General features: G+C 36.5%; 1 protein-coding gene and 1 long non-coding RNA gene across 2 annotated transcripts; one reads left to right on the top strand and one right to left on the bottom strand.

The window, feature by feature from the left end:
- Positions 1-35,245: 35,245 nt before the first annotated feature.
- PRMT6 (protein arginine methyltransferase 6) lies at positions 35,246-36,768 on the bottom strand. The gene has a single exon (XM_045546657.1). It carries the CDS (start codon positions 36,702-36,704, stop codon positions 35,577-35,579), a length of 1,128 nt encoding a protein of 375 aa, XP_045402613.1. The 5' UTR covers positions 36,705-36,768; the 3' UTR covers positions 35,246-35,576.
- An 87-nt stretch (positions 36,769-36,855) lies between these two features.
- Positions 36,856-130,340, top strand: LOC123634965. Its single transcript, XR_006734027.1, has 3 exons — positions 36,856-37,376; positions 57,351-57,461; positions 130,312-130,340. It is a non-coding gene; the product is annotated as an uncharacterized LOC123634965 (long non-coding RNA).
- Positions 130,341-144,179: the final 13,839 nt, after the last annotated feature.

Below are 144,179 nucleotides of genomic sequence, written 5' to 3'. Positions count from 1 at the left end.
ACCATTTAATTATCTCTTTATGAGTACAAACTATCATTTTAAAAAAATCATTAATTAAAATAATAAGTATTATAAGATGTTTTACAAATCCAAAATCATTTTTTAAAAAGAATAAAAACAAAAAATCAATTAATCTAAAGTCTCTGATCAAGTTGTTGATGTTAAAAAGAACCCTTAAAACAAAAAAAAAAAATCTTGTGTTCATTCATGGAATTCATCTGTCCATGTGTCCAAGTGATCTTTAGGCTGTACTCATGATGGGAATACAACTAATAATTACACTACCACAGAGCATATCATATCTTTTTAAATTCATAGTTATTAATCAAAGTATTGAATCTAGAATTACAATGTCTAAAAATAACAGCTGCAACAACAGGAAATACTTATCCAAAGATATATAGTACATGATACAAAGGCAGGTCCAAGTAGTGGCACAACAATTAGAAATCTAACAAGACAAAAATAATTATTTCCCAAATGGAGTATAGTGTCTCATGCCCAGTGAGAACAAGCTCTAGTTTTATTATTCACATACATTGGGTAGTTGCATCTTCTTTAAAATTTGGAATATCTTGCTGAGCAATGGATAAGCCAAGATTCTGAATTCAAGATTTTTCCTTTCTCCTGGACCACAGCCCAACTCACTGAAGTGAAGAGTTGCATTTATTACAATTCAACAGCACCTAAGGGACTGAGAGGAAGAATATGCATTGATTTACCGTGACTATTGGCTGCCATGATTTGGCAGAAACCAAGGGGCACAGAAAATGATACTTCTGTAATATCTACTCAAGAAAATGCAGGGGAAGGTAAACCAGTTCAGCTGTCTGAAATTTAGTGATGTGATTTGTTTGGCTTTTTGTTTTCCTGTTTAATGTCTGCATTTATTATTTAAACTAAATATTGGTGAAAATACACATTTGACCTTTCTATTGATTGTATCTAATTGTGTTTAAATATAAACGAGTACAAACAGTCCTTGAATGAAATGTATTCAAACAGCAAAATTGGGTATAAATAGTTCTTGAAGGAGATGTAGTAAAACATTACTGAGTCCTTGAATTTAAGGAAGTGGACATAACTCTTCAGGTAGAAAGTCTAAAGCAACTTAACCACATTATCTGTTTAGTGGAAGTATTGACCATTGAAGAAATTCTTGTTTCTACTCATTTGTCTTTGAACTTTTACCCAGAGTTAACTTATGCACGGAATCCCTGTTCTCCTTCCTGCATTGGAAAAAATACCAAACAGCTTTTGTCCACTGGACATCTTATCACTAAATCTGAATAGCAGTGGGCATTGGTTTGTCTTCAAAAAACAATTTTCATTTTTTTCTCTCTTTTTTTTTATTTGGTTTTTGTTTAGTTCTTCAAAAGTCTTGAGTTTACCTTTAAGATATAAAGGACTATTAATTAATTCATTAATGTATTAATTTGACCATAAGTTCAGTGAACGTTACTGAACTCCTATTATGTGCCAGACACTCTGGAAGTTACAAGCATTACTCTGAGTGTAAAATTAAAAACAAAAGAAAGTCATTAAATTTCAGTTGCTCATGTTGAGGAGACAGGTATTCATCAGTAATTATATTGTGCTGTACATCATAAATATACAACTACACACAGAAGCATACACATTATGTCATGGAAGCCTGTGGGAGAGGGACACCCACTTTTTTTTTAGAGATGGAGATCTCACCATGTTGTCCAGGCTGGTCTCAAACTCCTGTGCTCAAGCAATCCTTTCACCTCAGCCTCCCAAGTAGCTGGAACCATAGGCCCATGCCACCATGCTGGGCCAGAACACCCACTTTTTCCCTGGAGAAGTAAGAAATCTTCATGGAGAAGGTGATAATTTATGGTGAAGAATTCTTAGGAGGTACAAATAAGAATCAGAATTTGCTTTACTCTTACAGTTGACTCTTGAACAATGTGAGGGGTCAGGGGTGCTGATGCCCCTCATAGTGGGAAATTCATGTATAATTTTGATGCCCCCGAAACTTAACTATTAATACTTACTAATCACCTACTATTGACCAGAAACTTTACTAAGAACATAAGCAGTTAACACATACTTTGTATGTTATATGTAGTATATACTATATTCTTAAAATAAAGCTGGAGAAAAGAAAATGTTATAAAGAAAAATCATAAGGAAGAAAAAATATATTTACTACTTATTAAGTGGAAGTGGATCATCATAAAGGTCTCAATCCTCATCATCCTCGTATGGAGTAGGCTGAGGAGGAGAAAGAGGAAGAGGAGAGGTTGGTCTTATTGTCTCAGAGGTGGCAGAAGTGGAAGAAAACCTGCATATGAGTGGAGCTGAACAATTCAAACCCATGTTGTTCAAGGGTCAACTGTGTTATGTTTGATTTTACTTTTCATCAGCAAATATACATTACTGAATGGAAATGGTCTCTATTTCTCCATGATTCTCACCTAAAGACATAACATTAGGCCACAAATTCTCCACTTCCTCATCACCACCATTAGAAAAGAAGTGTATATAAATGATATACTGGGTATTATTAACACATGCTGGGTTTGTCTGTTAGGCAGCATAACTTTGACACTTGAGAAATTAGTTACTCATAGTGAGACAAAAGTGAGAATGAAGGGGGGAAGATTTTTTCAAAAAATTACTGTTCAACTTTTTGGTGATTCTATAGTAACAGAACAGGAAATGAGGTAATTCAACACCATTTACTTTTTTGGGCAAGATTTTCCTTAAAGGCAATTCCTTAGGTGTCTCTTCTTTCAACTAACAGCTCCTGAAGTATTTTCTACTAATATATATTTCCTGTTGGTGATAACAGTTGTTATGAAATGTCTTATATTGACTTTTCCATCTATTAATTTGATGAATATTTATTAAGAGCCAATAAATGTATGATCAGAGAGCACCCAATGAATTGAATTTTGAAACTTTTCTGATCATACATCTATGAAGGCAAGAAACCTGTCTAGTTTGCCTCCTACGATCTCCTCAACACCAAGTTAATAATAGTTGCTCAATAAATAATTGTTGATTGAGTAACTATATGCTTGAATACATATAAATAAAGAGAAATTGGAAACTTTTTCTTTTTTGAAAAATTTATTTCAATACATTTAGGGAGTACAAATAGTTTTTTGTTACATGGATGAATTGTGTACTGGTGCAGTCTGGGCTTTTAGGGTAACTGTTTCCTGAATAGTGTACATTGTACTCAATAGGTAATTTTTCATCCTTCACCACTCTCCCACCCTCCCTCTTCTGAATCTCCAATGTCTGTTATCACACTCTGTATGACCATGCATACCCATAGCTTAGCTCCTACTTGTGAGAACATACAGCATTTGGTTTTCCATTTCTGAGTTACTTCACTTAGGATAATGGCCTCCAGTTCCATACACATTGCTGCAAAAGACATTATTTCAGTCTTTATTATGGCTAAATAGTATTCCATGGTGTGTGTGTGTGTGTGTGTGTGTGTGTGTGTATTTTCACATTTTCTTTATCTACTCATCAGTTGATGGGCACTTAGGTTGATTCCACATCTTTGCAATTGTGAATTGTGCTGCCATAAATATACGAATGTTGATGTCTTTTTGATATAATGACTTTTCTTCCTTTGGGTAGATAGCCAGTATGGAATTGCCAGATTGAATGGTAAATCTGCTTTTAGATCTTTGAGGAATCTCCATACTGTTTTCCATAGAGGTTGTACTAATTTACATTCCCACCCACTGTGTATAAGCATTCCCTTTTCCCCACATCCAGACCAACATCTATTGTTTTTCGACTTTTTAATAGTGGCCCTTCTGACAGGGGTAAGGTGGTATCTCATTGTGGTTTTTATTTTCATTATCCTGATGGTTAGTGATTTTTAGCATTTCTTGTATGCTTGTTGGCCAGTTGTACATCTTCTTTGGAAAAGTGTTTGTTCATGTCTTTTTAATGGGGTTATTTGTCTTTTCCTTACTAATTTGGTTGAGTTCCTTGTTGACTCTGGATATTACTCATTTGTCAGATGTATAGTTTGTGAATATTTTCTTTTGCTGTGCAGAAGCTTTGTAGTTTAAGTCCCATTTGTTTCTTTTTGGTTTTGTTGCTTTTTTTTTTTTTTGAGGTCTTAGTCTTTGGCCCAGGCCAATGTCAAGAGTAGTTTTTCCTAAGTTTTCTTCTAGAATTTCTATGATTTCAGGTCTTACATTTAAGTCTTTAATCCAACTTGATTTAACTTTTGTATATGGTGAGAGATAGGGATCCAGTTTAATTCTTCTGCATAAGGCTATCAAATTTTCCCAGTACCATTTACCAAAAAGGGTGTCCTTTCTCCAGTGCATGTTCTTGTCAATTTTGTCAAAGATCAGTTGGTTTTAAGTATATGATTTTATTTCTGAGTTCTCTATTCTGCTCTATTGATCTATGTGTCTACTTTTATAGCAGTATTGTGCTGTTTTGGTTACATTGCCTTGTAGTATAATTTGAAGTCAAGTAACATAATACCTCCAGATTTATTCTTTTTGCTGAAGATTGATTTAACTATTCAGGCTCTTTTTTGATTCTGTATGAAATTTAGGATTATTTTTCCTAACTCTATGAAAAATAAAGTTGGTATTTTGATAGGAATTGTATTGAATCTGACATTACTTTGGGAAGTACGGACATTTTAACAATCATGATTTTTCCAACATATGAGCATGGGATGTTTTTCCATTTGTTTGTGTCATCTATGATTTCTTTCATCAGTGTTTTGTAGTTCTCCTTGTAGAGATCTTTCACCTCCTTGGTTAAGCATATTCCTAGATATTTTAGTTTTTTTGCAGTTATTGTAAATTGTGTTGAGTTTTTCGTTTGCTTCTCAGCTTGGTTGTTATTAGTGTATATAAATGCTGCTGATTTGTGTATATTGATTTTTGTTACCTCAGACATTATTGAATTCATTTATCAATTCTAGGAATTTTTTGGAGGAGTCTTTAGGGTTTTCTAGATATAAGATCATACCATTGGCAAATAGGGATAATTTGGCTTCCTCTTTTCCAATTTGGATTCCCTTTATTTCTTTCTCTTGCCTGATTTCTCTGGCTAAGACTTCCAGTACTATGTTTAATAGAAGTGGTAAAAGTGGGCATCCTTGTCTTGTTCCAATTCTTCAGGGACAACTTTTTAATTCTGTCAGCTTATTCCCATTCTCTCTGATGTTGGCTGTGGGTTTGTCATATATGGCTTTTATTATTTTGAGGTATGTTTCTTCTATGCCAAATTTGTGGAGGGGCTGAACAAAGAATTTCTTAAAGATAATGAAATATTAATTTATTTGTTTTTTTCTGGTTTATTATTTACTAATTGTGGTTAGAATGTTTTGAAAATATAAAATTGATATAGACATTATATTAAATTTCTATGGCTGCTATCATAAATTGCTATAAAAGAAGTAGTTAAAAACAACACAAATGTACTATCTTACAGTTCTCTAGTTACAAAATGCAGAGTTGGTCTCACTGGGCCAAAATAAAGGTATCACCAGGGCTGCTTTCTTTCTAGATATTTAGGAAGCCTGTTTTCTTGTCTTTTCTAGCTTTCAGAGGCTGCCTGAATCCCTGGTTTATGGCCCTCTTTCCATTTTATAGCCAGCAATGGTCAGTTGAGTCCTTCTAACATCACATCACTTTGATTCTCTTTTGCCTCCATGTTCCATGTTTAAGGACCTTTATGGTTAAATTGGGCCTGCCAAAACAAGTCAGGATAATCTCCCTATCTCAAGGTCAGTTGATTAGCAAGCTTAATTCCACCCACAACCTAAATTCCCTTTTGTCACATAACCTGACATGTTCACAGGTTCAATGGATTAGATTATCGGTATATTTGTGAGGCTATTATTCTGCCTACAATAGACACAAAACATTGGGATTGAAATTATTATTCTGTAGTCATCCAAGGCTAAATTCAGTCATAACATATTGTCATTCATTGACTCACTAATCCCATCTGAAACATTTACAGAGTTTGAGGGGCTTGAGTCACACAGAGTTGGGTTTTAGTCCTAGATCTGCCTCTTCTACTTTTGTAACCTTGGGCAAGATAGCTAGACATTCTCAGTGTCATGCCGGGTCTGCAAAATGATAAGATGCTGTGAGAGTTTTGTGAGTAGAGAAATAGGAGGCGAGGCAATATATATTAATAATTCATAGGCTTACTAAAATTATTGATTTATCTCAATATTTTGAGAAAATAGAAAGAATGGAAGACAAACTCTTGTTTCTTACTTCTCTTGCTCCAGTGATAAATAGCAACTTTAAAGATCTATCAAAATTTTTGTTAGAGAAGGAGATGGGGCTGCTAAAAGAGGAGAAAATGAAAATAAGCATCTGAGAAGATGATGAAGGTGGACAGAGCTTGAGCCTGAAATGACACAGGTATTGCTAGATCAGTAAAGGGATTGTGTTTCCCATTTGTACCAGCAAGCTGGGGCCAAGTATGATCTCAAGTGGTGATGGCCGTTTGTGTGCCAAGGGAGGTAAGGATTCTTGACAAAGACTCCCATGGTCATATATGGCACAGAAGGAAAGCATGGACATGCCCTGAAAAGGACCACAAATACCTGGGCAAGAACAAGTGGCAGAGAGTTCCACAGACTTCAAGATTCTTGCATTGTGGGAGAAGGGAAGGTGAATGGAAAAATTTTGATTTTGAAAAATAAGAGTATTTGATATTTCTTCTGTTAGAAAGTCTGAAATATAAAACACTAAAAAAAGTATCTATTCCTCAATTTTCAGTCTCTGTGATCTAATTTGATTCTTCCCAAACACTATGCATACTGAATACAAAATAATAAAAAGGCTTCTCATTCATTTATATATTTTTTTGCTTCAGTGTCCTTAATAAATAAGGCTTTTTAAAACCCAAATGGCAACAGGTTTCAGATTTTCACTCTTCATGAAAGCAATAAAGTGATATTCTTTTTTTACTTGAAATATTTACTACTATTGCTAAAATTTGCTAGTTCTAGTATACTATTTGCTGCTTGTTATAAAATGCAAAAACAACATTTCTGAAAGGCCTACTCAATATGATGAAGAATGTATTTGAATACATGAAAAGAAACTTACTCTGCTTAACCAAAGTGGATATGCATTTTGATATTATTTTATTTTTAATTTTTAAAATGTACATTATTTATCTAACCAATTGGAACTATCTTGGTATGCATTTATTTATCAATGCTTTTAAAATTCCAGATACTTCACAATAGCATATTTGAAACTGCTGGAGTTGATTCTCCAAGTGAATGTTAAGACTCATAAGCCAAATGAAAAGCTGTTATTGCACAACGCACAAGTCATTTTCCAGAGTATAGTATCTCAGCAATTTTAAAGACTTTTATTCAAAATACCAAGAAAAATTAGACAATATCATGGTAATCCCTTGGAAAACTTCAATTGTTAAAATCATTCTGGAACCATCCTACTGGAAAAGATCCACCAAACTCACAAACATTTATTAGCATTACAATAAATAAACATTAACTATGGCAATAAAAATGCCATTAGAATTTTAATAGCCAAGAAAAACGGTCTTCTAAATAATTTAAAAAGCCTCTCTCTATATAGCTAGATTATTCTATGAAAGGAGAGCAGGTATAAATCTCTTCTATGGCTTGAGAAAGACAGTCATATGGTTAGTATGGTTCATGTGGTTTACTACTGCACAGTTTTGGGAGCATCAGACCCTTCACTGGTTTTGTTCTACATAGTAAATATCCCATCCATTAACATGTATTAAATATATTCTGTGAACCACTTTATTCCATTTTTACCACAGTGCACTATTTTCTGGATGGAATGTATTTTTCTACTAATTTATAAATATCAGTTAGACAAGCTTGTACACAATTTTCACTCTGTTTCAATACTTTTTAGAGAGCTAAAAAAGTGTCAGACTGTGGCTCCAAATCAGTGGTACTCAAAAGGGGTGCAATTTGCCCCTTTTACTCAGTTTCCGTGGGACATTTGGCAATGTCTGGAGACAATTTTGGCTGTCAAAACTGGAGTGAGGGTGCTATTGGGACTGAGTGGGTACAAACTAGAGAAGCTGCCAAACACCCTGCAATGCACAAGACAGGTCCTACAACAGGGATTATCTGGCCAAGAGCATGTGAATAGTGCCAAGGTTGAGAAAACTCACTCTAAATTTAAACAAAAATAATAAAACCTATACATACATAGTTAATTTTTAGTAAAAATAGATGGTTGGCTAGTAATTATTATTTATAGAATGCCCCTTTTGGCAAAGGGAGATGTTGCAAAATAAATGACCTCTTGCCTTGAAAATTTTAAAGTTTTAAAAAGATAGTTGATTTAAAATTAATCTGCTTATTCTTTCTAAAATTTAGTCTATACAGGTAAGTGAAAACGCAAACACAAAAAATATAAAGCATACATCTACGCAACTTTGTACATAGTAGGCCCTCAGTAAATATTTACTTAGTAAAGATTTACTCAGTGTTCATTGTGTTCTTGGTAGAATCAAAGTCAAATAGGAGGATCCCTGAGATTGAGGAGTTTATTTTCTAGTAGAAGAAGACCGACAATTAAACAAATACATGCAATTAGAAGAGAGAAAAAGTTGGAGAAAAAGGAAGGTAGGATATGCAAGTATCATTGTGTGACATAGAAGTTTAAATCTTATTTTATAGATAATAGCATTAAGAGCTATCTGATAGAAGTGTGGAGAACGGCTTAGAGTGTTACATACCACTAGGATTTTAACATCCAGGGGAGAGGTGTTAAGAACCTTAATAAAGACAGTAGTGTGAGTTTGGAGAAGAGTGGGCAGGTATATAAGCTATAAATGAGATTGAATAGAGTGAGCTTGGCGACTGATGATCTAAGAGTGTGATTATGGGTGGTATGAGAGACAGCATCTATGATGAACCAACCCCCGGTTACAGGGTGGTTGCTATGATTTGAAGGTATCCCCTCCAAAATTTAAGTGTTGAAACTTCATGGCCAACGTGATGGTTTTAAGAGGTGGTGCCTTTAAAAGGTGATTAGGTCATGAGGGCTCCGCCCCTCATGAATGGGATTAAGGTCCTTATAAAAGAGGCTTCACCATGCACTTGGTGCTCTTACCCTTTAGGCTTCCACCATGTGAAGCACAGCGTTCCTCCCCCTGTAGGATGCAGCAACAAGATGTTGTCTTGGAAGTCTACAGCAGCCCTCACCAGACATCTCACAAGGCACCTACTGGTGCCTTGATGTTGGTCTTCTCAGACTTCAGAACTTTCAGAAATAAATTTCTATTGTTTATAAATTACCCAGCCTCAGATATTTTGTTATTGCAGCACAAAACAGACTTAGACAGTGGGTTAGATAGTTATTCACTAAGATTGAAAATCAAAAGAAAAGTAGAGTTATGGAATAATCTTCTGAATTCACTGTGGTAATCTGAGTTTGAAATGCCTTCATGATATCCTGGTGTGCTGTCTAGTAGAAAGTTGTATATTTGAGTCTAGAATTCAGAGAAGAGAGCTAAGCTATGTTGGGAGATAACGTTTCATGAATCTGTAACATTTCTGTGTGTCTTGGAGACAGAGACATCGATGGCTTTAGCTTCTATACTATCTTTTCAAGGATGTTTGTATAGGGAATAACCCTCAAGACAGTGATAGTATTTCATTCTGGAAGACACAAAAGGCTTGTTTACTTTTAAACTATACTAAAGATAATGTGTCAGAGAAAAATTACGGGAAGAGGGTAGAGTAGGAATCATCAGGAATTTGTCTCCCCACCTAGACAACAATTGCACTGGAAGAATCTGTCTGATGTAAGTATTTGGAACTCTGGAGTCTACTGAAGGCTTGCAACATCCAGGCAAAGGTTTGTATGGTAACTGCAGTTCATTATGGTCAATTTTAACTCTTAGTACGGTAGTAGCTTCTATCACTTACCCCCAGCCTTGTGGCAGGCAGCTGTGCACATGTTCCTGCAGCAGCTTACACGCAGATTACGGGAGCAAGGGTGGACAAAAAAGACCCTGTTCTTCAAATACCTTCAAATAGTAGGGATCTATGCTCTAATCTCTTATTGCTGCTTCTGATCACAGAGGTGCAGGCAAAGAGGTAGGCACATGGTATCACACCACTCTCCATTGGTGTGGGCCCCCTCTCTTTCAGCTGAAGTCACTCAGGAGTTTAGAGGAGTGAAACCAATCCCTTCTCCTCCTGCCCCATTTTTCTCTTTTTGAGAGCCACAAATTAAGAACTACAAAATGCAAAAGCAACTGCACATATGGGTTAAAAATAGAAAATGACTGCACAAGCCCAGGGAAAAGTACAGGCTCAAAACGACCTAATAAGACTTAAGTTTATACCTTAGGCTGATCCTTGGCATGTAAATAGCCTACAACAATCAAAAAACAAAAACAGTGCAAAAAACAACAAAGACTGTGGAAGGGGAAGAATCTGATTTCCAGAGTTATCACATTATTAGATTAGATTTTTTTCAACAAAAAAATCATAAAGCATACAAAGACACAGGAAAGTATGACCCATTCAAAGGAAAAAAAAAAATACAGCAACAAAAACTGTCCTTCAAAAATTCCTAATGGCAGATCTACTAGAAAAAGACTTTCAGGCAACTATCTTAAAAATGTTCAAAGAACTAATGAAAGATGTGAAGAAAGTCAAGAAAAAGATTTATGAACAAAATATGAAAAACAAAATAAAAATACATAAAAAGAAACCATCACGAAATTCTGGAACTAAAAAATACAATTACTGAAATGAAAATTCACTAGTGAGATTTAAAAGCATAGTTTAAAGAGGAGAATAAATATCCAATTAAATCTAGCAGATAAATACAAAACACTCTAACCTACAACAACACCCTACACAGTTTTCTCTAGTGTACATAGAACATTTTCTAGCATAGATTGTACCTTAGGGTAGAAATTAAGTCTCAATAAATTTAAAAAGCCAGATGATAGATATTATCCAAAGTTTTATTTTTCAGCCACAATGGGATGAAGTTAGAAAATAAAACTGGAAAATTCACAAATGTGTAGAAATCACACAATACACTCTTAAAAAGCTGATGGAACAGAGAAGAAATCATAAAGAAAATTAGAAAATCCTTAGAGATGAATGAAAATGAAAGCACAGCATATCAAAACTTATGGGACACAGCAAAAGTATTGCTAAGAGGAAAATTTATAGCTTTAAGTGCTTACATTAAAAAATAGAAATGATCTCAAGTCATCAACCTAACTTTCCAACTAAAGAAATTTAAAAAAAAGAATGAACTACCCAAAGCTATTAAAAGAAAAGATAAAGATTAGAGCAGACAAATTGGACTTCAAGAAAATTAACACTTTGTGCATCAAAAGAAAATATCCAACAGAGTAAAAAGGCCACCCACAGAATGGGAAAAAACATTTGTATATCATATACCTGATAAGGGATTAATATCCAGATTGTAGAGAACTCCTAAAACTCAGCAACAAAAGAACAAATGACCTGATTCAAAATGGACAAACGACTTCAGTAGACATTTATCCAAAGAAGATACCACCCTGCCAATAAGCACATGAAAAGATGCTCAACATCATTAACATTAGGGAAATACAAATCAAAATTGTTACTACTTCATACTCATTAGGATGGCCCCCGTCAAAAAGAAAAAAAAAAGAACTAGAAAATGACAAATGTTGAAGAGGATGTGGAGAAATTGAAACCAGTGTCCTGTTGGTAGGAATGTACAATGAAATAACTGCTGTGGAAAACAGTATGGAGGTTTCTCAAAAAATTAAAGATAGAATTTCCATATGATCAGTGTCCATTGATGGATTAATGGATAAGCAAAATGTGATATATACATAAAATGGAATATTATTCAGCCTTAAGAAAGAAGGAAATTTTGACAATATGGATGAACTTTGAGGGCATTATGCTAAGTGAAATGAACCAGTCACAAAAATACCAATACTATATGTTTCCACTTACAGGAGGTACTTAGAGTACCTAAAAATCCTAAAGATTGAAAGTAGAATGGTGGTTGCTAGGGGCTGGAGGGAGGGGTGGAATGCTGAGTTATTATTTAATGTGCATAGAGTTTCAGTTTTGGCAAGATCAAAAGAGTTATGGAGATGAATGGTGGTGATGGTAGCACAGCTTTATGAATGTATTAAATTCCACAGAATTGTACACTTAAAAACAGTTGAGATTATAAATTTTATGTTATATATATTTTAACACAATTAAAAAATTGGGGCTAGGAGATAATATCCTCCACTGGAGCACAGGTTAGACAGGCTCACTTTCAGACTATTGTAAAATTGGGGGGTTTCTTCAGTTCCGATTTTCTGAGTTGTGACGCAAACCCACTGCATGCACAGTATCCAAGCAGGCTTCTCCACAGGGCCCCCATGGACTTGGGTGGAAAAAGGGAACTGGCATGAAAGTGAAGATTATTCAGTTTGCTGTGCTATGACTAATAAAGTTGTCTATGACCCAAGTACCTTGTGTCTTCTGCCGGCATCCATGAAACAGTGGCAGTCTAACCTGTTAGCTGGCAAGCAGAGTAATCTCATACAGTTATCGAAAGGCTGGAAAATGCAATTTGGGAGTACTTAGAGTAGCAGCAGCGGTTGAAGTTATAGGAGTGCATAATATCGCCCAGTACAAGTTGAAAGGAACAGAATTCATCAACCTGAAATACATAGCATTTGCTTTTTTTTACTAAAATACTTCCTCCCTTCCCCTCCACCCCTCCACCTCTCTACCCCTCTTCTCCCTTCCATTCCTTCTCTCCCCTTCCTTCTCCTTCCTCTCCCTTCCCTTTCTCTTTCTTTCCTTCTTTCCTCCCTCCCTCCCTCCTTTCCTTTCTTCCATTGTTCCCCATTCTCTTCTCTCCTTCTGTCTCTCTTTCTTTCATAATGGCAGATATGTCCGGGAGGAATTGAGAGCAAACGGCATCTCCTCTTTCATCACTGTTCACAGAGATGCCTTCCTTTCCCCCCAGCCCAAACTGTCCTCTCAAAGAAACCATCTCATGCAGACATCAGAACAGGCAGCCCTGTCAGAATCTCACGGTCTGGCCACATGCTAGATCGGGCTGAGAAGATAAGCTGCTTCTACTACAGCGGAAGCAGAGAAAGCAGATAAAAGCAAAGCAATGCAGGGAGCATTCTGTGAAACCATTTGAGAAGAAATATTTGTGAGGGTTCCAGAGAAAAATGCCACTTATTGTAATAAATCCCTTGATTTAATACATAGACACTGTAGCAAAATAAGAACATTCAAACTGTTTTAACCTGGTAAGTTAACACTGTTACTTTTTCTTCTTTCCTTTGCTATCCTGGGACTGCTTCAGATCAGTCTGTTATTTCTATTTCTGATGATTTCAGATTTTGTTCTAATGGGCCATTCATGTCTGTTATTAAAGGGGGGAGGTTAATTTTTTTGAGTGGTGATTCTGGTGACGGGGGCAGTATACACGTATCGTAGGAAGAACTTTGAAGATGAGAAACAAGTTTGTGTTTGGAGGGATTAAGTAGTCAACCGAGGAGGTGCCTAAAGTTTATGAAGTGACTCCTGTACAATTTTCAGGTGAGAAGAAAAGAAAGAATTTGATGAGTGGACACAATGAAGGACCATTGGATAAGATGCCGAAGAACCTCCCAGGGGCTGAGTCTCAGTTCCACCCACCACTCAGCTTTCAGTCAAGCAAGAGCATCTCACGGCTAGCACTCAAGGACTATATTAGTTGAATCTTTTGAAGCCCTAAAAAAATCTTTCTTTCACAACACATCTCTACCTTCACAACACACTTCTACCTTCTCTGAATGCCCAGCAAGAGTCACTCGTGACACAAATGTTTATTTTGTCCTGCCACCCTCTATGCACACATCACACACACCTACGATGAGGGAGAGGTTCTCAGCTGGAGCCATTTTAGGAAGAGTCATTTCAGGAATTTTTTTTTTTTGAAAGAGGAATAATTTTAAGTAGACATTGAAAGAGTAGTGAGCACCTTTCCAGGACAGAGTGGAATGAGCACAACTATAGATTTAAAAAAAAAAAAATGGTGGTTATTTTGCAAAAAATGGCAAATAAACCTGAACCAGTAGTGGTTTTACTGATCATAACTAGAAAATTGTGTTAGCCAATTAGGAGATAATTATATTATGTAAAAGGAAAATTAATGATTCAAATTCTGGCTTGCCAAGTTTTGGCATTGGGCATCCCAGAGTGCAGATTGATGGAATAAATTCAGGACATTTCAAGGTATTTCGGCTAAGTGCAAATGTTATGTGGTTAGAAGACATTGTGTGTCTTTGTAGTTATTCTCTCCTGAAACTGAAAACAGACTGAAAAAATAAAAATAAAGGCAAGAATATGTAGTAGCTAAATATTTCTAGAAGAAAAAAATAGTTAATTTTCCTCTCTATTAAAAAAAAAGTTATGTGGCATTTCCACATAACTTAATATAATATAACATAAATAATATTAGAATACACTAAGCAAATGCTTTCCACAATAGTATATATCCTCCTTTTTATATATTTGTGTCAAAATATGGATCAAATTTTCCAGATGTTATCTGTGGATACTGGAGCAACACTTGCATATTCAGTTCATGTTTGTTTCTGAGCTTAGACTATATGCATGCTGTGATCTATGCAGACTTGTGATACGAATGTCTGTTGCAAAAATATGGACTCGATGTTTCTGCAAATGCATGCCTGAATAAAAGCTGTCAATAACAATTCATCAATATGTCTTACTGGCCAGTTTTTTTTTTTTCTTCAGCATATGCAGTTCCTGTAATGTGTTGTGATAATGCTGGTTTAAAATAGCTATGGTTCCAGTCAGTTCCCATTAAGAGTAAACAAACAGACGGCTCACCAAAGGATGGATCTTCTTTTCTAATAACACAAATATGCCACAGAACATACTTTTATAAATATGATCACTTTTTAAAATTACCTTACAATTACCTTAGAAAAGTCACTCTACCTATAAAAAGTTTTTTTTTAAATGAGAGTTCTTAGAATGTTCAGACCAAATATAAGATTAAAAGTACCTTTTTTGCTGACTTGTAGGTTAAGAGAGATGGAAAGAGACAACATATCTAAGCTTAATAACCATGAACACCAGCCAAGTAGTCATGTAGCAACTCCATCAATACACTGTTCATAAATTTCCCCATGTAATTAGTTTTATTGTTTTATTGAACGCTGACAGGTAGTGTATATTCTTTGAAAAAGAAAACACGTGAAGGAAGAAAAGCAAGCTCTCTTGTGACAAAGTTATATTAAGATGTTTAATGAACCACATATTATATAACATCCACATCAAACATTAAGTGAGGATGTTTCCAGGAAATATGTAGGAATAAAGGAAGGTTTATAATCCAACCCTCATAAAATCTACCAAAATAAACAAAACAGGCAAGATATTTGAAATTAGAAAATAGTTTCAAACTTACACCACAAACTTTATGGACTATCTTCTAGGAAGAGTAGAAACTGAACAAAATTGAAAGTACGCACTACAATATGAGTGCTTTAGGAAGCAAATGGAGTAAATCTGGAAAATCTCCAATGATATTTCCTATTTTGCAAAGAGGTATGGAGGTAGGGAATAAATTAGAGAATGATGAAGAAATCTTTTCATTAAGAGTTGAATGTCATGGGATTTAATGCTCAACATGTGTGCTCCATCAAGAAAAATTCCTCCAAAAATTCAGGGAAAAGAAGCAGGTTACTTGCTAAAGAGTGAAAAAAGAATTAGGTTGTCCTCAGACTTTTCCTTATCAACAGTGGATACTGGATAAAAACTTTTTATGGACAACGAAATGCCAGAAAACAGTTGGAAACATGTTCTGTAGCTTATAAAAGAGGTCTGGTCCAGAGATAGAAATGCCTGCTATTACAGCTCCACGCAATTGCCATCATGAGGAATTTTAGGCCAGTATTTCCAGATCATCCAAGTTTTTAAGAGAAGTAAAAATTCCACATTTTTAAGTGAAAACTGATTTGTAACTATTTGAATTTAAGACTATTTGAATTTAAACAGAAAATACTTGAGGGCTGACACATGGTTAAGCCAACTAAAGTACAGGGGCCATGAATTTGAAAACTCTGTAGTAGATAGAGTAAAAAGGACAAAAGGCCCCAAAGTTAGCCTCAGTGAACTCTAACAACTATCTGATTTGTTAACACATATTATAAAGCTGCATTTATTAAAAGTGTGATACTTGACTAGGGATAAATAAATAAAACAGTGTAGAGGTTTTAAGAGTTATCAAACAAATCCAAATTCTAGGAATTTTGGTATGATAGAGGTGGCATTAAAATGAATAAAGTAAATATAAATTTTTCAATATATGATTTGGGGACATGCCCTAGCTATTTGGAAAATAAAATTATGTTGAAATTCTATCTCACATAGCACAACAAAAATAATTATCACTGAAAGCTATAAATGAGAAAAAGATAACATACATATACTAAAATAAAATTTAGGTATATATTTCTACATTGAGATTAATAAGTTGGGAAAGAACTATCTGAGAATAAACCAAAGCCATTGTATCAGTTATCTCTTGCTGCATAATAAACCATCCTTAGTGGATTTAAACAATGATTTGTTATTTGTTATGACTTTTTGAATTGGCTGAGTGGTGCTTATGGATTTAACTGGGCTGACCAGTGTGGCTGCAATCGGGTCAAAAGATGACTGGGCTCACTTAGGGCAATGGCACGGCTGGTCTTGCATCTTCAAAGAGGCCAGACTGGGCTTCTTCAGAGTATAGTCACCTCAGGGTTTCACGGAGGCAAAAGCAGAAACTGCAAGGACTTTGAGGCCTTGCTCAAAAGTTGCACAAAGTCACTTCTGCCTCACTCTATTAGTCATAACAAGCCACAGATCTTCCATTTTCAAGGAGTGGGAAAGTAAACTTTACCTCTTGATTAGAGTAGCTGCAAAATATTTTTGGCAATTTCTAATCCACCATGGGAATGAACCCCAAAAAACAATTTTGATTGTTTTGATGACATAAAAGTTTAAAGTTTTACTGCCAAACTAGTATGATAAAGAAGGTTGAACAACAAATAACAAAGTGGTTAAATATATTGCTCAGCATATGTAACTAAGGATTAAAATTTATAATATACAAAGAACTCTTACAAATCAATGGGAAAAGTAAAAACGGATTAGAACAATAGGATAAGTCAATTGTAATAACAATTCACAAAAGAATAAATATCAACATTAATTTGAAAATAGCCTAACTCCAACCCACCTAATAAATAAATTCAAAATAAAACACCACTATAATATCTTTTCCACCCATGAAGTTGGTACAAATTAACAAGATTGATAATGCCCTATTATGGAAAGTTATAGGAAAATAAGGTTCTCCTACACTGGAAGAATGTAAATTTGAATTTTCTTTTCAGAATAACAACTTGGCATTCTATGAAAATTCTTTAAAAATATACACACCTAACAATTGCACTTCTAAGAATTTGTCTTAAGAAATTTAGACAAATAGACAAAAACACATTATAAGAATCTTCCCTCCAAAGTTGATTATAATAGCTAAAAAATGAAAGCAAGTTGAATGTTTTATTTATTCATGTATTCATTCAATAAATGCTTACTGTTATGTGTAGGCATTATTGGTAAACCAAAGTCTTGTCTGATGTGGAAGCTACTATATACAATATATTAATACTATCAGACAAAGGGGCGAGGAGATATACTAATAGTGTGGTCTGGGAAGACCTCTCTATAGAAGTGACTTTTTTTTTTTAATGTCAGAATAAACATTTGAATACAGACCCTGTGGAAAACCCAGAGATGTGCTCCCACAGATCCCTTTTCAAAGAAGCACTTGCTAACCAACAAGGCAGAGACTTTGATTTGTTCAGTTTTATCCTTAGCTCTATGTTTGACACATAAAAAACTCAAAACAATTAAGATATTTCATTAAGAATTATTAATTCAATATTACGTAGATTCAGAATACTTGGGCAACCTTAGTATGCAAAACCTATACTTTGATGTTATATTATTTTCCCCTTGGGCTGCATTTGCTTCTTGGCTCAGTCTTGGACCTTTCCCAGGACTCTACTGAATGCACTGAGTTAACTGCTGGAGTGACCAGAAAAGTACTCCCCTGGTCTGTGCTCCTTGGACTGGCATCTTTCCACTCTAGTGTCACTAGGTTCATCGCCCTGGTTACTCAACCAATAATCTTGGTATTTGTGACTTCTGGGAAGCATCACTTTTGGCAGGAGATGTTGCCTTGTAGACAGATTTTCCACCAAATACACAACCCTCTCTGATAATACAAGAGGCATTGTAATTTAACTACTTTCTCTCAAAGCGATCAGTTTCTTTCTTTTTTTTTTTTCCTTCGATTGTCTTGTTCAGAAAATCACTTCCAATTTTTGTTGGATCCTTAAATGGTTTGATTGCCTACTCAATCATCCAAACTCTTTCTTCACGTAATTCTTATATAATTCAGAAGTGTTAGAATTAAACAACCTAAAATTAATCAATATTTATTGAGTACCTAGTACAGTTAAGACACGTGTTAAGTAATTGGAGACATATTCAAATAACATAATAAGCATTAATCTTCAATTAGCTCCTATGTAGTTGAACTATCCAAACAAAATTAGTGACATCAAGCCCCCCACCGGGACAGTAATGACTGCTGATTACCCAATTTAGGGGCAAATATGAAACATGTGATTAAATTTTTTTGTGCTTTTTTTTTTCTTTGCTTGAATTGGACAAGAAATTTGGACAATTCCATTTGTTGCACTGAAAATTAGCGAATTAGAAATTCAACATTATCACTAGCAAAACAGCAGCAGCAGCAAAAAGTGTTAAGTTTAACAGCATCAACATAGGCAGTGACCCGTCATTTTTAATTTTAAAAAATTATGACCTACTGAATGAACCTAATATGTGTTGTGCCTAAGTCTCTGTTTCAAATGATTATTAATTGATATTTTTGCCTTCCTACAAATTTCTAGATGCCTTGCTCACAATTAATCTTTAATCCATGACGGTTGAATTGAGTCTCATAGGAAGCAAATTTGCAAGACAATGAAGGTGGAATTGGAACCTCCTATTAATGATCTCCTAAATGTTTCATTTGGTTTACATATTCATGTTTACACATACAAATTTTGTAGTATAATTATTAAATCGTAACTCAAAGAAAAATGATGAATTTGGGGATAGCATTTTTTAATGTCTGTGTTTTAGTTTCTTTTTCAGAAAAATGGGAATAGTAGTAAACTTTGTCTCCTCTAAAGGAAAGGTTGTAAGAATAAATTTTTTAAAAATCTGTAAAAGAGCTTTGTATTATTCAGAAGCAAAATATTAATGTTGTTATTAGTAGGGCACAGGCAAACATAGTAAACAACATTGGGAATTTAGAGATAAATTAGGTATTATACTAATAAAACAAGATTAATAAAAAAGTCAACCTGTAGTTGATGATATTAATCACTTCTAGAAATTATCCTCTTCTATAGCCAGACCACTCTGAACGTGCCTGATCTCGTCAGAAATTATTCCTTCCGTGCCTTAGGGCATAGTTTACTAATACTCTTGGGTTATTTCCTGAATTAAATCAAGGCCCAGATTATTTCTGTGAATCTAATCAAAACATTTCTTGAAAAACGGCAACCTAATTGATTGTATTTTAACAAACAATAGTATTGCGCTTCCCCAGTAAAGTCATTTTTTCCCCTAAGGTAACTATTCCATACTTCTCACTCCTTCCAAAGGGAATAGATTGAGAGACACATATCCTTTTCATGATAAAACTCAAACTGTGGTTCTATTCTTTGTGCTCCGGCATTGAAAGATACCCCCAAAGGTTTACAACCCTCAAAACAGAATTCAAGTGCCCTAACATTTCATTGCTGGCACTCAACCCTAAGCCCTAAACCCTCGAGATAGGGGTGGAAAATCTTAGCCCAGGAGCAATACATTTTTGCCCTTCTGATGTTTGTGCAGGCGAGGAAAATCTGAAGCTCAGCAGTCTTGAGCTTTCAGATATTGGGACATCATCTGCTTATGGCTTGGGAGAGGATGGGCTAAATATTGTCTTGGCTGGAGAGCAAGACTGTTGAAAAGACTGCTCTGTTTAAATTAGGCAAAGCAGCTACTTGGGGGGGGGGACCCTGGGATGTTAACTGATGTTAGTGCTTGGGGCAAATGGTCATCTAGGGCTACTGAGAGGAGTCTATCGTTTTTACATACTTTTAAGTCCACTTAGCAACTCATTAGAAAACGTTTAACATTTAAATCCTCACTGCATAGCGACTGCCAAGCAGTCAACATAACTCCTGCCACAAAAGACACTCTGTCCTAATCAATCAGCTCATCACATTTAACCATAATTTAATCATCACTCAAAGTAATTTGTTTATAATTATCAGACTTATGAAACTGGTTTCCCAAATCCATCTCATCACAAAAGGAGATGGATCCATCCCTCCAACCTCCTCCTTTTCTTTGCCAGAGGCAAATTGTTGCTTTGAAGGGGATTTTACAGTACTTCCTTTGGGGGAACAATTCTCAAATCTTCCCTCACCAACTGACTCCTTAACTTCACTTGCAACTCTCATCACTAAGAAAACAGAGCCATCACAGGGACATCCTTCCTGACAGCTTCACAAACTGATCTGCCAGGCCCCACTTGTGCCCACCTTTCCTTCCCTCCCTCCTTTATTCCCAGAGAAGTGCTCTGTTCCCACCAAAGCAGCTATGTGTGATCATTGCAGGGACTAATTACCAGTTGCAAAATGGAGATCTTCTAATGTTATCACTCCTACTGCCTTATTTGTTGAATAAATAGGAACTTTCCCTCACCAGCTATTGGTTACCCTGAAATACACCTTGTAAAGGAAGGGAAAAACATACGTTCTTTCTCTTCTTTAATTTGTCAGCTAAATGAATTATGCGTTTAAATTTTTATAATAAAGTTCATAGAATTTATGTACTTGAGTTGTTTCAATCCATGTTTCAATAGCTTCTTTTTAAAACTGAGATATGACTTGCATACAAAATAGCTTTACACAGTCAATGTACACATTTTGATGCATTTGAATATAAGTATACACCAGTGAAACTGTCACCATACATGATGCTCTAAACTTAATTATTACGTCTTGAAGTTTCCTCCCTCCCTAGTTGTTTTTAAAAACATAGATTTACCATTTTATCAAAATTTCATAAGTATACAATACAGTATTGTTAACTATATGCACTATGCTGCACAGTAGATCTCCAGGATTTTTTCTTCTTGCATACGTGAAATTACGTACCCTCTGATCAACCTTTCCAATTCCTCCTCCCCTTATCCCCTGACAACCATCACCCAAATCTCTGCTTCTTTGAATTTAGCTATTATCCATGCAACAGCTTCTTAGCTGGTGTTCTTGCTTCTATTGTTACCCCTTTCCAATCCATTAGTAACATAACACACAGGTTGATCTTAAGAAAAAAAAGTAAATCTGATTATTGCTCTCCTCTGTTTAAATTTTTTCATATTTTCCTTTTGATCTGAAATAACATCCAAATGCCTTACCATTGCTTATAAGCCCTAATTTGGCCCCTGCGTATGTTTCCAAGCCCATTGCATTACATTACCATTCTCTATTTAGCCTTTAGTTCCTGGCCAGCGTGGAGACTGTTTTCTAGCCAGTTCCTGGAAAATACATCTCTTTCCTATTCCCGGTCTTCTTCTCTTGATGTTCCATCGGCATAAAATGCTCTTCCTCCAGATCTTTGAATATTTGTGTTTTTCTCATTCTTAAGATTTCAACTCAAATGTTATCTCTGCAAAGAGGACTTCTCACACCACCAGATCTAAAGTTGCTTTCTCCAATTATTCTCTACCTCATCTCTTCATAAGTCCTTTCAAGGCACTTATACATTTATCTTCTTTCCTCTCACTTCCCTCCCTCCCTTTCTATCTTGCTTTCTTCCTTCTTACCTTGTGTAATTCATTCATAAGAATATAAACTCTACCAGGGCAAGAGATTTTTGTCCAATTTACTTATCATATCTCTACTGTCCTAGCACAAGCAGGTACTCAATAAATATGTATTGAAATAATTATATAATAGAATATATATTGGTGAATATAGCAATATGTTTAATAATATATATTATTGATTCTTGAAAATTTCCCTTCAGTAGCATAGAATCATAATATAGAATTTATAGAAAGATGAAAAGAATTGAAAATGTCCATTACTAGAGGCAGCTCTGCATCTTTCTAGATAGTTATTCTACCTTTCTGTGCCTCAGTTTTCTTACTTGTAAAGTAGGGTTAATGACATATCAATCTCTATGATTGTTGGAAAGATTAAATTTTTTGGACTCTGAAGCACATACAATGATTTCTGGCACATAGAAAATGCTCAATGAATATTAGCTATTATTATTCATTATTTTATGCAATCATCCTTATAACCTTATAATCAGCCAATATTTATTAAATACGTTGCTAAACAAAGTGTGTTGTGAAGAAAACAAATATGGTTTCTGTCTCCTGAAGCTTAAATTTTTGTAGGAAAGAAAAACAAATGAAATAATTACATATTATATAAAATGATATGAATTAAATAGAGTACTTTGATAAAACGTAATCACAGAAGGGGCATGTGTACTTGAGTGGATAGGGCTATGTTTCTGGGAAAATGACATATAAGCTTAGACCTAAAGAATGAGGAAGATTAATTCCTAGCAAGAGTGTTCCAAGTAAAGAACACATGTGGAAGCCCTTGCCCGGAGAGCTTGGCATATCCTGGCACCTCCAGAAGACCAGTGTGACTTCAGTGTCCTATGCGGGGCAGAGAGGTAGATGAGGTTTTTAGGGAAGGAAATGGAGATGAGATCAGAGAGGGTAAGATCTTGTGGATCATGGTGTGAACTCTAGATTTTATTTATGTCCACTGGGAAGATAGTAAGTTATCTCGGAAGCTATTGTGATTGGCTTGGTCACCGGAAATGGTGGCATAGACCAAGGGGATGGCAGTGATGATGAAGAGGAGTAAATGGTTTCAAAACATATTTTGGCAGTAAACCCCTCCGTGTTTGCAAAGGATCAGATGTGGGGGAAGAAATAACGTGAGGAGTTAAGACTGACATCTAATTTCTGGCTTGAACAAAGGGGTAAATGGAGGGGCTGTTGCACATATTGAGATAAGAAAGGTTTGTGAAAAAAAAACAGCCATGGGAGAGGATAAGACAGACAGATATTGCAGGAAACGAAGAAAAGGGCCCTCATACTTGTTCATTGTAATAACTTGAGAGAAAAGGAGTTTCCAAAACAAAATATGAGTTTTCTAAAAATTTGGAATAGGAAAACATCTCAGCAAGTATTCAACCAGTTTTATATTTGAAATATCAAAGCCAGTGCCTAAGTCATGTTGCTACACTGACTGAGGCAGCACCAGCACATGTTATTACGACAGCACATTCATTCTTCTAAAAGTTAAGCAGTCTTCAGTATTTCCATTATAAACTCCAGTTTCCAGGGCTTTATAACTTGGCTATTTTAAAATCACATCAGGCGGAAACTTGCACATAATAAAACATTTTAAAAAATAGATTTAATGCATTTTTGTCAAGATCTAGTTAAAATATTGCCTAATTATACTGAGATAAAGTGACTTTTAGTAAATATATTGAGATAAATGTTTAATTAAAAACACTTTATTTTAAGATTACTGGAAATAATTATACTTTATAATAATGTCATATTTCATATGTATAGATTAGATATGATGGACCACAAACATTATTCTGATGCAATTATAACACATTATACCAGAAGCTGGCATATGAACTGTAGCTTTAGGTGAATTTCTTTCCAATAAAATTTGTTGTAAATTGGTCAAGGTTTTTCTGAGGAACAATAATGTGTTCAATTTTGTTTTATAAGAAAATATTCTATTATTTTGCCAGGGAAAATTTGCTCCCAAAGTTATTGTTCAATTAAAAATATATCATCTTCAGCTTAGGACACAATATCTTGATTTTCTTCTAGTCATGGAATTTATTAATATATAAATGTTCACTTAAGTTAAGTTTATCTAAGGCCTTGTGTAAAATTGGTTAAGTTAGGAAATCTTCCTCAAAGTATTAAAAACACTCTCTCCCTCATGAGGAACCTGAAGAAACAGAAAATGTTACATAATAAAAACAATCAAGTACTAAATACTAGGCAAAATAAGGAATGCAAAGATGAGTAGGAAATGTGCCCTGCCCTTAAAAGACAATAAGACTAAACCAAAGCTGACACGGGCAAGACCCCAAAGATCAGAGCAGATAAACCATAAGGTGAGACTCTGAAGGGATTTCTCTCAAGAGACATGAGGAAATACTTAGCATGGGAGGTGACATTCAAGAAGGATTTTAAAGACTGGACATGGGAAGGGAAGGTGAGCAGCTGGACATTCTAGACAGGCATGGCAGCATGAGCAGAACAATGGAAGTAGGGAATTGTATGATATTTATTGGGATGATATTTTTCAGGAATTGAGCCATATTTACACAATAGGTGGTCAGTTTCGAGCATTTCTAAAAGGTGTGCATGTGCATTTGTGCTTATGTGCATATTTGACTAATAGGGTAAATTAGATGAATGCAAAATGGACTCTACTGAGTAGGCTCCTTGATGACCAAATTCAATTCTAGGAAAACATTTTCATATTGGGGGATTTTCTCATAGATTTCTCTTTGTAGTGACAAAAATATTCCAATATAATATGTAAAAAGTTGTTACCATATATTTTTAAATGGCATTGAAAACATAACCCAAATGATTCAGTGTATTTAAAACACCTGTTCCCTTTTGTTTGGAGAATTTTGGTCTTGGTCTTCAATTTCATTGAAGGAAATATCTGTATGCACAGAAATAAGGTCCATAGGATACATTTTGTCAGTCCATGTAAAATGTAAATTCAGCAATATTAAAAAAAAATTTGTATCTGGTGGTTAATATTGCATATTATTTGGTCAATTATCTAATATATTTATTTTTTCAGGGCTATCTTCAAATTTTTAAAAATCTGTAAACTTATCTGGAGATTAAGAGCAGTATTTGTAAATTTTAAATAAATGTTTATTAATAATAATAAAGAATAAGAAATACAAATGTTTATTAAGAAAAAAATCAATCCTTTAAGAGAAGAGCAAAGGTCATACTACCTTAGAAATAAATAAATATTAATCATTACAAAGATTGCATCAGAGTTGGCATAAGTAGGAAAAGAACTGATAGAAACAATCATTTTTTGAATCAAAAGTATTAATGATGATAAATTTTGTTTATGCTGCTACTTTGATTGTTAGATTCTTTTCTTTCTCGGGCATTTTGTCTCATCTCCTATATGTACCTTCTGAACATTTGTTGAGTTTCCAAACTCCAAACCTTCAGTGAGAACATTTCTTATTTATGCTGTAGTCTGCCACGTTGTTCTGATCCTCTCCAACATTTATCCATTTCTCTTGCACTCTCTTTTCTGACTTAAGACTTTTTTGTTTCTCTTTTTTCCCCCTTGATAAATCTACCTATTACTGTTTTTCCATATATTTTCTTATATGTGGCTTTCTCCTTTTCTCCCATCTCACCTGTTATTAAACTTAAACTTTTTTATATTTCTGAAATGCTGAGGTATTTTGTGAAAATCATTAATCTAACTTAAGCTAAAAGTGAAATCTAGTAGTATTAATGAAACGGATTTTTTGGTTTTACATTGAAAACAAAAGAATCTTTACTTCAAATTGTTAAAAAAAAACCCCACAAATTTCACAGGGATTAAATATCTAAATTTAAAAATTAAATAATGAACATGGGAAATCATTTGGGAGAATTCCCTAAGAGTGGATTAGGAGGCGGCTTTTTAATTACAAAAAGATCTCAGAAGCAATAACAAATAAGATTAATAGATTTGGAGTAATAAAAATAGAAAAGTTCTGAATGACCAAAAATTAATGAAGTAAAAAAAATTAAATGAAAGTATTACAGCACATGTAATAGACTACTCCTAATAAACAAAGAGTCCCCCAGTAGTCATAGAATCCAATTAGAAATAAGAGTAAAGCAAGCTATATAGACACAGAAGAGGAAATGTAAACGACCAAGGCCAATAAATTTAAGGAAAGAGGCTCAATCGACTAGGAGTTAGGGTAATAAAAATTCAGACAAGAAACTAGCATTTTTAAACCCATAAGATCAACAAAAATAAGATTAATTAATAAAATCCAGGTGAGTGAGGGTATTATGAAACAGGCTCTCTCATATTTCATTGGTGGGGATATGAATTATATGAGCCTTTCAGAAAGGAATCTGTCAGGATTTACTAAAATGGAAGATAAGCAAATACTTAGAGAAATCTAGCCTAAAGATATGAAAATACCAGTACACAAGACAATAAATTATGCATAACATAAATTGTCATATTGCTTTTGGTAAGAGCAAGTTATATTTACATGTATTGACTTCCTGGGTACTTAGTATATGTATAATATAGCAACCTGAAAAATGATTGTCAGAGTAACATGAACAGTATGTTTACATATTTGTAAAATATTACACAAATATTTGTATATAAGTTTATATAGTAGAAAGATACACTGAACTGTGGAGAATAGAGGATTATTAAGTTTTTCCTTCTAAATATTTTTTTTTCATTTGTACTTTATTAATGCAGCTTCAACAAAAACCTAATGAGCCAGGCATGGTGGCTCACGCCTATAATCCTAGCACTTTGGGAGGCCAAAGCAGGAAGATCACTTGAGGCAAGGAGTTCAAGACCAGCCTAAGCAACAGTGAGACTCTGTCTCTACAAAAAATAGAAAAATTAGCTGGGTGTGGTGGCACATGCCTGTAGTCCCAGCTGCTCAAGAGGCTGAGGCAGGAGGATCACTTGAGCCCAGGAGTTTGAGGCTGCAGTGAGCTAAGCTGACACTACTGCACTCCAGCCTGGGCAACAGAGCAAGACTCTACCAAAACAAAACAAAAACAAAAACAAAACAAAACACCTAATGAAGCAGGGACATAAACAAAGCAAGTATGTCTGAAACTACTTTAGAATGTAAAGGAATCCTACAAAGTATATTTATGACTATAGCCATGTCCTATCAATGCTCCACTTACATTCCTTTGTACCCTTTTCCTTTTCTCCCCCCATATCTGTTTCCCCAGTGCTTTCATCTTACTCCTCAGCCCTGTCCTGGCAACCCTTTGTTGGGGAACTGTCCTTAGGCTATGGACCCTGCTGTGCACATTCACACAGAGAGCCAGGAAACATCTGAGAATTTACGTCTTCCTTGGGGCATTCATTAAGCAATTACTGATAGGTGAGAAGGTGAGAATATTCCAGATCCCTGGTTCCTTAATTGGAGACATTCTGAGGTGTGATCCATGATGTCTCCGGAGTATCTCTGTGTGCCCGGGCATTTCTTAGGACTTTGCTTGATACTGTGCTCTAGCCTGGCCTCCTTCCCTTCCTAGTCCCACTCACCAGCTACCCTTCCACCATTTTCTGGAAACACTTTTTGATAAATCCTTATCTAGGGTCTGCTCCTGGGATGATCTAAGACAATGACCAACAACTTACAGATGTCACTTTAATTCTGGAGAGACCAGGAATCATGGATATGATACACAGCACAAAGGTTAGGTGCTCAGATTTTGAGGGTGAGTCGCAGGCTCTTCACTTACCCCCTGTGAGCTTGGGCAATTCACCAAAATCCTTCATGTTTTTGTTTTATCATCTGCAATATAGGATTGATAACAGAACTACTTCACAGAGCTCTTTTGAGGAGTAAATAAAATAATGTACCAAATAAATGTGCACCTAACACATTGGGCCCTCAATAATGATTAAAAAATTAACAAAGACACTTATCATGACTGCTTATCTATGCAGGCTGTGGCATGTCTGACAAAAGGAGGCATTTCCTTTAAATGAAAATTTGATAGATTTGGAGCCTTCCTTAGGATGAAAGCCATTCTCTATAGAACATTATTTTATTATGTATAACTCATATGAAGTAAACAAAGTTAAAACATCATTGATTTAAATGGAATTCTACATGGTTTGATTAATGTATCACTGTTGTATAAAAACATTCTACATGCTGAGTAGTAGCGGGTGCATTAGACTATCGTTTGGTATAAAGTTTCAGCATGTGCTATTTTCATAATCTATCCCTATGAATGCATTATCATGTGGTATTAAATAAATTAGATATAATGGATAAAAAATGAAAAATTATATCCCATTAACAACCATATTACATATGTTAGCACCGAATAATACATCATTTTAATGTCTTAAATAACATTACTATTTATGGGGATGGTGCAATGACCACATCCTTTATTGGCCTCATTTTACTTTTCAGAACTTTGTTTAAAGTAACTTAAGAATTCTATCTCCTGTCCATATAAGGACTTACCCTTCTGAAGCTTTACCGTAATATTTTTCTTTGACCCAATGCCTTGGAATTAATTTACATGTGAACCTATCTTAAAATAATGCCTGGGCTCTATGAAATCTCCTTGGTTGGGGTTTCAAGCAAAGCTAGTTAATATTTAACTCTATTTATTACAAACAGCTCATTTCCTGGTGATTTCTAATTTCATTTCGTATTAAAATCCTCTTGTTGTAATTGCTGTCATTCTGTCCTTGTTTTCCTCTAATTATTCTGACTAGAGTGAATTCTCAATTATTCAAGGACTGTATATTTAATCTGGGGATTTTTCAAATCCTTTCTTTTTAATTCTATCTTTTACTGTACATTCTTAAGCAGTTAAAGGTTTCCTATTTTTATAATTTCATGAGATGATAAATGATGGTAGAGTGAGAAGTTTACATAAAAATAAGCAGCTTGCTATTTCAATAAAAATTCCCAGTAAAAATCTGATTCTAATGCATGTGTGAAATAAAAATTTTAACCATTCATTCATCTTAATCCTTTCTCCATCACCACATATAACTTAAAATTGAAACTCTATATTTTGTTCTAATAATAATTTTATAATATAATAATTAGTATATATAATTAATATATAACATAATTTTGTCAAGAGCAAAGCTGCAAGCATTAAAAAAAGGCCTAATAGTCATGTCACTGCATACCACCCATTACTCAACTGCACATGGCTTAAAACAATGGGGTTGGAAGGTTTTGTTCACAGATTTGAGAGGAGTAAGTAGTTCTTACATAGAAAAGTCCTTGCATAGGTGTGAAATTAAGCTAAAAAGAGAGGTTAAGGACAATGGCAAATATCAAAATAAACAACAGCTTATAATCAGTCAAAATACTCAGTTATTTTATAAGCCCAAGATTTAAGAAAAACAATTCACACTAACGAAATTGTGATATAGGCAGAATGTGTATGCGTGGGGATCCTAATCTTCATTTATATGCTTTTCTCACTAACTTCAGGCTTCCTTGGCCCCAGTATGTTTTAATGCTGTTTTGAGATTGTGGAAAAACAGCTATTGTCCCCAATCCATTCTATTCAACCACACCCTTAACTCAGGTAGCTAAACTCAATTATTTTCCTTTCACTCTATATGTCAGAATTTGTATTTCCCCTTCCTATTGACTTTCCTGTTGACCAAAATAAATTCATAATAAAGTGTGGTTATAGCCACCTGTAACCTTCCCTTCTCTTCAAGAAAATTTGCATTGAAAAGATCACTAAACCCAACAGAAGGTTGAATTACTTTAATTTCTGGAAACTGAATAAACGGCAGAATGTTCTGCTACAATGCATGTTTCTGTAAAATAAATTAATTCAATTGGTAAGTAGAAGAATGATGTCAGTATATAATGTGGAAGTTGATTGATTCATATGTGATAATTCCCAGTAATATTGAGCACCACTAGGTAAGAGCCACTGAATAGGAAGTACATTGATACAGTTGAATACAGCAAGCCAAAGAGGAATGTACTACACCCTACATTCTTCCTATTGGCTCTGTTTGGCCACATTCTGTATTGGAAATGTTTATTAAACCTTTTCCCCATCTTTGTGAATTTTACTTTGTTTGTATAAGTAATCCTTATTTCCTTCCATCAAGCTATCTATACTTTATTTGCTATCGTGCTTATTTATTAGGAATTTATCTTTTTTAACCATTACTATTTTTATTAGAATTAGTAGTATTTTGTTAGTACTTTTGGTGACAAAGTTACATAAGTTTTGATGGTTCACCCAACCTATTTTCCCTTTAAGCTGTTATTTTTACTGAACAATTTTGTAGAATGTGAGGGTTTTTCACAGACATGTATCACATGATTGCAGGAATACCTATAAAGCATTTTAAAAAGTGTAGGGAGAATTTTTCGTTCTAGCCTACCTTCTTTCTGTCTTCCTTTTCTTGTAGGGAGCAACCTGGAGAGAGAAAAGGAGGAATTTTTTTTCTTTCTTTCTCTCGGCTACCTATATTCTAAGTGTCTGCTATAAGTATTTAAAGCTACTCAATCAACTGGAATTTTCACCTGTCTTCCCCTACAGTTATTATCAATAATGATGCATTTAATTATCATTGGTTCCACAGGAGCACAATTCCATTGCTATTGGTCATGTCTTAATTTTTATTAAAATTCTCTTAGTGTTTAACCAGGCCCAAGAGTCTTTGTTCCAAATGTCTTTTCCTACAAGCAGGTATGGTATTTTGAGAAATAGTCTCATTATATCATTTTCCTCCTTATCGTCACGTAAACCGTTCTGACACATTTTTGGAAAAGGTTTAGAAGTCTACAACTCTCCTTTACTGTTGTGTTTAAGATTCAATCAGGGCCTGTTCTAGACTTAGAAAAAGCTACAGAACATGAAAGTTTTCCTTAAACTGTCTACATGTCTCAGTTTTCACATAATCAGAAATCCTGGTTCTATAAAGTGTAAAGTATGCTATAAAGTTGGCTAAAAGGATGGGATCAAATCAACTATCTAGCCATATGAATGATGTGGGACACCAACTTTTGTAGGAAATAAAGGGGACATATTTCTTAGCCCTCTGTCCCTTTCTCTAACCTCCTTACCCTCAGAGCTTCTGCAGGTTTTTCAGAAAGTAGGAAAATATTTTCATGCCAAAAAAAAAAAAGAACAAGCTTACATAAATTTCAACAAAATGTAATACTTATTATAAATGAGAAAAATATAAATCAAGAAAAAATTGGAATATGGAACTAGAGCCAGATGTAAAGCTAAAAAAAGCACAAGTGCAGCATAAATTTGGCTCAGCTCTCTAGTAGCCAATGTGAGAAGGGTCATCTATCCAATATATTATATCCATTAGCTGAAACAAACCAGTTATTTAGAAGACATGGATTTATTTTTGGAACTAATATCAGAGGATTTTTTCCTGAGGATTTCATAATCTACATGATAAGTAGTATTTTTGCACTTGGAAGACGTTTTAAGGATAAGAGGGCTGGCTTCTCAACTCTGCTTCAATAGAGGTAAGATTTAGCTGGAATGAAGTCTTTCCAGGCTAAAGAATGTATAAAAATTATTGCTATAGGTAATTTTATTTTCCCCACTGTATAGTTCTTTGAGGGTAGAATACACTTATCATAGAACTTAAATGTTTTATAGTTGGTATTTATGAAATCATTAAATAAATGAATAAATGCATAAAAAGATGCACATGTGGGAGGATAGGGACCTCACTAAATGCTTCCCAAGATTCGTCTCTCCTGAGCACTGGATAATATGAAGTATGAGGATACTATTAAATAATAGGGCTGGCCATAAGCAAAACATGGGGCAGCTTTGTTTGCTGGAAGTATCTTTCACAGTCACCTTTTTGGACTCCTTTTGCCCACTTTTAGCCTCATCAGATGCCTCTCTGCTCTCCAGCACCAAGTACCTATAGCCAGAATGGCATAGTGTTTATCTACCTTTACCACTGTGTTGAGGATTCCGTTTTCTGGCGGCCTCAGCAAGAGTGCTACATTTAATGAGCTCTGTTAGGGAAATGGTCATAGGGGTATTTCAGTGAGTGCCTAGTATCTGTCCCCCTTGAGATCCTATATACTTGAAGTGGTTCTTTGAGGCCTATGAGATACATCTCCAATGAGACTTCCTTAGGCTGGGGACTTTCCCTTTCCTTCATTCATCAAATGATAAAAACTGTTCTCATCCATTCAGGAGGTATGCACTTTTCTGTTTTTAATTAAAACTTGCAGGATTTGGCTGTCCTGGGGGGTGGCTCACACCTGTAATCCTAACACTTTGGCTGAGGCTGGAGGACTGCTTGAGGCCAGGAGTTGGAGACCAGCCTGAGCAAGAGTGAGACCCCTCCCCCCGCCCCCCCACCATCTCTACAAAAAAGAGAAAAATTAGCCAGGTGTGGTGGCACACACGTGCCTGTAGTCCCAGGTACTTGGGAGGCTGAGGCAGGAGGGTTGCTTGAGCCCAGCAGTTTAAGGTTGCAGTGACCTATGACACCACGGCATTCTAGCCCAGGAGTGAGACCCTGTCTCAAAAAAACAAACAAATAAAACCCCATGCAGGGTTAATATAATTAAAAAAAAAGTGAATTTTTAGGGGGGTTAGAAATTAAAAGACTTGTGTTCAAAGATTCAACTGCCAAGAATTAGCTATGTAACCTCTGGCAAGTCCTTCAATATCTGTGTAACTCTTGTTCCTAGGATGTAAAATGAAGATAATTGCTGGCCCTTTCTAACACCAAGACCATTCCAGTGTTTAATCCATTATTGTTTATTTAACTTACTAGTTTATGTTATGAATGTATCTATTTGAAGGCAGAAACTGTGTTTTATTGGTTTGTATCCTAAATGCTTATCACAATGACTTTTACAGTGTGTACTCAATAAAATGTCCATCGGTCCAGTGAATTAATGAAAATACTTGGAAAATTTCACAGTGCTAAATAAATGTAAGCTGTTTGGCGGAAGCAGGCAGAACTTTACCATGTTTCCCGCTTTGGGCCTGGTAGTTGCTGCTGTGGCCCTAATGGCCCCAAGCAATCAGTATCAGTCCATAGAGACAGATGGGACAGTGCTGGGATGTTGATACATCTTACACTTTCATCCTTCTGGAAGTGTCCTCACTCCAAAGATCTTGGGTTTCCTTCAGATCGTCTGTGTCCAGTGTCATACATTGCTCCTCACGTACAGCCATGCTGATACTGTTGAACAATACCTGTAAAAATATCAAAATGCTGAATATTTTATTCTGTAGCACATTTTATATGTACCCAAATGCTCCAGGTTTGCATAACTCTTCCATAATTACAACACTGAGGAGTTATTGAGATATTATGTATCAGACACTACATAGTCATATGTATTAACTTATTGTATTCTCACATTTCTATAAAGTAGGTACTATTGTTATCTCCATTTTGCACATGAGAGCTTTGGAAAAAAAAGAGGTTAAGTATTTTTCCCAAGGTCATAGTTGAACGAGTGGTAAAGCCTAGATTCCTGTATGGGCTGCTTGGCTCCAAAGTCCACCCTCTTAACCATGATGCTATGCTAGCTCTTGACTATTTGGTTAAGTAGCTACATTTTTTTTGACAATTCATTTTTCTTTTGGGCAAGAGTAACAAAAATTTTGAAGCTTAGTTTGCTTAATTACAAAATATCTACCTTCTACGGTTTCCCAAGTTTTCACTGAGGTTCTTTTGTGTGCTTATATTGGCAATGAGAACTCTATAGTACTCATATTTATAAAATATATAAAAAATAGAATTTGGAAGAATGTTTTCATTTGCCCATACAGTAAAGAGATTGTTATAGAGAGTTCTTAAAAAACCAAACAAAACCACCAGAAATCTACTTAAAATCACACATGAAAACTCAAAATAAATGTTTCATTTAAAATATAGATGACCCTAAAATAAGGAGCTATTTTTTTTTTGCCTCTAGTTTAAACTAAGTCTAGCTGTAGCATTTATATAACTACTCTGACAACAAAATGGTAACATAACTGTACTGCTTGCTGTTCAATTATCTTATGAAGCTGATTTTATACATGTATGTCTTCCTTCCTAATGAAATATTTCATGTGTTAACACCAAATTTTAGCAAGTTATAATACTTAAATACTTTAATATGCAATGAATAAAAGGGCAAAAAATCTTAGTTACAATAAATAAAATATGAGTGTGCTTCAAACCACGTTTTTCACACCTATTTTCTATTCGCATACAAAAGCTACTGGTAGGTAAAAACCACACATTAAGCATAGTTTGAACTGTCCTGAAGTTATATTCTGAGGGGGTTGTAACCCTTTTCTTAAGAACTGATAATATTAAAAAGGCAAAAGCATTATAACTTATAGATAATACATAAGACTTCATCTATAAAAAGTGAGAATGCCAATGTTTTATTTGCCACAGGGATAAGGAGGGAAACATCAGCGAAATAAATTTGATAACATGACTCACACTTCATTACAAGTGATTTTCCTAAATGCACAACTTTCACATTTGGCTGAGCTAAAAAGAAAAAAAATCAAACTAAAAAAGGAACTTTCACTACTTGTAAGTAGGCCAAGTCACATGATCCCTATAAATGAGTTTAAATGAGAATGAGAGCACTTTTCTAGCTGAGAAAATATTTTCCTTAATTAAGTGAGCTTAAATAGTCTACCCATGGCGATGAATAAGCCCTTGGGATAGGTTCAGAAACCTCTTCTACCAGCCTGTTTCATAGGAATTACACAAATATTTACTATGGGACATACATGAAACATTTTCTTGGTGGTCTTAATAGTAAACGTAAGAATTTTAAAGATCATACTACTTTGCTGTCTTTCAGGTCTTTTCCTCCTAAATGTACCATCTGCATTTCTTAGATATGTTATACAATTATATAAAGTCCACTTTACTTAATGGATTAATGTGTTCCATCAACTTTAGCACCCTATGAAAGTAGTAAGAATAATGAGAACAGGGCTATTTAAACTGCTTCCTCATCTCCTCCCCTTCATTACCAGTACAGAAATTTATTTAGAAGACAATGAGGAAGAAGTAGCATAGCCTAGAGGCACCTAGGGACAGAGAATTCAGAGACTGAGAAACCATGGCTCAGGGGAGATATAAGTGGTACTGGAAATGTGTGGAGTCTAAATGAACTCTTTTACCCTTTTCCCTAGCTTCATATTTAGAAGCGGCGTGAGGTGTCAGGAATGTGCATGGACCCTTCATCAACTGACATTTTCATTCGTGTTTATTTTTCCCAGAAAACATAAAAAAAATGGAAATACAAGTGCTTGGTACTACATGCTTCAGAGGCTTAAAAGCCCATTACTAAGCACGCTGTATCCGTCGTCGAGGGGGATAACTTTTCAAAATAAACATCGCCAGAAGAATCTCCTCAAACAGACCCTGAAATCACTCTCCCTCCCGAGCCACGAGGGAAAGGGGAGACAGGGATGTCACCCCCTACTTGCACGTGGGATCTCCCTTTCTCCTGCGACCTCCCTGCCCTCTCCCACGCAGGTCAGGCTGCCAGGGGAGGGAGCTGGGGGAAAAGGCAAAACTCAGTCTTCCATGGCAAAGTCTTTGGTCTTTTCCTCCTGGTCCCCCACTTTGTAGCGCAGCAGCACGCGCAGGCGGCGGGGGTTGTCCCGGGAGGGCAGCAGCGTGATCTCTCCGGAAACGTCCGTGTCCTGCTCCACCTGCACGGGCTCGTTCAGGTAGAGGAGCGCCTGCTTCCAGTGGGTGGCCGGATGAAAAGGCGAGGTGGACAGCACCAGGGGTTTCTCGGAGTCCCCTCCCGGGAAGGTCACCTGGAACCAGATGGCGAAGCCGTGCATGGGCGCCGAGCCGTAGCAGCTGCAGCGGAAGCGCCCGCCCACGCCCGCCGCGAGCTCCCGCTCCAAGCCCGCGCGGGCCAGCTCGAGCCGGGCGAAGCGCTGCGGCCGGGCCAGCACGTCCTCGCCGGACAGGCCCTGCACCACGATCTCCGAGTGGCCCATGAGGCAGCGCGTGGCGAAGCTCTCCAGGCAGCTCATGTCCACGCCGTAGTGCTGCTTCACCTGGCTCCAGAAGCCGAGGCGCCACTCCAGCGTCTGATCGCTCACGGGGGCCACGAAGAGCTCGGCGGCGGCCGGCAGGAGGAGACCGCCCTCCTTCAGCCACTTGGTCCGCGCGTGGAGCACGGAGCCCAGCATGGACTCGTGCAGGAGCCCGTAGCCCATCCACTCGCTCACGATGGCGTCCACCCGCTCCGGCAGCTCCACCGTCTCCACCGGCCCGGGCAGCACGTGCACCCGGTCCTCCAGCCCGTTGAGCCGCACCACCTCCCGGGCCTGCTGCCAGATGGCGCTGGCCTCCACCGCGTACACGCGCCGGGCGCCGGCCTGGGCACAGAAGACGCTCAGAATGCCGGTGCCCGCGCCCACGTCCAGCACCGCCTTGCCGCGCAGCGCCGCCCGGTTCCGCAGGATGCCCAGGCGGTAGGCGTCGGTGCGGACGCGGTCCGCGATCATCTCCTCGTGCACCGACACGTCCGAGTAGCACTCGTAGTACAGCTGGTCCCGCTCCCGCCTGGTCCTCCGGGGCCGCTGCGGGCCCGCCTCGCGCCCCCCGCCGTCCTCCTCCTCGCTTCCCTCCCCGCCGTCGCCGCCGCCCTGCGCCTCAACCTTCCTTTTCTTGGGCTGCGACATCTTGGCCGCCGCGGCCGCTCCCGGCGGGCGTTGCGCGGCGCGGCGCGGGCTCCGGGAAACGGGGGCTTCTGGGACTTGTAGTCCGCGCGCGCGCGCGCGCCGCGCTTCCGGCGGGGTCGCGCAGCCCGACCCAACTCTCAGCCTGGCCCTTTGGCGTCCTGCTGTCCCTTTCCCTCCGCTGCTCTACCTGAAGTTGCGATTCTTTAATTCCCCCACCTCCCTTAGTCTCCTCAAATCCCTTTTGCTGTCACTCCCTTCCTGAAGCAGACAGGCCCACTTAAGGCTAAAAATCCACTTTGGTCTGCTGAACTCACCGGTTTTTTGCCACTGCGTTACTCCCACGGCGGCCTTACCTGGCTGGTGCTCTCCAGCCGTGGCGACTTAGACATTGCACTACGCATTTCTGTTTTCTGTATGTAACGGAGTTAGGGTACAAAGAAGGTGTAAATGGAACAAAATAATAACCTAACAATGCGAAACCTTGGTTCTGATTGCAATGTGGCTGTTAATTTTTTTTTTTTGAAACAGGGTCTGGCTTAGTTGCCCAGGTTGGAGTGCATTGGTGCGGTCATAGCTCACTGCGGCCTCGAACTCTTGGTCTCAAGCCATCTTCCCGTCTAGGCCTCACAACGTTCGGGGACTTCAAAGTGTGAGCCACCACGCCTGGCTAATGTGAGTATTAATTAATTGGATGATTTAGGGCAAATAATAGAACTTCCCTGGCCTTCAATTACCCATTCACTGACCAGCAACAAGGAATTTTCATTGCAGTCAGGGAAGAACTATGTTTTTGGCGTTTCTCGTTTCTATTTCAGGAGAATAGTTATTTGGTTCTAGGTCTTGCTCTGATAATTCTGTGGCTCTTCAAAAAGTTATGTCCTGGAAGGGTGTAGAATAAGGAGTGGTTAAAAACCAACAGTGGTGCGATACAGTCAAACTTACTGCTAGGTGTATTGTAGTAACCAATTTTTTTCTCTGAGAAGTAAAAGAATCCTTTATCCCTTTGGATCACTTTTTCCACTGCAACTCATTTTTTCCTGTGTGTCTCCTTGTCTGGGCAAGATTAATACTCTCCTCTGTTTCTTCTGTTTTTCTTATAGTCAACCATCAGCTGTTAATCTTTTCCCTTTTTATTGTTCATAATGGAAATAAAATGTATTTTTAAAAATGGGTGATGTCTTTATGAGTGTCTGTATTCTTCACAAGTAAGATGAGAATACCATTTTCTCTGAGCTTGGAAAAAAGATCACACAGAAGAAAATTGACTTTTATTTTCTTGTGATCTTGAACTATGTCCATTTAACCAATGGGCCTGCATTCCTTGTCTGGGAGAAAATTTCCTTCACCCCATTCTATTAATCTTTCATTAATGGAACAGGTTTATTGATGTGGCATGCTCAGCTGTACTGTACTTCAAACTCAAGACTGTCAGTCCTGGCTGCTCATTAGAATCCCTCTAAGGAGCTTTTAAAAAATACCTATGCCTGGGTCTACCTCAGACCAATTAAATCAGAATCACTCCAGTGGAACCTGGGCATCTAGTTTTTAAAAGCTCTTCAGGGAATTGTAATGTGCAGCCAGGGTGAGAACCACTGTTTCTCACTAGAATAATCTTAGTTAAATCTTGGTTTATTGTTTAAATTATATTTTTTCATTGTCCAAGGCTCAACCACTTACAGCTAAAAATCCCTAAGGCAGTTCTTCTTTGTGCCTTGGTTCAATACCTTGTTTTAAGAAAATTGAGGCCCAGAGTAGGGCACGGGATTAGAGTTGTAAATGTGACCACTTAAATACATTACTTTTAGGCTGTCACTTAGTATATTAGTTATACATACTTCTCCCATTTTTTCTTTCTTCAAAATGTCATCTCTTCATTTTAAATGCATTCACTCTATCCAATTTTCAATTTGCTTCCTTGTGGTCTCTTTTAAGAAAATTCTGAGTAGAGGTGTTACTGGTTCTACCTCCAAAATGTATCTTGAATTCATCTGCTTTTGTCCATTTTCATTGTCAAAACCCTAGTTTAATCTTCCATCTTTACTTGCCTGGAAATCAGCCTCCTAAGGGATCTCCAGCTTCTAATCACACTCCTATGTAATCCCTTCTCCACATAGCTGAAAGAATAAGCTCTTAAAGACCTAAATTAGAGCATATCATTCTCTAGTAACTTCCCATTCCAGTTACTGAAACAATCCAGTAACTTCAGTAACTTCCCATCTAATCTCGTGCCATTTTTCCCAACTCCTCATTGGGGTCAAGATATACAGGCCTTCAGTGGAGCACAGTGGCTCATGCCTATAATCCCAGTGACTTGGGAGGCTGAGGTGGGAGGATCACTTGAGGCCAGGAGTTTGAGACCAGCCTGGGCAACATCTAAAAAAAGGACAAGAAAAATAAGCTGGGCATGGCTGTGCATGCCTGTAGGCTCGGATACTCAATATCCTGAGGCAAGAGGATCACATGAGCCCAGGTGTTAGAGGCTGTAATGAATTATGATCCTGTCACTGCACTCCAATCTGGGAGATAAGGCAAGACTCTATCTTTAATAAATAAATAAATAAATTCTGACCTTCCAATGTTACATTTCTTTTCTATGTCATGTCTTCAGTTATGCTCTCTCAGTTCCTGGAAAATTGTTTTTCCCCTTAGCACTTCACGTTAATGGCTTCTTCTCATCCTTCAGGTTTCAGCTTAGATGTTACCTCCTGAGGAAGGACTTCTCTGGCTACTTTAAATGTTATTTTGTAACCCAAGACACTATTTCCTTCCTAGCTTTTATTATTATCTGTATGTACTTAATTAGTTTTCTATGCAATATAGACTCTAGGAGACTTGGACTTTTGTTTCCACACTACTGTAGTCCCTAGCACTAGAATAGAACCTGGCACATAGAAAGTGCTCAATAGACAGTCTTGAAAAAAGACTATTGTGGATGCACAAATTGTTACACATGGAAGAAGAAGCATTTGTTCGGTGTGACAATGCGACTCTGGTAAACTCTGAGAGAAATCCAGGTGTAGATCAAATATAGAATGCTCCCAGAAATGAGAAGTTTCATTTTTAAGTGCTCTTAACCCTTCTAGATAGACTAATGATAACCCCCAAATATTATATCCAGGGTAGAGAAGAAAAGGCTTATAGCACTTCCCTTTCTGCATTTTGGCTTATTATAGAGAGGGAGTTCTTTACTGATCTTTTCTAGAACACTGAGTTGTTTAAGGAGGAATAGGACCTAGATCACAGTCCTTCCCTAAGCACTGCAGCTCAGCAGCAAAACAGCTGGATGGGAGAAGAGTTGGAGCTGTGCTGGAGGAGCATTCATTGTGTTTCTGTCTCAGTGATCTGCTTGCCACATCTATCCAATGCTCAAATGCAGTGGTTTTCAAACAAATGATCTTGAAATCAATTCAGTGCATCTTGACCAGCACTAAAAAAGATGAAATAGATCAGAAAATCTTAAATATGTCAAATGAGTTAAGGAAGGTATTGTTTCATAAAACTTGTTTCTGTCAAGTATACTGTATATATATTTCTGACTTCAGGTTATGATTAAAAAGTTCAAAATCCACAGTTTACTGTTCTCCAAAAACACTGTGAACTTTGGCATTTCTGTCCCTTTGCTCTGGGTGCCTGCCCTATTTTGTCCTCTCACTCATCTTTTTGGATAATGCTCAAAAGTTTATTTCTTTCTAGCTTTTTCAACCAGTCTGTGGTCCTTTTAAACTTACATATAGCTATTTTTTTTAATTTATCTCATTGTATCAGAGCTATTTATATGTCTGGATTTCCCATGCCAGACTGTGGACATTGGAACACCAAGACTTTATATTTTTCACTTTACACATTGTGCTGGAGTTTGAACCATTTCCATATTCCAGATTGTTGATCCTGAGTATTGAATGGGAAAATCATAATTGATTTTCTGCGTTACACATATTCATTTATTCATTTCACATATTCATTTCAACCATTCATTTATTCAACAAACATTCTGGACTTCTCTGCACTAAATTTTATTCTGGAAACAAGGAATATAGTAAACAAAAGGACAAACATTCTTATCCCTGAGAGCTTATAGTTTTATGGTAATGCTATGTTATCTATTATTCTTATACTTTCTTAATAACACATTATTATACCACTTTTAAATCTCAATGCTCCTGTATTATTTTATCTTGGATGTGCTGTTGTGATTTCCTATAAATACTTATTTCTAATTTCTTTTCCTCTTTAATTTGAAGGTCTGTTGTTTAAAAATGTGTTTTAAAGCCTAGTATAAGGATTGAAGATAGTGCCTTCAGGATTTCAAGAATTCATTGTAATTCTCAAAGTGTGTTGAGGAAGGGTAAAGGAGCAATGACATGAAAAATGTTATAAATATCTCTTTGGTATGAATATTCATTAAATGATGTAGTTCTTGCTGTTCTGCAGTTACTTGGAAGCTGCAAGCATAGAGAAAGATACTTTTGTCAAAAAAAAATCTTTTATAGAAAATAAAGACAAAAAGTGGTGATTTTTGTATTTAAACAAATTGGAACATCAGACATAAAAAGCCTAGGTATATGTTATTCTCTTGAATATAGTGTCTTTTACATCTGTGGTGTATTGACCCAGCTATTAAATCCAATATTAAAACAGATGAATAGCAAATTCATAGCTCCCTGATGATGATATTATGAGTGGGTCTAATTCTTTTAAAAAATGTTTATATTGAATTGTTTAGGTAGTGACAATAGGAATATCGCATACTTTATCCATGATTATCAACTCAGTTTATATTTATTGAGACCTCTTAGAATATAGAATATGGCATTTTAACAATTTCTATTATAAATCAGAAATCTATTATCATGGTGATAATAAAAATAATACAGAAAAAACAAAATGTAAATTATAATGTGGGGAAAAATAATGTATCAGCACATTCATGAAAATAAGCACTTGCTCACCTGCCCCAGGTGTAATGATAATCGGGTAGCTTAATGAAAATCAGGTATTAAGCCTAATGAATATCATTTAATGAGAACTCTCTCTGTCTTTTTTCTTTTGCGAAAAGCCTTAATATGAAAGAAAGCCAACTATTTGCTTCAACAAGACAAATATATTCTCTTAGTAGTTTGCTACTAAGGCATTTAAAGTGCATAGAAGTAATTATAGTCATGGTGGTCCAGTGGTTTTCAAAGTGTGGTCTCTAGACCAACAGGATCGGCATCACCTGGGAAATTGTTAGAATTACAAAATTTAGGACCCAACTCTAGATCTAATGAATTAGAATCTCTGGGGATGAGGCTCTGCTGTCTTCATTTTAACAGGCCATTCAGGTGATTCTGATGCACACTGAAACTTGAGAACCACTGCCTAGACAGTACAAGAAGAGTACAAGAACCAGTGTGAGGCCATGTGGAGTTTATGGACTAGGGGGCCTATTACTTTTTTCTACTGCAGTGTAACAATTACTGCACATTTAGCAGCTTCAAGCAATATACTTTTCTTTTTTTTTAAAAAAATCTCAGTGTCTGTGGGTCAGGAGTCCAGGATTGGTATGTCCATTCCGGTATGTCCTCTACAAGGCACAAAGTGTTGACCTTCCTCTTTGGTGGCCTTCCTCTTTGGAGTTCAGGGTTCCCTACCAAGCTCATGTGGTTGTTGGAAGAATTCAGTTCTCTGCAGTAGTGGGGCTGAGGTTCCCATTTTCTTCCTGATTGTCAGATGAGGGCTACTGTCAGTTCCTAGAGGCTGCTGGCAGTTCTTTGCCACGTGTCCCGTCTCAGGCTTTCTCACAGCTTAGTGGGTTTCTTCTTCAAGGCCAGCAGGAGAAGCTTTCTGATTTCAGGAAGGGCCCTGGTCCAAATCAGCACCTCCTTCCCAGTCCCCACCCCCAACTGAAGATAATCTCCATTTTGATAAACTCAAAATCAACTACTTTGGGACCTCGATTAGAGCTGTTAAATCATATTTTCAGCTGGAGAAAATGACTCAGGATAAAGAGACCAAGGATGTGTTCTCACCAAAGCTTGATAAACTATCTGCAAATAAGCCTGTGTCTCAGAGGACTATGGGTGTGGCGTACGGCATGTGGGGATGACTGGATCAATTAGATCAAAAACAGAGTTTTGAACAAGCTGTGCACCACATCTGAGCAGAAAATTTTAATGCAGCTAGCTGCAGAGTTTGCTTAAGTCGCCCTTGAGTTTCTGAATCCTGCCATGTGAAAAGCATGCCCCAAATAGTAGCTACTTTTCTAGCCTGGCTTCCAGAAGAGAAGGTTCCTGGAACAAAGCAAAGCTGAGCTGAACTCAGGTGAACCCAGGAGAATATAGTAAACTGCAGCTCTCATGTAATAAAAGCAAGGAACAAAAAACTTATGCTGTTGAGAGCACTGAGATATTGGAGTTATTTGTTACTACAGCAAAAACAAATCTGATTAATACAAATATACACAAAGAATGATTTATCACTGTAGAACCACCACCCAGGTTGAGACATAAAACATTGCAAGAACTAGAGTCTTTCCTGCGTCCCTCCAATTTCACATTTTTCCTCTTTCCCAAAGGTGAGTATCCTAATAATACCATAAAAGAGTCAGTGACCTGGTTTAAACTTCATATACATGAAATCATACAGTATGTGCTCCGTTGTATCTAATTTCTTTTGCTTACTATTATGGCTGTGAGATTCATTCATGTGACATGTGCAGCAGTATTTTTTTTCTTTTTTTACTTTCAGCATTTTATTTTATTTAAATTTATGAATCTGCCATAATTTATTTAACCATGTTTCTGTTGGTGCACAGTTCCTCTTAGATGAAAATAATCATTTCTGCCAGGAATTTCATAGTGTTTTTTGGATATTTTTTTCTGTACAGTTCTTTTAATTTTTAATATTTTCTACTTTATATAAATAACTTAGTTTTATTACCATATTATACGTTAAGTACCTAATGGAGCTAAAATGTGTGTTTTTCACGTGGTAGGCATTTCTTCAATGTCTTACATGCTTCATTGACGCATTCATTTATTCATTCAACAGATATTTACTGAACACTTGATACTCTGTAGGCTCCAAAAGCACAGAAAGTAAACAAAACAAGAAAAAATTCCTGTTTTTATGGAGTTTACAATTTTAGAGAATAATTTCTAATTCTCAAAACCATGAAGTAGATATTATTGTCCCCATTTTCACAAATGGGGAAACCAAGGCACATAGCAGCTATGTCCATCTCTTATTTATCTTTTCTACCAGATTCTAAACTCCTTACAGGCAGGATCCAATCTCTCCACAGTGTCTAGTGGAACATGCTACACCTAATCATAATATTAATAATTTTGATGATGGTTAACATTTATTTTATGCTTTCTATGCACAAGAGACAACTGAATTTTCCCAAAACCTATGTGTTAAGTATTATTATTAGTCACATTCTGGAAACCAGAAAACAGGCAAAAAAAAAGTTAAGTGACTTGTCTTTCTTCTAGATTCGTTTATGTGCTGAAATTAATGCGTGTGGTTGCATACAACAGTAGTTCCTTCATTTTCATTGCTGTATGATATTCAGTTCTCCGCTTCCTATAAAGTCACTATGGTATACGCTATGCTATACGTATAAATGACTGAGTCGACAACGTAACTGAGCTTCTCATTTCTTCCATCTCTGTTCTGCAGCTACTCTGTTTCTATGCACCAAAGGAAAAACACTCTTTAGACATTATGCTTTTTTTCTAACCTCTGTATGTGTTTTATATGGAAGAGTTGTAGTGTGGGGATCGGATCGTTAGTTATGCTGTAGTAGACAGTATTTAAGAATCTTAGCTGGTTTGTTTCTTTAAAACTGTTAAGCTCATTCTACACACCTAGCACTGTGCTAGGCTTTAGGAAAGAGAGGAGGAAGCAGTCTCGGTTCACCCTCAGGAGCTCACAAAACAAAGAGTTTATAATCCGTTTGGCAGCACTTTAATCCAGGTTTGTCTACGGTTTACAAATGATGCTGAGTGCCTTTTTCAAAAACTTGAGGATAATTTTTGTATTATTCAAATATCTTTCCCACAGAGCTCTGCAGATAGTTAATTTGCACTGAATTTTATTGCTGGTTTGTGGAACACTCATGTTAGTCTTCTGATGAAAACTTTTATATTTTCTACTTAGTTTTCTAATCTGTATCCTTAAGATATTACTGTATCGTGTAAAAGGTACACTTAAGAATTCAATCAATTTTGTTTCATCCATACAAAATCTTTTGTAAAGTTCTATTAAATGACATTATAATTATTGTTTTTATTGTTGAGTTTATGTTTTATCAGCATAGCCAATATGAGGAAATATCAGGATGACTGAATCTGTTTTTTATTTTTGCTTTTATTTTTTTTTTAAATGTCCATTGAGTTGAAGACTTTTTTCCAAGGACAGAAAGCAAATTTAACATAGGCTTCCAGGCTTCTTTTTGTATTTTCAAGTATGGTTTACAGCCTCAAGCATGGTTGTCCTTACTGACAGAACTATCTTTTATCTTCTTTTTATAAGATAAGATTAATCTATTTTTTAAGTTAATACACCACTGGCTTTATATCCCTGTTGTAAGCTTTGGGAATAGGTTACAGCCTCTTTGTGTTGCATTATTTACTGTGTAGCTACATTCAGAAATACAATGAATACACTGAAATTAATAACTCTAGAAAAGTACAAAGTGATACTATTCACGCTCAATTACGGAGATGATCCATTACATTAATATAATAGTGATGCTATTCAAATGCAATATGGTGAATAAAAATAAAGGGGCAGGCTAACAAAATTTTAACATTTGAGTCTAGTCAAAAAGGAAGATAAATGGTTACAAAGCATAGTTAATAACTCAAATGCATATGCTCAAGTCCTTATTTCCAGTGTCAACTCTTAGCAAAAGACACCAGGCAAGTGAACTTGAATACCTATTTGATTAACTAGCTTTTAAGAACTGACATAAGCTTTTATATGCTTTGGAAAGAATTGCTGGCAAAAGGATAAGGGAGTGGGTTTTAATGGAGGTAATCCTCTAAGAAATTACTCTTAGCAGTTAGAAATACAGAAAAGCAAGATAAACTTGAAGTGAGCCTGATAAGTCCTATTTTACCCATTGTCTTCTTTTAATAGATACTTTGGATATGGATTAAACTGCATTCAGTAGTCACCCTAAGAAATCTTACTCTTTATGTATTCTTCCACCTCTCCTCTTACCCAACTAATGATTACTTTCCCACCTATCAGTTGTGAATGAAGTCACTGAATGGAATTAGTGGGTGGAGTCATGGTTCTTGAGTTAAAGCAATGGATATGTAACCAGTCTTCATGTGTTCTATAGTGATGACTCTCAGACTTGCCTGGGCATCAGAATCACCTGTGTAGCTTGCTAGAAACGTGCATGCCTGGGTCACTCTCCCATACATTTTTATTCTATAGATCTGGGAGGAGCCAGGACAATTGTATTTTTCAACAAGCTCCACTGGTGATTATGATGCATGAACAAGGTTGATAACCCATTGTTGATTCAAATTACATTTCATAAAGAGATAGGGATTTTTTAAAAATAAAGTATATTTCAGCATTGATTTGAATTTATATTATTTTACATATTTTAGACACATAAAATTAATATTTATTATCCTCGTATTAATAATGCCTGTGCATTGTAGAAACATCCGAAAATACAGAATCAAAAAGAAGAAAATAACTCCAAGTATGACCAATTTAAAAATTTTAAATATACAAAAGGAAATTTAGAGTTCAACTGTAGTAGTAGAATTTTGCCTTTGCAATTGGAAGTAGAATTCCATAAGTGCTCCACAGAGTTATTTTTATTGTGTATAATTAGCTATTACTTGTTCAAATTGGCATTTTTTTTACTAAAGGGAGGATCCTATCCTTCCCTTCATTCTCTACTCCCAAATTTTTCTGTTTTTATCCCCTCCGGGTAGTGGCATAGCTAAGTTCAGCATGAGGGTTCAAAAGAGCTCATCAAGGACTTTTGGGATTATCAGTCCTGGTGACTCACAAACTGGCAGTGACAGCATTTCACTTACCCATTCACTGTATTCATTAAACAAACATTTGTTGAGCACCTACTAATATGCCAGACACCATGCCATGTGTGGTGATACCCAGTCCCTGTCCGGGAGAAACTTCACACTCTCTACGGCAGATGGACAATTAAACCTCCAAATTTATGGCATATTGTATTTGTGCTATGAAAGATATATGCACTGGATATGTTGGGTACACATAAGGGGCACCGAAATCAAAACAGAGAGTCAGGAAGGATGAATATGAAGAAAGGATGCGAAAGCAGGGCATCAGAGCTGGAAGACACTCATGTGTGGCCATTGCTGATTTTGGAAATCATGCAGGGGCTAACTCACTCCACTGACTCTATCACTGCCTAGAGTGGAGACCAGGAAGCTCTTCTTTGCTCTCTTCATTTACATAGTATTCTTTTTCTCACTTTCATAGATGCGTTATCTCTTATTATATTTCCAAGGGCCTTTAATGGTAATAGTTTGAAAAGTTCTTCTCCCTGCATAGTTTGTTTCTTCTGAGAAGTCTTTTCATTTTTGTTTGTTTGGATCCCTATTTTTCAAAGGAGAGGTCAGATTCTTCTGAGGAAGCTCTTCCAATCCCTTGCCAGAAGGGTTACATAGGCTTGGCTTTCAACCTCTTTTAAGGGCCTGGAGTAAGAAGGCAGAGGTCTCAGCATCCAGGGAGTAAATGCTCACTGGAAAAAAAATTCCCCAGCTCATCAGACAATATAATGACGAGATAACTGGTTCTTAAAAAGTTTTTCCCCAATCTTATTATTTTGGCCTTATTTTTACCTACACTTCCAGAGAAGAGCAGTTGTATGATGTAAATAGATAGGTTTCCTTCTTGCGTTCCCCATTACCTGCTTTTGCCTTCCTGGGCCTGCTGTCAGTCATTTACTTTCTGAATTCCAAACTTTTGTCTTTCTTCTCTACTCTTCTCTTTGTCTCTGTGGCTTTGTGAGTTAAAAAAAAACAAAAAACAAAAAAACTAAGCAGAGCAAAACAAAACAACATATCTCTAATATGGTATGGTTTCAGGAAGTAGAGAAAGTAAATTCATGTATTCACTTGGCTCTTGTACCTGCATCTAAGGGCCTCCTTTTTGTAGGACACTGTGCTAACAACTTAATTTGTAATAATTCTAGGTAACAAGCATTATTATTGTACCACGTTAGCAGAGTAGGGAACTGAATTTCAGAGAGCTTAAATGGCTAAAGAGCTAGTAAGTAGTAGAGCTGTGGCTAAAAAGTGGCTGAAATCTGTAAATTGGTTAAGCAGGTTTCGAAGTCTTTTGGGCTAACATTGCTATCAAAGAAAAGCTCATTCTTTTCCTATATTTGTTTTAGGCACTCTGACAGTGAGGACCTGTAAATGCAATGTTGGGCGTGGAGTGCTAAGAGAGCCCCTGTTCTGTATGGAGCTGACTTTAACAGCTCTGTCACCAGTATGGATTGGACCGCATTCTGATATGAATTCTTTTAGGAGCTTAACAAAGCTGCATTTTGATGATCTATTTTAGTATTTTACTAATTATGAAATGCAAGCCACCTGCTTTCAGAAAAAAAAAAGGAGCTGAAATGGAGAATAATAGAGATATAAATATAGTGACTTTTATGGGCAAAAGCAGATTTTTAGCAGCATGTTTTAAAACAGCTGTTTTGCAAAATAAGGGAATTGCTTTATTACTGTTAAAGAATGTGCACAGGTAATTAATTTTAAAGTAAAACTTGTGACCTCATTTGACTCTTCGTAGCATTACTAAATTACTTATCTAACTAATTTTATTATTGACCAGATTCTAAATCTCTGCCCTCACTAAGAATATTATTTTGTATGAAAGGTATATATAAATTAAAAAGACCAATTTTCTCATGTAGTTTGTGAAATTGACCTCATGGCTTTATGTATATAACCAGTGTGGAGTGGAATATACATTATCTTTTTTGGAAGGGATAAATAGGAGTAAGAAGGGGTACAAGATAATATTGATAATATTTTGGGGGGGTGATATTTGTAAAGGGTGAAGTTTAGAGAAAGATTATTAAGTATACTGAATTTAAAATATGAAAGAGTGCTATAATTGAAACATAATTTCTTCCAACAAGGCTTTCATTAATATGCACGTCTGTTATCCAGCAAGTGGTGGACCTCAGCTCGTTGTCATGGACTGAATGAGTGTGTCCCCCCAGATTCATATGTTGAAGTACTGACCCCTCAGTGTGATGGTATTGGGAGCTGGGTCCTTTGGGAGGTGATTATAGTTAGAGTAAGTCAAGAAAGTGGGGCCCCCATGTTGGGATTAGAGGCCTTATAAGAAGAGGCAGAGAGAGCCATCACTCCCTGTAAACCATGAGGACACGGTGAGAAGGTGGCAGTCTGCAAGCCAGAAAGAGAGCCCTCACCTGAACCCGACTATGCTGGTACCCTGATCTTGGACTTCTGATTTCCAGAACTGCGAGAAAATGAATTTCTGTTGTTTAGGGCAGCTGTCCCCAGCCTATTTGGCACTAGGGACTGGTTTCATGCAAGACAATTTTTCCAACAGGGATGCGGGGTGGGATGGTGGAGGTTAGGCAGCGATGCCAGAGATGGGGAACGACTGTAAATACAGATGAAGCTTTGCTCACTCGCTGCTGCTGACCTCCTGCTGTGAGGCCTGGTTCCGAAGTCTCATGGAAGACAATTTTTCCACGGTCGGGGGAGCTCAGGGCAATGTGTGCCCCGGTTCCCGACAGGCTGCAGATTGGTACCGGGATGTGGCCCAGGGGTTGGGGACCACAGGTTTAAGCCACTTGGTCTATGGTATTTTGTCGTGGCAGCCTAAGTGAGTTAATACACCCCTCAATATTGTACTTCATCTTGCTCTAAGCTTTGTAGGCCACAGCCCCCATGAGTTCCTCTCAGACTTCCTCTGTTAAATACATCCTGTCGTACCTGAAACACTTTCTCCTTGAAACACTCAGCAGCACTCTGTGTCCTGGTTTTTGAAAAAAAGCTGAAAATCCAGATTTTTGTATGAAATTTCTTAATATTTTTAATATTGACAAATCATTCTTTAGTATAACACATTTCTATGCTGGATTCACCCATAAGCAACCAGTTCATAATCTTTATTTTAGTGTGTATGTCCTATCTCCTAAGCTCCGTGAAAGCAGGGTTTTTGTTTTGTTTTTATTCCCTAATTCCCAAGATCTAAATTGGTTGATAATCAAATAATATTTTGTTCTTGTTGATGCTGATTCTGCAGAAAGTTACTCATTCTCTGATCTGTCTCTTCTTTAGGTAAAATACTCCCAATTCCATTCATTCTTACATTCTTCTTCATTTATATTTTTAGTTCATTTGGCTGCACTCCTTTGATCTCTCAGATTTTGGTGAAGACTCTTGTTAGGAGCCATAGTGGGAGAAACCCACCTGTCCCTATCACCATTTTTCTTTTTTGGAGACAGGGTCTTTCTCTGTCTCATGGCCTAGAGTGCAGTGGCATCAGCCTAGCTCACAGCAATCTCAAACTCCAGGCTCAAGCGATCCTCCTGCCTCAGCCTCCTGAGTAGCTGGGGGTACAGGTGCATGCCACCAGGCCCCACTTGTTTTTTAGGGTTTTTTTTTTTTTTAGGGATGGGGTCTCACTATGTTGCTTAGGCTTGTCTCTAAGTCCTGAGCTCAAGTGATTCTCCAACGCAGCTTCCCAGAGTGCTGGGATTACAGGTGTGAACCACTACACCTGGCTCCTGTTATCACTTTGAGACTCAGAGTTGAAAACTGGGGTGCAGTTCCCCTTTCAACAGTTGGCCTTGAACTGTATATAGAAAGGAATTGACTGGTGCTAAATATAAGGAGGGTTTCCTCACTGTTTCTGTGTTTTCTTTCTGTTTTCATCACCCACCGTCTTGATTGTTATTTCAACAACAGTGCTGTTTTACAGCTTTGTGGTCCAATTTCTCTCAGTCTCAGTGGGAAGGCTTCTCTTTTATGTATCTATTTGCTCCTATTATGTGGAAATTATCATTTAAGTGGCTAGACACCTGTTTATTTATTCTGCAAGCGGCACTGCTCACTGTCAGTGGTTGTTTTTGATGCTAATACTGCTTTTTGCTTTGTTTTATTTTGGTTCCTGACATATTTGCAGGCCTACAGTTTCTGATAAATAACAATGATGAATTCCTTAGCAGTTCCCATTCCTCCCTCACCACAGTCTTCCTGGAGTCAAAATGGAGACCTTCTTTTTCTCTGGCTTTATATTTAGAATATGTAAACTGTTCAATCAAGGTATTCATATAATGAAGCAAGTTATATTTCAATAAGGTAGTGCTGATGTGTTTTCCTTATGAGCTATTTTTCTGCAACTATTTTTTATAGTTTCATTTTTAGGATAGGTGATATCTTTCCATCGTTCAAAAAATAACATAAAAATGCAAAATAATACACATGAAAAGTCTCAATCCCACCTTTTCCTGTCTTTTGCTCAGTTCCTATTTTCTAACCCCACAGGTAACTACTTTAATTAGTTTTCTTTATATCCTTCCATCATCTGTTTATATACATGTACTATGGTCTGACTGTATCACCCCCAAATTTATATGTAGAATCCTGAGCCTCAAGGTGATGGTATTAGGAAGTGGGGCCTTTAGGTGATTAGGTCATGAGGAACCCTCATGATTAGTGCCCTTATAACAGAGACTTGAGACAGACTCCTTGTTCCTTCCACCATGTGAGGACACATTGAGAAGGTGCCCTCTATGAACCAGGAAGTGGGCCCTCACCAGACGCTGAATCTGCTAGCGCCTTGATCATGGACTTCTCAGCCTCCAGAACTATGAGAAATAAATTCTTTTGTTTATAAACCACCCAGTTTATGACATTTTGTTATAGCAGACCATATGGACCAAGGCAACAGGTAAACAAGTACAAGTACATATTATTATTTCTCTCTTTCTAAACATAGGATACTATTGTTCTTCACCTTGAGATTTGCAGTTAACACTATTTCTTGGAGCTCCTGCCATGTCAAAGTAGAGAGAGCTGAATTCTTTTATTATAGTTGAGTAGTATTTCATTTGATGGAGGTACTGTATTATGATTTATTAAACCAATGTCTTACTGATGTACATTTGTTTTGTTTCTAGTATTTTAATAGAACATGCAATGTTACAACAAATAACCTCTACAGGCCTCACATCACATGTGCCAAATAGATTTGTATAAGTTCCCAGAATTGGTATTACTAGGTCAAAATGTGTATGCATTTATGATTTTGTCAGATATTGGTAAATTGCCTTCAACAGAAGTTGTACCAGTTTATATTCTCATCAGCAATGTGTAGGAGTGTTATTACCAAGTTTACCTATTGAGAGCTTTTTCAAGCTTTTGGATTTTGTCATTCTGATGGGTAAATATAGAGTCCCAAGGCAGTTTGAATTTATATTTCTCTTATTATGAAAGCAGTTGGGCATCATTTTATGTGGTTAAAAGCCATCATTATTTCTTTTTATGTGAACTTTATGTTCATAGCCTTTGCCTATTTTCCTATTGGGGGATATTTAGATATCCTTCTTATCAATTTCTAGATGTTCTTTAAAAATTACAAGGATCGGTCTTCATCTTTGATATGAGAGCCAATTGTTTTTGTGACTCGAGATTTGTCTTGCTTATGGTATTTGGCTGTGTAAAAGTTTTAATTTTTTAATTATTGTAATGCACTCAGATTTATCTTTTTATGAATTTAGGATTTTGAGATATGATAAAAGGCCTTTTCTATAGCCCTCTCCCCAATATGCAAAATTTTATTCTAGCATTTGATAATTTCATTTTATTAACATTTGGATTCTTGTTTGATTCATCCATTCATTGAACAAATGTTTATTAAATGTCTATCAGATATAGATGGTACCCTACTTAACATGGCTTGACTTATAATTTTTTGACTTTACAATGAGGTGAAAGTAATATACATTCAGTAGAAACTGTACTTTGAATTGTGAATTTTGATCTTTTCTTGGGGTAGCAATATGTGGTCTGATACTCTCTCTGGTAATCCTGGGCAGCGACAAAGAGCCGCAACTTCCAGTCAGCCACGTGATCATGAGAGTAAACAGCTGATACTTTACAGAGTAGTGTGTTGCCAGATGATTTTGCCCAACTGCAGGCTGAGGTAAGTGTTCTGAGCATGATTAAGGTAGGCTAGGCTAAGCTATGATGTTCAGTAAGTTAGGTGTATTAAATGCATTTTTGACTTACAATATTGATATTTTCAACTTAATATGAGTTTACAAGGACATAATTTCATGGTAAGTTGATAAACAGCTGTGCTCTGAACTATTTTAAGTACTTGGAATGTATCAGTGATCAAGTCAGACAAATATCCTTGCTTTTGTGGAGCTTATGTTCTACTGGAGGGAGATAGACATATATTCCAGTGAAAGGAAATAGATAAAAATAAATGAAATAAGTAAATTATATAGTATATTTAGAAAGTGATGAGTGCTATTAAAATTAAGATAGAGAAAGCAGATTAAGGGTAACTGGAATATCAAGTGGAGAGTATAAATTGAAATTTTAAATAAAGTGATCAGTGTAGGCCTCATTAAGAAAGTGATATCTGAGAAAAACCATGAAGGAAGTGAATGACTTTCATGCAAATCTTTGGAAGAAAAAAGTCCTAGGCAGAGACCCTAAATCAAGAGCATACCTGAGAAAGAGCAAGAAGCCAGTGGGACTGCAATGTAATGAATGAGGATGAGAATAGTTGTAAATGAATCCAAAGAGGCAACAGGGATCAGATCATGTAAAGCTTTATAGACTCTTGTAAAGACTTTAGGTTTTACTTTGAGTGAAATGAGGGATCATTGTTGAATTTTAAATACAGGAAATACAAATATGACATATTTTAAAAGGATCACATTGGCAGCTGTGTTGAGAATAGATTATAGGAGAGCAAGAGTAGAATTGAGATCAGTAGAATGCTATTGCCAAATTCCAGGTAAGATGTGATGAAGACTGAGAACGGGGCAGAAGTGGTAGAAATGGTGAGATGTGGTCACACTGATATACTCTGTAGAATTTACCAAGAGAATTTCCTAATGATCAGATAGGGGAAAGAATGCAAGAGGATGTAAAGATGAATGAATGGTTTCCTGAGCAACTGGAAGATTGGAGTTACCATCAACCAAAATACAAGTGCTATAGGTGGAGAAATTTAGGGAGAAATCAGAGGTTCAAAATGGACTTGTTTTATTTTAGATTTTTAATAGGCCTCTGAGTAGTGATGTCAAGTAGACACCATGAGATTGGATGAGGTTGCTAAGTGAATGAGTATAGAGAGAAAAAGACCAAGGACTGTAATCTGGGGTACTTCATTATTAAGATTTTGAGAAGAAGAGAGCAAAATAAGCTGACAAGGGGTGATGATTAGGGTTGGAGGAAAACAAGAATGTGTGGCGTCCTTGAAACTCAGCGAAGACAGTGTGTTAGATGCTGCTGCAAGCAGTACACATCAAGGAAGATGAGGACTGAGAATTGGCCATAGGATTTAGAATGTGGAATTATTTAGTGATTAATTATTTACCTCATTAAGAGCAGTTTTGGTGAAGTGGTATGAATTAAAAGCTGACTTGAGCAAGTTTAAAAGACACAGGAAGAAAGAAATTAATGACAGTCAGTTTAGACAACTTTTTCACGGAACTTTGTTGTATGGGAGGGAAAAACTGAGATGGTACTTGGTAGGTAAAGTAAAGTTAAGAGAAAAGTTTATTAAAAAATTATTATTATTTTAAGTTAGGAGAAATTATAGCCTGTGTGTATGCTGATAGAGATGATACAGAAGAGAAGAAGAATTTGATGATGAAGGAAAGAATGGCAGAAAGTGCTGAAAGTGCTGGATGGGATCTGGTACACAAGTAGGGACTGGCTTTGGGTTATGAAGATGGAGGGAGGGTTAATCTATGCCAATGGTAAAGAAAGCAGAGTCTGTGGGAGCAGGTGTGCATAGGTGCATCTATGTCATTGTGCCAGCATCTTTTAAATGCTTCAGTTATTTGTGAGGTAATGTCTTAGTCTTTTCGGGCTGAAATAACAAATCACCATAGACTTTGTGGCTTATAAGCAACAAACATTTATTTCTCATAGTTCTGGAGACTGGGAAGTCCAAGATCAAGGTGCTGGTGGATTTGTTGTCTGGTGAGGGTTCACTTCCTAGTTCATAGATGACCATTTTCTTGCTGCGTCCTCACATGGTGGAAGGGGCAAGGGGTCTTTTTTATAAGGGCACTAATCCAATCATGAGGGCTCCACCTTCATGTCCTAATCACCTTCCGAAGATCCTACCTCCTAATAGCATCACATTGGGGATTAGGCTTTAACGTATGAATTTTGAGGAGACATAAACATTCAGTATATGTCGGATAAATGTCAAGATCTTTAAGAGTGAGGATGAGGGAGGAGGTGTTGGGGGTGAGGAGAGAGACTAAGGAGTTATGGTCACCTTGGAATACAGGAAACTGAATGTACTCGGGGCTGGTAGCATTGAGGGCCCTCTTGTGGTTCATGGCCATCAATTTAAAGTGAGAGCAGGCAGCATGTTTTACTTCAGCTATGTTCAGCTGTGAGGATGAAGGTATAGAATGGTGAGAATTGGATTTAACTAGGGTTGGGGCTTTCTAAATGAGTTCAATGAAGTGAGAGAAAGGGCAGAGAAACTAAGTAGTTTTTGCTGGGTAAGGAGGGGAGTGAGGACATCAAAGGTCAGGGAAAAGATGGTAGGATCCATGTTAGTGGGGCTGAGGAATTATGGCAACTGAGATATCAGTAGGTGTTAACTGTAAAGAGGGATGGCCAAAGAGTGGAATCAATAAATTGAGATCATACAAGGGCTGCAGTTATGACAAGCCTATGGGGTGATCCTGAGGGCGAGTGGCTGAATAGAGTGAAAGACATAATATGACATGTATTTTTAAAGGACATACCTTTAATGACAGGATCATTAAAAGGGATGAAATCAAGGAAAAGAGAAGAGGGAGTATAAGATGGATCAACTGCATGTACTATGAACTGAATCATCTCCCCAAAATTCATCTATTGAGGCTCTCAGAATGTGACTGTATTTGGATACAGAGACTTTAGAGAGGTAATAAAGTTAAAATGAGGACATTACAGTGATCCCCGATACAATCTGACTGGTGTCCTTGTTAAAAAAGGAGATTAGGACATATAGAAAGAGACACCAGGGATGTGTGCATGAAGAGAAGAGATCATGTGAAAGAGGCAGCAAAAGAGTGGCCATCTGCAAGCCAAGGAGAGAGGCCTCAGAGGAAACCAAGCCTGAAGGCACCTATTTTGTCCTCCTATCCTCCAGAGCTGTGAGAACATAAATTTCCATTTTATAAGCCACCCAGTGTTGGTATTTTGTTATGGCAGCCCTAGCAAACTAACACGGCATGTCTACTGAATCACCATGGAACAAGGAGAGAGTGACAGTGAGTCGGGGGCTAAAATTGTTAAGAAATTAGGGGAAATAATACAGAGCACATGATATGTCAGCATATCATGGCGGGCATTTGGCGATATCCTCTGATGACAGTAGATTCAAATCTGGACTTCTTTTTGGTGGGGGGTGGGTATGGTCTGAAAGTAGCAATGAAGACCAAGATGACATCTATGTTACTTATGGGCCCAGTGACACTAGGGCTATGGATCAAAAAAAAAGAGCCACCACTTGTGAGAGCTGCAGGAAAAGCAGGGTCCATAGGAGAGAGCCAAGTTTCAGTTGGGGAAGAAGGTGAAGGGAATAGGATTTTGCTCCTAAGGGACCCATGAATTTCAGAGGGTACAGTGGATAGCTTGGGAGAAGGGGACAGAAAGAGGATGCGGGCATTCTTATTGTGATTAGAATGTAGATGTTATAAAAGTGTGGTGATGTCCATAAATAGGGATAAAGGCATAATGAGGTAAGTCTGGGAGTATTCTAGGCAGAACACCCCTTCAGGCCTTAGAATTCAAATTGCAGGGGTTGAGAGTGGGGGAGATTCTGATTAAGGGGATAGAACTCCTAGCAGGTATGGCTTTAGGTTTTTGACTTTGAATGGAATAGTGGTGATTTTATTCAGAATGTGCTATGTCTTGGCCCCAGGGACTTCTAGGGAAGCAGAGTGTTTCACTAAATATGTTAGCTGCTTACTTATGACTGTCTGGAAATTTATCCTGTGTGAAGTATCGAACCAATTTCATTTTGTTTTAGACAGTTACCCACGTTGGCTCAATACCTTTTTTCAGATAGTCCATCTTTCTCCCATGGATTTGAGATGCCACCTTTAATATGTATTACACTAAATTCCCATATGTATCCTGTATCTTGTGCATACATCTAGTTTCTTAAACTGTTGTGATTAGAAAATATTCTTTAGGAAATGTTACACAATTTCTAGCAGTCTTTTGTTAATGTGATTTTCTCAAAAGCTAGGTCATAAAAGTATACATCTATTATTTGCTGAGGGAGGGCATAAGGTATTAAATTCTTGTTAAGTTATAGAAAAATTCTTATTCCTAAATATTGTGAGAACAACCTTCTCCATTATTTTCCTTCATTGGGACTGTAATGCTGCAGATGTTGGTCACCATATTCTGTGCTAGCCTGGCCCTAACCATCAAGCAATGACATAGCAACGCAGCACGGCTCCCAGGAGGAACATTATCACAAACTGCCATCTGCCATAAGGTAAGTTACTAATGCAAGGTTGAGCAAGTCCCGCTCTAAAGTAACCAGTACATCCTGGCAGGTCAGGGATTATAGTCTCATCCGGGGAATAAGCTGTTTGTGCTGCTGTCAAAAAATTGAGATTTACAATTGATTAGTAATAGTAATGATGATGATTAAAAAACAAACAAACCATCCACTACTACTACTTAAATAGATGCCAATTTTTGAGTACCTTAATTGATGCCTGGTATTGTGACTAAGATTTTGATAGTGTATGTGTAAAAATAATAGTGAATTATTACCTTAGTTTTACAGAAGAGTATGTTAAGGCTCAGGAAAGTTGAGTAATTTGCTCATGTCACACAGCTAGTAAGGGGCAGAACCAGGATTTAACGCAATATCTGTATTCTACTCCAAGTAGTAGATTTCTTTTTTTGTTTTTTTTCTCACTTTACTGCTAAATATTGTTTAGATTAGTTATATGACAGAGAAAATCTCATAAAGGACTAATTTCCAGAGCAAATAACATAAGAACACCTTAATTATGTTGGTTTTGCATAAGTAATTATCATTCCCATTTAATGTGTTCATAAAATTAATGCATACATACTTTATCCATTTATTTATCTTTCCATCATCTATCTATACTCTGTGTCAGAATAAATTTGTATAAATAATCATAAAGATAGAAACACTTATGTAAATTAATATAATTTTAAAAAGCAAAAAACACAGTGGCTTGCTTTAATCTCATAAAATCCAGGATTATGGAAATCCTAGTGGCAAAAATATGTAACAGTACTTTTTATTTGGTTATTATAAAACACATACCTCAAGAGAGAACATCTTTATTAATGACTAAGAGAGTTTAAGAATTAAAGTCTAATTTTATCAGGTTGTGAGGTCAACATTCTAATTTTCCACAAGTAGTGAGTGGATTTTTAAGCATTTTTTTAATTTAAAAATTAAATGTAACATAGATTTTTATTTGACAGAGAAATGTACCTAAATAATTTTTCAAGACGTCAGAAACAACCCAGTTCCTTTGTTTTTGTTTTATAAATTTCAGTAGTATTTTTATTTTTTCCTTTCACAAGTGTGGTCCAGATACTGAGTTGAGCAGTAAGCATTTTAAACAAGTATGCAGAAATATAAGTCATTGTTGCGGGAAGTTTACTAAAGTAAGGATTTCTTATTGTGTTTCAGCTACACATACTTCAGTTCTGTTTTTTGAGTATGCTAAGCACCCTGCTGCCTCAGGGCCTTTGCATGAGTTTCCCTGTGCTAGAATGCATTTACACCAGCTAGTCACATGTCTGTCGCTTGACTTCAGTCAGGTCTTCTTTCAACTCTTACTTTCTTGTGTCTTTTCTAACTGACCTGTCTGAAAGAATGCCCCCTTCACTCTGCAGCCCTGGATCCTGCTTTTCTTCATAAATTTGGGATGACTGCACATTTTATATTTATTTGTTTATTCCTGTCTCTTCTGCTAGAATATAAGTTCTATGCTATCAAAGATTATTTTTTGTTCACTAATGTGCCTGCAGGACCTAGAACAATGTCTGGGATCTAATGGACACTCCAAAACCATTTGTTAGTGTGTTGAGTGCTTAACATTTCCGAAAATATCTGATTTACAGAGAGAAGCTTTTGATTTTTCCTCTCTTTAAACAAAGTAATCATACATTGTATCATCTTTAGATGGTATGATTTCTATACCAACAAATATCTTCCATGATATTTTTGATTATTATTCTTCTATAACAACATATGGAATAAAATAATTTCCTTTAAATATATGATCAGAATTTTCACCAATCTTAATGTTGAACTTAATTTTTAAAGAATTGTAAAAATATTCATAAAAAAGGAACATAAAGAGAATATTTATCTCTAAATAAGAATCTATATTCCATCATTTATTGAAACACTTAGGTTATATTAATAGGAATAATGCTTATAAAAGCACTTTGAAGTGCTTTTCGGGTATAAGATATTATTTAAAATTTTGACTGTAGTGATTTGGAAAATATCTTTTGAGACAACATTGGACATTCTGTCTTTATTTTTAACAGAACACATTTACTTATATTGTTGAGCATTCACTCCTAAATATTTATTTATTTAAAATTATTGTCATTTTAAAAAAATTTCAGAATATTACAAGGGTACAAACACTCTGGTTACATAAATTGACTTTGGACTGCCCCAGTCCCCTACAAGTATGCCCATCCCCCAGACAGTGTTCACTGCATGCATTAGGTATAGATTTACCCATCCCCTCCTTCTCCCTCCCACCTGCCCAATCTCTGATGAATGTTACTTCCGTATGTGCACATAAGTGTTGGTTGATTAGTACCAATTTAATGGTGAGTACATATGGTGTTTGTTTTTCCATTCTTGTGATGCTTCACTTAAAAAAATGGGCTCCAGCTCCATCCAGGATAACATGACAGATATTAGTTTACCATTTTATTTTTAATGGCTGAGTAGAACTCCATGGTATACATATACCACATTTTATTAATTCACTCATGTATTGATGGGCACTTGGGTTGTTTCCACATCTTTGCCATTGTGAATTGTGCTGCTATAAACATTCGAGTGCAGATGTCTTTTTTATAGAATGTCTTTTTTTCCTTTGAGTAGATACCCAGTAGTGGGATGCTGGATCGAATAGTAGTTCTACTTTTAGTTCTTTGAAGTATCTCCATGCTACTTTCCATAGAGGTTGTACTACTTTACAGTCCCACCAGCAGTGTGTAAGTGTTCCTATCTCTCAGCATCCATGCCAACACTTGTAAATATTTAAATATAAAATCATGGAAAAATGTGTTCTTAGGACATTTGAAATTTCACTACTAATGTATCTTATTTGTTCATAATTGCTGAAAAACTCACTACTAAATATTTTAATTTAGAATCATGGGGAAAAAAAACATTCTGTGGTTAGTAGTCTTTTTATTGATATTCAGTCTACCCCTATTGGGATTTGGTCTTCATGGAAAGTCATTTAGATCATTTAACAAGAGAGCAAACCCATTAAAAATATGCAAGCTCTTGGAAAACAAAATCCAGTATGCTAATTAAACCTATTAAGGCAATTACAGAGAACTATAAATGATGCAAAAGTCACGTTGGGCTCCTCCGAGTACCAATGACAAAACACCAAGGAGTTTCTATTTTTCTAAATAGAGATAAAGAGTATGGGTGATTAATTTCAACACCACTGAGTTAATTTGCAATGAGTCAACAGCAGAGAACATTTCCATGGGCATAGAATAATGGTAGTTGTTTTACCACTCAGTGGTAATACGGCTCTTTGTCAGGGAATGCTTTGGTAATCAAGAGAAAACTACAACTACCTGTTGACAAGAAAGAAGAAATATAAAAAGTTTCCTGAAACAGTTTGTGGTCTTCAACTGTAGCCAAATTTCTGAGGTTTCCCTCACTAGCATGCACATATGAGAAAATTCTTAACTGGTGCCTTCATATCTTTTGATGGGTGATCAAAACATTATGACTTCTGTTTCAGAAGACAACTTCAGGCTTATGAACTAGTAATAGGAATTTCAAACCTGTTCCCTGAAAGGCACTGATTATTATGTGGTGGTATTGGAAATCATCTAGTTTAAGGAATATGACAATCAAGATGAGGTTAATCAAACTTTAAAAAAATGTACATACAGACTTATGAGGCACTCTTTTTTAAAGTACTTTAAAAAGAAATCCTTAATTAATGTTTATAATTACTCTGTGCAGCAAATGCAACAGACAATACTATCACCACTCTTCAGATGAATGATTGAAGAAGAAAAGTTAGGAAATTTCCCCAACACCTCTCAGCAAAGGAGGAACAGAAGTATTAGATCAGAACTTAGCTTTCCTAAATTCTAATTTGGCTTTCCTAAATTCTTATTCTAAGATGGTTACAATGAGGTGGTTCAGGATACCATGTGATTATTTCCCCAATCTTAGCTATCTAATCAATTTTCAGTTGTTTGTGCTTAGCACATTGCAAAACCGTGTTTATTATTCTCTAAATTACAACAGATGTGCAAAGTCAGCCAGGGCAGAATAAGCATGAAGGAAGGGCACCTGACAGCATATGTGCAGATGCAACATCTAGTAGAGTGTCATCCTCAGTGGTTTTGCCAGGGAATGGAAGCCATCCACAGCAGTGCTTGAGGCTGCAGAATTTCATACAATGCTCACCTCCAGAGCTAATCACAACAGAACAATTTAGTTGTTTTGGTATTGCGTTATTGATCGTCTTCCCCATTTAATGTGTTCATAAAAACAACGTGTACACGTTTTAAATGATACACTCTTCATGACAGGATGGAATGGTGTAAGAAGATGAACAAAAACTAAATGTAATTAATGTCCTATTTCAGCCTCACAAGATCCAGGATTTAGGAATGCTAGTTACAGAGACATAGCTAATTGAGTTGCTTTTACCTAATTGTTGCAACATACATTCCTTAAAAGGGGGTTTCTTAATTATGACCTTATTAAAATTAAAAACCTTCCTTTTCTTCTGACAAGGTGTAGATTAATAATAATGTGGAATAAATTCCTCAGGGATTCCATAGTCTGTAGGCTAAGCGGTTCAGTTCTTGGTCTGCTTTTGGATTGCCTGTCCCATAGAGTATAATCTTAAAATGTTTTGAGCATGTAAGGACATTTTGTGGAGTTTTCATTCCAAGCCAAGAACTCATTGAGGGCAGAAACTTTTTCTTCCATCTTTTTATTGCTTTCACTTAATATCACACAGACATTGAATAAATAGTTCATGAACCATCAATTTTATATCTAATCAAAAGTCAAAATACCAACTGAGAGAAAGCTATAGGTAGTCCTGAAATGGCTAACTAAGAAGAGGACTGTTTTTGAAGCAGTTACACAGGGAACCTGGTGAAAGTTATTGAACATGATTCTGATTTTACGATTTTTAAATGATGAATAAATCTTCTGAAAAATACCTAGAAAACATATCTAGAGCTTATGAACCCTTGGGTTCCTCTTTCTCCATGTAATGTAAACACTTGGAAGAGAAAGCAGAACAAATCCAATTAAGATCTTGGTTAGATAATGTCAACATTTTCCTAGACAATAGTTTAAGATTACCAAAATGATGAGCTCAGGATGGGGAAAATCAAGCTTCAAGAATGAAAATCCTGGAGAACATTTAGGGGATTAAAAAAAAAAGAGTAAAAAAAGCTCATTTACTAAGAAATCTTCCAGATTGCTCGTCTGAAAGTAGACTACAGGTTCTGAAAAACGTGCATGTATTCAGTTACCCTAAACCGATCTGGAAAAAGGACTAACAATGGAGAAAGTTCCCAATAGGTCATACTGGGAGTGAAAAAAAAAAAAAGAAAAAAAGAAAGAGAAATATTTAAAATGTCAAAAGAATGTCAAAAGATGGCACAACTTGATTATATGAATCTAAAGACATTATCAAGATTTAGTATGATGATATTGACTATAAGAATTTTTTTTTAGAGACAGGGTCTTTCTCTGTTGCCCAGGCTCCAGCGCAGTGGTGCAATCACAGCTCACCATAACCTGAAACTCCTGGGCTCAAGTGATCCTCCTGCCTCAGCCTCCTGAGTAGCTAGGACTACAGGCATGTACCACAATGCCTGGCTAATTTTTAAATTTTGTTTTGAAGAGACAGGGATCTCACTATGTTGCCCAGGCTGGTCTCAAAGTTGTGAATTCAAGCTATTTCCCTGCCTTGGCCTCCCAAAGCACTGGGATTGTAGGCATGAGGCATAGCAGCCAGCCAATAATTTTGTCTATGGAAAGGTATAGATAATTGCTGTCTAATAGAACTATAATGTGAGTCACACATGTAATTTAACATTTTCTAGTAGCCACTTTGTACAATAAAGAATTTGACCTTACTCAAAGATTTAGCTTTTGTTCTTGTTTCTAGAAGGTAATCTATGCCTTACCAAAGAGGAGTGAGTGACAGTACCAGTTATACCAGATTGTAAAGTGGGGCAGTCATATCCAATAGTCTTAGAGTGGGACTGGTCATGCCACAAATGCCAACCATGTGATTTAGGGTGGGAGATTTGGGTCACATGGTACCAGTTGACCTGGATGCTAAGTACAACCCTGCCTATGTAATGAGTAAAACCCTAGACATTGAATCTCTGGTGAGCTGCCCTGGTTGGCAATACTCTGTGTGTGTTGCCACACATTGATGCCAGGAGGGTAACATGTCTTGAGGACAGTGGATGCTTCACATTTAGAACCCTCCAAACTCTGCCCTACGAGTCTCTTCCGTTTGCTGATTTCAATTTGTAGCCTTCTCTGTGATAAACCATAACCATGAGTATGATAGCTTTCAGTAAGTTCTATTAATTTAGAGAATTGTCAAAAATATTAAATAAAAGTGGTTTTGGGAACCCCATGAACTTTCAGTTGGTGCCTGAAGTGAGGGTGGTTTTCCCTCTAGCTTTGTAGTTGGACTTTAACTCCTTGCAGTTGGTGTCAGAAGTCTTGGGGACACTTAGAAGTCTGGAGGATTGTGCCCTCAACTTTACAGTTTGGCTAACCCAGGTACATATTAACAAAATAAAAATAAACAAGTGAATTAATATTACAGGTGACCCTTGAAAACATGTTTGAACAGCACAGATCCACTTTGCAACCAAACATGGGTAGAAAATAATAGCGTTGGTGGGATGCGAACCCTGTGTATATGGAAGATCTGCAGGGTTGACCCTAGGACTTGAGTATGTGCAGATTTGGATATACCTGGGGGATCCTGGAGCCAGTGCCCCATATACTGAGGAACAACTCTACTAATATATTTTAACTCAATATATCCAAAATATTATCATTTCAAAAGATAATCAAATACAAATTATTAGTCAGCTACTTTATATTCTTTTTCTCATACTAAGTCTATTGGCTATTAGCTACCATGTTGGACAAGGCATTATATATATATATGTATGTATATATATATAATATATATATATTTAAAAGCAATAGAGCTCCAAGTAGAAGAGATCAAGTAATGTCATTTGTCAAGACAATAGTCACATACCGTAAAAACTCATGAACCTGAAATTGGAGACAGATTGAAGAACATGTGGGTACAGACTAAAAGGAGAAAAGAATACACGTAACAGAGGACTGCCTGTCCAGTTTAAGTACATGGCTTGTATATTCCTGAATCTGATTACAAAGCAGGCACAGAGGCATTATATAATAACAGCATCAGGGAACACCAGCTATCAGATCATCTACGATATTCTCATTCAGCTCACTGCAGTGCGTAGGAGAAACTCTGACCATTTGTTGCAGGAAATATCTCCTCTCTTTCTCTCTCTCTTGCTTTCCTCCTTTACCCCCCCTTGTACACTCCCTTTCCCCCCTCCTCCTTCTTCCCTCACCTCCTTCCTCCACTTGTTTCTTTTCTTTCCTTTTTTCCTTTCTTTTAACAAATATTTATTGACCGCTTTTTTATGTGTTATGGTAGTATTTTTCTCCCAACAATTTTCACCCCATCGCCACCCTCAATGGATAACTGATAATGTCTGGAGACAATTTTAGCTGTCACAAGTCAGAGCAATGTTATTACTGAGATATAGTAAGTAGAGGCCAAGGATATCACTAAACATCCTGCAATGTATAAGGCTGTTTCCCACCATAAACATTAATCTAACCCAAAATATTCACAGTGCTGAGATAGAGAAACCCTGTCCTAAAATGTTCTAGAGATGAAGGGAGCTACTCTTCTAGGCATAATTTTAAGAAGGTAAAAGTGGAAGTTAAAAAAAATCTTTAGAGAAAGCAGTGATTAAGAATAACAGTAATAATAATATAGTAGCTAATATTGGTGTGTTTACTCTTTTACCTTAACTATGATAAATATTTTACTCTCCTTAATCTTTGCAACCTATGAAACAGATATTGCTATTATCTTCATTTTATGGATAAGGACACTGAGATCTGTCCCATTAGCTGAAGCTATGAAATGATGGAGGTATCATGTCAGAATAATGGACAAAAGGAACAACTGTCTCACTCAGATAGTTACCATAACACTAGGGAGATGGACTTCAAAAATGGAAAGATCCATAGTGGGCCTCTGCTACAGAGATGATGGCTCAATAGGATTTGGAGTGTCTGAAAACACATTCTAATGATGATGTAGGAAAAGATCTCATCAAAGTAAAGAACAAATGTTTTCTAAAGGGACATGTTAATCATCTTAGTGTGTTGTAGCTGATGCTGTCTACGTCCACTGGACACACGTGGTTCCTGGACTTACAGACTTGACACAAGAACTTCCTGCAGTAAATAGAATACCTACAACTCTTTGCCTTAGACTTTTCTTGGGAAGGTAGAGAGTTCTCAGCCTGCAAGGGGCAGCCTAAACATGTTTGGGAGTTAATTTTGGGGGCGGGGAGAAGTCTTCAGTTAATGGTTGATAAGAGTTTTTGCATAAAAATCCAGCTTCCTCGCCCCTCTGAGATGGGCTCTCCGCAATCTCCACAAGCTCCTCAGCCCCTGTTGTCCACAACAGCACCCCAGTTTGTACCATGCCCATGGCTTCCTGCCTTTCCTTGTCTCACTCAGTTTTCTGTGTGTGCTTCCTAAGATGACCTTCCACTCCTAACCTTGCTCAGTGGCTTCTGGTGGAACTTAATCTATGGTGGGTGTTCTCAGATTGGGTCAGCTTTTGAAAGTACCTGGCAAAATAAAAAATGAGGGAGAGCTTAAGGATGAATATGAATAAACCAAGGAACCATAAAACCTGGAATAAACTAAGGCTTATAAAAATTGCTAGAGACAACCCAAATGGCTGTCATGGGAACTAAAGTAAAAATAATAAAGAGATGAGAAAGGTATGTTAACCAATGTTAAAAAAAAAAAAAGGCAAAACAAAAAACAGAACAAATGTTGCTTCTTTCTTCTCTGTCAAGAAAAAATCTCTTTACCTTTAATGAAAAGGGTAGAACAAATACCAATGAAGGGCAACTGAAACCCTACTTTCTTGAGGAGGTGGAGACTTCTCAGCCTGTAAGAGTCAGGCCAGATGTGTTTGAGAGGTAATTTCTTTGAAGAAGTCTGCAACTAGGCTGACAAAGAGCTTGTGCATAGTGACCAGCTTCCTCACCTTTTTGAAGTATACTCTCTGCAGCCTCTGAGATCTTTAGCAGTCTAAACTATTTAAATATCTTAATTCAGACCGTTCACATTGCAGGAAACAGAGAACTTGAAAATATTACTGCATTTACATCTTAATCTTATATCTTTTAAGAAATCTTAAAAAAACCATGAAACATAAGGCTAAATATAATCTAGATTTTCCATAAGTGTTATAATTTTTTAATTTTCAAAAGAGATTTTATTCATAAATTATAGTTCCCTTAATGCATCTAGGCAGGATTCTAAAAAAAAAAAAACTATGAAATAATAGTTTGTGAGCATTTGGTAAATAAAGTTGTAATCATCTGGTGCCTGTTATAGGTTCTTGGACTGGTGTACTTGGTCATATAAGGTGTAAAAAGACTCAGAAGTCACCCCATCTTGTGTCAGAGAATTTGATCACACTTATTATGAACTTGACTCTTCTAGTTTCTAAATAATAAGAAAATTATATATATATATGTATATATATAAAATAAACCATAGACCTGATGTTTTATCTCACAGCAAAATTGTAGCATAAGGAGTCTTACCTAGAAGGACTTGTTAACTACCTTTAAAGAAAAGCCTCAAAAGGGCATTTTGAAATAACTTTATTTTATTTCATTTCACTTTTTTCTACCATTAATTGCTCAGAGCTGCTTATAGCCTTAAAAAACCAAAGGGAATAAATCTAACAGTAAGAGAGCTATGTCAATTATAAAATAAACTATTTGAAATGATTTTCATTATACTAAATTATTAACATAAAGACACAATTATGAGAATTTGCAGCCCTGTAATTATAGGATGATGATTAATATTTTTCAGTATGACATTAATGTTTGGAAAGTTTGGTGATAGAAATCATAAATAAAATTATTCAATTCTATTGTTATCTTTGTGTCCTGCATTTATTGAATTTAGACATCCTTGCATTTTGTTTGAACTGTGTAGAAGGAAGTTTCTGTGTGCATATTTATGATCAGTATAAGCCCCCTATAAATATTAAAATATTGATCTATTTAAAAAACAACATGCTGTTCTCACATCTTCTCAGACATAATCCAAAATAGCTGATCCAATGAGTAAAAACAGCAATGATTCTCATGGATACATTCTATTTTCCCTATGAATTAAATCAGAGATTTCTCATCTCTAAATGCCTTTTTTTTTTTTTTTTTTTTTTAGTGGTGGTGGTGGTGGTGGCAGGGGAGAAGGAAAGCAGGGGTCCTAGTGCATGTGCAGATGGTTAGATCTATTAGTAAGAGTTGGTAACTAAAAAAATATAGGTAGAGTAAATCGAAATTTAAGTCAGAAGGACTTAGATGTCTGCTTCTCATCAGCACATAATAAGGAGTAGCTCTGTGGCCACATCAGTACTATCCTTCCATGTTAAGTCTCTATTGGCAGAAAATTATCATTTTAAAAACTAGTGTTTTTTAAAGGTCCTTATTGTTCTTTAAGCTCCTCCCTAGACAGAGGATATGCAGATATCATAACTTGATTGTAAGCAATCCAACAGTTTAACTCTCTCAGTCAGTGGTTTGTAGGATCTCCTTCTGATGTAAAATTGTTGAGCCATCTTACTTTGTCAAGACATTTCAGCTAATTAAATGTCTGTGTGCCCAGCAGACATATTAAACACTATGTGGGTCAGTTGTTTTCTGTTTCACTTTGATAACTTTTGTCAAAGCTCATTCTCAAACCCGCCTTGCAGCAGCTTTCTGACATACACAGAGGACTGTCAGCTACGCAGAAGTGTTAGAACATGGGGTGTTCTGGTTATATGAGGAGTTTATCTAAATGAAATTAACACAAATATTAATTTACAAGTAACAAAAAAACATTGGACACAGCTTTCTTTTTTTTTAAGTCAATATTGCAGTTTTAAAATTTTTACCAAAATTATAGATATGCCAAATTTTAGGACTCAAATAATTAATTTTAAAATTCAAATCAAACAAGATTTGGTGTGAAAAACTAATAATCTTCCTCTCTCTTTTGTCCACTTTCCCTTCTCACCTCTTTTAAATCTTCCTTCCTTCCTTCCTTCCTCTCTCTTATCCATCTGTCCATCTGTCTAGCTATCTATCTGCCTACTTATCCAAACGTATTTGTGCATGATATTTAAATCGTATTCCTAGATAACAGGTTTACATTATTACTTTTTGATTTTTCAGTTTTAGGGATTATCTACTGACTCCCTGCTATAGAGAGCAAGGTTTTATCTCTATCTTCCCTAGCTCATATCACACACACACTTCTATTCAACTCAATATTATAATTTTCACTGGAGTAGTTTTCAGCATTTACATTATTAAGACTGGGGAAGTTTATCTGGCTGTTTATTAAACTATGAGTTACTGGAGTGCTCCTGTTGAGAAGTTCAAGACTACTCTGATTCTTGTTTCTTTGTATATGAACTCTTCCCCCCGCCGCCGGAAGCTTTTAGGATCTTGTCTTTGTCCTTGATGTTCCAATGTTTCCTGGTGATGTTCTGTGCTATTACTGTATTTTTATAACTTTTGCTGGCACCTACTGGGGAGATTTTCTTTTATTATTTCCTAGGCGATTTTTCCCTCTTCATTCTATCATGTGGCGATTGGATCATGTGGATTGATCCTTCCATTTTCTGGTCTTTTTGTTCCTATTTCCCATCTCCTTTTTTCCCTCCCATTTCTGGCACATGTACTTAGTGTTATCTATTGAGTTTTGCATGTCTGCTATCATATTTTTGTGTGTCTAAGAGCTCTCTTTTTGCTCTAAAAATGCTTTAAAAATAATATTCAGGCTGGCATGGTGGTTCATGCCTATAATCCCCGCACTTTGGGAGGCTGAGGTGGGAGGATTGTGTGAGCCCAGGCATTCAAAACCAGCCTCAGCAATTTAGTGAAACCCCATTTCTACCAAAAATAGAAAACTTAGACAGGTGTGGTGGTGTGCACCTTCAGTCCCAGCTACTCGGGAGGCTGAGGCAGGAGGATCGCTCCAGCTCAGGAGTTTGAGGCTGCAGTGAGCTATGATCACAACACTGCACTCCAGCCTGGGTGACAGGGCAAGACACTATCTCTAAAACAATAATACTACTACTAATAATAATCTATTTTGTTTCATGGTTGTAGTACCTTCTTTTGTCTCTCTGAGGATACTGATGATAGGTTTTTTTAAGAGTTCACTACACTCTATAGTCCATTTTTTCTCCAAATTTCTTTTCCTATTTGATTATTTTGATCTTGATTTCTCATGTTAGATATTTTATTCAGATTATCTGGTACCACTCAGTTGTCTCACATTCAAAAATGGGGAAATAAAAACTTTGAGACCTGGAAAGGAATTATTTGTGGGCTTTGCTATAGGATAATCTGGCTGGGCTGTTTGATTGGGAAGACTCTGATATCTCCGTCTTTAGGGCTTTTACCTAAGGCTAGTCAGATTCCGCAGAGAATGATCCTACAGTCACCTGTGGGAGATGAATGATGGCTGCTAGCATTCTGGGATTAACAGCTTTCCATTCCTAAACTCTTCAGAGATGATTGGTTTTTAATTTTTGCGCAGTTCCCATTTAGGATTTAGTTACGAACTACTCTTCCATCTGCTTTCCAACTTCCAAATATTACTGCTGCTATCTTTTCTCCCCTACTCCTCATTATTGTGGGATAATTCCCCCCCAAAGTCTATTTACCATTGTTTAGTGGGGTTTTGGGAAGGAGAGAAAGTAAATGGGTGTATGCAATTTGATGTCTTTATCTGGGATCTTAATCATTCTGAAATTATTCATTGGACACCAACAGGGGAAATCCTTCAATTATCAAGTTATGTTCACGTCTTTTGGGAAAGTTGCTCCTAAATTCATCCAGTCAGGTAGGCATTTGTCAAAATTAAAACATATTCAAAGAGCAGGATTAGCCTAGTAATGATAATGGTTGATATTGGATAATGTCCACATGTGAGTTCATCACATTCTACTGTATATTTGAAATGTCCCATAATAAAAAGTTTTCAAAAAGGGCTATTCTATAGTCTTCAGTAAAAGTGTTTTTTAAATTTGAGAATCAAGTAGTTTTTACTAAAACTTTACACAGCATTCAGTCACATGTTATATATTCAAAAGCATTTAAATTATATGCCTCTAGGAAAGCTATAGACTTCCATCAAAACATTATAAGTCTTTTTGAATTAAGAAACAAACTAACTTCCTAATAGAGTGCCATTGCTGTTGGCTTAAGTAGCCACCAAAATGCTCACCAGTCCACTTTTAAGATTCTTTTCTTTCTCTTCTGCTTGTAACTCCAACTTAAGATGGTCTTCTAATCACAGCCCAGTATACCTCTAGTACCTCATCCTAGGTGCTCAAATTTCCTTTGCCTGTCACTGATTCCCTAACATGTCAGCTGACATATGAAAAGGATTTTACTGTACCTTAATAAAATAAATTCAAGGTTACTTAATATCTATGTGCATTATAATTCATCTAAGAAAATTATATTCTCCACATGGAATAAAAATTTATTTTATTATTATGTAAAATGTGAACTTTTGAAATATAACATTTGTTTTTCAATGCAGCATTATTCTACTCATTTAGTGCAAAAATTTAATTATAATCTCTTACAACAATATTTCCAAAGGTAACTCTTTGGACAATAATGCACCCGATCAAATGTATAGAAACGTGTCATGGAGATTAGGAAATATTTGCTATTTATAGCATTTACTTTAGAACGTAGAAGTTAGAAGCAATCAGGCAGAAATTCCAGATTGTAACTTTAGAGAGAAATGTCAAATCTATGAAAATGCTCTTACCCATCACACTAAGTCAACATTTATTAATAAACATTTAGTTCCACTGGCTGCACTCAGAACATTATGTTGTTATCTATTGTTTTGTCTCTTGAATTCACTTTGGTTTAATTGATCAAAACCCACGTTACATATAAAATGACATTTCTTTGAAATGAGAAGTCTGTGAAACTTGATGTTTATATTTGAGGAAAATATTTTATTGAATGAGAGAATCAGGAGAGGTTTTTGTTTTTTTTGGTATGTGGGAAATCAAAGAATCATAAGATTGGAAGAAAACTTTCAGAAACTATCTTGTCAAGTGGTTCTTAGCCAGAGTTGGTTACAGCCTCTATGAGGGTGTGTTTTGAAGTGTATTTGGGCATTTTTCATTGTTGCATGACTGAGTGGGGGATCCTACTGGCATTTCGTGGATGGAGCAGGGATAATATAGATCCTACAATGTTCAGGATGGTTTGGGATAATGAGGAATCATCTTCCCCAATTCCTTAATTTATCCAGTCACTATCTGATGCATGACTTCTTTTGACATTGTGGTCCTACTGTAAGAATGATGAACAGGAAATTCAGTTTTAGGATTACAGCAATGAATTCTGCAAGGTTGAGGAGTAGCCATCACAATGGCAAGTAGCAGAAATTAATTGGAACTGGATGGTCACATAATAGAATCTATCTGTCATCTATTTATCTGACAGTTAAGGTTCCCAGTGGGGTCTGAACCAAACTTCTCCAGGTCTAAGTTTAAATTTATTTAAATTAATTAAAATGTTTTAGAATATTTTTTCCCCAAATAGAATTGCTTTTTCTCCTGATTAAAAAAAGAAAAACAGAAGTACCTCCTTTTTGTAAATAATCCAGAATATAGAAAACACAAAGATGAAATGATCATCACTCTTAATTCTATTACCTAGAGAAATTATTAATATTCAGATCAGGGTTTCCCAACAGTAGCACAATTGAAATTTTAGGATGGATAATTCTTTGATGGGGAGCTTTCCTGTACACTGCAGGATGCTCACTAGCATTTCTGGCCTCACTCACTAGATGCTAGGAGTATCCATACAGTTTTGACAACCAAAAATTTCTCCAAAGATTGACAAATATTCCCCGGGGGACAAAATCACCCCTGCTTGAGAACCACTGGTTTAGATGCGTATGTGTGTGTTTAATTAGGTTGTCATGTAGGATGGCATCCAGGATTCCAATGTTTAACTATACTAACTAGATAGATGCCATAATGGATTTTGAAACATTTTTTATGGTTGTGACTTAGGGAATTCTTGAGGCCCAGTGGATTACGTGGGTTCTACATATGCAGCAGGAAGGCCTTGGTACTATTTATTCCTTACCGATTTACTCATCTTTTAGATGTGGACCAAAGCCTCCAAGGATGATGAGGTAAATCACCTCACCTAACCTGCTTTGAGAACATCTTGGTCTCACATGGTAGTGATATAGCTATTGTGCTGCTATTTTTTTTCTCTGTATCCTCTTAATTCTGAGCTGGCATCTCTTTGTAACTTAGGCTGAATATCATTCATTGGTGGTTCAGTGTGCTGCTTGCATGATGTGAAGACATTTTTAATATAGCAAGTTACATTTTCTTCTATACAGTATTGGCAATGTTGAATTCATTTCTGCTTAAAATGGTCACTAGACTGGCTGATAAGAATTCATTCTCTGAAAGAGCATGATAACTATTTTCCATGTTTTCCAAGTGAGTCAGACTGTGAATGCTGTTTTGTGATTTATTCAAACATGAAAAATACATGTTGGCAAGTAATAACATGCATTAGATTTATAGTGGTACATTCCAAATGCATACATCAGGACTTTGTCTTTTTAACTTTCCTGCACACATGGAGCTAGACACAAATGACAAATTCTTCCCATAAATTAAGAGTTCCTCATACTTGTGCCTCAGTGGCAAAGGTGCGTCTTATTTCCTTTTTCCATGACAAAAAGAGGCTGCTAGTCTTCTCTTCACAAGATCCTCAGCCTTCAGCCTTCAACCTAACTCAAAGACCCTGAAAGAGTTGTTAGTAAGTTGCTGGGAAATTCAGTATACTCCAAGAGCAAGAGTTGCTAAGATTGGAATAAAGCATAGAAAATGTTCTTTCACAGTGAGCAAACTGTAGCATTAGAAACTCCCAGGTAACAAGAGGAAGCAAGAACATAGTTAGGAAAGTTCACTCTTGTGTCAGAGATGGTTAGTGCTCACCAACTACCCATGTGCTCTTCCACACTTCTCAGCCTCCTTTGCATTTCACATGATGGTTGTAGACAATCAAATGTTGCAGCATGAAAAAGTCAAGAGCCAGGAAGCTACCTCACCTGCATCTTTTCCTGCTATTTTGACTTTAGAGACTGCATGTTCCCCTTGACATGACTATGCAAGGGACAGAGCTTAGCTCTCTGAGTCACCACTTGGAGAACTGTGCAAGTCCTGACTTGTGACCTGAATTAGACATATTTGTTTCTGCAGCATGGCTTTGCCCAACCTAAGACATCAGCCAGCCTTAACTGGCTGAAAAGTGAAAAGAAGAGAGTGTGAATCAGACACAGACATGTAAGTGAAGTGGAGCAGAAGTGCAATTAGCTCAATCTGAGAATTACAGAAACATTGTTAACAACTGTTTTCTTTGGAAGCAGAAAGAGAAATTTTGTCTGAACTGTTAGTTTATCTGTGGTGATCAAGTCTCTCAGCAAATTTTTGAGAGGAGAACCTCATTGGGTTGATATTTTACTCTCCCATTTAAAAATTTTTAAAATTCTAAGAGGACCCAGTTGGGCTGTTCTTTTCACATTTTGTTATTACATTTTAAATGTAGGTGAAGCCTAAAAAATCAGCTAAATTGATAGTTTATTTTTTTTAAGTGTTCTAAAAAAGTGAACAGAAGATTCACTGCTTTTGTAGCACTTGATTTCAAATAATTACAGGGACAATCAGAAGATTGGCGGAAGTTTAGAGATCTCAAATCTTCACTTTGATTTTCTTAAACCTGCACCCTAAAAAAAAACCAAAAAACAAGACCTGATATCTTAAACATTTTTGAAATTACAAGAAGACAGGATTCCCCTATTTTGTCCTCCTCAAAATACGACAGAGAGAATTGGCAAATGAATTAAGTCTGGGAAGAAGGCCACCTGGCATTTGTACATCAGACAAGAAGGAATAAGTGAAGCCAAAGGGTTTTCCCCATAAGGAGACAGGGGTAGTGAGGAGGACTCGAGGGATAGAAGGAGATAGGGAGCCTAAGAAGATGGAATCCAGCCTAGATCCACACATGATTTGGAGAGACGGATTTCACACCAAAATTGAGCCAAGGCTTAGTTGAAGCTTTACACTTTAGCAAATATCAATTGAGTTTCAGATTACAGAAAAGAGACCAAAAGAAGAAGAAACAGAACTTTGGCAGTGGTGGTAGCTGACTGGAAATTGCTGCTGCCAGTGTCAGGCACACAAATTACATATCCCACCCCCTCATTGACTCAGTCCAGTGATTCAGGGGTACATTTTTAATTGGTGAATGTTTATAGTAGTAGGCAAATCATGACTCCTTAGATCTTTAGATATTCTTCATGTTGAAAGTGGCAAAGAATCCACCAGTAATTTAAGCAACATAGGGGAAAAGGAAAGTTTTTTTTTTTTTTTTTTTTTTTTAAGCATCTGATGGTTAATTTTATGTGCCAATTTGACTGGGCTAAGGGATTGCCAGATAACTAGTAAAACATTATCGCTGGGTGTGTCTGTGAGGGTGTTTCTGGAAGAGCTAAGTATTTGATTCAGTGGATTGTGTAAAGTCGATCAGCTGTCTACAACATGCGTCAGCATCATCCAATCTGTTGAAAACCCAAATAGAACAAAAAGGCAGAGAAAGGGTGAATTCTTTCTGTTTTCTTGAGCTGGGGCATCTATCTTCTCTTGCTCATGGACATTGGAGCTCCTGGTTCTTGGACATTTGGACTCTGGCAATTACAGTGATAACCTCTCTGGTTGTCAGACCTTTAGACCTGGACTGAATTACATCACTGGCTTTCCTGGTTCTTCAGCTTGCAGACTTCTCAGCTTCCAGACTTCTCAGCTTCCATAATTGCACAAGCCAATTCTTATAATAAATCTCCTCTTATGTATTTATGGATATCCTATTGGTTCTTTTTCTGTGGAGAACCCTAACTACAGTAGGCTCCTCTTATCCGTAATGATACATTCCAAGATCCTCAGGGGATACCTGAAACCGCAGATAGCACTGGACCCTGTATATACACAGAAAGTCCTCAACTTGTGATGAGTTGCCTTACAATTTTTTTATTTTATGATGGTGTGAAAGTGATATGCACTCAGAGAATGTGTACTTCAAGTACCCACATAATCATTGTGTTTTTCACTTTCGGTATAATATTCAATAAATTACATGAGATATTAAACACCTTGTCACAAAACAGGCTTTGGGATAGAGGTTCTTGCCCAATTATAGGTTAATGTAAGTGTTCTGGGTACATTTAAGGTAGTTTAGGCTAAGCTATGATGTTTGGTAGGTTAGGTGTATTAACTGTATTTTGATTTATGATAGTTTCAACTAACGATGGGTTTGTAGGGATGTAACCCCATTGCAAGTCAAGGAGCATCTGTACCATTTTTTTTCATATACACACATACCTACTATAAAGTTCAGTTTATAAATTAGGTACAGTGATTCAGAAATGATAACAATAAAATAGAACAATTAAAACAATATTCCAACCTAACTACCTTTGTGCTTTGGGGCCATTATTAAGGAAAAAATAAGAGTTACTTAAATACAAGCACTGTGATACCATGACAGTTGATCCAATAACTGAGCCATCTATTAAGTGACTAATGAGTAGGTAGGGTGTACAGTGCATGGATGTGTTGGACAAAGGGATGATTCACGTTCCTGGCAGGGACGAAGCAGAATGGCATGAGATTTCATCATGATACTCAGAATGGCATGTAATTTAAAACTTATGAATTGTCTATTTTTGGAATTTTCCATTTAATGGTTTTGGACCAGAGTAACTGAAACTGGGGAAAAGCAAAACCAGGATAAGGGGCGACTGCTGTAATGCAAACACCTATTTAGTTGTCCATTTGTTTTATTCAATATCTTGCAGTGCACAATTACCCAAGTAATTAAAATAAAGATACAGTCAGCTCTTGGCCATTGGCTATAATATCCTTCCTGACAACAGCTTTATTCTAATAAGGTAAATTGGCCCATTAAGAACTTCTTTCTGTGTAATGTGCTGAGGTGTTAAATCCAGGAACTGGGATTCAAAGAGTAGGGGAGGGCAGGGAAAAGTCTAAATGCAGGGTGGCAGGCAGATCATCAAATGAAAGAGGAACCCAGGCTGGTAAGAGGTAGACTTACCTCCTGTGTCTTTGCAGAGCCTTCACAAATACTCTGGGAAACAGGCAACTTCCTGTTTATCGTATTCCTGTGTAATATTTGATGTTTAGAGTTCATGGGATACATCCCTCAGAAGCTGACTAGGACAAGAAAAAAGGGAAAAATAGGAGTATTAGATTACAATTAACAACACCACATTTTTCATGTTGGCCAAAGTGCACTGCTACTATTGAGTATAATAAAATATTTATCATCACATTTTAGGTTTTAGTTCCAGTGTTTTTAAGGTTCCAGTGTTTAATCAAATGTCGGGACTTCTGTGTGGCAGACACATAAATATTTGTTTTTTCTATAATGTGGCAGTTTTGTCAGTTTCTCAGGAACCTTTCCTGGTGGAGAGCCCCTCTTCTTCAAGCTGCAACGTGGGAAATGCTCTCTTCAGGCACCATGTCTCTCTCTTCAAGCCCTCACTTCTGCTAGTCCATCCTACACAGCTCTGTTGGGTTACTTTGCCCCTCTTGGATCTCTGTGAGAGAGGTAGTGTCATTTTCTTACTGAAAATCCTTCAATGGTCCTTGTTGCTCCTAAATCTAATGTTCAAGGACCTTCATGATACAGCTTCCAACGACCTCTCAGCTCTCTCACTTACCTCTTACCCTTTCAAGCTCTGCAATACAGTCCTACTGTGTCATTCAGTTTCTTGGATACACTATGGTCTTCTTGATCTTTGGCTTTTTCCATGTGCTAATAATTGTTTTTCATGGAGCACTCTTTCCCTCCCCTTCCCATCCACTCCCATTAGGTCCCATTACCTAAGACATTAACATCTTCCAGGGGCATATTTCTCTAACATTCCCATCCTTCATATTACATCCTCTCCCCCACAAGTCTGCATATAATTGCCATATTATCATAACACCTACCATATTTCACAATTATTTCTTAATTTCATCCAATATCCAGTCTGTGTACAGAGTTCCTTGATTGACAGAAACGTCTTTTTATAAATGGTTTGCTTGAATCAGGATCAAATAAGGTCTACACGTTGCAATAGGTTAATATGTCTTAATCTATAATAGTTCATCTTCTCGTTTTAAATGCTGTTTGTATTTGAAAGAATCCCATTGATTTGTCTGGTAGAATTTCCATATATTGGATTCCAAAAATTTCAGTTTTATGGTGACATTTAACACATTTGTATATCCACCAAGCTTTTAAATATAAAAGTTTGATTACATTAATATTATAATTTTAGTGAAAAAATTTAACATGGTGCTGTATACTTCCTATTGCATTCATCAAGAGACATATAGAGCTGGTCATGTCTCTTTTAGGGATGTTAAGATTATCAGTCAGTTCAGATGGTTCCAGCCTAATCTATCATAAAAGGTTGCCCATCAACCTTTTATTTAATGGTTTTAGCAGTCATTGATGATTGTTATCTAAATTCAGTATTCCATTAGATAATAATACGATGATTTGTCTCATTCTTTTATTTCTTCTTCATTTGGTTATCCTGGAACATAATTGATATAGAAAAGGCAGCATGAATGTTTGATTCTTTCTCTTTAATTTACTTACTAATTTTAGGAATAATGGCTTGGTGCCCATTATGATCATCCCACAGGAGATGGGCTCAACTCCACACCCACAATTTGGTTTGGATGTTTAGACTGATGATGCCACAAATGCATCAAGAGGGTATGAAGATATTTGTTATTCATATAATGAGGCTTTGTGGGGAGCACAGGGCAGGTTCTTAAGCAGGTCTGAAAATATCTTTAGAGAGCAAGAAGGGGATAACTGGCTTTGACTTTTATTGTGGTTAGGTGCGGGATGAGGGCTCCTGTATTCAGGCTGGGGCTTGCCTGGTTTAAGCATCACGACAGCAGGGAGCATAAGAGCTGGTTCAGATGAGGGGCAACAGGGGATGAAGGACGGTGGGACTTAAAGCTGTAAATAATGAAATATCAAAGAAATGGAGTTGGACTGTTTATTGCAATTCACCCCTGATATTTGGCTGCTGATTGAAGTGTGCTGTGTTGCATTTGTTTAAGTAAACCGTGATAGCATTTATGAGGACTGCAACCTGCAGTTGCTAAGGGCAGTGAAAGTTCTATTGACTGCCTTGTTCAGAAACCCAATGTTGTATATTCTGACAAGTGAAATGAGTGCCTTCCATTCTATTCTGTAAAAAGGTCTATGATAAAGGAATTTAACCCTAACCCTTGAAAGCCTTGTTTTAATTTACATGAGGACATATTAACTATTTTAATTAGAGGGGCTACATGGAATCTCATTTTTGTCAAGCTGATTGTAAGGGCCAAGGATTTAATTTTAAAGGTGGTGCAATATCAGGTATACAGACAGTGCTCATTTAGCTTAGTTCTCTGCTTCAGAATCTTGCAAGTCTGCAAACAAGGTGTTGGTTTGGGCTGCAGTATGATAGGAGGCTTGAATTAGGAAGGCTCTGCTTTCAAATTCCCATCCAAAGTCCCATAGTTGCTAAAAGTATTACGTTCCGTGAAGGTTGCAGGACCGAGGGCTTCATTCAGCACCTTTCTGTGTGGCCCACTCCATATGGTAGCTCACAAAATGGTGATTTGCTTATTTGAAGCCAGCAAGAAAGAGTGTCTTTTAGCAAAATTGATGTTACAATCTTATGTGATACCATCACATATATGTAATCACACACATCCTTTCACCTTTGGTGAATTCTATTGATTATAAGTCACAGGTCCTTCTCACAATGAAAGAGAGAGGATCAAACAAAGTTGTCACTATCTGGGGGTGAAGATCATGGTGGCCATCCTAGAATCTGCCCAACATTTCAAGATGGTTTTTTTTTTTTTAATTTTAATAGATTTAGGGGGTGTAAGTTGAATTTTGTTACATGTATATAATGTATAGTGGTGACGTTTGAGCCTTTGTGTATCACTCATCACCCAAATAGTGTACAGTGTGCCCCATAGGTAAATTTTTTAGGTCTTAGGTAGTTTTCCTGATAAAATGCAGATCTCCAGACTTCCCTCTCTGTGCAGGTTTCTTTTACACTGCTTTATCTCACCAACTTTATATTTTTTGGTGTCCCTGGACTAACCTCAGAAAAACACTATCTTTTCTCTGGACCCTTCCCCATCCATTCTTTGTCATGACCTAGAAACTTGTCAAGGCAATAAGCTGGGAAAATCTTAACAATTACCTATTTTGAGTTGTCCCTCAGGGATTACTGTCCTTCATTGCCTGATGTCTCCAGTGTCTTGAAAGCCATTGTTCATGTATTTTATCTAGTTTTTTGGTTGCTTTGGGCAAGAGGGTAAATCCAGTCTATTTTATTGGATCTTGACTAAAAATGGAAGCCTCATAAGTTTCTTGAAATAATTAAATTAAATAGCATGTTAAAATACATTTTTAGTATAAAGCTCCATACACATACTCCTTGTTTTCAGAACAAGGTGTAAAGTGTAAAAAGCCTCTTATTATTCAAGGAGTAATCATAACATTTTATTTTAATACAGATTTTTTTATTATAAAAATCAAATTATGCTTATTGTAGATTGTTTGGAAAACAGGAGCACAATGAAGAATATTAAAATTATATAAAATCATACCACCAAGATATCACTGATAATAATTTGGAACATATGTTCCTAATTCATTTTTTAATATATTAGGATCTTTTCCCCCAATATTATATAATGAGTATTTTTTGGTGATATTAAATATTTTTCAAAATATGATTTTCAATGCTTAGATGAAAATCTATTTATAGATCTACAACTCTTTATTTAATTGTTACTCTCTTCTGGGAGCATGTAAACAATTTTGAATTTTCACTATTGTAATTAACATCTTTTACATAAATTTTTGCCCATATTTCTGATTATTCATTTAAAATATAAACTTAAATCTACAATTATCAGTTTGGTCTTCTTTGTTCAAAACTGAGGAAACAAACTTTTATTTGTTAAAGGTATTTCTTTCTTCTTTTACAGTAGATGGACTACTTTATCCGGCAGAGTTAGAGTTGATTGATGCTAAAGATTATTTTTCCATATTGCTTTGTAATGCTGTAGGTTTAAATAAACTTCATTTAGTCAAGACACCTCTCTATATTCATGCTATTTAATTGAAAAATCCTACAATCAAGAGGAAGGTTATGAAAGATTAATGAAGGTTGCCAAAAGAACAAGCAGACAGGGATCCAGATTCTGAGATAATTTTTTCTGTTCCTTTTTACTTGTATGATATTAATATAAATGTATATAAGTGAAACAGATAAATTCAATAAAAAAGCACATGAAAAGCCTGATATATCTATAATGCATGGAGTTATAATCTATGATTAGACCTTTGGTGCTCAAAGTCTGGCCTTTTCATTTATTAGTTATGTGGATTTCTTAAAATCTTTGGGTCCCAGTTTTTGTTTTTTTTTTTGCATCTGTAAAATAGAGATAGAGTAATATCTTAAATGGTCGTGACACTTAAATTAGCTACTAAATGTATGGCATTTAGAACCATGCTTGGCATCTAGTGAACAGTTAAGATCGGGAGGTACTATTAGTGTCAATCTTCTACAATACCTTTGTAAAGAATTTACTTGTCAGTAAATAATCAATAAATGTTTATTGGATGAAGCAATTGGTTAGTTTCTGGTACTAAAGGAATCAAGTTTAAATTACAATGTTATGGGTTGGTAGATTTAACTCAGTCTCCTAGCCACAGACTTTATCATGAATCAAAGGCTTCTAGAAGAAAATTTTCAATCTGTGATCTAGCATGAGAATCCCTTTTAAAGCCTTTCTGACAGCTGATCTCACAACCTTCATCTGAGAATCCTGGTTACCGAAGCTTATTTCCTTTCTGAAATGGTATACTGCATTTTGGGGGAGTCCTATGTAGGAGCACAAGTTCCCAGATGGCCTTGGCTAACCCAGCCCTTACCCCTCCTGTTTGCAGTTCTTGGAATAACTGTAGAATGTACCCAGAGTGTGACATCCTGAGATAAGGATGTCTGTAATAACCCGGGCTATATCCTCATTCCTCCAAGAACAGAATGTTCTGCCACGCTTGTGCTCAGAGAGTCCAGTCATGCCCAGGGTATATAAAACCAGGGTGGAGTGCTTTCGGGGTCCCTCAGCTGTGATGTGACGTGAGGCACAAGCAGACAAGACTCTGTGTTTCCTGGGCAGCTTTCCTGAGCTTTGGGGACCAGCTCCCCATGGATCCGAGGCTTCTGTTTATCCTTGCTGCCTATCTGTGAGTAATAAATCTGCTCTGGTGGATTCACTGTGGGACTGTCCTGCCTCACCTAGCTCATGCAACTGGTAGAGACACTGGGGCTCCTTTTGCTCCTCACATCTGTTCTTACGGTCTCGGGACTGCTGTGGCAGCTGGGTCTACAGGGAAAAGTAAGTGTCCCACCCTTTTCTGTTTCTGACAAACTGTTCTTCTTCCTATTGTTATCAGCTTTCTTATATTTACTATATCCATTTTTAAAGTAATTTTTATTTTAGAATAGTTTTAGATTTACAGGAAAAATTATAAAGATAGTACAGATAGTTTCTGTATATTCTCCTTCCCCACTTGTTGTGATTTCCATGTTATGGTTCAGTACAGATAGTTTCTGTATATTCTCCTTCCCCACTTGTTGTGATTTCCATTGTTATGGTTTCACTATAATATGGTCTTGAGGTCTCTCTCATGAGAGTGGTCATAAGCCAAGATAGCCACTTACTAGGAGGCCCTGACCAGAGGGAAAGTTAGGTTCAGGTGCGTCAGGTGAGACATAATGAGGAAGTGAAACTAAAATGCATGAAAGAGAAGAAATTTATTACTCACAGATCCCTGTGGGGTTAGGTGGGCTGACAAGAGGCCAATAGGAAGTCTGGAGGTGGCATTTAATACATCTAACCTACTGAACATCATAGCTTAGCCTAGCCTTCCTTTAACATCCTCAGAACACTTACATTAGCCTGCAGTTGGGCAAAATCATCTATTACCAAGTCTATTTTTTAATATCTCATGTAATTTGTTGTATTCTGTATTGAAAGTGAAAATCAGAACGGTTGTATGGGTAATCTAAGCATCATTTCTACTGGATGCGTATTGCTTTCATATCATCCTAAGGTCAAGAAATCATAAGTAGAACCAGTGTAAATTGAGGGCTGTATATATTTACTACCCCTCCATGTCTTCTTGTGGTTTTTAACACTTATTTTTATTGCTGAATAATATTTTTATTGTTGCTCTAATTTGCAATTTCCTAGTGACAAATGATGCTGAGCATTTTTTCTTAAGCTTATTTGCAATCTGTGTAACTTCTTTTGTGATATATCTGTTCATATCTTTTGCCTATTTTGAAATTTGGTTGTTGATTTTAAGAGTTCTTTGTATATTTGGGTGCAAGTCCTTTATCAGATATACGGCTTGAAAATATTTTCTCCCAATCTGTAGCCTGTCTTCATTTTCTTAACAGTGTCTGTCATAGAATAGTAGATTTTAACTAATTTTTTTCTTTTTAATTTTAAAGTTTAAAAATGTGTAATAATTTTTTTCTTTTATGGATCATACTGCTTGTGTAGTACATGAAAACTCATTGCCAAACCCATTTTCACTTAGATATTTTCTTATTTTATCTTCCAGAGATTTTATAGTTTTGCTTTTTACATTTAGATAAATGATCCATTAGTTTTATGTAAGGTATAAGCACTGTTCCTAGATTCACTTTTTTTTTTTTTTGCATATTGACAGCCAATAATTCCAGCATCATTTGTTGAAGACTATTCCTTTTCCACTGAATTATCTTTGCTTCTTTTTGAATAATTAGTTGACTTGATGGGTCAATTTCTAGGCTCTCTCTTCTGTTCCATTGATATAGGTGGCTATTATTACACCAGTACTACACTGTCTTGTTCACTATGGCTTAAAGCAATCTGTAAAGTTGGATAATATCAGTCCTTCAAGTTTGTGATTCTTCTGAAATGTTGTATTGGTTAATCTGGATATTTTTTCCTTTCTGTATAAATTTTAGATTCAGATTGTCAACATCGAAAAAAATTGCTTGCTTAGATTTTGATTGGAATTGCATTTACTATACACATAAAGTTGGGGAGAACTGATATCTTAACAATATTGTGTCTGTCAATCTATGAGCACAGAATGTATTTTCATTTGTTTAGATATTCATTGATTTCTTTCATCATGGTTTTGTGGTTTCCTGCATATAGATCTTTTACATATTTTGTTAGATATATAGCTAACTTTTATTTTTTGGTGCTATTATAAATGGTATTGTGTCTTTAATTTCAAATTCTAATTGTTCATTGCTTGTATAAAGGAAAGCAAATCACTTTTAAATATTAACCTTGTATTCTGCAACCTTGGTATAATTGCTTATTGTTTCCAGGAGTTTTTTGTTGATTTGTTGGGATTCTATATATAGGCAGATGTCATCTGCAAACAAAGACAGTTTTGTTTCTTTCTTCTCTATCCATGTGGCTTGTATTTCCTTTTCTTGTTTTTATACAGTAGTTAGAACTTTCTGTACAATGTTGAAAAGAAGTGGTGAGAGGGGACATCTTTGCCTTATTCCCAACCTAAACTTTCAGTTTCTCATCCTTAAGCATGCTGTTCACTGCAGGTTGTTTTGTAGATGTTCATTTTTTTTTTTATTACAATTTGGTTTTATTTTATTTAACGAATTAACTAATTTATTTTTGAATTTTTCTTTTTTAAATTTCAGAATACTATAGGGGTACAAATATTTGGGTTACATGGATTGCTTTTGTACTGTTTGAATTAAAGTTATAAGTGTGCCCATCACCCAGATAATGTACATTATATCATTAGGTATGATTTCATCCATCCCCTCTTCCCTCTCCCACCTGCATGATTTCTGTTGAGTTTTAGTTCCATCTGTGCACATGAGTCCTGATAGATTAGTTTTAATTTAATAGTGAGTACATGTGGTATTTGTTTTTCCATTCTTGTGATACTGCACTTAGGAGAATGATCTCCATTTCCATCCAGATTGTTGTGAAAGGTATTAGTTCATTTTTTATGGCTGAGTAGTACTCCATGGTGTACATATACCATATTTTTTATTAATCCCCTCATGAACTGATAGGCACTTGGGTTGATTCCACATCTTTGCAATTGTGAATTGTGCTGCAATAAACATTCTAGCTCAAATGTCTTTTTGATAAAATGACTTTTTTTCCTTTGGGAAAAATACCCAGTAGTGGGATTGCTGGATCAAATTGTAGGTCTACTTTTAGTTCTTTGAGGAATCGCCATACTATTTTCCACAGAGGTTGCACTAGTTTGCAGTCCCACCAACAGTGTCTAAGTGTTCCTTTCTGTATCCACACCAGCATAAATTGTTTTGGGACTTTTTGATAAAAGTCATTCTCACTGGGTTTAGGTGATATCTAATTGTGGTTTTGATTTGCATTTCTCTGATGATTAGTGATGTTGAACATTTTTTCATATGTTTTTTGGCCATTAGTCTTTCTTCTTTTGAAAAGCTTCTATTCATATATTTTGCCCAATTTTTAATAGGTGTGTTTGATTTTTTCTTGCTGATTTGCTTGAATTCTTTGTAGATTCTGGTTATTAGCCCTTTATCAGATGCATAGAATGCAAAGATTTTCTCCCATTCTGTAAGTTGTCTATGTGATTTGTTGACTGTTTCCTTGGCTGTGCAGAAGCTTTTTAATTTAATTAAGTCCCAGATCTATGAACATAATTCTATGCTTCATTTGGAACCAGAAAAGAGCCCAAAAAGCCAAAGTTACCTTAAGCAAAAAAAATCTGGAGGCATCACTTACCAAACTTTCAGCTATACTACAAGGCTATGGTAACCAAAACAGCATGGCACTGGCACAAAAATAGAGACATAGATGAAGGGAACAGAACAGAGAACTCAGTTATAAAACCATCTTTATATTTCCATATGATCTTTGACAAAGTAGGCAGCAATATACATGGGGGAAAGAATCCCTATTCAATAAATGGTGCTGGAAAATTGGACAGCCAATTTGAAACAGGATTCATATCTCTCACCACTCACAAAAATTAATTCAAGATGGATAACAGACATAAATCTAAGACATGAAACCCTAAGAATTCTAGAACAAAATGTTGGAAAAACTCTTCTATATATCAGCCTAGGCAAAAAATTTATGAAGAAGACCCCAAGGACAATCACAATAACAACAAAAATAAATAAATGTATAGAAGTTCTTCATCAAGCTGAAATTTCTTTCTATTCCCTATTTGTTGAGAGTTTTTATTATGAATGTGTGTTAGATTTTATAAAATGCTTTTTCTGTATCAATTGATTAATTATATAATTGTAATAATTGAAGTAATGGATTTCATTAATTAATTTTGAATCTTGAACCAGGTTACATACTTGGAACATACACCACCTGATTGTGGTGTACAATTCTTTTCATACACTGTTGAATTTGACTTGCTAATATTTTCTTGAGGATGTTTATGTTCATGTTTATAAGAGATATGGGTCTGTAGTTTTCCTTTTTTGCAATGTCTTTATCTAGTTTTGCAATGCCTTTATCTATTAGGGAATGCTGGCTGCATAGATTGAGTTAGAAAGTATTCCCTCTACTTCTTTTTTATTTTTTTGATAAATTAGTATTAGGTGCTGTCTTGACATCTAGTAAAATTGAAAGTGCCCTAAATTGCCTAACCACAAATTCCCCTCTGTTTTGAAGGTACCTGGAATTTGTTTTAATCAGGTATTATCAGACACTCAGACATAGACATTAATGTCATAAAGGAAGATTCTTTAATACTCACAGGTTCCTAGAGACAGGAGGCATGGCATGCCAAGCAGAGCCACACAGGGAAGCACCGAACCAGTCAGGAGATGGAGGGAGAGAGGGGAAAATGTGGGCAAGAGCCTTTGTGGTCCTTGTGGGAAGGAACAGGTGAGGCAAGGTAAGCTGGCTTAGAATTGGCTTATTTAAATAATTTTAGTCGATTCAGAGGCATAGGGGCTGTGCTTTGTTGTCTGGTACCTGGCCCTGGGGTGGGAAAGAGTGGCGTGGATTGTAAGAGCTCAGTAAAGGATGAGATTGGGAGTGTGGGCTTTGGATTGGTTGGTGTACGTAAGAAAGGTATGTTTGTAGCTGAGGCCTTTACTATCTCTGGGAATTGGCTAGCCCTGGGAGGGGCAGTTCCTCCAGGTCCAGCAAGGCTCCAGATGTCAATGCATTAAATGCAGAAGCTAGAAAACATGGTTATTACACCCTCCCAACTTTGCTCTCTTGGATAAGATTCCCTAGTCTAACAGCCCTCTTTTTCTTTTTTTTTAAATCATAATTTTTTTTATTGTTTTGAATTCAAAAAGAAACAACCTATACATAATTTAAAAAACTTAATAAATTAAAGACTATCTGAACAGTGCATCTTTTTTTTTTTATTTCGGAATATTACAATGGTACAAACACTTTGGTTACAATAAACCAAGTATAGTTTCTCCTTATCCCTGAATATCAAGTTGCAGTTCCCTGCCAGTTTGCAGAATTATTCAAATAAGTCAATCACATCCTAACCCAGGAACTGAGGGGCACTCCACAATTTTCATATGACAGCACCTGCCTTCCACGGACCTTGGTTGTTCAGTGTGCTCCCAAGTGCAAGTACATGTCTCTGCATTGCCTATGGTCTCCTACTTCCTTGGACTGCTAATATACTTAAATAACAAACTGTCTATTCCATTTATCCGGTGTTGTGTGTTATATGTTTGGCCATCCCATAACCCTAGACTGGAATCCCTCCCTCACCAGTGGAATGAAGAGGAAGTGTGCAAAACACTGCCCCTGAAAGAGTTAGGAAGAAATTTTTATTGTATCCTCACCTGGAAGGAAAGTCCACAATGTTGTGCAGGACCCTACAAGATTGTGGTTCTCAGGTGTTTCTCACATTGACACTCATCCATCCTCATTCTCCAGCAATTGGGTGTTCCTATCAGTTTATGGCTCTGGTGAGTTAGACACCAGGTAAACAGATCTGGCTTCTTTCTTCCTGGATGATTCTTCTCTCCAGATTTTGGGGAGGTAATTTGCCCTGAAACTTCAGTTCTCTTGTGGGTCTGCAAAAAGTTGTTTTTGGCTTGTCCAACTGTATCTTTTTGTAAAGAACAGAGTGATGAATTCCAAGCTTTTCACATGTTGGGGCTAAAACCAGAAGTTCTAATTCATTCTTTGAATTACTGTAATCTGACTTCTTCACTACTGAAATATTTCTTAATGAAGTCACAACTGTCTTTTTTTCTAAATTTAATGGACATATTTCTCTCCTTCCCTTAATCCACTTGTGGCAGTTAAAACTGTTAATTTCTCCTACTTGAAACTCTTGCCTTGCTGAGTTTCTAAAATACCATGATTATGTTTTTTCTTTCCTAGGTTCTGCTATTATCTATTTTTTTAAATTGTTGGTGTTTGCTTTACTTTCAGTTTCCTTTACTTCTCATACTCTCCTTGGGTAACTTCTGTTACCAGAATTTTAATTAGCTCTTCAACTTTAATCATTTCTAAAATCACTTTTATCATAATCCTTTTTTGTATATTCAGCATCTTTCTCTTACACTACCATCCTGGACGTCTCCATTTGAAAGTCAAATGTTTCTGATTTGACACATTCCAATATGGAATGATCATTTACTTTCTACACTGATCACTCCAAACATAATATATTATTGTATTCCTATATCTTTGAAAGACTGTACTAGGCATCAATCATACAAATCGTAAACCTTGAAATTTTGTTTCGCTTTTTTCTTATAATCAGTCATCATGCTTTTAAGTTCTATAACATATGGAAACTGTATTTCCTTCTCTCCAAACCCACTGCCACTGATCTTATCTCCCACTAATATCCTAAGCTACTGGTTCACAAACTTTAGAGTGCATCAGCATCAACTGGAAGGCTTGCTAAAAGGTTTGGTGACCACATTTTGATAACCACTGTCCTAGTTTATTATACAAGCCATCTAATGAATTCCCTTGCTTCTGTTTAGGACTTCTTCCAAGCCATATTCCACACTATTGTCTTGATTCTAAAACACAAATGTACTTAAACCCTATAATTGCTCTTCATGGCCTTTTGGGCCAAGCAAGTGTCTGGCACATGCTTAGTGTTCAGTGTTTGTAGAAATTAAATAGGCATTAGAGGAGTGGGATTTGCATAGGAATAGTTGGCACACATTGTATGCTGATATGGGGGTGAGGGGAGACGAGGGCCAGGGAAGAGCTTCAGTTGCAATAAAATTGTAAAGAAGCAAAGCTTTTCATAGAAATCAATTGCTAAATAAGACATATATATTTATATTTTAATATATATCTCACATACATATATACATTTTACACACGTACACACACACACACACACACACACACACACAGGCCAGTGAGAAAATCAGCTTGATTGGAACAAAAAACAAAAGGACAATACTAGACTGTAGTCTCAGCAGGGACAGAGAGGAACTCATATCTTAAACATTTTATTTTGGCTCACAGTGTTAAAGAAATCTGGATTACTTTTACATTTTCACCCATCTTGCATAGTTTGAACATTTGTTTTAGCATTCCTCCATGTATCCTTGTTGAGTTCAAGAAGTATGTATTTACAAAGTATGTCAACTTATTTAGTTTGTGTGTAGAAACTTTTTTCATTAGAATTGTCTCAAGAACTTTATTTAGCTTGCCACCACAGTCAAGAATATATTTGTTATATCCCTAGAGTCTTAATATTATGATTTCTTTATGAAGAGAACTGTCATTTGCTTGAAGCTTTTCCTTCAATGATGTTTTTATGTGAAGCATAGAGACTTCTTTCCAGAGATATTGTTCATCTTATTTAGGAAAATTCATTGTAAACTATTCATTTCCTGTCCATAGAGGTGAATAAATTCAAGAAAAATAAAAAGGTAAAGAAGATTTTGGTCTTCTGAGGATGATAGTTGACCATCTTCCCCCAAAAGCAGATGTCAATTAGGGTCATCTATATCACATTCTTATTTAAAAATGCACACCTCCCTTCCTCCTCCTACTTTTCTTCCCTGAGAGCTCACAACAGAGTAGAGACATGTCTATTTTGAAACTGCTTCCAAGGTAATTTTGATCCACCCTCTGTAAGAGAACTGATGGATTGCTGAGTCTCTACTTTTGTTTTTCACAGGACAAAACATTTTTCTTTTTTGACTGTGGGTCAGTGTAGTGTGGTTGACCTTTAATTTGATCAGTAGGGGTATAAAAATTAAACAACAACAACAACAAAACTACCACATTTTAGCACCATCTCTTCCAAAGAGTGGATATTTAACTTAAAAATGTGGGTAGAACACACTCCCAAAATAAGAAATAATCCTTTAAAGTGGATAAATTACACTTGATAAAAAAAAACTCACCACTTTGTCCTTACTTTGCAGGGGACCATTGAAAACATTATTGGACCAGCGCTTTTCTTAGCATCTGGGGACCATTGTCCTAGATAAGTTAGCAGCCTCCAGGAAAGAAAGTTAAAATCACCTTTGCTTTCTTTACTTTTTATTTTAATTTATCATTTTGAAGCTTTGATTTCCATGTATGTCCTAGCAGCCTATTTTGGTTCAATTAAGCATTTTCTTTCCTGTTTTTCTCTGTTCTGCTCCAGGGGAACCATTCTAACTGCTAAGAATTCATGGCTTTAGATCAGATGGTCCTTTCTTTCTGTCCTTCATCCACCGGCAGGTTTAAAACCCTTTGATGATTCAGCTCTATAATATTTAAAGTTCTATTTCAAATCCTTCAAACTTAGAGTTTTAGGAAATAGCTAGCTGCGTGGGTAGGAAAGAGAAGAGTCTATTAAAATCTACAATCCGCTTACTGACCTTTTCACCGATCTCTCAACAAATCTGTTCAAGTTCTTCCCTCTGCTGAAAACAAAGGAAAAAGCAAATGGGAAACTAAAACCCTACCAAGACAAATCTAAGAAGAACCCACCCAGAAATAAGCCTTATTAAGAGAGACTACCATAAGGGCTACTTACTTTGCACATTCTAAGCATGAGAATCTCAAATCTAACAGCTGAGTGGGGTCCAGCCAGTTCGGGCAATTCTGCTTTACAATACCTGAAGGGATTCTTTTATTTAGGATTCTATGAATATGGGAAAATGACGAAGGCTACATTCTGTACTGAGAGCTAGACATTGTTTACACACATAGCAAGCTTTCAAGATTATATAAGCGTTCTGAAATGATTTTCTTTTTCCTCTTCACTTACTGATTACTGAAAACTTTGAACAGATGTAGCCAAGGAAATATTTCTGTTCCAGTCTGTACTTCCTTTTATGTAACGTTGTTCTCATTCATCCAGGGCATTCAATAGGTCATTGACCTATTCCTTTAAATTTTAGTCCTTTTTTTTTTTTAATTTTAGAATTTTACAGGAGTACAAATGTTTTGCTTATATGAATTACTTTACTTTTGTACAGTTAGAGTCAAAATTATAAGTGTGTCCATCACCCAGATAGTGTGCATTGTACCCATTAGGTGTGAATTTACCCATCCCCTCCTTCCCCTCCCACCTGTTTGATTTCCATTGAATTTTACTACCATATGTACACTTTTTTAAAAAAAAAATGTACTTATTCAAAGACTAGTTATTAGGCACTATCTGTTTAACAACTGGCTTCTATACAAGGCTTTGCTTCCTTTCAATATTCTTGCTTATTGTTAGTTAGGCCTGTATAAGCCCCAGCTGTCTGTATCTCTAAGGTGGGCATTTTAAGTGTTTCTTCTTTGGGAATCAATATCCTTCTACACGCTAAAGCAATAGTTTGCGAGGAGGGACGACTAAATGCCTTTTGACAGGACAAATGACTTTCTGTTTGAATAAAAGCTGGAAACACATTTACCCATTTCTGTGGGACCATGTTTATATCTATGTAGTACCATTAAGGACTCTCCTTTAATTCCCCCCAACCCTCCCACATAGTAGCAGTAATAGTAATGATAATTATATTGACAGGAAGCATTTCTATAGTACTTCCTATGTTCCAGGCAATATTCTAATGCTTTATTTTTATTAAGGGATTTAATATTTAAATAATCCTCTGAATTAGGTACTATTATTCTTATGTACAGATGAAACTGAGGCACAGAGAGGTAAAGCCCAAGGTCACCCAGATAATGGTAGTGCTACAATATGAGCATAGGCAGTGCAGTCTGGAATCTGGTTCTAGACCACCACTTTTTATAGTGGAAAACTAAACCAGAGGCATTGCTTTTCAATCACTTTATGTTCCCAAATCATGCTTGTTACCTATTTTATTAATCAGAGTTCTCCAGAGAGAAAGAACCGCTAAGATGGATGGATAGATAGATAGATGAGAGAAGATTTATTAGGGGAATTGACCCATACGATTATGGAAGCTGAGAAGTCTTACGATAGGCCATCTGCAAGCTGGAGACCCAGGGATGCAGGGAGGTAGTTGTGACACAGTCCAAGTCTGGAAGTCTCAGAGCCAGGGAAACCGATGGCATAACTCTTAGGCCTGGGAACCTGGGGGGCTGCTGGTGCAAGTCTGGAAGTTTAAAGGCCAGAGAAACTGGAGTTCTGATGTCCAAGGGCAGGAGACGAGTGTCCCATCTCCGAGAGACAGAGAGAGAGAGAGAGAGAGAGAGAACGCTGCCAATGTGACTCTTCTCTACCTTTTTCTACCCTTTTGTTCTGAGTCCCCAGCTGATTGGATGGTGCCCACCCACATTCCCACACCGAGGGCAGATCTTCCTTATATGCCAACCTCTTCTGGAAACCTCCTCATGGACACACCCAAAAATGTGCTTTACTAGCATCTAGGTATCTTTTAATCCAGCCCAGTTGATACCCAAAATTAACCATCACACAGATTTTTGCAGACAATGAACTTGGGACCAAGCCATATTATAATAGAGTAATAACCACCTTGCAAAATCTCTGGGAACCTTGGGGAGGCAGAGTTTAGAGAGTACAGCTTTGAAATCAGATAAAAAAGGATTTAAATATTGGAAATATTGTTTGTCACTTACTGGATGAGACTGCTGGCAAGTTTCTTAACCTCTGTGATCTATTTTCTCATAGTTATACAGACTAAAACCATTTCTCAGGGTGTTGTGAGCTAGAGTACAAAGAAAGAATGGCAGCTGAATAACTAAATTAATAGCAGATTTGAACTCCTATGTTGTCCTTTCTAGTATGTTTAAATAAATAAACATATATACATATATATATGTTTATTTAATGTATATATATATATATAACATTTACTATTCTCTGCTATTTTAGGTTTTTTATACATATCAACTCATTGAAGCCTCATATAACAACTCAGTGAAAAATGATCATTATTATTAAGTCAATCGATTGTAAAGAAAAAGAAGCTGAGGCACAGAGTGGTTGAATAGCTTGCCCAGGGTTACACAGAGTTGGGATTAGCACAGCTGGGATTCAAATATAAGCACACTGGGACCAGTCGGTGTTAATTGCTATGCCATTCTGCTTAACTTCAGTGAAGCCATGGAATGAGAGGGCTGTTTGGCATTTTAGCATTCATGTCTTTGCATAAAAAAGGGGGTAGAGACTGCTACCTCAATTGTTTGAGAGACATTTTTTGGCACACACTGAGTGGTAGAGCTGGAACTAGAAGTGTTCTTTTATCCATCTACAGCTTTTTATTTCATAGTCACAGTGATTATAACTTTGGATCTTAACACGTAGGGCTGATTAAGTAGGAATTTGAGGCTTCTCCAGAAAATTGAGAACCTAAGCTCGCCATGACTATCCCACATTGCAAATGATGTAATCATTCCATTATCATATCACTGCACAATGATGGATAAGCTAAGCTCATATTGCATCTTAGGTAGAGAGAGAGGCAGTGGATAAGACTAAAAAGGGATTTTCTGCTTGGCTTGTTAATGAAATATGTGAAAGCACTTTCCACAACAACAAAATGCTCCATTTCTGGTAATGTAGACAAATTCTAGCTGAGTGATTAAATTCCACCTAATTAAAAATTCTTTCTCTGATTTCAGATTCTCTATGTTTACGATACTCTTTACCTTCTGTCCTAAATTGTTGTTTACTATGTTTTCCTGCTGCTAAGTTCTTTACTGCATTTCTCCCTGGAGGTAGTTGTATACTGACAATGGTTAAAATAATTCTATATGTAAAGTATGCATGGAATATGTAAATATTTGTACTTTAACTCTGGAATAAATCCAAATTAAAGTGTGTAAATATATTCTTTTCAGAACTCCTCTCAAATGTCTCACCCAATCAAAACTCCTTTTGAATATGAGTTGAAGATTGGACACACAGTTGTAATTATTTATTAATCATACATTTAATATTCCCCAGGCTGCCATAAAATGTCTGAGAAGACACGCTGCTAAGAATAAACCTGCTCAGCATTACAGTACAATGCAGACAATTTCCACAGAGAAAAAAAAAAAAAAAGAAACACATCTTTTCACCTATTGCAGAGCAAAACGCTAACGATTTTGCCAATTTGAGCAGAGAAGTAATTAGTGGTATGGGATAGAAGCCAAGCATATCGAGAACTTGAAAATGTGTTCTACTCATGTATTGATATGCCTGTTTTGGATTTAGCTGTAATTTCCCTATAGTTTGTAAATTTCCTTCTGTCACAACCTTAATATTAGTAACTTGCTTTCTGAATATAGTTATTTAAAAACAATGGCCATATTTTATATACATACAAATTGTAATTATTTGAATTTAAAAAACCTTAGCCAACTAAATATATTTTATTATTGTTATTTTGTATTTCAGCATAATATGACTTTTCTTTCTTCCATAGTAACTAAGTCCCAAGATGTATGGAGGCTCAAACTAGCCTCAGAGTATCTTAATGCTAACAGCCAGTGGCGATGGTTTAATGGGTTAATCCCTGGTTTCAAAACCTTAGTGTTATTGCAGGGCTATAAGTGGCTTCAAGGTCATGAGATTTGCTTTTCTGATATGATATGGAAGTATTCAAATGATAGCCTGATTCATTCTCTCAAACTTCCAATATACATTAACATATAGCCTCCCTAAGCAAATTTTTCTGGAGTTAACCATGCTGAAAGTGGAATAAATACATAATCCAATGCATAATCTTGTTCTTTATTTCAGGCAGGCTGGCAAGTTAGCTTATGGTTACTTCTGTGTCTATGTGTAATGTGTTAAATGGCGTGGGTCATTGAGAAATCACAGAATCTGAGAATTGGGGGTGTTAGAGATCAACTATTCTGCATACTTGAAAGGCAATCATCCAGCCTGAAGGAAGTGGGACAGGAAGACGATGGAAAGAAGTGGTCACCATCTTACCAATTGGTCTTGCTTGTAGTTATTGCCATTATATAAGTGTATGCTGCTAATGGTGAGTCATTTTTGCAAAAATAAAAAAAGTAATAAGTTTATACTTATACATTACAAAAAATTTATGAGGAGTGCTCCAAGAAATATAAGTGGTGTTCCAAGAAACAAAATAAGTCATTAAGTTGGTAATTTTGACATTTGATTCTATTTAGTGCTGTTGCCTTGCTGAGATATACAAATACTGTTATTTGACTATTATTCAATGATATTCACTATAATTTCCCAGTATTTGAATATCTACTATAGGCCACAGTTTTTAGAAATATTTTAACAGAGGAAAAAAAAGAGAAAAAGATGTGAATGTTGTTGTGGAATACAATAAATCTGTGGTCCCCAACCCCTTGGCCATGGACTGGTACTGATCCATGGCTTGTTAGGAACCAGGCTGCACGGCAGGAGGTGAGCAGCAGGTGAGGGAGTGCAGCTTCGTCTGTATTTACAGATGTTCCCCATGGCTCCATTCCCCTCCCAGCTGTGCCTAGTCCCTGGAAAAATTATTTTTCGTGAAACTGGTCCCTGGTGCCAAAAAGATTGGGGACTGCTACTATTAAATGAAATCAGTAATTGATTTAAAATATGAATTAACAAAAGCAAATTTGACTGCATGGATGAAACTAAAGTCAGAGCAAGGAGATAAGGTATTTTCATCCTTAAAAAAGGAAATGAGCTTATGTGAAATAACACACACCTTAATGCCCAACTTGAAGATGATTTTGGAGCTACTCTTAAAAATTTGATCAAAGTAAATGCAAAATTGTTCTAAGTCTGGAATATTTGTTATGCATATATATGTGTTTATATACTTTAACATTCTATTTTAAGAATAACTTTAAATATTAATAATAATATTTAAATTTAAATATTACATATTTCTGGTATCTTTCACTTTTTAAATGATTTTTATTTATTTTTATTAACATCACCTTAATTTAAGATTTTTTTGTTCATTAATGTCTGTATCTTAGAGATAATTTTAATATGTTATTGAAATATATAATCATATCACAATATTGCATTATAATAAGAAAAAACATGCATTTATTATTATAGCCTTTTAAAACAGTTCCATCCATGTTGCCACAAAGGGCAAGAATTCATTCTTTTTTATTACTGAATAATATTCCATTGTATATATATACCATGTTTTCTTTATTCATTCACCCATTGATGGGCACTAAGGTTGATTCCACATTTTGGCTATTGTGAATAGTGCTGCAATAAACATGGGAATGCAGATATATCTTTTATGTACTGATTTTCTTTCTTTTGGATATATACCCAGCAATAGAATTGCCAGATCATGTGGTAGTTCTATTTTTAGTTTTTTGAGAAACCTCCATACTGTTTTCTATAGTGGCTGTACTAATTTACTTTCCCACTAACAGTGTATGAGGTTACCCTTTTCTCCACATCCTTACTAGCATCTGTTATTCCCTGTCTTCTGATAAAAGCTGTTCTAAATTGGGTGAGATGATACTGCAATGAAGTGTTGATTTACATTTCTCTGATAATCAGTGATGTTGAACATTTTTTCATATACCTGTTGGCCATCTGTATGTCTTCTTTTGAAAAATATTTATTCAGATCTTTTGCCCATTTTAATTGGATTATTATTATTTTTGCTATTGAGTTATTTGAGCTCTTTATATATTCTGGTTGTTAATCCTGTGTCAGATTGATAGTTTGCAAATATTCTCTCCTATTCTGTGGGTTGTCTCTTCACTTTATTGAATGTTTCATTTGCTGTGAAGAAGCTTTTGAGCTTGATGTAATCTCATTTTTCTATTTTTGCTTTTGTTGTCTATGCTTTTGAGGTCTTACCCAAAAATCTTTGTCTAGACCAATTTCCTGGAACATTCCCCTAACATTTTCTTCTAGTATTTTCAGGTCTTAGATTTAAGTCTTTAATCTATTTTGGTTTGATTTTTATGTATGGCGAGAGAGAGGGGTCCAGTTTCATTCTTCTGCATATGGTTATCCAGTTTTCCAAGCACCATTTATTGAAGAAACTGTCCTTTCCCCGTTGTATATTCTTGGCAGCTTTGTCAAAAATGAATTGGCTGTGATTGTATGGATTTATATCTGGGTACTCTATTCTGTTCCATTGGTCTATGTATCTTTTTTTTTCTTTTTTATTTCAGCATATTATGTGGGTACAAATGTTTAGGTTATGTATATTGCCCTTGCTCCACCCAAGTCAGAGCTTTGAGCATGTCCATACCCCAGATGGTGCTCACTGCACCCATTAGGTGTGTATATACCCATCCCCTCCTCCTCTCTCCAATCTGCCTGACACCAGATGTATGTTATTACTATATGTGCCTTTAAGTGTTGATCAGTTAAAACCAATTTGATGGTGAGTACATGTGGTGCTTGTTTTTCCATTCTTGGGATACTTCACTTAGTAGAATGGGTTCCAGCTCTATCCAGGATAATACAAGAGGTGCTATATCACCATTGTTTTTTGTGGCTGAATAGAACTCCATGGTATACATATACCACATTTTATTTATGCCAGCACCATGCTGATTTGGTTACTATAGCTTTGATATTTTGAAGTCAGGTTGTGTGATGCCTCCAGGTTTGTTTTTTAGCTCAGGATTGCTTTGGCTATTTAGGGTCTTTTGTGGTTTCATATACATTTTATGATTGTTTTTTCTATTTCTGTGGATAATGTCATTGGTATTTTGATAGGAATTGCATTGAATCTATAAATTACTTTGGGTAGTATTGTCATTTTAACAATATTAATTCTTCCAGTTCATGAGCATGGAATTCCTTTTTGATTTTTATGTACTCTTCAATTTCATTAGTGTTTTATAGTTTTCATTGTATGGAGCTTTCACGTCTTTGGTTGAATTTATTCCTAGATATTTTATATTCTTCATGGTTATTTTAAATGGAATTGCTTTCTTAATTTCTTTTTCAGAATGCTTGCTGCTGGTGTATATAAATGCTACTCATTTTTGTATGTTGATTTTGTATCTTGCAACTTTACTGAATTCAATTGTTCATTTCAACAGTTTTTTCAGTGGTTGTTAGGCTTCTCTAAATATAAGATTATGTTGTCTGTATACAAGGCTAATTTGACTTCTTCCTTTCCAATTTGTATGCCTTTTATTTCTTTCCCTTGTCCAATTGCTCTGACTAGGACTTCCAGTGTTATGTTGAATAAAAGTGGGGAAAGAGGGCAAACTTTTCTTATTACAGATCTTAGAGGAAAGGCTTTCAACTTTTCCCCATTCAGTATGATGTTGGCCGTGGGTTTGTCATATATGGCCTTTACTATTTTGAGGTATGTTCCTTCTATACCCAGTTTGTTAAGGTTTTTTTTTTATAATAAAGGGATATCAAATTTTACCAAATGCTCTTTTGGCATCTATTGAAATGATCATGTGGCTTTTGTTTTTGGTTCTGTCAATATGATGTATCACATTTATAGATTTGCATATGTTGAATCATCTGTGGATCTCTGGGAAGAATACCATTTGATCATGGTGAATAATCTATTTAATGTGTTAAATTGGTTTGCTAGTATTTCATTGATGATTTTTGCATCTATGTTAATAAGTGATATTGGCCTATAGTTTTCTCTTTCTGTTGTGTCCTTATCTGGTTTTGGTATCAGGGTAACTCTGGCCTCATAAAACGAGTTTGGAAATGTTCCTTCCTCTTCAATTTTTTGAAGAATTTGAGAAGAATTGTATTAGTACTTTAAATGCATGGTAGAAGTCAGCAGGGAAGCCATTAAGTCCTGGACTTTTCTTTGATGAGAGACTTTGGATTTTGTTTTCAGTCTCATTATTTATTATTGGCTTTTTGAGATTTTCTATTTCTTCATGGTTTTATCTTAGTAGGTTGTATGTGTCCAAAAATTTATCCATTTCTTCTAGGTTTTCAAATTTGTTGGCATATATTTGCTTGTAATAGTCTCTAATGATTCTCTTTGTATTTCTGTGGTCTCAATTGTTATGTCTCCCTTTTCATTTCTGATTTTATTTATTTGGGTCTTCTTTCATTTTTTGTTAGTCTAAATAAAGGTTTGTAGATTTTATTTATCTTTTAAAAAGAAAACTTTTCAGTTAGTTGTTCTGTATCTTTGTAAGTCTCAATTTCACTTATTTCTGCTCTGGTCTTTATTATTTATTTACTTCTATCAATTTTGGGTTTTGTTTATTATTATTTTTCTAGTTCCTTGAAGTACATTGTTAGGTTGTTTATTGGAAATCTTTCAACTTTTTTTGATGTAGGCATTTATTGCGATAGATAGATTTTTGTATGTTGTATTTTCATTTTCATTTGTTTTAAGAATTTTAAAATTTCTTAATGTCTTCATTCACACATTGATTGTTCAGGATTATGTTGTTTAATTTTCATGTGTTTCTGAGATCCTCGTGTTATTGATTTCTAATTTTATTCCACTGTGGCTGGCAAAGATACTTGATATGATTTCTACTTTATTGAATTTGTTGAGACTTATTGTCTGGCCTAAAATATAGTCTATTATAAAGAATGTTCCATGTGCTAATGAAAAGAATATATACTCTGCATCAATTGGGTGAAATGTTCTGTAAATGTCTGTTAGGCCTATTTGATTTAGTGTGTAGTTTAACTCTGATGTTTCTTTGTTGATTCTCAGTCTAGATGATTTGTCGATTGCTGAGAGTAGAATGTGAAAGTTCCCTGCTATGTTTGTATTGCAGTCTATCTCTCTCTTTGTATTTTTTAATGTTTGCTTTATATACTTGAAACCTCTGATATTGGTTACAAGATACTTATAATTGTTATATCCTTTTTCTGTATTAACCTCTTTATTATTATATAGTGACCTTCTTTGTCTCTTTTTAGTCTGACTTGTAATCTATTTTATTTGATAGAAGTGTGTAGTGTGATAGTGTGTGCCTGCTTTTTTTTTTTTTTTATGGTTTCCACTTGCATGGAATAGCTTTTCCCATCTTTCACTTTCAGTCTGTGTAGTCTGTGTGTTTTTATAGATGAGGTGGGTTTCTTGCAGGCAGCATGTAGTTGAATTTGTTTCTTTATTTATCAGCCAATCTATGTCTTTTATTTGTTTTTTATTTTTTTGGATTGTATTAGCTAATATTTTATTTAAATTTTTTTCCTATGTATTTATTTATTTATTTATTTTGTATTTCAGCATATTATAGGGGTACAAAAGTTTAGATTATGTATATTGCCCTCCGCCCCCCCCCCCCCCGATCAGAGCTTCAAGTGTGTCCATCCTCTAGACGGTGCTCATCGTGCTCATTATGTATGTCTTTTAATTGGAGAATTGAGGCCATTTATATTCAGTGTTATTGATAAGTAAGGATCTACTACTGCCATTTTCTTGCTTGTTTCTGATTGTTTTGTAACTCTTCTCTTCCTTTCTTGCTGTGTTACTTTGTGTTTAAGTGATTTTTCCCTTTTAAGATATTTAAATTCATTGCTGTTTATGTTGAATAAATTTATTATAGTTTTTTGTACTGTGGTTACCATGAGGCTTACAAACAATATGGATACAACAAGTTATTTTAAATGGATGACAGCTTATCTTAGATCATAAAAAAGAATAAGAAGAAAGAAAAAATATTAAAAACTCAACACTTTAACTCCATCCCCCTACATTTTGACTTTCAATTGGGTCAATTTACATATTTTTGTATTGTCTATCTCTTAACAGGTTGATAGATTGTGTTTTTAGGCTTCGTACTAGAGTTATAAGTGGAATGCATGCTGCCATGGAGGATTCAGGGGATGACTCTGTACTTAATTTTTACCAGTGGGTTTTATATCTTCAAATGTTTTCTTTTTGCATGTTAGTGTTTTTTTTTTCTTTCAGAATGAAGGACTCCCTTTAGCATTTCCTGTAAGACAGGTCTGGTGCTTGTGAATTCTTTTAGCTTTTGTTAGTCTAGGAAAGGCTTTACCTCTTTTTCAGGTTTGAGGGACAGATTTGCTGTATAAAGTATTCTTGAATGGCAGTTTTTCTTTTTTTCCTCTTGGCACTTTGAAAATGCCATTCTACACTCTTAGAGGGTATGGTTTCCACTGAGAAATCTGTTGCCAGATGAATTGGAGTTTCTTTATATTTTATTTTCTTCTTTTGTAATTTAAGGATCCTCTCTTTGTTTTTGATTTTTAAGATTTTGATGATTATATACCTTGGGGTACTCTTTTTTGTGTTGAATCTGTTTGGTATTGTCTGACCTTTTTGTACCTGCATATTTATATCCTTCTCAAGTTTTATAATCTTTTCTGTTATTATTTCTTTGAACAAATTTTCTACCCCTTGCTCTTGCTCAACTCCCTTTTGAACTGATTCTTTCCTCTGCTTAATCCATTCTGTTGTTGAGAGTCTCTAATAAAATTTTCAATTTAGCAAATGTATTTCTCAGTCTAAGGGTTCTGTTTGATTTTTAAAATTATTTCAATGTCTTTGTAAATTTCTCTAATAAATTTCTGAATTGTTTTTCTGTATTTTCTTGGAGATCACAGAATTTCCTTAAAACTGCTATTTTGAATTCTTGGTCAGAGAATTTATATATCACTCTCTCATTAGGGTAAGTCAGTGATTCCTTGGTTTGTCCCTTTGGGGAGGTCATGGTTTTCTGTTTCCTGTTGTTTCTTGTGGATTTTAATCCACTTTTTGTCTTCACATTGAAGGATTAGTTGTTTATTCCAGTTTTCTCTTTTGGAGTGTTTTTGTTTTTATTGGTTATGTTTGCTTAGAGATTGTTCATAATTTACCCGTTGAATTTCTTATATTTTTTTCTATTAAGTCACTGCCTTTTAGGGGGCACTAGATGGCACCTAAAGCCCAGGTTTTCTTCAGTTCTGGTAACTGATCAGAGTACTGTCCATGTGGAATTGGGAAGGTCCCAAAGGGGCTATCCCAGCAGTGTGGAAAGGCTGGCTAGGGATTTGGGCCCAGGAAATCTGTGTGGTGCTGCTAAGCAGACACTCTGATTTGGTGTCTACTTTGGCTGTTACAAAGCAGAGTTTCTGGGGCTGGAGACAATGAAACCATCTTGCATCTATACTGTCATTTTGGAACTGGAAGTACTTCTCAAGAAAACTTCTAAAAGTATGATAAGAACTATTACCTATTGAATATCTCCTATGGTCTGTGGTACATATTTGAAGAATGACATGCATTATTTATTTCTCATAAGAATCGCATAAAGTAGCTTACAATTATTTTTATCCTTATTGTACAGACAAGGAAATGGGGGCTTATTGTAGTCAAATAATGTGTGCAAGATCAATGAATAGTAAGTGAAAAAAATGGGATTTCATGCTCTTGTCTGACTTCATGCTCATGGCTCATCCCATTTTTAATGTAGCTTTTAATAGATTGTTAGGAAAATATTAGATACCCAGATGAAGGACGATAATCACTACCTTGAAGATAAAGAAACCAAGGTAAACTAATCTAAAAGGACAAAGATGGTCAGTATTATCAGCATGTTAAGAAAACAGGTTCTCAGTACACAAATTTGAGTGAATATCTCAGATTCACAGTCTCCCAGTTGAGTAAATTTGAGGTCCATTTTTATGGTCCATGAATTTCAGTATCTATCCTTATCAACAAAATGACAAAATAATGTCTATATAAAGAGCAATAAAATAAAGTAAAACTTTAAAAAGTTTAAAATAGTGCTTTGACCATTATAAGTACTTGGAAAATGTTATCTATTATTTTCTTATAACTAATATCAGCAGTAGTTCTTTGAGAAATGGCTCCATGTAAGTCTACATTTGCTAATGCTACAGAACCTGTCAGTGTCACCTGATGAATAGGATTTTGCTGCTTATATGTTTAAACTTGGACAACTGTGAAAATAAAATGTGGATCACCCAATTAGTGGATAAGCTTGTGGAAGGCATTAGTATTTTAATAGACTGACCAAGCCAGTTATGATTTTTATCAACTTCCTCTTCTCAAAATTAGGGAAATTCCTCCTATTAACACATTCTCCTACTTTTAATCAGAGGATGTAGCCAGAAAACCAAGATGATGTAGTTTGTCCCTAGAAAGAAATATTTCAAATATTATCATTTTGGTGACAAATTTATTTAGCATTTATACTTGGTAGGAGTGGGGGATTGAATTTGGTAATTTGACATTATTATTGGCATCAAAGTTAATGTTTCTTGTGTTTCTTACGATTGTTTTTCAAGAGAATAAATGGCAGATTAAAGTGGTGTTTCTGACCTATTTCTTGAAAGGTTTAAGATTTAGTTTTGAAACATTGTATAAATGTAAAGAGTATTTGAGATAAGCATCTAAAGATCTGCCATATTTCTATACATGTGAATTTTAGGATGTCTCCTATCTTTCTAAGCCTAAGTTTCATTATCTGCTGACAAATCTAATGTTTGAAAGGTCAAATGCAACAACAAAATGGTGATGCTTTGTAAACTGGAGAACTTTCTAGGTGGTTATGCCATGTCTTAAACCTTGTGTAAATTCAGATATAAGACATAAACATTAAAGCTTTATATTTCTAATGCACATGAACATTATTATATGTGGAATAATTACAAAGATTAAGTAGCTGTATCTGCTTAAATAGTCAATAATGAACTTTTATTCATTTGGTTAAGGAACTCACGTATATTGAACACTGGTTATGGAGCAGACAGTATATTAGTGAATCATACTGAAAATGTCCCTGCTTCATGAAATTTACTGTCTACTAGAAGGGAGGGACAAAAACACGCATATGATTATATAATTAAACATGATAATTAGTATGAAGTAAATTAACTGGATTCTATGAGAGAGAATAACATCTGGGGAGTGCTAGCTAACTTGGATTGGGAAATTAGAGGGTGTAATATTTGAATTGAATCCTAATAGATGATTTGATTTTAGCCAAGTGAAGACTCTTAATTGATGGGTGGGAAGAAGTGATGAACCTGTCCAGTCAGAAGAAATAACACGTGCAAAATCTGAGGCAGGCAAGAACTTAGTATTTTCTAAGAACTGAAATTGGTTCATTGAGGTTGCAATACAGAAACCTGAGATGAATTTGAAGATCTGGACAAAGGCCAGATCATGCAGAGCTTGGAGCCGTGCTAAAGAGGTTGGATTCTACTCTAAATGAAATGGAAAGCCATAGAAAGGGATAGTGGAGGGAAGAATAAGTGTTCCATCTTGGACAAGTTGGTTTGTGGGGACCCTGAAGCATGTAAGTGATTAAGTCAAGTATTAATAATTAGTTGGATGTGCTTCTGTGACTCTGGGGATCAGGACTGGCAGTATCAATTTGGGAGTCATTAGCACAGACTGTCTTTAAAGTCTATGGGTATGGATGAGACTTCCTAGAGAGGAGTCTAAGATTAGAGGAGAAGAAGTACTATATCTGAATACAAGGAACTCCAACATTGAGAATTTTAAAAGAGGATTGGCTAGGAAAAAAGACTGAAAAAGAGTTGCCAAAGAAATAGGTGGAAATGTGGTGTCAGAGAGTTAATGAAGCCTGTATTTTGAGAAATAGTGGTCAATTGGGTCAAATGCTTAAAAGCTTGCATGGAATTCTGTGTTAACTTTAGCAAAAGCAGGTTAGGTGGAGTGTTGCAGGCAGATGACAAATGTTTGATGTTGGAAGGTAAACAGGAAGTACAGAAGTGAAGCCAGGGCAAGAAGATAATTTTAAAAAGAAATTTCTATAAGAACAGAAAGAGAAATATGGAACAGCAACTATTGGGAGATGAGACACTTTTATTTTTTAAAGATAGGAAATAATAGAACATGCTTATGTTAATAGAAATATCAATAATCCAATTGACAGGAGAGGTTTAAGATGAAGGAAAGAGAAAGGATAACCAAAAAAGTGAGTTTTTTGGGAAGGCAGAGAGCCTGGGACTCAGAGTAAAATCTTTATTAAAAGATTTACGGTTATAGACAGCAGTACAAATCTACTCAGTTGTACAAATCTCTTCACTGATGTTCAGCTTCAAGGATACACTCTGACGGTCTATAACTGAATTTACCCAGCTTCAAGTTTTTCCAGAGCAGTACAAGACAGTGACAAGAGGCCAACAATAGTAGCTTGCAAGGGAGTGGTTATAATTAGTTGAGCTTAGGACTTTTGGTAATAGACTGATGTAGATTTTGTACTTGTAGCAGTAAGCTGTATGTGGCCTAACTAACTGCCTTTGAGCTATGCCCTATGATATATATTCAGTCTGAAGGCTAATTGTCAGTTTCTTTATTGCTATTTCTAAAATATGTCTAGGTATGAACATTTTAGTGGCTAAAATGTAGTGCCAATTTTTCTCAATGGCATTCTTCTCTTTAATAAAGTCAGTAATCTAAGTTGTAAGGACAAGTAGTTTTCTGTCTCTCTATAAAAGTTACTTTTATTTTGAATTCTAAAAATCTGTTGTGTAAATATTTTTAAAAACTTTTTTCTGAGTTGGTCTTTATACAAAGATGTAAGCTCACTGGTGAGGCAGCGGGCATAGTGGCTATTAAGAATAACCATAGGCTTAGAGGTAAGTGTGCGATGATGGCTTTGAGGCAGCTGCCTCTACTTGTAACATGTTTCTAATGGTAAAGGCCAAGGAAGGTTTGATGCTTCCAGAAGCTTCTTGTCATTTGATATCATGGACATTTGCCTGGTCTACTGAGTGAAAGATGTTTTAGGTTTGCTTAAAGAAGATTAAAAGCGTAAGTCTAAACATGAATATTGAACCTCATAGGTTAGGGCATACCTGTAGTGGGACTAATTTCTCAACATTTTTAGGGGGATACTATTTCCCAAATTCTCCCTTAAGATATATGGTCAATAGATTTTTTTTTAAGACAAACTAATCTCTCTCTCTCTCTCTTTCACACACACACACACACACACACACACACACACACACACACACACACTCATTCTCCTGCAAGGCTCCTTCCTTTCCATTTACAAAAATCCATTTGGCAAATACCCCTGTCCTGTCTCAGCCTTGACTCTAGTCTCCATCTCAGCCACCATTACCTTTTCGTCCTTTGAGGTGACAGCATGCAGTGGCATCAGTGAGGATGCATTTACAACAGGGCAGGCCTCCTCATGTAAGCAGCCTTTCCAAACGTCGATTATTTAATTGGATGATTTGGTATTTTCCCTTCCTGTCCAGTATAGTGAAAATTTTAAAGAGAGAAGTCATTACCTGTGGTTGCTCTAATATTAAGAGAACTCTTTTCCATCAATTCATAAATTCATAAATAATAATCATATATTTACAAAATCAGCATGTTATCAGTAGAATTCTGCAAGCAATTTAGTATTTATTTACTCCCATGCACATATTTATATTTTAACTTTCTCCATTCTTTCCCCCACCTACTGGTGATTTAGTAGATTTTTGGAAAATGTGAGACAGTTATTCACACATTCTGGGAGAGATACTTGGTATGTATTGAGTGAGTGATCCTCTTAGTAACACTGTATGTCATCCTCCCAAACTATCTCATTTAACTCTGATAATAACCCTTGAGAAGTGGGTGTATTATTATCATAACTGTCCCAACATTACACATGGTAAATTGAAAATGTGAAGAGTTTAGGGGCTTAAGTAACAGCCTGAAGTGGCAGAACTAGTAAGTAGCAAAAGCTGCATTGATTCTCAGGACCTCATATTCTGATTTCTGTGTTCTTTCTATCATCTGCACTGCCTTTCCAAATGCTGTACTGAATGAGCTGGGGCCAGTCATGTGACCGGATTTAGGTGGAAATAGGGAGATGGCAGATAAGAGCTGGGCAGCCTGGCATATACTTCCCTTTGAAAACACTTTTGGTGGAACCTGTCCTCATACAGAATGCAAGCGCATAATTTAAGCCATACCTGCCATTCCTCTTGGCAGAGCCCTGCTTTTTATGTCTCTTATTCTATAGGATTTTATGAGGTTTTAACAACATAATATATTTAATACCATATCATAAAGAAAGCATGATATGATGAAAGAAACAAAAATTATAATGCAGCAGTTTAGCCCCAAGTTAATAACCCCCAACTATAAATGTTATACCGTTCATAAGACTGCTTTTTCACCAGAGGAAAAGTATTTGTGTTTGTCGTATAAACATGTGTGAGGTACATAGTTAGTAAAACTGATAGTATTAATAAAAATCTTAATAGGCTTCATGATTAGAATAAAATGATATTTTGATCCAAATCCCTAATTAGAACAGTACATTTACCAACTGTTCTCATGGGAAATGCAGCCAGGATTCATCATTTAAAACGATACCTAATTAATCCTTCTTTGTAACAGATGTCAGCCTTATTTTCAAATCTTTTGTAGACAATGACTTGCTGTATGAATCTTTTAATTGTCTGTCTTGGATTATTTATTTTTTAACACTATAATATATGGTTAAATAAAGAAGATAATCAGTTTAACTGTGATTTGAGTCTGTTTAGCTACTATGGTGGAGAAATGAATTGTTGAACAGCACAAACACATTCATGATTCCATCAGAATCAATTTAAAATAAAGTGCAGTAGCAAATGTGTTAATCATAGCATAGTGGAGAAACATTGGGCTGGGAGTTAGGGGACCAGAATTCTAGTCATGATTCTGGTACATGGTACTGAATGATCTCAAGCAATTCATCCCACCTTTTCAGACCTCAGATATATTATATTTGTGTACTGAAGCCCCTGGACTATGTGATTTTTAGGGTTCCTTCCAAGATCGAAATTCATTATCTTTAAAAAAAATTCTGCTTTTATAATTCACATTCAATTTACTCTGTATACATGTATACATATATGTCTAAATGTATACATATATGTCTGCTTAGTGTTTAGACTCCATTCCATAGTGCCTTTTGATGAAAGAGAAGAGCAAGATAGTGACAGCCAATAAAGTTACTTATGCTTTTTGACATATATTATCTATTACAGGCAGAAAGAGAAGCACCATTCAGTGGCAGGTTTTAGCATATACCCATGGAATATTTATATTACATTCTGAATACATTTTCATTGTTTATTTAGGAAAAACAATTATGACAGAAATTTAGAATATGTAGCTTTAATTCCTATCAATGCTTCTTTACCATAAATTATTTCATATTTGTATTCCAATAACTACTTATCAAAGATGACAAAAGCATAATTTGAAGACTAAAAAACAATATGAAATAGAATGTGTCAAGATGGTGTCAATACTTGCCATAATAATTAAAGATAACAGCCTGTAAGTAGGAACTTACGTATTGCAATTCTTGAAGAATTGAATGATTGATATGATATATATTTGGATGAAGACTGAAAAAATTTAACCTATGATTCTGTTGGCTTTGAATGATCTCTATACTGTTTAACAAAAAAATTTCGTGAATTTGGTAGTCATTATAATGCCAAAATATCTAACAATAGATAACAATTGTTAAAATTTATTAAGAGCTCACTCTATACAAGGCTATGTTTTTTCGTTTGTCTTAGCATTTTGTTAAAGGTATATTTTTTTTATTTCAGAGTATTACAGGGGTATGAATGCTTTGGTTATATATGTCCTTGCACTGTCTGAGTCAGAGCTACAAACGTGCCCATCCCTCAGACAGTGAGAGTTCACCTATCCCCTCCTCCCCCCTTCTACCTACCCAACACCTGATGAAAGTTACTTCCATATGTGCAGATAAATTTTGATTGATTAGTACGAATTTAATGGTGAGTACATATGGTGTTTGTTTTTCCATTCTTGTGATGCTTCACTTAGAAGAATGGGCTTCAGCTCTATTCAGGATAACGCAAGAGGTATTAGTTCACCATTTTTTATGGCTGAGTAGTACTCCATGGTATACATATGCCACATTTTATTAATCCACTCATGGATTGATGGGCACCATGTTTTATACATATTCTATCTTTTATCTCATTTCATCCTCAAAACAACCCTTGAAGCAGGTCCTTTAACGTCACTTTGCACATGGAGAAAACTGAGGCTTAGAGATACTAAGCAAGTTGGCCAAGACAGAAGGGAGCCAAGATTCCAATTTAGGCAGTTTGAATCCAGATCCTTATCAATACACAGTGACAATAAAACCTACCAACAAACTGACAATAATGCAGATCATTGCTAAATGTATACTTTAGCCTAACCTACCTGTATATCCACCTACCTTCCAGGCTTATCCACTAGAAAGCCTCAGACTTCCCTTCAATCCACACAGCCAAACTGAACTTGTCACCCTGTGCACTGAACCTGATTCTCCTCCAGTGATTTTCCTACTTGGACAACGGTTCCTTCCTTTAGCTATGGTTTTAGCCTGGAAATCAAAGCTGACTTCTCTCTCCTCACTTGCTTCATCCAATTATTCATTATATCAATTCAATCCTGTCACTTAAATACTTTCTAAATCCAATTACTCTTTTCCATTGACATGGTCTCCATGCCAGTCCAAGAGACTATCATTGCTTATGTGGACAACTGAAAAATTTTCCAACACTGCTGCTCTTCTCCCAGTTTTGCTCCTCTTCAATTCATTCTCTACACCTTAGCTAGACTGATGTTTCAAAATCATATATCTTATAATATAACACAGGTGGCTTAACACTTAATATCTTTTCATTACTTTCGGATAAAGTCCACCTACTTAATATGCTTACTAGTTCTGCCCCCAAGCCCAAATTATCCTTTGCCATGATCATTTCCCATCTTATGTTACAGCCATACTATTTTTCTTTAGTGCATTGATTTTACCCTTACTTCTTTACTTTCACACATTCATTTAAAAGTTATTTATCAAGGACCTCTAAAATGACAGTCACTGTTCTAAGCACTTGGGTACAATGGGGAGCAAGACTGACAAAGTCTCTGACCTCGTGGAACTGTTATTTTAATGGTCTGGAGGGACAGACCATAAACCAAGAAAATTATGTATTTTCAGATGGTGGTGAGTTCTACAAGGAGAAGAGGGCAAAGGGAGAGAGAGTGTGTGGGTATCTGGGCAGAGTGTAGGATATACATGTGTTTCTAGATGGCTGGAATATTCTTACATTCTTCCTTTACCATCCCACCCTACTGTCCAGACTGTACCTACATCACTCCTACGTAATTATCACTTGATTGGAAAGCCTTTTTCTTGATTTCTCTTTTACCCAAACTAGAACAGGTGCCTCTCTATTCTATATACTCCCATGGTTCTCTGCTTGTTCTTTTGCAATTCTCATCACACTTTAAATTCTTATTTGAAAATCTGTTTCCTATACTCTAAATTCCATGAAGAAGAATTATTTGTCTCTGGGTGATGCCTCAGTACAAAAGACAGACCCATAAGATCTCTATTCTATGGAGCTTATGTTCATATTAAAGTTTAAGAAATCAAATAAATAAATAATATAACATCAGATAGTTAAAAGATTTACCATCAATATTTAATTGATTATAAGGTTAGTAAAGCAAAAATACAATTTAAAAAAAATCTACAATTGAAAGACCTCCTCCATCCGAAATTTCAGGTATGGCTTCCCTAAGGAAGTGACAGTTAGCCTGAGGCATGGAGGATAAGAGTTAGCCAGGTGAAGATTTGACTTGGGTAGATGAGAAAATATCTCAGCATAGCATGTTGGGGAGCAGTAGGGATCAAGGTAAGGGTTATACTTAAACTTGGAGTCAGAGGAGTTTCCCTGTGGAGATAAATTTGAGTTGAGATCTGAATGGCAAGAAGGAGTCAGCTATGTGAATATCATCACAGCAGAATTTTAAAAGGAAAAAAGAGTTCAAAAGCCCTAAGACAGGAATGAGCTTGGTGCAGTCTAGGAAATTCACAAGGACTAGCATGACTGGGCCTAGGATCAAAGGGGATAGTGGTAAGAGATGAGGTCTGAAAGGCAGACAGAGGCCAGATCATAGAGTGTCTTGTTGGCCATTGCAAGGAGCTTGGACTTTATTCTAGGTGGACTAGAAAACCTGGAGGATTTAAGGTAGGAGAGTGGAATGACATAATTTATATTTCAAGAAGATTACTCTGGCTGTTATGTCGACAAAGGATTTTAGGAGGCAGGAGGGTAAGTAATGAGACCAGTTAAAAGCTCGTAGGTAACATAAGTGATCACCTCTGCAATATGAATGAACGGTCAGAAAGGAATGCTGTATATTCCATCAGAGAGATTATTTTCTTTGGGAATAAAGAAACAAGATGCAGCAAAAATACTTACGAGTCAAGCAGACTTGGTTTTAAACCCTAACCTTGCTATAGGACTTCGTACAAGGGTAATTTATAAAACAAGAATAATAATGCATACCTCACAGTGTTGAGAAGACAAGTGAGGTAATGCTTTTGATCCTATCATAGTACTGGACACGAAGCAGACCAATAAACATGTTTCCCTCCTTCCCTTTTAAAAGACAAATACTCCATGTAAGGAATAATTCCTTAGGTCACCAGTGACTATTAATTTAACAGCAATGATGAGCAGTTCATGAGGGCCTACCATTTGCCAGGCACTGTGCCAGGCAGGAAACAAGACAGAGCAAGTTCTCTTTCCCAGACATCCTACAGTACAGTAGGAAAGACAGGCATTAAGCATGTAATTACACAAGAGTTATATGATCATAATTGTGATGAGTCCTGAAAAATATCAGATAAAGTTCTTTAAAGTGTGTAATAGCAACACTTCATTTAATCTGGAGTTTTAGGAAAGGTTCTTGGAATGGCATTTAGTTAGAGATCTGATGGGTGAAAGTTAGGTAGGTGATGATTTGTTTGATCTGGTCTTTTCAAAGGTTACGGTTTGCAGAATAGGTTTTGATGAGGATTGGAAAGAGAAACCAAGAGATGGAATCTGGCCGTAGGAGAGAAATCCTACGCCAGAGCAATGAAAGGTGGGGGTACATGATCTGTGATGGGGAAGAGGTTTGCAAGTTTAATGTCAGACAATAGACAATGCCTGTATCATAGATGGCAAAGGGAAGGTCATGCTCATAACTTCACACTCATCCTTTCCAGCTTCCAAGACGTTGTGAACATAAATGGGGAGGAGGGATTAGACTCAGGGAGGTTGGGTTAGCATATCGTTTATGAATCTCGGCAGGTTTTTCAGTCAAGGTGAACTGAACAGCTTCAGATATAAAAAATTAAATGATAATTTCTCCGTGCTGGTTTTCATAAAGAATAAAAGATCTGTTCAGAGCTTATCTACAATTGCCCTAACTACGGTGTGAACATCAAAATAGAAATCATGATCCAAAATCTAAATTGATTCATGAATAAAAAGGCCTAAAATAATATAAAAATTTAAAATCTATTTGTGCATACTTATCTCAAAAATATTAATAATTTACCTGAAAAACATTACATAAGTTCAGGGATGACAAAAAAAACTCCAGAATGTAAAGAGGCCGTATTTCTCCTCAATTCTGCCTTTTTCCCAAACTATCAGATTGAAATGAAAGTGGGAAGGGCTGCAAATGCACTCGTTGATCAAGTAACTTTTTGTTTTAGAAAAATACTATTAAAGAGTGTGAGGTTCTTAGTTTCATTTGGCATATCCATTGTGAGCACTTTAAAAAACAAACACACAAAGCAACAACAAACAAAGGTCAAAGTCTATCCTTGAGAAAAATATTTTTGCTATTTAAAAACTTTTCACTGGGAAGGATTTTTCTCTGGTCTATAAAGCTACATTCATTTTTCTGTCCCCGCCCGTTGTATTTAGTGATGGCCGAGTTGACAGTGTTCCTTCCTGTGTGTGCTGATGTGGCTGAAAATCCCAGCGGCCAATCAGCGGTTTTTGCACATTCTGGTTTCTAGTCCAGTCTGTCCTTTGAGCAAGGATTCTAAGTGCTGCTTGCCAAGCCTGCTCTGTTGGTGGTCTTGGCCTCAAAGTCAGAGTGTTGTCAGACTGAATTGTTTCATCTCTGATCACGGAACTCCTACTTGTCCTACAGGATGCTGTGTCTTAGTGCCCTACAAGGTTATAGTCCTTTAAATTGGGTCATTGGAAACATTTTTCTTGCCTGCTGCCACAAGCTTAGTCTCCTTCAGTTTTGTCTAATTATTCTTCTGTTCACCTGGAATATTCCATTCTTTTCCTGGGAGAGGAAGATTAACTTTTAAAAAATGTACATCAGAATGGAGCTCTGCCGTTTGGAGATGTTTAGTTTTAACAGAGGGAGACAGAATGCAAGAGCACATTCCCTCATTGCCCTCATACTTATTGAGAGGGTATAAATTACTGCAAACCTATGGCCCAGTTGACTTCATAGGGGAACTCACCTTCCCCATGTGCTTTTTTGAGGATAGCTTATGGCCTTCTGCCCGTGAACTTGGTACATACATTATGTGTACTCACAAGAATGCAACAGAGAATTCTTCAAATACAATGTTCAATTTTACTGTGATCTGGTGCTTTCTTTTACTCACCCTCAACCCCTGTGATTTAGGGTCTTTTCGTATTTTAGAGCATCAGCTTCAACTGGAAATTTTTTTGCTTCCTTCAGTGCAGTATGTGAATGTGAAATGAGTAGCAAACTGTCCAACATAAAATAGATGCCGATTAAATGATAACTTTATTTTATTTCTTCTAATTCACTCACCTTTTACAATAATTAAAATATTAATATTTTTTCTCTTTTCCTCTTAATGATTTCCATAATATGTCCTTTACCTTCCAAATTATATTAAGTCAGTAAAATTAAAATAGCATTCCTAATATGGAAATACCTAGAGTTCATCAGAGAACAAATCTAGGACTGGATTTTTGTTTGTTTGTTTACAGTTCTTATAAGGATAGAGGAAGAAACATGCTTAAAGAATGAATTTATCCTTTTTGGTATTCAGAATAATGTTTGCTGTTTCATGGGAGGAATTTTTAAATCCACAAATGGATCTTCATACATTTTAGGGTCTGTTTGAAGTGACAGACAGCTCATATGAAACTAATGCCATTTAATGATTTCCATAGTATGTCCTGTACCTTCCAAATTATTTTAAATTAGTGGATTTAAAATAGTATGTCTAATATGGAAATATCTAGAGTTCATCGGAGAACAAATTTAGGACTGGATTTTTTTGTTGTTGTTTACAGTTTTTATAAGGACAGAGAAAGGAACATGCTTAAAGAATGTGTTTTGTCTAAAGAAACTAAAGCAAGACTAGGCTTGTAACTCTACATCTGAAAAATCCATTCATTCTCCTGGTTCCATTGCTCCAAAATAGAGTCTTCCTTGCCAAGGGGGAACCACAACAGCCAAACCATGTCTTTTGATCAGTGGCCTTTGAGAAACCAACCATGTCACTCTCCTACCACAGATTCTTCAACAGACATTTAATAAAGGTAGAATTCCCTTTTGTTTCCAACTAGAATGGATATTACCATATCCTTGAAAGTGTTACAGATTTTAAAAAGAATTCTTGAGAAACCCAAGGAAGAAATTAGGCTTAACCTGTCAATAATGTGCAGAAAGAAGTAAGGGGAAGAAAAGCTTCTTCAGGGAGCTAGTCTGTATGGAGAAAAGGGATTAGATATGGTCTCCTTTGTGTGCTTTCTTCCAACTCAAATTCTCCAAAGCCTCAATAGCTGCTTGCATCATGTATTTCTATTCACGGGTAGGAAGCGACATAAAAATACGTATTTTTAAAGCTTTAAACATCATAGATTGTTGAAATTCAATGAACTCATAGAAAATTTGTATTTATAAAGCAGATTTATTTTCATTATGTAAGCATGAAAACTAAAAAAAATAAAAAAAAGTTTCTATAACTTTAAAGAGCTGAAATGATTTTCTTCTATAAAAATTGTGTTCTCAAGTTTCATTGCCTTGTGCCAGTTTCCAGCCTAGAGTGAATTTTTATGGTTGAGTCATAAACCTCTGAAAATCATATCACTAGTTTATAGTGGAAGGCTGACACTGCTTTAATTACAGTGTGGCAAGGGCCGGGGTGAGAAGCGTGGCATTAACTCCTTTGCCCACCCCATGCCTCAGCTAGAGGTGGGCTTGGTGACTCAACCCTGAAAATGCATGTCTTAAAGTCATTAAGCTTGTATGTGGGTACTGTTTTATTTAAGTCTCTTTGCCCCTTGCAAGTAATACTATCTTAGTTTCATTCATGAGATTTGGATCAAAGCTATCTGCCACCTCTGAACACACCAACTTTCCTAGGATGTTGTGGCAAACATACTCCAGACTTTGATTTACAATCTGCATTTTATTACTATTATCACTGAGATCGTTCATTAGCTAACAGATTAAAAATAAGGGGTTTGGTCTTCTCATTTGTCACTGAGAAATGACTTCAAAATTCCTACTTCACCAGAGGAACATCCAAGGCTTTTGGCTACAACTGCTTATTTGGCAACATTGCCCATATTTTGATGAACAAGCAAATGATCAGGCAACTGTTTAAGAGGATCAATGAACCATAAGTGGCCTAAAATAACTGACTCATGAAAGCAACAAAGCTTTTCACGGACGTCTTGGGTACCTCAAATATGGAGGCTGCTCTCGCATTCACTGGTGGGGTGTATTTAGAGTATAAACTGCTGAGGGATTGCAACCATGTATTATGCAGTGCTTAGTACACTGTGAACCCTTAAAAATCATAAACCAATCATAATGACATGTTTTAAAAAAGGAGAAAAAGAAGACAGGCATTTTCTTTGTAGTAAGATACCTCAGAAATTTCATCCTAAAATGGCTGAGGAAACAGCCTTAATGAAATCAGCTAAACTGGGACAGATCCATCAGGTCAATAACTACATTAGCAATTACATCCTTTTAGTGAAAAAGCATTCTGGGCCTTGTCTCCACAGCTATTGAGGGGATGTCTCCTCCGCCGGGAGAGTCCAATACCTTTGGCTGCCTCAGCTCTCCAGAGCTTTCAGTTAAAGCAGTTGATGGATTAAGTTGGCAGCTAACAACAGCCAGCCACTAGGGTGTATCGGGACAGTGTCTGAAAGCCCATGGAAAATTTGGAGAGATTCTATATCCACATAAAGTATAGAAATGGATTTGATGGCCATTTCTACAGCGAGAAGTTTCCTTACAATATTAATAAAACTGGTCATCTTGGTTTTTGTTAAGGACTGACAACAGCAATGTAAACAACAATACGTTGCTAGGATTGGAGATGCTGATAAAATATGTTTTCAAGGTGTTCTTTGCAGAATCATAATCTGTTAATCCTACAAGGGATTTTAGAGAAAATCTTGTCCAGTGACTTGTCCAAGGCCACAGAGTTAGTTGCAGAAAAACTAAGTCTAGACATCAAGACATGTGAAAAGCAATTAATGTTGTACAGTACTATTTCTCACTTTATCCTGCTGCTTCATTCTGTTTGGGAAGTAGCCAAAATTCTGTCCATGCCCTATTGCTTATTCATTGTGGAGATTTGCTTCCTTCACTAATTGTCTTTCCTCTGCTCTCTCTCTCCTCTCTCCCCCTCCCCTCCCCTCTCCTCCCTCCCTCTCTCTTTCTCTTTCTCTTTCTCTCATTCTCTTTTTCTCTCTCTTCACCTATGACTGTGTGATTTGGGGGAATCTTTTGCACGTATACTTTCCAAAAGGTATAACATTATGGAAGGTGCATAGCAACAATACTATGGAAAGTTTTTTTGGTAGAAACTCTTTTATAGTTACATTATATTTATTATATTTTAGGATAAAATTTTCTAGGTATCTTATGACAAAGAAAAGACTTATTTTCCTTTTCCTCCTTTCTTATAATTGATGTATGTTTATTAAGGACTCACCATGCACTAAACACTGTACCATACAGGGAAGTGGGTTGAATGGCGTAGCAGGATGGGCATGGGCTTTAGAGTCAGACTTAGCTTTGGACGTTGGCTCTGCCCCTTTCTAGGCATGCAGCATTAGGCAGGTTGTTGAACATCTTGAATTTAAATTATTTTTTTTTAAAAGGCATTATTAATTTCTACCACATAAGGCTGTTGAAAGAATTGGATAATATCACATGTATAAAGTGTTTAGAACCATGCCTGAATACAAATGCCTTTGATCCCAAATCACTTCCTAATTGTAAACCAGGGGTTCTTAAGGTTTGGTATCTGCACCAGCAGCACCACCATCACCTGGGAACTTGTTGGAAGTGCAAAGTTTGGGGCCTCATACAAACTTACTGAATGAGAAACTCTGGGGCGACAAGTCCTTAAAGTCATTCCTATGCACACGCAAGTTTCAGAACTACTGTTCTAAGCCAATTTGTATAAGGACCGCGGAGTTTCTGTCATAGCTATCCTTAGGGAATACTTAGTTTTTAATCCATAGTCTTGCAGTTCTTAAACAATGAACCTAAGGCCATGGCAATGAGTATGTTGGTCACTATCTGTACTAAACGTATTTTCCACTTACTATTTCATGCTGTGTATGTGGGCAATTTCTTGTGTTTTACAATCAACCAGAATTAAGCCCTATGTTGCTCCCAGATTGTCTATTTTGTGTATTTATAATTTTATAAAACTGACAATATACAATGAGTTTTAAGTCAATACAGTGAGTCAGAGTTGAAAAATCATTGTTTAATTGTTTGGCTGGCTAATGCCGTGAAAACTAAATTAATCAATCTTGACTAAAAGTGGTTCCAGCTGATTCCTGTACATTTTGTCTTGCTTAGAATTGCTACTACATTATTTAAACTGTTGAATTCTCAGCAATTTAAATGGACAGGTGTTTTCTCCTCCTGATAACCTGCATGCTGCTTGATTAGCCCTGGTATGAGTCTCTTCTGGGCACTTTTCCTTTAATTAAACCCAACAGCTTTTTTGTCTTGCAATGTCTAGAAACACCCTAGATTACTTATGTCCTTTCCCTTTATAAAGAAATCAGTTCGTGGATTCCACAGGCTGATATACATGGAAGTGCTTTGAGAAAGTCAAAAACATAATATGAATACAAAGTACTGTATTTTCTCATTTGGGTAAATTAACCTGGTGATTTGGAACAGCTAGGTGTTTCAACTTTTGCTCTTATTCTAAGTCTTCCTTCCTTCCTGCCTTCCTCCCTTCCTTCTTCTTCCTTTGAAGTACTATAAGAGTTTCTCTTTTGGATCCCTGAAGCCTTAAAGTTGTTTTATCACTAGCATGAGGAATAAACAAAACAACGTCAAGTGCTTTGGGGCTAGCATTTTGGGTAAAACAACCTCTGACATTGATCTGCTTTTGGAAATAGACAAATCAACTCAATCAACTTTAGGGTACTGGGGTACCTGGATTATAGGGCTATTAAATATAGGATCATAGTGGCAATATCATTGGCCAGGATACTTTCAAACAGCTGACTTCAGAGGCTGCAGATGGGGTCACAGAGTACCCAGGATTCAGGTTGGTTCTAGAATCAGCTCTTTGATGCCATTCCTTGAATAGATTTATAAGTTTACTTCTGTTGAAACACAGAGGTCTACTCATAAAGGGAGGCATCTCGTAGGGAAAAAAATAGTTAAAACTTACATGAATTAATTTTATATTTATGATTTCTACAGTTTTCCAGTACTTATCTATCTTATCTATTTCTGTCATAATCATATGACAAGAGATATGTATGGCTATTATATACATAATATACCCCAAAGATTCAATGATGGCTCTTAGCAAGTTGTAGTAACTCTGGATGAAATTGCTAGTGAAAAAGAAAAGTGATTTAAAAAAACATGGCAGAAGAGTAAGCAAGCTCAAAAACCCCAGTTAACAAAGTTAATACCACATTGGCTAATGCACAAACAGCTTCAATTCCCTTTAATTAGTTCAGAGTTAGGTGACAACATATTTAATCAGTGAGCTAACAAGTGTAGCGGCTGATTGCTCTCACCGCCCTGTGTGTATGTGTTGACTGAAAAAGTAAATAAAATTACTTTCACTGCAATAATAAAGTGGCATCCTAATTTTATTACAGTAACAACCTTTCAGAAGTACCATACAGCAGTGAAAATTGATTATTTCCTAAGTACATTTTTTTCATCACCTTAATATGTCACTGTTGCTTAACCCGCTGGAGAAGTGATGGCTAAATTGGAGTCCGTCTGTTAAGGAGACAGACCACATCTTCCCTGTGGGTTCTATGTCTCTTCTGCAAGGCAGAGATGGCTCTGAGTGCACTGCTTGGATTCACATTAGCAGTTATATTTCTGGGTGGCAAAACATGGCCCTTGGCAGACAGAGGGATCTATTCAAAATTCAGTGTTGTTCCAATTAGTTAAACACACCTGGAAATCAGCAGCATGTCTGCTTGTTTTTTAAAAGTGTCTTTGTCAGTGAGATAAGGAATAGGTGACATTTTTCTCACTCTCTTCATGACCTATATGGGAATATTCATTTATTTACTTTATGTTAATTAACTCGGATTTTGCTATGATTTTCCTAGTGTGGCAGGGGGAACTCATAAAAGTGATGCTACTCAGGAAACGTTTCTTCCTACATCCTTGGTCCTTTGGGTGCGGCAATATTTAGAGTACTCTGTTCCTCAAATGACTGCACTATTTGAACAGACAAGGTAGGATAAAGATTGTTACTAGTAACCTGCTGCTTTTGCCGTCATTACGTACATAATGTGTTGGACTCAGTTTGTCTTTATTAGGTTTTCTTGCCTTGAGCCTTCACCAAAAATACTGAAATAAAGATCTTACTGGAAAGCCTTTTATTATTCACTTGAAAAGACTTCTGGTTCAACATATCAGGAGGAATTTTTAAAAAAAGAAAGCGAAATCCATAAAAATTATACCCTAAAGTAGTTATCATAATCTATAGTTCCACAATGCTTCTGAAGGAATTTCGTGCTAGAATCAGGGACACTTTTGTTCATTTCAGCTGGAGGGGTGATATTGTATATCATTCTCTTCATCAGTAGCTTTATTTGATATATATATATATACCCAGTAATCTAGCTGCATTATCTCATTTAATTGTCAAAACAACTCTGGGAGGTAGACAGGATAATAATACCTGATTCTCATATTAGGAAACAGAGACACAGAGAGGTGAATATTGCAGTGGGATCTGAACCCAGTTCTGCACAGTGAACCAATGGGCCTCAAGATGATCTTCAACCACATTGCTATGCTCCTTCTTGTCTGGTCGTCATCAGAGCTACTCTAACTTGTTTCAGGTATTCTGAATGTTACAGGAAAGACTCAAGAATTCTCTTCTTTATTTGGCCAGTGGGGCCCATAGTTTTCCCCAAAAGAGAGACAGAGCCTTCTGTTTCACAGACCGACTTCCTCTCAGGATCAGCGATTGATTCGGGAGGGGAAATAATTATTTTTCCTCCTGAAACAAACACCTCCCTTTCTTTGAGCTCATTTCAAAATAGTCCTTGGAGTCAGACAGTAATGGGTTCGATCCCTCACTCCATCTCTTATTGTCAATGTAACTCTTGAACAAGTTGTTTAATTTTTGAATCTATGTTTTCATATCTTTAAAATGGATATAAAAATACCTACTACATAGTCTTATTGTGAGATTTAAATATAGAATTATATTTATGTTATTTATGTATGTAAATGAAAACCCTTGTACAACCACCAAAAAAAACCAAAACAAAACCCATAATTAAATAGAGGCAACAAAATGTTATATAGTATAGTATAGGTTTGCTCCTCATGTTTGTGGTTTACATGCCACTTATACTGATAATATTAGGAAGACTGGGAACACATATAAATCGGAAGAAAATAATATTTGTACTACCTGTAACACAGGTATATGTGGGAGTATCCTGACTTTTGAAATATCTTTCTCTATTTCTATGGGTTGACTTGGATCGTTTACATTTCTCTTAGTCTTTCTTGGCTTCAGATTTCTGCCTCCATTGAATTCATTTAATTGTGGATCATCTCATCATCACAGATATGTTGTAGTTGTTTTCCAATGGTTCTCCATAACTGGATGATATTTAGAGTCCTTTGTGTCCCAACGTATCTGTGAGCCAAGGCTCTGTGATTAGCAGTCATATATTGAAGTTTGTGGGCAATGTATTACATTGCAACCCATATGCAAAAAATTTAAAATTGAAATTTTACCACATTCTAAAAAGTCCCTGGGCCATTCTCAATGGCTCACCCATATAAAATACCAGTTTTCACACCTGGCTGAGTTTCTCTATTCTCTCTCTCTCTCTGGAAACCCATTTCATTTTCCTGATCATTCTGGAAACACCTAAGCTTGTACTTAATTATATAGAGAAATGTAATTCTTTTCATTTCTCTTTTCAGCCTTTGAGCTTTTCTTGCCCCCACAACCAAATGGCCCATCAATGTGCCCTGCTAAATTCCAGAGGGAATTTATGTTATTCTCTCAGGAGGCAGAAAGTGTTATAGCCAGTTATAATTTCCAGTCACCTCCCTGTTCTCCCCCTCATTCATTCATAAAGTTTTTGTTAAGCACCAATTTATTAAGCACACATTGTACTGATAAACAAATGAGTAAGCAGAAGATAAGCAAAAATGGTGAAGAATATCTCTGCCCCTGTATTTCTCACCTTGGTCACCTTTATCATTCTTGTCTACTAATAACTGTTGTGACTTCGGGAAACATCAATAGAGTGACAACTAAGATAAAATATATTCTCTACCCATAATGTGGTGTTATCAAAATGTTGCTTCTAAGCCATTGCCTTCATAATTGGAGAGCCAAAGTACTATACGAACATTGCTTCTCTCGATTGTAATAAGGTAAAAACAAAAACCGCTGTAGATAACAGGCCATAATCAGAGAAAAGGCTGGTCCTGAAGGCTCAACATAATATGGCCAAAGAAATGAGAAAGAGAGCCAGGTTAGAATTTAGATTCTTCTCTTTTTTTACTACTGGATTCACAATTCTCCTTTCCTTGCCACTAACGATACAATGTCTCAGTGTTTCTTTGTCTCCCTGCAATATTAATTTAGGACACATTAAGAGAAAGTAGTGCCCATCAATACATGAGTGAATTAATAAAATGTGGTATATATAGACCATGGAGAATTACTCAGCCACAAAAAACAATGGTGAACTAGCACCTCTTGTATTATCCTGGATGGAGCTGGAGCCTATTCTACTAAGTGAAGTAGCAGAAGCATGGAAAAACAAGCAACACATGTGCTCACCATCAAATTGGTACTAATTGATCAACATTTACATGCACATATGGAGGTAACATTCATGGAGTGTTGGGCAGGTGGGAGGGGGGAGGAGGGGATGGGTACATTCACATCTAATGGGTGCCGTGTGCACTGTCTAGGGGATGGGCATGCTTGCAGCTCTGACTTGGGAGGTGCCAAGGCATTATATATAACCTAAACGTTTGTACCTCCATAATATTCTGAAATTAAAAAAAAAGAGAAAGTTGGCAGGTGATTACTTATTGTGGGATCATGAAAAAGAGCTGGAAGAGTTAACAATGTTGCTATGCAAGTGGGAAGGGAGTACTAAAACCTCTATCGGGTAGCACATTAATATATTAATCTGTGGCTTTAAGATTTTGAATTTTGTAATAATAAAAATTTAGCATTCTTATATGGCACACATGAAGTCCCCAAATCCTATTTTTAATGGCAGCAATGATTGAAGTTATATCAAGGCATCTAAAATAGGCTGTTAAAATGAAACCTCAACTGTGATGCTAAAAAGCTTAATTTAGAAAGCTAACATATGTACCAGGTGCATGCCTACCTAAAAGACTCTATACAAAATAATATAGAATTCTCAGAACAGTGGCCAGAATGGACATTTAACATTAGGATATCTTGTTTCCTCCTAATAATTCTTGTAAAAAATATTAATAGTTTTAGGTAGACATCAATTTTATCAACTCCTGTGGCCTAGGCTTTTTTTTTTTTTATCAACTGTAGGAAATCAGAGAAAAATAATTTTATTGTAAAAATGGTTATGGCTAGCTTCAAAGTTTTTAATTGCTTTAATTTTTTCCTCTTGAAACATCTGATATTTAGTAGGCAGAAAACAGTACACAAAAAAATAAACATTTTTATAAATAAACAATAAATACCAAAGGGTATTGTCGATAGCAGTTAAATCCTCCCACAAAAACAGATTAATACAAAAATAAGCCTCTCTTCCATAAATTGGCAAAACAGGATGTGTAGTGTTAAGGTTCTCTCCAGGATTATGAAATACCGTCACTTTAGTGATGAGGGGAGGCTAATCATAGTCACTAATGACATTTCTGGGAAAAGCAGATATTGCGCTCCTCCCTGTTCCGAGTCCAGACATAGGGCAGAACTAGCCAGAAGAGACAAGGGCATGGAAATATTTCTCCAAAGCGACTCTACAGGCATTTGCCTGAAGTTTCAGCACAGAATGGGGCTTTTCCTTGCTTACAAGAAAGTTCCATTTCTCATCCTCAGGAGAGCCGTGATTGCATTCTGTTTTTAATGCCTCAAAAGGAGCTAAAGCCTTTCTTCAGATTAAAGTCAGTATCTGAGTGACATTAGGAAGGAATCCATCAGTTATCACCCAGGGAACAGACTTGTCACCAAGGGAACAGTTTGGGAGGCACAAAGGCCTGAAGGCATTTTTATAAGACAGAGGGGTTAGCTATTACCAGGATTTTTAATGGATAAGGTTGCAGGTTGAGATAATCCTGTGGTAGGGGAATTCGTTGTCCTTTAAAAAAATAATTAAACAACATCATTCAAAATTTAAATTAAAGCCAAACTAGAGTGGATTTAATTTCGCTTGGAAACATCACCATTTCCTTTTCCACGGTGTGAATCCCTCACTTTTATACTGCTGTTTCCGTCATCTACAATCTCTAGCCAGCAACGATGCCAAGCAGGGAGACCATTGTTAAGGGCAGTAAAGGAGAAATCTTGTATGTTCATATTGAAAACAAACAAACAAACAAACAAACAAATAAACTGAAACAGCAGGAAGAGGCAGGCTGCAATTCATCCCTGCCTGTGGCTTAACATCCTCTGGAAGCTAGGAACATATTTTTCCCCCTTCAGTATGGTGTGATAAGAGGAACCACCAATGGAAATGACAAATACAGATAAAAACAACTTGCTTCAGTATAATGTGAAACAGTCACAATGGATAGCCAAATGCTGGCAACTTTTAACAAAACATGTTCTTCCTGCGCCTTCCCCTAACCCCATGCGGTTCAATCAGCCTCCTTTTGCAGCAACTGGGGTCCATTATCCTAAGTGAATCAACTCAGACATGAAAAGACAAATATCTCATGTTCTCCCTTGTAACTGGGAACTAGATAATGTGTACACACGGATGTGCAGTGTGAAATAATGGTCATTGCAGACTCAGAAGGGTGGGAGTGTGGGAGGGGTAGATGGTGAGAAATTACTGAATGGGTACAATGGATATTATTCTGGTCACGGATACCCTAAGTGTCCTGACTTCACCACTACTCAATCTATGCATGTAACAAAATTACACTTGTAGACCATGAATTTATATAAATAAAAATTTTAAAAAATCACTCCACTTGCAAGGGAGTACAGTGAATTGCTTAAGAATATGGGCAGGGGACCCTGAAAGGCTTTGCTTGGAATCTCAGTTTTATTGACCTGTCACCTGGACTGGCTTGGCTTCCTTATTTATAAAATGGGGATGATAACTGTGTTACATTGTAGAGTTGCCAGAAAGATAAGGTATGTGAAATGCTTGTCGCAGTGCCTGGCATACAGTAAATGCTTAAAAAATGGAAGCCATAGATTAGCAGGAGTATGGCTGTGTGGGAATGTAGCTGCTTGATTAAAGAGAAGCAAAAGGAATTTACCTACGAATTAGTCCAACAAAGCACTGCTACTTGTGCTGGACGTTGTGATAGTCCTGGGATAGACTGACAAACAAAAGAGCCAGTCTTGGCCTTTATGGTGCTTAAAGTGCAGTGGTAGATACAGGCATTTCATCCGTAATCGCATAAATAGCTGTATGACTGCAATACAAGTGCCTTGAAGAAAATATACTAATGGCATTAGAGGACATAAGAGACCCTAAACTAGACTCTGGGATCAGGAAAGGTCTCCTTGAGAGGACACACTCAAGCCAGAGCTGAAAGTCTCAGCGGGAGTTAGCTAGACAAAGGCGCTAGGACTGGCAGCCCTGTGTTCCAGTGGAGGGCCCAGTGTGCACAAGGCATATAAGAATGAACTTGGCACATTTGAGGAAAAGAGAGCAGGCCAGTGAGAAGAAGCAGAGTGACAGAGGGGGTGAGGGAGAGAAAAGAAGTTGGAGAGGGAGGATGGCCAGCTTATGCAGAAACGTGCAGGTTCTTTTTTTTTTTAACAATTTTGACATTTTTTTTTTTTCTGAGAAATGTCAGGAAGAAGTTAAAGGGATTTGAAGATAGCAAGTGACATAATCAGACTTGCATTTGATACACATCATTCTGGCTACTTTTGGAGAATGGAGTGGGAGAGAGGTTAGACATCCGCTGGGGAAGTCCATCTTAAAGGTAACGGAGGCCAGGACTAGGCTGGCCAGAGTGAAGACCAGGAGGATTGAATGGGTTAGAGATGTGTTTGGAAAGTAGAATTGAGAGGAGGTGGTAATGAATTGCAGCAAATGGGATGAGAGGCTGACGGAACAATATCTTGGCACAAGCAAGTGGACAGATAGAGGTGTCAATTTCCGATGAGCCAGTTCAGTTAATAGCAGTGCTGTTGATGAGGTTTGTAGATATTCATTAAGGACTTGCTGTTTTATTATATACATAGATTAATGTCATTTGGTGCCAGCATTGTAAATTTAAATCTAGGAATGCATAATCAAAATTTTCCTAATAACATTTTGTAGTAAGTTGCCAAATAAACAGATCTGCAGTGCAAAAGCTCATTTCTTTCATGTGTCCCTGCTCCAATCCTGGTATTTTTGATGGCTTTACACATATAAATATTTTCTAGTATTTAGGAATTTGTCTGTCTTCCTCTTCCCTTTTTAGTCTTTCACAGCATGTAGTCTTTCATCCTTAACATTTATTTTCATAATAGCAGCCTTAGGTGAAGACAGTAGCGTGATGGATAAAACTGGAGCATTGAATAGGCATCAGCCACTGACACGTGAGGTTAAAGAGGAGAGAAAGCTTTCTCTTGGCTTCTGGTGTTAGCTGAGTGGCAGCAACAAGAGGGATATTTCTCAGTTCCCAAAGTGGGAGAATGCCAAGATATTAAATATTGCTACAATCTCATACATAGGGATAGATGTGGAGAAAGGATGGTATTTTTTCTGCTGCTTCCGTTAAACTTTCCTGGTTGTGAGTGTTACATTTTGAGGTCTTTTTACAACATTACCCAAGGCAATGAGGGAATATGGAACCACACTATCTCTTGCAGTATACTTTTATTCTTTTTATTTCTCTTTGTCTATTGTATCTCTGTTATTTCTGGAATGAAAACTCAGTTGAAAACTAAATTAGTCTCCTAAGTTGTTTGGCTTTGCAAAGAAAACTTTGAGACTCTGGGTTTTAGTTTATACATTAACGGTTAGAGAAACAACTTTGACTTTAAAATATTGATAAAAAATTATTAATAATGTTAAGAAAAAATAAACCAATAAAGTGACTGTTTACTGTTAAAAATAAACGTGTAACACTTTCAGAGTCATGAGCTAATGGGACAGCCACATTTTGCAGTTTTATTGGCAATACTTACAGGACATGGCTCTGACATTTGTATTTGTATCCTTTCTAGACTGAGAAAATTCTGATGATATTTAAAAAAATCCAACATTAAGTCATATGTGTACTTTTTATGTTTCAAAACTTTTGTTTCTTCTTTATCCTCATCTGCTGGACATTGTTTGTGTAAGACTCTGTGTGTGTGATACAGACAGAGAGAGGCGAGAGATTGATTGTATAGGTTCTAGTCTTTTTACTGGATTATTCAAAAGGCAATGGAAACTGACATTTTTATTGAGTGCTTACTATGTACTAGGCACCATTCCAGTCTCTTTACATGCTATTTTTATTGGTCCTCAAAGAAGCTTCATTTCATACGTGAAAAACCTGAGGCCCAGAGAGGTTAAATAATTTTTCCACAGTTACAAAGCTGGTAGAAAGCTGAGTTATAATTTCAAGCTTAGTTCTTAACTTCAGATTACAAATTCTTTCCATCTTTCCTGTTGTCTTTATGGAGATTTCTTATATCTTCACCCAATTCATCAACTGTGGAAAATACTAGCTAGTTGACACTCAGATTCTCCCTGACTCAGCTGGGGATATAGGACATGAAACAGCCAGATGATGCTGTATTCAATGACCAGATGACACTGAATACAGCATGATTGTATATGGTAGACTGTATCACATCTAGATTTGGAGAAGAAAAGTACATTGTGGCTAATGTCAGTTCTGAGGGGAACACACACACACACACACACACACACACACACACACACACACACACACACACACACACCTTAACAGGAGCTCAGTAGTCTGTGTGACATTTAGGTTGCCAGAGGGCATGATTAAAAGCAGAGGTGATTATCAGCACTGAGAGTGGCAGAAACTGGCTTGAGGTGTCCCTACTGTGAAGGTGAGGCAGAGCCGCTGAGGGAAAGCCTGGAGGCCAGGCTGAGGAGTCTGGCATCGATCACATTATAGTTCCTTCTTGCACAACACTCAGCCCGGCTCAACAGTTGGAGCGTTGTCTGGGAGCTCTTTGTTCAAGTCTCCAACACTATGTTTACAGGGATGTGTAAGAAGCAGAAGCAGTTTGGCCGACTATGCAAAGCTTATGTTGCAAATAAGAATAAATTCTAAATAGTTATTTTTGTTTTCTTGTTTGGATTGGGTGAACATGAGCTCCGTTTTCTGCAAAGGTGATAAATTAAGCATGTTTTCTGTCACAAAAATTGACGAGATTAAGTGTCCTGTGGTCATCACATTTCTGATTATGGAAGGATCATTAATGAGCAAACATCTGGCCATTATTCTTGATGAATCTGTTCGTTGATATCACTTGACAAGGAGAGTGGGAGGGGTCAGTGAATTCAAGCACAGATAAACCACGTTGTGTTGACCCTGGCCATTGACTCTGGTGGTTTTTGTTAATGAAGCATTCTGCATAATTGATTATCTGATACTGAAGGATATATCTGTCATATTGTGCTGTAGGGCACATGCATTGTCTCAGAAGAAGAAAAACTATTCAGAAGATTGTGTGCTTGGAGCTCTGTTTTGTGACTCACCGTGGTGAGTATAGAAGATGCTGGGAGCTGATGTAAAGCATTGATTAGTCACAGGTGCCTGACACAAAGCTATGGATAACGGAGTGAAAAGTAGAAGGTCTTCCTCAATACTCAGAAAGCCTTACACTCAATGAGAGGTACGCATGGGCTGAAGACCATTCCTTGATTGACTGCCTGCTATGTAGCCAGTGGCAGCTGACACCTCAGTGACTTGCTGAGCAGACTATCAAGAAGGGCAGCATCAGGGCAAACTCCTGCCTGGGGTGTGCTATTTCTGGACCTTGCTGCTGGAGGCAGACTGCTCTGGTACATCTTTCTGGAGCCTCTTCTGCCACCTCATTAGGCCATGTGCTTAACTTCAGAGTTCAGGGAGGATAAAGGAAAACCAAGCAGGATTCTCCTTGAGCTCAGACAGGAGAACAAGTTCTTCTTCAAACCTGTGCCCCTTCAACTCCAAAGATGCGTATACTAATTTTGTGCCAGGTGGAAGGATCTTTTTGCCTGGCAGCCCTTGGCCCCTGTGCCCCTTCTCACATCTGAGATTTACAACCACTGTCATGCGAGTTGGAAGAGACCTTAGCCATCACCCAGGCAATGCCTCATATTACAGAATTGGACAAGGGGAGATCAGAGAAGTGACTTGCTAGGTCCTGGGAAGGAGTTGGCAGCAGATCTGGGATCAAGCACAGTGTTCTTTCTGCTATACTCTGTCTCTTCTAGGTACAAAAGGGTAATGTATTCGGTCTATAGAGATATAATTAGGTGAAAAATAAAGGCAGAAGCAATTGCTCTTTCGTATTTCATACAAAGGAGGCACTCAGTGGGTGTTTGCCAAAACCCTTTGGGTCCAGTTTGACATTTCTCATTTCTCTTCTCTACTTCTCCTCCCAGTCATTTTGGTTGCCCTTTCACCTGTGCCATCCAAGACATTGAGTGCCACTGCCCTGGTTCAGGCCCAGAGCAATCGCAGCAAGGTTTTATTTGCCTTCCTGCTTCCAGGCTCTTCCTTCTTTGTTTCCCCTGTCACAGTGCCGCTTGAATCAGACTTTTATATCCTGACTGTGATACTCTGCTGCTCAAAGTTTTCCAGTGTCAAATCACTTCTTACAGAGGAAAAACAAGAACCTTAGTGCGGTATTCAATTTCATCCATTATCTGTCCCCAACTATTATGTAATGGAAAGTGAACCAGCCTAGGACGCTGAGGAGCTGAGGGGCATCTTGGCTCAGCCATTAGCTGTGTGACACGGGAAAGGCACTTAATCTCCCTGCGATTCAGTTTCCTCATGTATGAGGCAAAAGGTTAGCCCTGGATGGACCCTCACGTGTTTTCAGGTTGATCTAATTCTAGCCTCAGTACTCCCTATTCTCAGTCACAAGCCCCGTGCTTTGGTCAACTATACCTCTGGCTATTTCCTAACAGAAACCATTATTCTTATTGTTTAATTTCATCACAGAATGGCCATTTCATCCTGTTGAAATCCTATCCATCCTTTAAGATGCAGCCAAAAAGCTACTTGGAGCCATTTCTGATTGCATTTCTGAAGCAATACAAACTCTGTCTGTGTTCTCTCAGACCTCATTTCTGTACATCTTCTATAGCACTTTTTATATCCTGTCTGGGCACCTACCTTCTTTTTTCCTTCCTCCTTAAAAATAGCTATGTGTCTTGTTCATCTTTGCTTCCTCTATAATGCCGGGCTCAATGCTTTTCAGAACATAGATGCCCAATAAATATTTGTTGATTAAAAATACTGCAGTATGTGCCAAGAACAAATGTTCCCTTTCTCACTGGAAACTGAGGTAATACCTAAGATCAGCAGAAAATTAAGTAATGAGATTTAGCTATAACTCACCCCGATATTTTTGCTAATTGGCTTATTTAGGTGTTGGAGCATTCAAAATTGAGCTGGTCTGTTTATTGTGGGGCAATCTACCGCATATGTATTAATTGGTGATGTTCATCTTATCTATTACTTTCAACTTTCATTTTTGTAGAAGCGGTCTTAGCCTACATCTAAGCGCTTTCCACAATGGACCTAAACACATCTGAGCATGTGTGGCCGATGGATGAGAAGGCCCAGAAAGATTCTGTTTGCATGATGGAACAAGGAAACTCCTAGAAGAGAATTTATTCTGAAAGCAGAGGAAGTCAGACAAGCTTGGTCAGTAATAGAGACCCAGAGGTCAGGAAGGAGATGTCCTTCTGAGAAACATAACAATAGGTGACACTTACTGAGAGCTTACCAAGTGTCAGGCTTGGTGCTAAGAGCTTTATAAGCATCATGGTGGTTAATCTCCATTCTATCCTGTTAAGATAGCAGCTACTGTCCACTTTTAGAAGGCATGACACTTACAGACCTCAAGTGTCTGTTACACATTTAGAAAGTGGCTGAGATAGAATCAAAACCAAGCCGGTCTGACTCTAGAGCAAGATTTGGCAAGCTACAAGCCAGATCTGGCCTGTGGCCCGTTTTTATATGGACTTCAAACTAAGAATAATTTTTTTTCCGTTTCTAAAGATTTGTAGGAAAACAAAACAAAACAAACACAAAGTAGGATATGTGACAGAAGCCCCATGAGGTTCACAAAGCCTGAAATATTTGCTGTGTCTACAGAACACTTTTGCTGAACCGTGGGTTAGACTTTCCCTGGGCTCAGTTCCCTGTGAGACTTTTCTTAGTTAAAGGGCTCCGAATAATCTCGGAAAAGTGATTTTACTGAAGTGTCTTTAAGATATTGGGGGATAAGAGCACCACTTTTGTCACATGTGACAAAATGTAACACAAGGAAAGGACAGCGGCATGGAGCACAAGCAGCTTTTCCATCCTAAGGGCTGTCAAGACTCGAGGGAGCACAGTGTGCAGCAGATGCCCAAGCTTCAGCCGTGCAGGGTGGTGCCCATGCTGAGTGACACTTGATGTCTGTGGCATGAGGCAGCCTGTGATTGGGAACCTCACTGAGAGAAGAGGAAATGGGAGAAGAAAAGAGAAGCTGTCACATGGTAGCTGACAATACATTTTTATAAACAAACCTTGGTTGAAACCTAGATTCTATCTAAGAGGGGAGGGATGACTAGGCAGAGCACAAGGGATTCCAATTTTCTCTGCATGCCAGCTTTTCTGTCGGCCATGGCAAACGTCAGGGCGAGCCTATTTTGAGCTTTGCTGTTAACAATCAGAAGGAGGAAATCGGAAGTCCTACTTTAGCCCCAGGTCTAAGCCTCATTATACACCATATCTTATCAACATAGTTTATACAGCAGAGTTGACAAATTAGAACTGCATTTCCTACTTGGCTGGTAAAACTTTTGCATGTATTTCTGGAAAGGAGGAGTGGTGAGTGACCCCTTGAGTTCTGAGAAATAAAGAAATGTATTTAAAAAGGCAAACAACTAAAGAAAAAACAACCACTGTCAGGAAAAGAATGGTTTGGGATCATCAAACACTTGTCTTCCGATTGTCTTTGAGTACTTCATTGACACTGCTTTAACCTTCATACATTATGTTTACTGTGTTATAAAATATGACACTACTAGTAATGCACTGTGAGAAAAAATGGTCCTTTAAAATGCCTTTATAAGACCACAAACTTTGAATTTAGAGCAGGGTTTGCTATTTACTAGTTGTGTGTGTGCAAACTACATAACCTCTATTTTCCAGTGGCAAAATGGTGATAATACTCTTATTTTGAATGATTTTTCTGAGGATTATGAATTGTGACAATTATCTAGAAGTTGCTTGACACAGTATAGCTATTCGACAAATGGTAGTTAGTGATGTGTTTTCAGGGATAGCCTCAGATTCCACAGCTCATGGATATGCTGACACCACGTGTTAGAAAGATATGCACATTTGACTGGAGTAGCTCCTAGAGACCATCACTCTGCAGACATGCACAGACCATCCATCCATTCACACAGTCCTTTATTAATTAATTCATTCAGCAAATGAGGAGTATCTACTAAATGTGGTCGATATGCAAAGATAAAGAAGCCTTGATCACTTTTCTCAAGGAATTTCTAACTCAGTAGAGAAGGTAGGATAAAAACAAACACTGATATCACGTAGAATATAATAGGAGTTTATTTATTTATTTATTTTTTGAGACAGAGTCTTGCTCTGTTGCCTGGGCTAGAGTGAGTGCCGTGACGTCAGCCTAGCTCACAGCAACCTCAAACTCCTGGGCTTAAGGATCCTCCCGAGTAGCTGGGACTACAGGCATGTGCCACCATGCCCCGCTAATTTTTTCTATATATATATTTTAGTTGTCCAGATAATTTATTTCTGTTTTTAGTAGAGATGGGATCTCGCTCAGGCTGGTCTTGAACTCCTGACCTCGAGCGATCCACCCGCCTCAGCCTCCCAGAGGGCTAGGATTACAGGTGTGAGCCACCGTGCCCGGCCTGTAATAGGAGTTTTAATATGAAAAGTGAATGTGCTGTAGGATAACTAAAGACAGGAAAACAATTTATTTGTGGCTATTGTATGAAGCAACAGTTAAGGTTTGTCGTGAGGCACTGTACATCATATAAGAGGATTAGTCATCCTCCCTAAACATTCTTGTGATGAGACAATCCTGGTCCCAATCCTAGAAGTCAGAAGAACAGTGGGTTCCTGTAGCACGTAGATGTTCAAAACAAGCAGAGTCAGACCATCTTCCCTCTACCTGTCTATTATACAGTACTCCATTCCAATTGTTCTCAGAGCCAGCATCGAATTAGGAGTCCTTGAGACTCTCTGAGGTTTTTTACCAATCAAATTCTGAATTTAAATACTTTGTCATGTTACAATTTCTAATTTTTAATTTATGGGTAATTTATTACCACATGTGTTCTGGGTTGACTATTTTATTATAGATAAGTGAGCTATGTGAGTATGAAAGAGTTATTTTTAAGAGTGATTTATTTAATAACAAAAATAGAAGACATCTCCAATTTCTTATGCTTTTAAAGCGACAATTTTAAATGAAGGGTTGGACTTTATCTTTCACTACTTAGAAGTCACAGAGGAAGAATACTTTGAATATGAAATTGTATTTGGAAAAAATAGTTCTCTTATTTAAAACGTCAGTGTTTGGAAGATTGTTTTTCATGTTCTTGAACCATAATTGATTTGACTCATTATCCCTGTATCATTAGTGTTTATATAGTTCCTACTAAGGTATTTCATTTTTAAAGAAAGCAATCTTAAAATTATCTCTTGGATTTATACAGAGTAATTAGTAGAAGAAACTGAGTCTGATGGTAAAATTTTAGTTGTATAGATAATTATTACCCTCATCATTATTGGAAAAGTTGAAGGATTTTGAACACTTAGATTTTCCACTGCTGATATAAACTCAGACAGAATTAAGCCATGGCATGGGTTTAGGGCAAGTAATTCATGAATGTCACTTAGGTTCCCATTCTGTAAAGGAGAGTGATTTTTGCCTAGCAGGGATGTTTTAAGTGACCCTGAGTCGATTAGCTTCAATTCTCAGTATATAGGCTGTTGGTTGAATGTGTAACTTCTGAAGTCAGATTGGCTGAATTCAGATTCTGACTCTGCCCGTGCTATCAGTATGACCTTTGGCAAGTTACTTAATTTTTCTACGAATGACTTTTCTCATCTGTAAAATGGGAAGTGGGGGGATAATCCTCCCCACCTCATGCAGTTTAGGTATATAATCATTAAATGAGTGAAATCACTGAGAAGAGTGTCAGGCGCATAATGAGTATTAATTACCAACAACCCCCAACACCTCTGAGTAATGGTTATCATTACCCCGATTCTGCAGGTGAGAAAATTGAAGTAAAGTGATTTGTCCCCACACACAGGCTTTAGAAGGGAGCAACAGATGGATCTAAAGAGTCTGACCCTAAAGCTCAATCAGGCAGAAAGATCAATAAGAATTCTGAATTTTTCAAATTGCTTTTAATGTAGAGCTTGTCCCCATTATGGAGCAATCCAAGGATGTATTACGCTAGTTAATATACAGCTCAAGCTGCAGTTGGAAGAGGAAAGTGCTGGAATAATGCAAATGGAGGATAAAAAGTGTCAGGATGTTATTTTAGAAATACAGCAATGTACGTGAGGGAGAGAAGTGGCTGTACAGTATAGCACAAGAAAATAAGCATGCCAGCGTAGTGTATTATTATATGCCAGCCCATCTGAACTAGAGATAAGTCCAAAAAGTAAGTAATGCATTCCTTTTACTGCTAGGCGTAGGATAAATGTTTATTAAAAACTTGGAATTTTATGAATATAAGATTGTGGTATTTATATATTTGTGTCATAAAACCCACCACTTACCCTTTGCTGCATATTGTAATATTTCCAACAGCAAGCATTGCTGGTGTTTTTGTCTAGACACCCGGCCTTAAACCGTAGAGAGTCCAACCAAAAGAAGAAAAATATGATGATCTTTGCAATAGAATATAATTATAAATAAAGCAAATGTTTTAAAGGATTACTTTTTAGAAGGAAGAAAACTGGAGCAAGAAAAACGGTGACTTAAACAACAACAATAAAGATACATTTTTTTTTTCTCAATAATTTTGACCCTGTTTTCATGTACGTGCACATTTTCTAAGTTCCGGCGTTGGTCTAAGTCAGCTACTGGGCCTCCCTGGTCTCAAAGATGCCATTCGCTGCAGAGGAGTTCACATGTTCCGTGCTGAATGCTCCGGAAAGCACACTGCTTCGTATAAAAAGCCAAAAACCAAACCAAACAAAAACCCCACCAAGACAGAAGAAAATTGTAATTATTAAAACAGTTCTTTTGGCAAAGACTGGCTAGTTTTTCCAAAACATGTTTCCCTTTCTCCCTGAGTGTCTGTGTTAACTACATTTCCTAGTTTCCCTTTCAGGTAGGTGTGGTTTTATGACTGAATTCTGCCCTTTGAAATGTGGGCACAAACTAATACTAGGTCACTTCCAGGCTTGGCTTATGGAAATATCCTACGTGATCCTCTACTTCTTCTTTCCCCTTCTGCTGAATGAAGGGAGAGGATGCTGACATCTTAAAGGTGAGAGAAGGATCCTAAGTTTCTGAATGATGTATAGACAGAGAAACCCCAATTCTTTACAACAATTGGACTTTATGTGAAAAATAAATGAACTTCTCTTGATTTATGTCTTTGAGACTTGGGAATTAGTTTATTACTTGTGGTGGGAGCTGTGATGAGCCTTATTCAAAAGGCCCCTTCTTTAGAAGTTAAGGACTTATTTCAGGGAATGCTGTGAGCAGACAACACCCAGTTATCAGCCACCTCTGAGAATGCCTGGACTGAAGAGGCTTGTCTTGTTGAAGATCATCTTCCTTTCTGGGAGTGGTTTTCATCCAGGGATTGACGAACAACCTGGTATAAAGCCTGGGCCCCCACCACTTAATCGGAGATAATTCTAAGGGGTCATCTCAGTGGCAGAACCACCCATGAGAGGGGCTGAGGCCTTGGTGGAGACTTTATTGTAGAACATCATTTTTACCCAGCCCTGCTTCCTTTCTCGCCCTTCCACAGGTGTTGATGCGAAGGACATTTCCTGTACAGAAATGTCCTGCCTGGCGATCTCCATCTCAGAGTCTGAGAGGAGTTAAAGGCAACGAGAGCATCTCAGATACACTCTGCTTTCACATGGACCTGGTGGCTTATTTAAATAGCATCTCTTTGCAAAGCAAGGATTTCAATATTCACTAATTTAGAACCCAAATCTTAGGTTCGGTTGTAATGCAGATAAAAAAATTAAAATGAAAAATAAAAAACCTTAAATTAATTAAAAATTAATTCCAAGCTATATGTTTATTGTCTTCAGTTGAGACTTTAGTGTCCAAGTGACCAGATTCAAAACCCAGATCTCCTACTTGCTAGTGGAATCTTATGAGTCTTAGGTAACCTCTCTGATGTTCAGTCCCTTCATCTGTGAAATGGGATGGTATTAGTACCTACTCACAGAGTTATTGTGAGGATTAAGTATGATCATGTATCTAAAACAGTCAGCACAGTGCCCAAAGCATAATACATGCTTAATAATGGTTGGCTATTATCATCTGGCTTTAGTTTCCCTGAATCAAACTTGGCTAACTTACTGTCTGTCCAACTACATAATTCTGTGTTCTTTCACTGGAATACTCTTCTTTTGCGTGTTCATTTTTTTTTTTAAGACTAGTCAAATGCAGTAGTGAGAAGGGGGGTAGGAAAGAGTAGAAAAAGGAGTTCGGTCTCTAACTGACTGTGAACAATCAATCGAAAGAACTCACTACCCTCAGACCAGCCATCTTTTGCATGTTCTGCTCATCCTTAGGGTCTAACCTGAATTGCAACTTCCTTACAAATTCTTGGCACCTCTATCTGGGGAAAAATAGCTCCTTTTCCTGTCCTCCATAATGATTAACCTTTACTTCTCTTATGACATGTTCATATCATCTCCACTATTAGCTTGTAAGCAGCTAGAAGTCAAGTCCCAAGTTTGATTTACATTTATTTTCCCTAAAGCACTTGTACAGTGTGCATACATACAGTTCTTGTATAAAGTAAGAGCTCAATAAACATTCATTACATAATTACATGAATGAATTAGGTCAGCACAATGTTTTTTCCTAAAATTTGCATATATGAAAAATGCAATTTCGAGCCATAATTATCGAGAACATTGTCTCATACCAGAGTTGCCATGTTGGATAAGATACCATGGTTTCCAACAGAAAAGGTCCTCACAAAGAATGCCAGTAGATTCTTGTTAGTATTTTTTTGGAGGGAATCAAAGAGTTACTAAAGTTAGAAGCAAGCAAATATGATATGAAATATCAGGAAAATTATTTATTTGCTTATCAAATACTTATATTGCTTGTGTTATGTGATGGACATTTTTCTAAGAACTTTATAAATATTACATTATTTAATCTTTTCACAATCCTGTGGAGTAGGTACTGTTGTTAGTCTCATTATACAGATGAGCAAACTGGGGTACAGAGGGCTCACATCCATAACTTGCTCAAAGAACTTGCAGACAAAAAATGGCAGAGCCAGTTGCCAGAGCCTTTGTCCTTCCTTTTTGCACTCTGCTGCCTTCTACCTCTTTGGAGACAATCTCACTGTACTGTATCAAGATTTGTTGCTGCTTTCCCTATTTTTGTCCCATGTAACAGTCATGTTCTATTGGTGGGTGAGAATTATGTGCTAATCACTGTACACTGGGTTCCTGATAAGCAGAGTTCATCCCCTATGTGATTGGTCAGTAAAAGATAAGTCTGGAAAATGTCCAAACAAAAAGAGTACCTGGCAGTATAATCAGTGCCAGGTGCACAGTGGGCAGACTAGAAAAAACCTTCTTGAATGAACAAATTAGACAAGAAGAAATTGGAGGGTTCTTGCTAGTGAGCCATAGAATAATCCCAGATGTATTTGGTTAGTTAGCTGCAGACTCATATACTTGAAATTTTATGCCTTATTTAAAAAAATCAATGGGCAATGTGTGTAGAGTTTAGCTATATTGTTTTTTAAGTCACAGTTTAAAAATATACTAATTTTATGACCGCAGAAATCACATGTCTGAAAGGACCCAGACTCCTCAGAGAGGAGGCATCTCCTGTAAATGACAATACAATTAAAATACAATGGATTTTTACCATTCCAGCAGAAAAGCATTATAGCTACAGAAAAAAGAGAAATGGGCTGATCATTTTTAGTATAATGCTCAGGGAATAAAGCAATTCCCAGAAGAATCTATGCAGTATGACATACTTTTTATACAGTTCAAAAACAAGTATATATCTATATGTGAAAAGGAAAAAGAAAACCAACAAGGGAATGATAAAACCAAAATTCAGTATAAAAGTTATTTTGGCACAGTGGGGAAGAGAAGGTTTGGAATAAGAAATAGCACAGAAATAGATATAAGTCATTGGTAATATTCTATTGTCACGTGGTTTGATGGGTTCATAGAAGTCTATTCATTAAGCAAACAAATCATCAAATAAAATTTAAAAAGGCATTAATGACCAAGGACAACAAGACTTATTAATCAAGGATTATAATTAATCCATTCTTATGTCCTGGATATAATAACAATAAAAATAAACTACCCTAAAATATATTTGTAAATATATTTTAAATGATATTATAATAAGTTTTTGAATGTGTCAGGGACCCATAAAGGTAAGAGAAATCAGTCTCATCAATTTTAATGGATAATAACAAATTCAAATGCAAATGGGTTTGGCTTGATAAAAAACAGACAAAGCAAAATGGAAGAAGAGTTCTTTTACTCATTTGCCCCTTTACTTATCCACTAAGCAATCTTTTATTAAGCACTAACTATTGCTTTGGAACAATTGCGCAGGTTGTGGATGAAGTAGAAGACATACAAAGATAAATACAACTAATTTGTTCATTTATTTTTCTATTCATCCAGCAAATCTTTATAGACTATCTGTTACATGATAGGCAATGACTTAGGTGCTGGTGATACAGTGGATAATAAGGCAGTTGTCTCTGCTTGCACTTTGGCAGTGAAGGCAGATATTCTTTTGGTAATTATTAATAGTATAATTAATGTGAGTGAGTGTTATGATAGCAGAAATACAGGGTGCTAACAGAGGGCCATGAGGACAGAAAGAAAGTAACTATTCACCTTAATGCCTGTGAAAATCACAAAAGGGATAATATTTGAGAGAGGTCTTAAAGGCTGAGTAGGAGTTTATTAGGTAGAGATGAGGAAAATGTACATTCTAAGTAGATAGACAAGAATGTACAAAACATGAAAATAATGAAAAGAACCAAGGTAGCGATTTTCTTTCAGGAAATGTAAATAGTGTGATATGGCTAGGACCTAAAACACACGGGAAAAGAGAAGAGTTCTGGTAGAAGGTGAAACTGGAAAGAAGAGTTAGGGGTTCATTTTGGAAAGAGATTATATGCTATGCTAAAGAATTGTGTGCCATGCACAATAGTTGAACTGCATTTTTTTAGGCAATAGAGATACTCAAAACAGGTACTCATTTTGTAGAAAGTCAGAGCGTTGGAGCTGGGAGGAATGAGAACATAAATTCAGTTAGGAAGCTGTGGGAATTATCTAGGCAAAATTTGTAAATAATTCATACTTCCAGGTCTTTGCTATTGGAAAGGATATGTCTACAGAGTTAGCAAAATTGTTCCTGATATTGGAACAGAGAGTTTGCATTCGGTCTAAGAAATCAATTGTATGTATTCTCTGTGTGTGTGTATGTGTGTGTGTGTGTGTGTGTGTATGTGTGTGTGTGTGTGTGTATGTGTGTATGTGTGTGTGTGTGTGTGTGTGTGTGTATGGAGTTGGTAGGGTTAAACAATTATTCCAAACAAAAATATTATGTCCCAATGCAAAATGGTGTGTGTCTAAGTGCCTCATTTAAGAAATATAGTCAGTACTTCTAGAAAATTGGGGACAGAGAGGTTCAGAATGGAAGGAATGGTTTCAGTGCAAAGGTTGTTTTCAAGATGAGAGAAGATCTAAGTATGATTGAAGAAAGAAAAAGGACCCAGTGAAGAGGAAGGAACTGGACATATTCAAAGAAATGTGACAACTATGGGAACAAAGTTTATCAGGAATTGAAAAGGTTTTTATGACTGAGGTGGAGGAGTTAGAAAAGAAGAAATATTTCTTAACCTATGAAGGTTAAAGGAGGATGCTCAGATAGAGATAATGATCAACATTTTGGGGAATTGAGGTACACAGTGGTTAGGGATATCTTCATAAAGTTGAAGTGAGGCCATCTGCTAAGAAAAATTAGTGAGATTTTAGATGTTAAAGAATTAGATAGATGGCTATGGTTTTAAGGAGTCAACTGTAATAGAGTTTCCTAATAATCTGTGTTTGAGCTTTTAGAATCCAAGTGGCAATGGAAAGGAACAGGGTTAGTGAATGCAAGGAGGTGGAAGAGTACACTGTAAAGAGTTTATTAGAGGACTATGAAAAAGAAAATCATGTGACAATAACATGTACGCTATGGCCAAGCTTGGGCATGAAGGATGCAGAGTAGAGGGAGCTCTTGGCTGACTTGTGAAGTGCCACAGATTGTTTGAAAGCTGAATGGATTGCGACATGGGCGTAAAAGTCAATATGAATGAAAGGAAGGGTCAGGCTGGAAAGAAAATGTGTGCACAGTTGTGCAAGTAAGATAGGTCCTGTGGGGTTGTAGAAAATTGTGATAATAAAAGAACACTGTGAAATGTACTGGCATAGCAGAAGGGGTGGTGAGTCACAAAATTTTTCAAAAGGAAAGAGTAGCTACTTTTAATCCATGTTCATATTCAGCTTCCTTGTACCTTCAACTTAGATTTTTCTTCAAATAATCAAGATAATGCATTTAGATGGACGTTTAATTTTATTTTTATCAGGTTTACATTAACAAAACATACATAGATATATGGCCATAGGATGAGTAGCGTGGCTTGCCACTTATCTCATAGTATATTACCATCTTTAATCCAGACAAGTCCCCTCCCTTGTTTCATTTATTTAATGATTCCATTTTATCTCCATTCTCAACTGCTATCTTCTTCCTTTTCCCCACCATAGACAAGTTTTCTAACGTACACAACATATGTTTTTTTGCTTGCATGTAATCTGACAAAATGTGTATGCTGTTTTGTACATAATTTTATATAAGCATAAATAGCATTATGTAAAATATTTTGTTCTGCCTCCATTTTTTCACTCTAGTTAGAGTAATGCCTTTAAATCCATCTATGTTGGTATAATAACATCTAAGCTGTTTTTAATTATAAGGTGTATTTCATGGTATGAATTAAACAATATTTTACCTTTTAGTGTCCTACTAATGGACACACAATTTTGCCTCCATAAGTAACACTGTAGGTAATACGCTTGTACATAGCCCCTTAGAACTTCTGTACAAACTTCTTTGAAATATATATCCAAGGTAGAATTGCAAATTATATGTTATATACATACTGATTTTGACTGGGTAGAGTTAGTTCCAAAATAGCTGCTCTAGTCTACACTCTCAACAATAGTGCCCCATGGTCCCTGCAGTCCTACATTATGGCCAGCACTTGGCATTATCTGCTTACCCATTTCTGCTGAACTAATAGGTTTACATAGATTTCTTACTGTGGCTTTCATTTGCATTTCTCTGATTACTAGAAAGTTTTAGCATTTCTTCACATGCTTCATGAATTTTTGGGTTTTTCTCTTCTATATGTGTCTGTTCATGACTTGTATCCACTTTTCTATTAGGGTTACTTTTTTTTCCTAGCTAATTTACAGGAGTTATTGGCATATTTTGATTATAAATACCTTGTTAGTTTTGGACATTGAAAATATCTTCTTCCATTCTCTCATCTCGTTCTTAACTTTAGATGTAGTATTTTGGTTGAACAGACATCTTTAATTTTAATGCAGTTACATTGGAAGAAGAATGGGTCAATAAACTCTGCTTCTCTAGAATTTAAAATTTTCAACTTAGGGACAAAAAAACTGAGTTGTAGATTTATGAGATACAATGATACATACATGAGCTGGTACTGAATTCCATGACTTGTTCCTGTCCTTTACATGTTAGAGGCCTTCTTTTTTTTTTTTTTTTTAACTCTTCCTTGAAATATGTGAGATATCTTAATACCTTAATGCACATTCTCTTTTTCTTGAAGTAAGTTCTCTTCTATTGGTTACAGCAAAAAGAATCTTCACTAATACAGTGGATGAGAATACTGAATGACAAAATGATGTTCTCAGGACCAAAATGCATAAAACAGTGACACAAGGCTTTGTGATCCACAAATTTCCAATAACCAAGAGGTGTTCTCCTCATAACTTCTTCAAATAAACAAAGAATAAAATGGTATATTTTCACATAGTGAAGCTTTATTATTGGTGGACAAATGAACTTCATGCCCAATTTCATAATTACATTTTGTTATAAATATATACAGTAATAAAAATATGATGATTTAGGCAGTAGGTAGCACTATTTTAAATGCTGGACCTTAAAATAAAAATTCAAAGATCTTTTTAAAGAGAACTCTGGATAAGCTAAGTTTACTTATTTTTTGGTGACCTATTAGTCTGGGCAGTCCTGGCCTTATTAGCTGTATCTTTCTATATATGGGTATACTCAGACAGTAAATGCATCTTCTTCCCAGCACAAGCTTTGTGTCCTATCAAAGGATCAATTATACTCCTGCAAGGGAGCAAATGCATTACTAAATAATGTCAAAAATGTGATTGCCTTAGAGAATAAAGAGAGAGCGATGTTTATGTAGGAAGTGCTGAAAGAATGCAGCTTTTTTTTTTTTTTTTAGTTTCTGTTCTTTAACTGGTAATTGAAATATGTCTGGATCCTAAAATAGACATTCCTGAGAACAGATGTAATTATAAATCTATCAAGGACAACTGGATTTTTGTTACATTAATGGAAATGAATCTTTCAGGTCAGCGTGAGTGAGAATTATTTTACTCATTTATTCTAGTATTTCTCTAACTTTGTTAGTCATAAGCCTTTGATTCAAGAGCTGCAGATGGGGCCCAGGATTCTGCATGCTTAACTAGCACCCCAAATAGTTTTAGGAAGGTGACCCATGGCCTGTCCAAGGGGAACACGTTGCAGCCTATAAAAATAACATTGAAATAAAATGATTGGAGTGAAGATCTTGGAGAAGTTCATGACATGAGCTACTATGAATTTATTGTCTTTCTAGAATTTTAGAAAATGGTGTTTGCTTGTGAGCTTCAAAAGTATCCAATGCTTCACCTACAAATATATAACACAGTGTTGCTGAGGGGGGTTACATGTCATGATGTACGTAAAGCACTGACTTTATTCATTTTTTCACTTAGCAAAAATTTATTGAATTCCTACCCTGTTAAAGTCAGCCTGGAAGATGCAAGGCATACAGAGATTATAAAATGTAATCCTTGACTTCAAAGAGTTCATGATACGTTGGGGAGGCAAATACATAGCAAATAATTGCAATTACATTGAGATGAGGATTATAGCACCATATATAGCAGGGTTCATTGGTAGAAAAAGTGGTATTCAACTGTATTATAATGTAAATCTCTTTCATTCTTTCAAAATATTTATCAAGTACTTGCTATGTCTGAGGTATTAATACTATGCTAGGTAGTAGTAATATAATTGTGAATTAAATAAATATAAACCCTGTTTGTATGGTAATTAAAAGCTAGAGGGTGACAGGCATTTAAGAGTTAACAGGCAATGAAAAGGTAGTCTAATAAATGCTATGATTGGAGAATGTAGTGTGTTATGAAAGCATATGATAGGAGCACCTGGCCAATATTTTGGGGTATAAGGGGAAATGTCAAAATTGAAACTTGAAAAATGGTCAGGCAGATAAAGAGGAAAATAGAGTATTCCACATAAATGGAATAGCACCCTCGAAGACCTGGCGGTGAGAAAGGCGTATTTGAAGATCTGAATGTGCAAGTAAAGCCTAACATGGGATAAGATGCTGGAGACGTGAGCAGAGGCAAAGAGTTATGGGTCATGATGAGAGATTTGGACTTCATATTTCAAAGTGTGGGAGACCACTGACAGGTGTTATGCAAGGGAGGAAAACGATCAGATTTACGTTTTAGAAAACTATTTAGGCTCCAGTATAGAGAATTGATTTGTAGAAGGTTAAAACTGCAGGTAAGGGGACTGACTAGGCTGATATATTAATGAAGTTGAGAGGAGAAGGAGGCCTGAATTAGGGTAATTGTTTGGGGGTAAAGAGAATTGGGAAGATCAGAGGGATATGAATTAAGCAGAGTCAACAATGGATATTTGTATCCCTAGAGTCTCATGCAGACCTTAGGACATAGTTGGCATTCAAAAGCATGTTTGCTGAACACGTCTTCCTGGACGTCCAGCCAGGGCTTCAAACT

This window comes from Lemur catta, chromosome 3, assembly GCF_020740605.2.
Source record: "Lemur catta isolate mLemCat1 chromosome 3, mLemCat1.pri, whole genome shotgun sequence".
In the NCBI taxonomy this organism is placed as follows: domain Eukaryota; kingdom Metazoa; phylum Chordata; class Mammalia; order Primates; family Lemuridae; genus Lemur; species Lemur catta.
Note: the sequence above shows the minus strand (reverse complement) of the source record. Positions and strands in the feature narration are given on the sequence as shown.

Bases quoted from the DNA above. Each gene is read 5' to 3' on its own strand.
- PRMT6 (XM_045546657.1), bottom strand. From the start codon at position 36,704: ATGTCGCAGCCCAAGAAAAGGAAGGTTGAGGCGCAGGGCGGCGGCGAC.